General features: G+C 44.5%; 2 protein-coding genes and 1 long non-coding RNA gene across 9 annotated transcripts; 2 read left to right on the top strand and 1 right to left on the bottom strand.

The window, feature by feature from the left end:
* The first annotated feature begins 25160 nt into the window (after nucleotides 1-25160).
* Nucleotides 25161-79686, top strand: UBE3A (ubiquitin protein ligase E3A). Of its 4 annotated transcripts, none has more exons than XM_042788492.1 (14): nucleotides 25161-25204; nucleotides 35170-35237; nucleotides 42433-42579; nucleotides 43178-43296; nucleotides 46750-46794; nucleotides 57515-57825; nucleotides 61685-62940; nucleotides 70847-70991; nucleotides 74317-74522; nucleotides 76739-76903; nucleotides 77295-77450; nucleotides 77542-77615; nucleotides 78513-78656; nucleotides 78948-79686. In XM_042788492.1, the coding sequence occupies exons 4-14, from the start codon at nucleotides 43277-43279 to the stop codon at nucleotides 79066-79068; spliced, it is 2643 nt and encodes an 880-aa protein (XP_042644426.1). In that variant the 5' UTR covers nucleotides 25161-25204; nucleotides 35170-35237; nucleotides 42433-42579; nucleotides 43178-43276; the 3' UTR covers nucleotides 79069-79686. The 4 variants fall into 4 exon arrangements, with proteins under 4 accessions (XP_042644426.1, XP_042644428.1, XP_042644425.1 ...); XM_042788491.1 differs by lacking the exon at nucleotides 25161-25204 and adding an exon at nucleotides 25558-25687; XM_042788494.1 differs by lacking the exon at nucleotides 42433-42579 and having other exon boundaries at nucleotides 25169-25204.
* A 2464-nt stretch (nucleotides 79687-82150) lies between these two features.
* On the top strand, nucleotides 82151-88485 carry LOC116959007. 2 transcript variants are annotated; one of them, XR_006164921.1, is made up of 3 exons: nucleotides 82151-84012; nucleotides 84149-86783; nucleotides 88125-88485. It is a non-coding gene; the product is annotated as an uncharacterized LOC116959007 (long non-coding RNA). The 2 variants fall into 2 exon arrangements; XR_006164920.1 differs by having other exon boundaries at nucleotides 84149-88485.
* Nucleotides 88486-89744: 1259 nt separating this feature from the next.
* CNGA3 (cyclic nucleotide gated channel subunit alpha 3) lies at nucleotides 89745-134508 on the bottom strand. Of its 3 annotated transcripts, XM_042789018.1 has the most exons (7): nucleotides 134258-134508; nucleotides 123559-123690; nucleotides 117660-117776; nucleotides 114747-114926; nucleotides 106332-106439; nucleotides 105332-105438; nucleotides 89745-93843 (listed from the first exon to the last, which is right to left on the bottom strand). In XM_042789018.1, exons 2-7 carry the CDS (start codon nucleotides 123657-123659, stop codon nucleotides 92435-92437), a joined length of 2022 nt encoding a protein of 673 aa, XP_042644952.1. In that variant the 5' UTR covers nucleotides 123660-123690; nucleotides 134258-134508; the 3' UTR covers nucleotides 89745-92434. The 3 variants fall into 3 exon arrangements, with proteins under 3 accessions (XP_042644952.1, XP_042644953.1, XP_042644954.1); XM_042789019.1 differs by lacking the exon at nucleotides 123559-123690; XM_042789020.1 differs by lacking the exons at nucleotides 117660-117776; nucleotides 123559-123690.
* Between the last annotated feature and the right edge of the window lie 8656 nt (nucleotides 134509-143164).

Here is a 143164-nt window from a genome sequence, read left to right as displayed (position 1 = left end):
TTGCAATGATAACATGGCTGCATTCAAACAGGAAAGACCCACTGTGAGCTCTCACAAATGCTGCCCGTAACTGGAGCTACAAACTAGGGGTGCAGTCATGCCACTCTGGACATCCCGCAAGAAGGGACAGTACTCAGATATGCAATGCCTGTCAGTCTTGGAGAGGAAACTGAGAAAAACCTGCTTGCTGTCATCCCTTTTTACTCGTATTCACAGCCCCAAACTCCCGAGGAGCCACTGGAAGGCAGGCCAGGGCAGCTGTCAGTCTTCAGGGAAGTCTCCAGCACACTTGGGACAAATCCTGGGGACCCACGGCACAGGGCTGCACCACTGGAAGACCTGAGGACCTAAGAATTTGAAGGGCTGGGGCTTCATGCCTGCTAATTTAAACCCCGAGGGCACCTCTGCTCTCAGATAACTCTGTTCTCCAGTTCAGCCCTGGCCTCTGATGATCTTCCACACTGAATAAATGTTTGTTTGCTCCTGGCTTCAGGCAACAGAAGGCTCCAGAAGCAGCTCCAGCCAGGCAGTTCCGAAGTAGTCACACCAGCTTAGCATCTCTCCCCCCACTGCCACCCTCCAGCACGACCCCAGCCCACTCCTGACCTTCACACGTGCACCAGCCGGCTTTGATGCCACAGCCCCGGGCACAAAGCTTGTGTCCTCAGTTTCCTTCCATTAAAGCATTGCTGCAGTACTGTAGAGCAGAGCCCTTCCGGAGGGTGGAAGCTCAGGAAGTCACACATCATCATCATCATCACAAGAGCAGTAATAGTAAGATCAGCAAAACCACCAACAGTGGCAGACCACCCTGCCCCGGCGCAGCCAGGGCACCTCGCAGGCACCTACTGCTGTGTCTACACCAGTAAAACGGGCCCGGCCAGGGGCTGTGCTCTGACACGAGGGACAACTGGCAGAGCCCAGCTCTCCACTGCGGGGCAAACGCTTCTCCTCCCAAAACCAGGGTGGTCACAGCCAGACTGCCTGGCAGAAAGGGTCCTTGGCACATGCCACTCTCCTCGTGGCGGCCCGTGTCTGCAGCCGGTAGTTGGTTGTGGCCAAAACCGTCTTGGCAGCTGGGCTAACCCAGCCAAGCACTGTGAGAAACAACCTACACCATGACCCTTACAAGCACAGACGTAGCTCAGACGCCCAGCTAATGGGCACCTCCTGAAGTTTCCCCTTGCCCGACCTGTGCCAGGGAGCCGTTTTCTCACTGTCACAAGAGCATAACACCCAAGCGCTGCCAGAAAGGCAGGGCTGCCTCAGGACCACTGACCAGAAGCTGGAGCTTGTGAGACAGTAGGAAGCAAAGATTTCCACTAGATCTAGGCTTTCCAATGGCTCAATGGTCCAGGAATTGCAAGCACTTGGCACTGCTAAAATGTACATCCGAAATAGACAGGCGCTGCCTGTACCCCTCCACAGAGGTGTTTGTTGCACTGGAGAGGGTGTTCCAGAGGGGAATGCCATAGGAAAGGAAATAACCTAACAGCTTGGTAGGAAGAAAAACAGGTTGACCTTGAAGGTCCGGAGAAGTATAGGGGAAGCAGTGAAGAACGTTCTCCAGGTATCTTGAAATGACAACCATAAATTATTAGAACGAAGTGCTGCAGTGCTGCTCTTGATGTAAAATCTGGCAGCCTGTTGCCATATCAACACAGTGCAGGAGGCTCAGAGGGAACAGCTTGAGCCATCAGCACAGAAGAAGGGCTGAACGTGCTGCTTGTGGAAAGTACCATGAACAAAAGCTCCAGAAGCCGAAGGGCTTTACGTCTCTTTTCCAGTACCTGGCATTAGCGATACTGGGACACGTCACCCAACCTGCCCCACGCTGATGAACAAAGAGATCCCTGAACTGGAGCCCATATGCTACGATAAGTCTTAAACCTAACAGCAGTGAGGTTAACGAATGTCTGAGAAAAAGGTCTGAGAGGAATGGCGATCCCTGTGGGTCTTTCAAGCTGCTCACACCAACGTGCGGGAATAATGGTGCCAAACCCAAATTTTCCAAGAGCTATTACATTCATCCCAAGCCTCTCAAAGAGCAAACTACTATTCCACACATTACCCTTGGAAATGTTATTCATGTTGTCCTGAAGGAATGCTCAGAAAGGCAAGGCAGGAATTAGGTCTCCGTGCCTACACAGATCTTAGTTTTGGGGTTTTTTTTTTAACTCAGCAGGATTCTCTGATGTCTTAGATATGAGCCAACAATAACTGACTTTTTGCAATGTAGATTACAATCCCCACTGTAATCACAGACTTGGAATGAAAAAATAAGTAAAGAAGTGTTTTTAAAGAAAAACAGAAAAATTTTTAATATAAACAATCTGACAACTATGAGGTAGGAGAGGTATTAGTCCGTCTCCCCTACTGCTATCAACCCCGGGTTTTCAGGTATTTCCCATGTCCCGCTTTCATGGCAAAACTGTCATAAGCAGGAACACCAGCAGCTGTTGTGTCCTGTAAAAAAGCATTCTCCTAGCATCAGTCATTTCACCTCTACTAGTCAGTGCTGTGTAGCCATCAAATCACCTAGTACTGTGGGGGTTTTCCTCCGTCAGCCGCAGCCAGAGAGCCTTGCAGGGGGCCTGCTTCCAAGCCTTGCTGAGGCTGGGAGACCCCTGCCTGCCGATACTGAATGATCATCAACGCTGAGATCTGTCCATGAAATAATCTGAGTTCAGATAAACATTCTTTATCAGAAGCAGGCTTCACTGGAAAACGCCTGGACAGCTGAAGGGAAGCGCACGGACCCCTGCCATCCTTTGCCCAGTCACTCTGAGCTCTTCCATTGGTACTCCTACACTGAAAGTCCAGACGTGCCGTGTTTGTCTTTTCCTACTCCTCAATCTTGTGTATGACATCAATCAACAATACGCAGAGAAATTATTTTGCAAATAATGTGGTGTGTACTCATCCCATTATAATCCCATTATAACTGACACTGAATCATTGTTCCAGAAACAGGGAATCACAGGAAGGAGCAGCTCAGACAGTCCCAGCACCCCATTAGCTGAATTTTAGAATTCCTGAAGTCTGAGACACATTACCTCATGGCTTATCAGAGGAGCAAAACTGGAATTACTGTAAAACGTCTGCTTGAGCCGATGCGCTCTTTAAGGGCTGTCAGATCCACTCAGCTCCTGATTAAGGTGGAGTGGAGCATTTGCAATTTCTAACACGGCCTCGGGGGGCAAGTGAGTGCTGAAAGTTTTGTACCGGGGGAAACCAGTTTTACAGTGTAAAAAATAGAGCTGCTCCAACAAAAGGTGGTTACTTAATTATAGCACTTTAATAGAGTCACTTTATCTTTAATAAACAAAATAGGTGCACGTAATTACATCATTTAGAATATCAACTACATGTGCAGTGCAAAAATATTACCCTCAACTGCTTAATTAAAATACAGCTCAGCTCACATGTACGTGGTTTGTCTGCTCTCCAGTGCATGGACCTACTCCCTCAAAACTCAGATAAATATGCTCAGGAGATAGGACCAAATTTCCTCAAGTCTTTCACAGAGAAGAAATGACAGACAAGCTGTATTTTCGTCAGCTGACGTATGTACATAAATATACTGGCATCTCTCCAATGTTAAGTGAAGTCTTCAAGAGCATTCTGTCATATTTGGTGAGCTCCACATTGAGTCATTTACCCACTCCTCTGTCAATAACCACATCACTAAACCAGGGTTAGTAAGAAAGCATTGCTTACCTATATAAAGCAGAACATCTTTAAGCTAGGACTAAACAAATCATGTTTATCTGTTACTGATGTTTCCATTTACCAACAGGGAGGCTGAGGCACGGAGGTTCCGTGGGTTACCAGGGCTCACCTAGAGCTACAGCTTCGAACCAGTGAAACGGGCTCCAGAGGTGAGGAACGAGCATATTACAGCCGAAGCAGAGCCCAGAGCCCACGCTAGCCCACCCACCAGCCCAGAGTGGGCTCCACAGTGACTTGCTGGGGTTGAGGACATGGCTATGAAAACCGGGAGTCACTGCTCCAGTGGAGCGCATGGACCCGTAGGTCCACGTGTCAGAAGACCTTAAGCCTAAGGGGGTTATTTTGGTCTTAAAAATCGTAATTTATTTATCTCACTGAAAAAAACACAGGTATTTCAATATGTTATTATCTGAAGTCAGTTTTTCAATGGATAGGATTATTTTTTTTCTCCTAACTCAAATTCTTCTTTCTTTTGACACGGTAGCAAGGGACACTGTGTGTTACGATGTTTTAGATCTACGCGTGGCCAAAAGGCAGATGTATTTTGACCAGCCACCTGCCATTCTACAAGCATGGATAATAGTCCATTTTTCTCCCATACTATTTTTGGATTTCCTTCCCTACCCAACCACCAAATGACAGACTGATTTGACAAACAAGCTTTTCACTGGGCAGTCAGATTAAAAGATATTTCACCAAGCTCTGTGTAGTCTAATTTAAAGCTCCAAAGAGAGCTTGGGGTTGTCATGTTAAATTTTCAGACTATCTGTCAGCCGGGGCCAATCATAGCCCAAAGTTAGGCAGAAGAACAGTAATTTCAGAAATTATCAAGCAAAGAATTGCCTCCGACACCCTAAAGGAAATACCAACTAGACACACATTGCCTGATCCTTATTCCCCCAAAATATTTGATCCCCCCATTCTCGTCAGTATTCCCCACCAAGATATTTCTGCTGGAGTTATGCCTATAAACCAGCTCAGCCTTTTCCCACCAGAAAAACAGGGAAGAAAAAGGACTTTTCTCAATCCCGTTTAGCAAACAGACAAGCAGTGGCCTTTCTTCTAACCTATTTAGTTTTGAGTCTCCCTCTTACTGATGTACCATTTAACACAAAGAATGAAATCTTTACTGGAAGAAAGGTTCAAAACTGGACTGCACAGACCCGAGGTTCGCACTGCAGGGCAAGGGCAGAGGCAGACTCATCTCCCTTCGCACACCTCTCTCTCTCCCGTCCTCCCTCACCCAGGAGCACAACCGAGGGAGAATTTGTCCCTTGACAATCTGCTGGTTCTCACCAAAAGTAAACACAGGGGGTTTGAATGAAGTAAATGAAGAAGAAAACAGATTTTGATACAGAGAAATGCCCCAACTGCTCACAAGGGCACTTGGGTAAGCTCGTTCTTGCCCCTTCCCGGCTCTTTTTTTGCATGAGAACTGATGTGACCTGCGTGTTGTGGGAAGACCCAGAGGCTGGAGTGACTTGGTTTGCAGGAGCTGTGGTCTATTCTGAGAATCCCCTGGGGCTTGGATAGGAGCAGGAGCCCGATTAGCTCAGCAGGCTCCCCATGCTTTTACCTAATCCCAAAGTAGCTCCAGGCAATCACGGCTTGTTTCGGGCAGGTACAGACAAACCTGGACCCGTTCCACCCCCGCCCCGGGGTGCTGTGACTGGAAGGATGGGAGTGTGGTGTGGGTGGGAGCTGGCTCAGAGACCCCGATCACTGCATTAACCTGGAGTTGAACCCGAGATCTGCTCTGAAAACACTTGGCTTTGCTCTGTACTAACACAGGTTTACGCGGCTGCTTCCAGAGCTAAACTGATAAATCCATACGGGGCAGGACACTTTGTGGATCGACAAACTCAGGTCTCCAGCAGTTTAGGAATCTGATATTTTCTGTCTCACACTGTAGGTGTCTAAAAAGTGAGACGAGGTTTCGAGCAATGCCTAAATTGTGAAGGTAGTCCCCGAAAACTTCCTGCTGAGTAAGAGCCGTGCAGTCCAACCGGCACTTTACAGGGGTGCATGCAAGGAAGGGAGATTTTAAGGCCAGTCCAAGAAGGCAGCTGTTTTCATCCTGTTACTGCTCAACTGTGGGACTGCTGAGCATTTTCTATAACATTATCTGAGCAGAGGCCAGGATCCACCAAGATTAATATAGCTCGTTTCTTGGCTTTTCTGAACCATGGCTTAATGAAATAAATTGGAATAGATGGGACAGAGCTGGCTAGGTGCCCAACTCAAGCCCGTCGTCACTGGGGGAACAGTAGCATGCATCAGTATGAGAGGCTACAGGCTTCTGCTGCCAGGGGGTTTGTTATATCACTCCTGATTTACGGGGTTCGGACTCAGTAGGTGTCTGACTCTGCAGCTCCATCTCTTGGCAAACACCAGGTAACAAACATGCTGCAAAGGCTCTTCCTCCTTCATGCAGAGATGCATGATAAATACTTTTCAGAGCAAAATACTCCTCATTTCCTTAGCAATAAGGGAGGGACATAATTCTCACCTAAAATAGAAGAGGGAATTCTCTCGTGTACTTCCTTCAGTGTTTGTTATGTTATCAGCTGTTGCCCTGGAAACAGAGTCCCCAAGTCAGAAACCAGCAATTCAGAGAGAAGAAACTGGGGTTTGTGGGGTTTTTTAACGAATGCTTTAAAAACACATAGTTACATTTTTTAATCTGTTACTATTTTTTCGGTCATGAAAATTGCTTAAGCAATTACTGAATAAGCATTTTTATTAAAAAAAAAAAAGTTTGGCATTTTCTTTTCTGATCAACCAATTTGCCCCTGTGGTGGCTGATGCAATCATGAAATACACAGCTACGCCGCTCTCCTTGTTTGTAGGTCAGCACGTCTAATGAAAAAGAAAAGCCCCCAAATTATCAATCAATAATTATTATTCGCTGCACTGTGGCCTTCTGCAGCCTGTATGATTGATGAGCTGATCGGCGCCTGCGCTTCCAAGTAAACCTCAGTGATTTATCCTAGTTGATTAAGTGGTTTTGCCACAAGTACAGACTAGTCAAGCCAAAGATTTTCAGACCTACTAATAAATCATGGTAATGCCTTGATCTGACCTGGATTTAAAGTATTTTAAAAATGGACAATACTAAAAAGTACAAGATAACTCAAGTTATTTTGTAACAAATACAGATAAACTCAGGCTCTGGGAATAGAGAGGAATAAAATGCTGATACAAAACAGTCTTGGGCAGTCAAGCGACAGAAGATTTTTTGCTGAGAAAGTTTGAAAATTAGTAAAGAAACTGGAGAGTGAAAATGGTGGAAGGCAAAAACTTTTAAGGAAACCGAGAGAGGAACTTGGATGAGCTATCAGCAAAGCAAGATGCCATCACAGATGAATGCAGCGTTTTCAAACAGAAGATGGTGCCTTTGGAGAGGAATAACATGAACTATATCCTGTGGATTTTAAATGCAACTGTCAAGAGTCAGAAGAACACTTGGGTGTCACTGTAGGCATTTTGTTGGAGGTTTCTTGCAGTGCTAAAAAAAGGAATAGTTAGGGAGGAAAAAGAATGGAACAGAGAAGCGATACTGAAAATACATTTTATTACCTGAATTTAGCGCATCATGATCAGTCCTGGACACCTTGGGAAGGACAAAGCAGAAATGAAATGAGTTCAGAAATTACAATGAAAATAATTAGAGGCCTGAAAAGCTTCTAGATGAATAGCAAAATCAAACCCGTTCACTTCAGAGAAGGGAAAAGAAAAAGGTGTTCAAAATAATGAATGGCACCAAAGAAAGGGAGTCCTGTTCATCATTTCCCACCGTACAGGAGCAGGAGGGTGTCTGCTGAAAACGAAAGGCGAAGGGTGAAAAGCAATTCCTTCCTGCAGCACACGACTGCCTGGTGCAGTTCCTTCCCACTGGAGGCAACTGAGGCCAGGAGTTTCTTGAATTAAAAGGGAATGGAAATGTGCATGGAGAAAAGAGAACATGTTAAGTGCTAAAAATAAAGTTGTGATTTTATTTTAATGGAGCTTATCTTCCAGCGTAGGCTGCAGGACACACAGCAGTCTTTGAGGGTGGGCAAAAGCAAACGTTTTCCCCTCAGAGGAGACTGTTTTTAACTACCTTGCTCCAGCGTTTCTCAGACCTTTCACTGCCGGGCCAGGCACTTTCCACTGTCCCAGAGAGGATGCTGGAGCAGATGCAGAGTAGTTGGGTATGGAGCAGCAGGTCCTGTTCTACTGCACCAGCAAATAGGAACAAACTGGGAGAAGCTAAATGCGTCCACAGGAAGACAAAAAGAGACGGAGTTTGCAAGAGAGCAAAAACAACTAGCCCCACAGTTCAGCTCAGTTCCCAAACAGCCAAAATTTCAGAGAGTGATGCTCCCACTCAAAAACTAGCAGGGGGAAACAGAGAGAAGCTCTGAGCACAGTGCTTCTCAGGAAAGACTGTTAAACTGACACAGGCCACTGACAGAAAATTTCATCAGCTGTGCAAAGCAGAGGAGCCACAGGTAGCCCGGGCAGCACTGCCAGCAGCAGGAGGTGGCAGCTGTCCGGGCGAAAAGTCGAGATGGTGTCTTTGCTCCTAGGGAGGGAGGAGGACACCCCGCACCTCCCCGGCAGGTCTCACTCACCCCTGTACGATCACACGGGGCCACTCATCCTCGCTCAATGTATTCTTTTTATTGACAGCTTTCCTGTGTTGTTGCTATAATTGAAACACACTGCAAATCCGGACACCTTAATTTCATCTTTTCTTAGTGGCTTGGCTAAAACTGAATCTTTTTTGGCTTTTTTTTGAAGATGTGAAACAGAAAAATAGGACCGGTTTTGGCATATGCTCCGTACCTCACTTCCTTCAGCATATTCTGTGTTAAAATTTGCAGTAGGGCCCACTGTGTTGCTCTCAGGGATGTTATGAACAAGCAGGGATGCTTTATCACTTTTGGAGATGCCAAGCGGGAGTCCCTCTCTCTCCGCTACTTATTGAGGGACTCGAAGCAGGCCAAACGCCTAACCTAGGAACAAAGGTTTGTGACCGGAAAGAGCTGGTGCAAAACATGCACAAGTTTTCAGTATTTCAGAAATGTTCCACCTTCTTCCTTGTTTCAGCATGTTTTTAGAGATGTTCTGTCTTAAGTCTGCTATGACGTGAATTTAAAAAGCAACAGATATTCCTTTGTGTGTGCAAATGGCCATTTCTAGCATTAGTTCTGCCCCACGGTTCTTATTTTTCTGCTATTTTAACTCCGCTTCTCTCACCTGATCCTCTAACATGGCATCCTCCCCAGCAGGCGCAGTTAATTAGGCAGTCACTCTGCTTGCAGAGTTAAGTGTGACATAGGTCTTCACACAACTAATTTTTTCTTGGGCAGCATCTTCCAGAAGCCCAGGTGAAAAGATTCACTTGATGCCTCTATCCATGCAGTATGTGCAGGTATTTTTGTTTAGTAATTTGAAATTCCATTGCATATAAAATCTTTCATTTGCAAGCAGTTCTCCTTTCCCTTAAAGATATGTAAATCATTACTTGCCAGAAGTTCTTTCTTCTATAAAGGACAAGATACTGTTGTGAGGGTCATGCCCTCCCTCTGAGATTCTCCCCACTTCTGTGAAAGAGTTCATCCCCTGAGCAGAGCCAAAGGGGAGCGCCAGGCAGAGCAGCAGGGAAAAACAGCCAAGTGCAGCCCGGGAAGAATTCTGCACACCTCTTTCATTCAGTCCCTCAACACATACTGACAGAAACAAATATGGCTGAGAACACCATCAACCTGACCTGCTCTTTGACCTTTTTTTTTTTTTTGTAGATGGGCTGTTCTGGAACACAGACAATTAGCAGCAAGTTGATGAGGTTTTGCAAAAAGAAATACAAGCTTTGAACCACTGCTTGGAATGGTTAGTATTTAAATACAGAGATATTTTGATGTCCAGCACTGGGCAGGGAATATTAACCAGCTGAAATACTTACTCACAGACTTTTCACAACCCAATTCTGTGTCTGTATAAGACTCCTCAAGCCAATCAGAGACAGGTACGAGGATGTCAGTGAAAAAACCTGTGAAGTCAAGAGTCTTCAAGCAGCTCAGAGCATATAAAACTCTTTGAACAGATGATGAAAGTCAATGAAAGAAGCTTGGCTATGTGATGATCTCCAGCTCAAGCTTCTCTGCTGATGTCAGCAGGATACAGTGTAAATAGAAAACAATAAAATTAAACAAAATGAGTTTGATATCTTCTGCCTCTGCAATGGCATCAGCTGGAGTTGCACAGGTGCTCTCATATCATTGAAGTGATGTTTTCTTTTCTGCCCCTAAGGAGCCTGTCTTTTGCCCGTGACCATAATGGGTGAGCTACTCCTCCCTAGATGGATTCGAGTCATTCCTGCTTCACGCTCTCCTTCCCACCCCTGATGGGGGAAGGAGTGAGGGAGTGGCTGTGTGCTGCTCAGCTGCCCTCTGAGCTCAAGCCATGACAGCGGGGCGCACAGGTTTGGAGCCTGGCAAGACCACGAGGAAAACGACATGCAGGGGGAGTAGAAAGGGAAAACGGGCTGGCTGAGTAGCGAGAGCATGAAAGAGCAAAGCAGGGACTGGTGTTCAGCAAGGCAGCAGGCAGAGTGATGAATAAATAAAACATGGTACAAGAAGCACAGCAGCCTGGGGAGAGCTGGGAACATGGAGAAAGGCGAGCACGTGGCATCAGGAGAGAGCGAGAGGTGCAAAGCAGCACGCAAAGGAAAAGGAGAAAGATTAAAGCAAGAGCTTCTGTGCCCAGGAGCTGGGAGGCATTGAGGCTCTGTTTTTTTTTTCTTTTCTGTCCAAAAATGCTTATGCAAGTTTCTGACAAAGCATCCCAGCTCACCCAAAAGCCTCAACCACCCCACACAGGGCAGCTGCTCTCTGCCGCCTTCTTCACCGCGTACCTGACAGCAGTCCTGCGGGGAGACTTGCATCTTTGTCCTGGCCCTCGGTGCGTCTGCAGGTATCAACAGTATGATAAATCCATGTGTTTTCTTTGCTTTTTTAGAAGCGCAGGCTCCCAACCTTGATTCCATCTGCCACGGCACGTAGCATCGGGTAACCCCTGTACAGAGAATATGCATTAGGAAATACAACCCGCCAAGGACTCTGCTCCACTGACCGAGTTTATTTCTCTTTAAGAGAAGAGATTTCCAACAAGATATTTGGAGCCAATGCAAAAAATCCAAATGTTTTCCTCTTAAATTCAAGAATGTGGAAGGAAAACATTTTGAATTTTATTTTTCTGGAATCAAAAACAAAAGCATCACACTTCCCGGGTGTCACAATCACACTTCCCAGAGGGGTTTCCAGCTAAACGCAAAACCCATCAATGGACAATTTAATTTTCTTGAAATGGCATTTTCCCTCAATAAATGAATAAATTTAATTCATTTATCTCAAACTTTCTATTGTTAATCTGTAAAGTGCAGTAATGCTACCTATTCGTGTCTTTGAGATATTATGAAAGTAAAGCCATGTGAAGCACTCAGTTGCTATAGTAATTAGCACCATAGGAAAAGGCCAATGAGGAAACAAAGGACATTGTCTCCAGAACAGGGTTTAAATCATGTGCAAACTCTGTGTTAACCTTAAGACCCACATAAAAGGATGAGGAGTAAAAAAACATACTGAGGCAAAAATCCTGCAAGAATAAATGTGCTGTGTGTTGATACAACTAAAGGCTCCGTGGCTCACACCGGCACCTTCTTTCTGACGTTTTCTGGGAAACTTTTTAGGCTATTCAGCAACCAGAATGTTTTTATTAGTTAATGTTTTCTGTGTCAAATTCTATTTGATTTGCCTTGTATGCATAATTTAGTCTCTTCCTGGATACTCAAGGAAATTCTGAATTTATAAGTTATTTTTCCATTAGACTAGGTACCTCATAAATATATCTAACCCTTACCGTATATATATTTAAAAATACTTAGGATAAACCCCTTCAATTTCTGTTCTAACCTTTGTCCACAATCTGTTTTTTTTGCTCTGGGTGACTTTCTTTTTATCATCTTTTTGTTCCACTCTATCTTCAATAAAAAAAGAAATGCTTCCTAGTCCCAAGACGTGATGGAGCTTGCTATGTTTTAAGACAGCAGTATGCTTGGGTGCTTAAGAGCATCTGGCTTTGTGCTTTGCATCTAACCAACAACGCACCCAGGTGAGCTGCTATTGGGCAGGGACTTAATCCCTGTCATGTTTAATCACCACATTAAAAGATTTAAAGACTAACGTTAAAGGCCATTCAGTTTGGGCACCATTGACTTAAATGATGGAGTTGGGAAAAGCCACTTGGTTTATCCAGGCAAAACCTGTTTTAAATCTTTGAGAACAAAAGCCAGGAGAGCTGAGGACGAAACTCCGTCTCTGTGACCACCGCCCTCCCCACGGCTCAGACACCCACCCCAAGCCCTCAGACTTCCTGCAAGTTTCACACCCAAGGTGTTACTTGCAGCATTTACTCCAACAGCTGTAATAAATGGCTAACTGGCCCGCTTCTGTCCTGCATGGCACCAGTAAGAAAGTTACTAGGTCCGTCGGGAGTGCACCGAAAAAGCCCACCCCTGCTTGGTGCGTAACTCTCCGCAGCAAGGCTGACTCATCTGTTCCCCGGTGCAGAAGACATCAGGGTGCCATTTTACATTCCCTCAAGAATTTTACCCCCAACGGTAAAGTCTCCTACTTGAACCCCATGTTATTTTGGAACGTGATTGCTAGCGGCAGTAGCCAGGGCTGTTTCTGCCTGCAGGAGTTAGGAGCCTCCCTTGGAGGTGTGGACTTTGCTGCAATTCCCCGAGCGCTGTTACTCTCTGCTCAACTCAGACCTCAGGCAGCTGCACATCCAGGTTTGTCCCCCCGGGCCACACAACTCCCATGCTGGATAAACTCCACTGGCTTCCAAATCCAGTACTAGGCATTTCCAGCCTTGTAATTCACCAGCCAGAGGACTCTGATGCTACACACGAACTATGGGGCCAACGCAATGCCTTCTGCAGTGTCCCAAAGTGTCAGTCCCTCAATGTACAGATGAGAGGACTGATGGAAACCACCACAGATTCGTCCCCGAGTTCCTTACAGGTTTTCATCCAGTGGAAACAAGGGTGGGGAAGTGGAAGCAGTGGGGAGGAGTGATGCATGCTAGTGCTCTCTCTAATGTGCTGCCAGGGTACAGGTACCGCAGCTCAGAGGCATCCTCATGGTGGCCCAGATAGATGCCTTGTCTCTCATAGGATATACCATTCGAAGTCCCTTTCCCTGGTGGAGATCAAGTTTAATCAACTTCAGAGGATGCTTTGAGGATAATCAGTTGTTTAACGAGACCGTTTCCAAAGTGTTACTGAGAAGACCAGAGAGCTTGAAGGGTATCTGTCCTTTAGTTCACACTTGCTGACATGTTGTGCTAGTTAACTTTGCTGCTCAGTTTATATCTGTTAAGTGTAAGTCTATCTGGAGGTGGCATATAGAGGCATCAAATAAAAGAACAAAGTAATAAAATTAATCACCATATTGATTTTAACCATATTCCTACAATATAAATGAAAGCTGAAATTCCAGCTGAGATGGGCACCTGAGATAACTTCCACTGAGTAGAGAGAAAATACAACAGTATAATACCATCGTAAGAGACTCTACTGAAGGTACAAGATCTTTCTAATTGTATTCATTAATTCGTATATGAAAAATCAGGATTCAGAACTCAAATAATGAGACAGTTGAAAGACAATGTGCGTCTACAGCAATGTTTCCCCACATTACAATCCCTCTTCTTTCAAAGAATGGTACAAAGGACTGAACCTGAAAAACTTGTCTTGTATGACCTTCCCTGTAAACAACAGGGGCTCTCCAAAGCCTCTCGCATTACTTTCCCAAGTGGGTAAGAAATTAATATCGTGGTAGCAGTGCAAACAGTACCTTTATAATTGCTTTATCTACAGATAAAATTTAGTTTTTCACAGACAACTCTACAGTAATCATCACTCTTTCCAGCTACCAGAACCTGGCACAAGCTTCCAGGGAGCAACTCTGTTCCAATAACCAGCTTCTGCCAGCACCCGTGGAGCAAAGACATCCCTCCCTGATGCTTTCCCTGCAGCTCTTTTATCTATGCTGCCTTGACTGAAAACATTTTCACAGCCACAAAGCTAACAATATCACACATCTTTTCAAACATTGAGGAGTCTTCATATGGTGAAAAAGGAAGGAATTGTAAAACAGCAAACTACACAGTGATAACCACTGATGTAGAATCTTCATCATATAAGGGTCTTATCAGTAAGGTCATTCCTTATGAATGCTCATTTATACTTACAATTCCTCTGTATACACAATGAGCAATTTACTGCATTTATCCCCATTTTATGTTAATTTTATGTTATGTGGAGTCATTCAAACCATGCAACTTCTTTTTCAACTAAGTCGTCGTTTTCCTACCAATTCTTTACCAAGGTAATAAAAATTGTCATTGTCATAGGTGTATGATATCCCAATATAGGCAGGTTTTAATACTTCAAAACAGCCTTTTCAAATGTTAGCCTTTATCATAAATTGCCTTGTCTTTTCATGCATCGACATGCACATGCGCACGCACACACACACAGATAAATACAAACAGAAAAGCTAAGGAAAACAAAATACTTTCTAGCCCAACCACTGCTAGCAACAGACACTTGAAAATGAGACAAATATTGATCTCTGTACACAAGAGAATTATTTGCTCAAGTAGGTCGGGGAAGACTTGGCCTACGATGTTCCTTAAAGTAAATGTAATGTTAAAGACTTTGTAGCTCGAATATTCCATCATTCACATGACTTGCATGTAATCTGTGGCATAAACAGCATGGAAAGTGGGCTTGTCTTTTTTTTTTTTTTTTTTTTTTTAATTTAAGAGAGTGGAAAATGAAATATGAGCACACAGGAGTCGTCAGTGGGTGCCGCTCTGTGAGGTGGCATCTCCAGTTCTTCCTCACCATAAACTCATGTGTCTGTGGAAGGAAGATAAAGGTTGTGTGCCCTCTGTGTCTGGGGTGGGACAGCATGAGAGGCATTTTCTTCACTAACAGAAGTCCAACATGAAGTATAGAGCTGTTGTCCCCTGTGTATTCCTTACCCAAATATTTGCATATTGCCACAGCAAGACCAAGGATCAGAACCTCACTTGTTCTTAAACTTCAGAGCTTATATCTAGTCCCGAGTGTTTTGACACTAATTTTTATATTGTTTTCAACTACTTTCCGTTCATGATCTTACAGATTTGGCATCACTTCATTCTAGGAAGGAAAAAAAAAAAATTAGGCATGATAGCTAGTGTTTTGGCTAATTATGTTTTAATTTGTAATTAAGTGTATGATGTACTTATGACACACTGTATGAAAGTACTATTTCCAGCATTACAAGCATTATAGCAATAGAAATCACTCTACAATTCCAATTCCAGTTCATAAATGATTACAAGCACTTACTACGCTATGTAACTCTTAGCTGAGGATCCTACATGCTTATAACTAAGCTTTTGAGAAGCCTGGAGTCTTGGCAGAGAAATCAAATCACATTATTCAATCTCAGGGCAAGGATTTTTTGCAAATCTTGCTTTCAGGTTTAGTAGGAGTGTTTTTATGGAGAAGGGAAAAAAAAAAAAAAAAGCAGGGGGAGCTACTTGCTACATTTAGGAGCTCATTTGTTTAATTGAAGAGCATAAAGCGTAATGGTGTCTGTAAACATGGAATTAACCAAAATTATAAGATGAAAAGGAAAGGATGTTCCTTCTGGAGCATAACATGCCATCTTAGAAACATCAGTGTGGTTACTGCAATGAAAGATAAACCCTGATCCTATACAATGCATCTTACCACATTTCCCCTCATTCTGAGGGACAGACCCTTCAGCAATTTCCAGATGTTCAGGCCAAGCTGCAGAGCGTAATTTGTGCCTTGAAGGAAAACTGTCCATTCCAACAAGGAAGTTCGTACTGGTGATTGAGCCTCAAAGATGCAATCCTTATGACTTTGGCTCCAATAGCACACCAATTTAAAATTTAATGCACCTTTTCACCTTCTTTATGGTCATTACAGGTAAGAAGTCCTAAATAACAGAGAAGCATCCAGTCTTGCTCATAACAGTAAGAACAAGAAACTGAAAACTCTCAGACTACGCCAAGATACCCGCTGTTACAGAATCTACCATGTAAGGGTCTTACTCTTGAAGCTACGGCTTGTGCGTACTCATTCAACTTTACGACACCTTTATGTCTGTAATGACATCAATTTTGATCAATTTAGAAGCATGAGATTGTACTAATTTTCAATATCCTCTCTAGAACAGTGAAGATACCAAGTGAGGTACTTCTTAAATCAGGTTATCACTTGTGAAAAAGCATACAGGTACTCAACCACTGCTTCCTTTTGCAAAAGCAGTGTCAATTCAACCTTTCAGGGTTACAGAATAATCCCTGGGCACAGAATCACATCTGCTCTGTCTTTTTTTTTTTTTTTTTTTTTTTAAATATTTCTTTCTGTAATTGCGAGGCTGTCAGGAAACTTGTAGGCTTACAAAGGAAAACCTGACAAGAAGTCACAATTAACGTTTATTGTACCTATTTGAATCTGATTCTCCTGTACATGAAGAGCACCATATTCCTCCTTCATTGTCTCTAAACAGTGTGAAGTAGCTGGGTTTTATTTTTAAATGCCTGCCATAAATGAGCACTGTAGGTTAGTAAACAAACTAGTTCAAAGGAGCTCGTCCAGTCTTTAGCAACACTGTAATTTGCTCCCAAGCTTGGCCTTTTCCATATAAGTAAAGTAAAATCAGTATTTCACAGTTCACACAGATTAAACACCAGCCTAGAAAACCAGCTCCAAAAGCAATACACAGTTTCATACCTGAGGAGACTTTGTGAGAGACCAGAGAACGAAGATTCTGTTTTAAAAGATACTTATTTTTAGTTCAAATGAGTTCTGCATCCAGACAGCTCGAGTCACCATATCTGAAAGAGAAAAGCAATGAGAACAAGGAGGTCTGAAGCACCTTGGTAAAACTCCAAGGTCTATTTCCATCCCAAGGGCCAAACCTTTAGTACTTATTCAGGCAAAAATCCCACGTATTTCAATTGGATTTTCCCCTGTCATGTAGGAGTCCACTTTCTTAGTGAAAATATCCGTGTTTCTTCAGCACACCAGACAGAAAGTATTATTTTCTAATATTACAAAACGTAAAATTAAGGAAGAAAAACTGTGAGAGCAAAAGCACAAATGCAAAGAAGACCCCTTACCATAGATCAATGTTTGGACCGTGGTGGATTCACACGGATGGGATAGACGTTCAGTGTTTTTCCAGACAAAACACTTCCTGGATGCATTTGCTGGGTACGCAATGGCCTGGGTGATCTTTTTCTGCCATATGGGTATTACCAGTCCAGAGTATATTTCGGCTCTGGGGTCAGGAGGTATGCCATGGCCACATGCCAGCGCCACATGGCGCCGAGACGGGCGTTACACAGAGGCAATGCAGGCCCCTGGGCCAGGTACAGCCTGCAACACGCTCGAGCAGGACCCCGAGAGTAACACCACATCCTCCAGCAGATATCTGCAGGGCATCTCCCAGTCCTGTGCTTCTGTGGTGAGCTCGGCACTGGGGACAGTGATTGTCTCAGGAGACAAACAAGCTACGGTACTTTTAACCTCTAAGTTCAAAGACAGTTCATCGCCACTTTGGTAATAAATGAACATTTTCATCCCCTTCTCCCCAGCTATGCTCTTCAAGGGTCAATGCCTCCCACATCCTTGTCCTTCTGCCCCCTCCTCTGACGCTCCTTGGAAGTAAGGCAGGGAGCAAGACTCAAAACACAGGAATTAAATTTCCACCTAACACTAAAACCAGGCAATTAACTGGGACACGGCACATGAGGCAGCTTAAACTCCCCTTCTTCTCCCCCATCCCCTCTTACTTCTGTGTTTTCCTGCAAGGGGCAGCCAGCCAAGCATCTGGTGTTTAGATACTGATGAAAAACTGAAGTGACTTGTATATTCTCCCTTTCAGTTAAGGACATACTGCAGGGTAGGTCCCAATAGCTACAGGAGCTTGAATCTAGCATAGCTGTCTTTGCAGCAGCAAGAGCTACAGTAAAATGAGTACTGCTGCTGAGGAAACATCAGTTTCTAACATCTAGCACCGAAGCCAAGAGAGGTTGGAGCTGTGGCTGATACTTTTTCTTCTCAAGCTAAATAAGGTTTCATCTTCAAGCAGACACCCCTCGGGAGTGCCCTCCTTTTCAAATTAAAACCTCCCCAGACAACAGAGTTACTAATGCAGCTGCATAAAAACACTGTGTGTGGAAAGCTGCATATTGTATGCTAATTACTTGAGCCTTCAACTTTTCAATTATGTCATGATGACCTTTTAAAAATCATTTATTGACTGGAAAAAATATGGATAGCTGGTTGGACCTGATTTCACCAAGGTGCTGCTGCAGTGCTAATAATCAAACCATACTTTGCATTCAAGGAACAAGCTGTTTAAATAGGAAAGTAATTATGACATTAAAATGCCAAAGGGAAAAAAAAATGTAAATTGAATTTGTCACTCTGTAGTATAACCCAAGGGTAAAGTGAGTTTCTGGCAAGACCCAAGTTTCTCTCAGAAAAATAGAGTGTCTCATCTCAAAAGCAGAATTACCAATTGGGCATTGTGTGGTCTCTTGTTTTAGAAAAACATGTGCTGTGTTTGCACTGGGATTGCTTGTCAGATTTTTTTTTTAGCCATGGCAGGTTGATAAATGCAGATGCCTGCACCCTTCCAAGCATTATTAAGCATGTCACATTAATTGCACAAAGACATTTTGCTCTGCTCAGCAAGTCAGACTTCTATATATATATCTTGGAAAAATAATCTAGGCGTGTGGTCAGAAAAGCAGCTGTCAGTCAGGCTCCTCTTTACAACCGAAACAACAGTTAACCCAAACCTGCATAGCTATGCAATGTAAGGCAGTTTCAGTTGCACTGCATGCTGCAGAACATACCAGTATGTCCCCATGAAATCTCTGAGTAAACAGAAGCATTGCTCCTAAGCATCTTTCACAACTACAGGAACTGCTCAAGACTTCCTTCTGAAACCAGACACCATGGCAGGAACCAGGGCCAGGCTGTGAATGTAGAAAAGTGTGTGATACAGCACAGCAGAGAGCAAAAAGGCAGGAAAAAATGGGTTGAAAATCCCTGCAGTGCTGGCATCCTAACTGCACAGAACTGGAAAGAATGAAGAATGGCCAAAAAAAAAGAGCATTTCCAGGTCGTCCGCAGAGGTGACCAAAGGAAATATCACGGAGACTTGCAGCAAAGCACAAACCCTTCACCCCATGGAGAAGAACAGAAATGTCTATATTCTGCTCCTTCAAGAAGACTGGAGGAAGTAAATGCAAGGCTGGCAGAAAGACGGTACACTAGACTTGAAGATGAAGGGGTACACATGAGCTGCTTCTACTTTCACCCTATTTCTTTCAGAGGCCACTGTGCCAGGCAAACATTTTTTCTATTCAGGGAAGCAAGACTTTCCCCTAGCGAGCTTATTTCAGCAAAACACAGTGAGAAATCTCCCCCAGCTCGCGGGGAGAAACTGAAACAACCTCATTTGATCAAGATCAGTCTTTGGTCCAGAAATGGGAACTGCTTCAAGATAACATGAACCTCCACATCACACATAAACCAAGAGAGAAGTTCATCTCTTCATGTGGAGAAAGGGGAGAATAAATGTGCTTTTGAGGACTCAGGAGCATACACAGTCCTTCAGAAATGCCCACATAAAAGTTCAATCCTTCGGGTTAAAATGAAGAACCTGAGGGAAAGTAGCTGAGATCCTTGAATGAAATATTGAAAACCATTCTTGGTACTATGTTCACTGATCATTCATAGCCTTTCCTTTCTCCAGGTGGGGGGATTTAAGCTAACTGGAGGCACACCTGACCAAAGGCAACGTTGAGTTTAGTCAAGGAATGAAATAAACTTTTCTGAGTACTGCTTGCATTTCACTTCTGTATTTCTCAAACTAATATTTCCATCTTGTGAATAAAAAGAACAGCAATTTGGTAGAGTTTAAACATTCTCATTGCTATCCCTACATACCAAACCAATATTAAAAGCTAAGACGGGCTTCAGACACTAAAAATCAACACTGACAGAAAACAAACCTGTATAAAACCATACGGGAGGTGGGGGGGAATCATATCTGGGCCATCTCCGGAGGACTTTTCAAAGTGAAGTACCCATGTCCTTATTTCCACTTGCTTCACTCATATCTGACCCCCCGAAGAGCTTTACCACAGCTCTCCGCACAAGGAGGGTCACGTTTACCGTACGTGGCAAAGGGTGAAGTGGCCAGAAGGGGCTGGACGGGTTTCAAGATTTTGGGGGGCACATTACTAACCACTCTAAATTAGTTAACTCCTCACCATCGTGACAGGAATGAGACAGAAAAGGCTAGAAACGATGCCCACTTCAGTTGCGGCCTGTGTTCTCCTACATCCAGGGCTGGAGCTCAAAGCATCTCGCTTGCCTGGCAAGGCCTGGCCATGCAGCCGCCGCCCCGGCTGCACCACCTGCTTGAGATGAGGATTTCACCCTATTAGCCAACTGGCTTGCAGCCCCCTGCAGACAGCCTGGAGAGCTCAAGTCCCCCTGTCTGCGTCGAAAACGAGGAGATCTGAGGCAAGAGTGTTATTCCCACCTCCAGATCTCTAGCAGGGCAAAAGAGGACCAGATGAGAGGACAGACCACCACAGTCCATCATCATCACACAGTCACCACACACATTTTTTATCTCCCAGTTGCCCAGACTAAGTTCTAACTCAGAACTTCAGTATTTCATTATATTGCTGATGATCTTTCCCCCTTCTTTATCTTTTTATCTGCAAAGGGAGGCATAAGGCTTCAGCTATCAGCAAGTCAAAGCATTTGGCTTGGCTCCCAAAGGCTCATAACACTTCAGTGTACTCCTTCTGTCTGAAGAGGATTAACTAAGGTAGATTGTTCACAGGAAGATGCTATCATCTGAGGGGTTACACTTACAAAGCTTCACAATCTAATTTTCATTCACATAAATATTTGAAATCAACACCAAAAAAAAAAAAAAAAACTATTACCACATCATTTGTATTGAGTTTTTCACAGTAAATGAGAACAGGACACACTCAGTGCTCTGTGTTTACGAAGACATCTCCGAAGGGAACTATTTTCTAAAAAGCTCTGAAATGAGACATCAACATCTACTGAAATAAAATGCAGCAGACTTGGTTCACGATGGCATTTCTCCAGCATCACAAGCAAATGGTGAACGAGGCTTGGGATTCTATTTTTAATGTTCTTTTCCTCCTGCTGGAAACCACTGCCTATTCCATACAACTCATGCATGAGGCAAGTTGTATTTGTTCCCCTTCAGCAGTTAAAAAAAAAGACACTTGTTTCCAAATGTTCAGATGCTAAGATTAGATTTTCTGCAGGGCTTCCAGTTAGTGACCAGGTTATTAGCTAAAATTGTTTTTACTTTTTTACCGAGCATTACTTCAGTCACGCAACTGAAGCATCTCACTGGAGCCTGCCCTGCAGCAGGGATAGCTGCAAAATACAGTCTAACCACTTGTTCTGCTCCGCTGCAGTCCACACCCAGGCCCTAGAGCTGCGGCAGGGATTAGCAAGGAAGCAGGGAGGGAGTGGTGGCTTTTCCACTGGGAATTCCAATCAGCTTTCTCAAAATTCGGAGCCTGCTCAGCTGGGCAGATCCAGTTGCTTTCCAGCAGCTGGCTATACCAATGTAAAGTAGCTGAAAACGCTCAAGGCAGCAAAAGCATTTCAGTATCCGAGTATCTCAGCACTTCACAATATGTAACATACTTAAATTTGAGACATGAAAGTACAATTACCCCCTTCGTAAGAGAAACAACTTGAGCTCACCAGGTCTAGTCAAGCTACTTCAGTGTAAAAAAAAGTTGCAAGCACGTGAGCCAAAACCAAAAAGTGATTTAGTACTTTCCCTAAAATAGCAATTTAACTCTAGCAGATTCAAAGTGAAATCCATCACGCAGCTTGGTCAACTGTGCACCACTCCTATAGAGCAATTTGCTCTGGGTAGATTCCTGAATGTATCATTCTTCCTCTATCCACAGCCAATGTGATTTGTCCCACACCTCCTCAAAACAGAAGGAAGGCTGAGTCTCTTCATACCTGTGCAATAGATAAAGCCCAACATTCACAACAGCTGGATCCATCCTGCACATTTCGTCCATCTGCTACCATCTGCCTCTTCCTCACGATTGCATTGGTTTCTTCAGAGGAAAACCTGTGACACGTCTAAGCAATATTACCTCAGAGCAGTGATGGGCCAGGAGCTGACCATTACTAATCAGGGACAAGGTCTCAGGATTGCAAATGATAGTTCCATGGAAAAAAAATGTACTTGATGCTCTGCAAGGGCCAAAAAACCCAACTCCAAACCAAGTGTCAGCTACTGTTTGGAAAGGAAGAGGGGTAAAAAAAGACCATCATCATGTAAATCCACTGCGTCCATATCTCGGATTTTTTTAGCACTTCTGGGCCTTCCTGCTATGAGGCTGCAAGAAGATGTTCAAATATTCTGATAGAAGTGGTGGAGACAGCTTCCATCCAATAATTGACTGGGATATATTCCAGGAAGGGCTTTAGGAGCATCATCTAAGCACGCAGGGCTAAAATTGTGAAGACCAAAGCTGGGCCGCAGTTGAAACTGGCGAGGGATGTGAAGGACAGTGAGAGCATCTGCAGGTACAACAGCAAAAGGTGGACTAAGGAAATTGTGGGGTTGCTGCTTAACAGGGCAGAGCATCTAGTGGCACAGGACATGGAAGAGACTATGTCAGTGCTGTCGCTACTGGCAAGGTGTGGTCTCAGGGATCCCAGATCCCTACGGGTAGGAGCAAAGCACGGGGGAGAAAGGTGCTGCTCACAGAAGAGGAGGATGAAGTTACAGCCTGCTTAAATAAACCGGACATACGTAAGTGCGTGGGATCGGATGGGAAGCAACCAAGCACACTGAGAGCTGTCCAGCGTCACTGTGAGGCCACCTTCCATCATCTCTGAATGACCGCGGTGTTCGTGGGAGGTCCCCAAGGGCCAGAGGCAAGGAGGACCTGGGGAACTTATGGCTGGTCAGCTTCACCTGAAACTCTGGGAGGTTATTTCCAGGCTCAGTAAGAGCATGAAGGCGACTGGGAACAGCCAGCACGGATTTACCAACAGCAAATTACGCCTGACTGGCCTGAGAGCCCGAGTGATGAGAAGACTGGCTCTGTAGGCACGGGGAGGGCGGGTGGTGTTGCTTACGTGGACTTTAGCCTGTGACATGCTTCCCCAGAGCATCCTTATAGTGAAGCAAGAGATAAGGACTGGACATCCGGACTCTGCAACAGAGCAAGGGAAAAGCAGCAAAATAATGCACCTTACAGATCATTTTCTCAATATTATTATTCCTGAGGTAACAGCAGAGCTCATGGCACAATAAACTTTGTCCTAAATCTGAAATTTTAATATATCAAAGTTGGCAGGTTTTGCTACTGTGTGGGAGAGAGCCTCCAGATGCAGAAGTCTGTGTTCAGTTCAGTCATTATTTTTAGATGAATACCAACGTCCATCTGAGCACAGCAATGTACCCTGCTTTCAGACCACACTGAAGCACAAGAGTACTTCATTCAGTCTTAATATTTCAATTATACATCTGCCCACCATCTTCTTTGTGAGTACCAGGATTCTGTGTGCTGATTTGTAACGATGCAGTTGAAGCCCATTCATGTCAGCAGCTATTGCCCTGTAATGTGCACGTTAAGTCTTCCAAAACTGTCTAAAAACTGTGATGTATCCATGTCTTCTGGCTCAGAACAAATACTTGGCTTCAGTATCATGCTTTTGAGAATTTATTTTTATGGTTTTAACAGCTTATTCTAACAATTAAAAACTTCTCATGCTTTTAGATTACAACATTTTTTTAAAAAAGTATACTCTTTGCCAGAGTAGAACCACCTCTATTTAATTTTCTTTATTCAGGTATAATGTAAAAAAGATTCAGATCTGTTCTCCTTTTTTCTTTCTACTTACTCCTTCCCTCCTCTTCTATGCTTGCAGCTCCACATATTTAGCGCCCCCCAAAAAAGTCAAAACCCCCAAAAGCCAAATTTTTCACGCGTCGCCAAACTTTGAAATTATTTGATGAACCTGCTTTCAACACTGACCTGCCAAAACACAAATTTTACTGGAGTGTTTAAAATCCCTCAAAAAGCACACTCGCAACGCACAGGCTTGGGTGTAGGTACTGTGTAGGCAGGAGATGGAAAGAAACGGCCCGAGAGGCAACAGGAAAATGATTTGTGGGGGCAGCTGAGCGCGCCGGGCTTCAGGCAGGGCTGCACAGGAGCAGGGGGGTTCCTGCCCAGCCGTAGGGCCGCACCCCCAGGCCTCGCCAGCGGGGTCTTGCCCTCTGTGCCCCCCGGGGTTTTGGGCGTGAGGAACACGAGGCCTTTGGTGAACGACGCTCGCCGCCAGCGCCGCGGCCCTCAGCCCACCCGCCCACCGCCGCGGGCTGCGCGGGCGAGGCCGCAGGCCGCCCAGCCCTGGCTCTCCCCGTCCTCTCCCCGCTCGCCCGCCGAGGGGCCCGGACACGGCTGGGGCGGCCAGGCCGGGCGCTGCCCGCCGTCCGGTGCCTCGTCTGCTGGCGGCATACGGCAGCAGGGCCGGCCCCCCTCCCTCCGCCTTCCCGCGCTCCCTCCCGCCGGCCGGGCTGAACCCAATCAACACGGGCCCCGCGGGACGGGCCCCACGCGGGCTCGGTGCGGACCCGGCCCAGGGGTGAGGCGGCGCCCGCTCTCTCGGCCCTCGCCCCACGGCTGCGCGCCCGCCGGCCTGCAGCGTGGGCCCGTGGGCGCCGCGCGGGGACGTGTGTGGGTGTGCCCGGGAAGGTGCACGCGCGCCTCCACGTGTGCCCGCTGCGTCGGCGTGCGCACAACGCAGAGTACGCGCCCACCTCTGTACGCGAGCGTACGTGCACGCGCGCGGGCACGCACGGCCCCGGGCACGTGCCTCCGTGGGCGTTTGTGCCCACGCCACCCCCCCCCCCCCCCCCCGGTACGCATGCCTCTGTGCACGTGCAGCGGTACCCGCGCGTGCACGCCCGCGCCCCCGCGCGCAGCCCCGCCAAATGCCGCGCCCCTCCTTCTCCTCCCCATGACCGCCCTCCCGGTGATCGCCCCGCCCCGCCCCGCCCCGCCCCGGCGCGTCACCACCCCGCGCGCCGGGCCGACCGCCGCCCCCGCCGCCCCCGTCGCCCTCTTCCAAGATGGCGGGCCCCGCCTCAGGCACGCACTCACGCACGCACGCGCGCGCCGCCCCCGGCTCCCTTCCGCCGGGCGCCGCCAATGAGAAAAGGCAGGAAGGGGAAGCGGCCCGGCAACTCTATGGTTTCGCGCGGTGAGTAGCGCGGCGCAGCCGCCCCGCCCGCTCAAATCCCCCCTCTCTACCCCCCCCCCCCCCCCCGGCCGCGCGGTGCACGCTGGGACGCAGCGGGTCCTTCTTCCGGTCCCCCCCCCCGCCCGCCGCCTGCGCCGCGCCGACACCCGCCTTGCTCCCAAGATGGTGGCGCGGGGCTCGGGCTGAGGCGAGCGAGCGAGTCGGCGAGAGGAGGCGCACCCGCGGGCCCGGCCCGCCCTCCCGCCGCTGCGCGCCGCGCCCGGCCGCTCGCCTCTCCCTTCCCCGCCTCGCCAGGCCGCGGCCCCGTCTTCCTCCGCCCCCCCCCCCCCCCCCCCTCCCTCCCCCGGGGCCCCGACGGCTCCAGCGGCGGCGGCGGCGCCTCCTCGCCCGCGGCCCGGCCCTGAGCGCGGCGCAGCGCGGCCCCCGCATGATCCCGGGCGGCGGCGGCGGGAGTGACCGGCAGCAGCAGGCCGCGGCGCCCAGGTCGGTAGGCGCTGCGCAGCGCCCGGCCCGGGGGAGGGCCGGGAGGGGGGATGGCGCCCGCCTCACGCCGGCCCTGAAGGGGAGGGAGCCGGGAGGCGGCCCTGCCCGCTTCTCGCCGCCGGGGAGCGTTTCCCCCCTCACCGCGGTCGGGGAAGGAAGGCGGGCGGGAGGCGCCGGCGACGGGGGTGCGTGGCCTCGGTGGTCCTCGCCCTCCTCCCCCAGCGGCGGGCGGGCGGGGGGCGCCGAGCTTCATCCCGCCCCCTCGGGGGGACCGGCCTTGCCGGGCGACCTTGGGTGAACCCAGCCTGCCCCTGCCTCAGTTTCCCGGGGCTGCAGCGGGCATGGGGCGCCTCGGTGCTTTCGGCGTGGGCGGGGGGGTTGGCGGTGTGAAGTCCTGCGAGGGTGCGTAACTAGTGTGCAAAGCCTGCTTAGCAAAGTAGGCATGTCCGCTTGCTCGTGTTACCTTCTGTCCAGTTTGGAGAGTTGGATCTGCTGACCTGCGAAAGGCTGCTGTGCTGATAAATGTGATCTGTCGCTCCTGACGGCAGGACTTCCTGGGTTTCAGTTTTTAAGCGTACCTGCCGTGTTTCTTTTAAAAGAACTCTGTGAGTTGTTACAGTTCGCAGTTGATTTTTAAGTCAGATGTCTGAGATGATGTGATGTGGTCATTCTGAAGTTACTACTGCTTAGGAAATAAAACATGTTCCACAACTCTCCTTTAAGTGGCAAGACCCTGTAATCTATAGATTTTACTTAAGCATTTTTTTTTTTTTTCCCCTCCAGTTAATGGAAATACTTATCTATGTTTCTTTCTGCGTAAGCAATGTTCTAATTCTGGGACAAAGCCTGTGTCTTATGCATCACTACAGGGATGGTCCCTCTGTGTCTGTATGGAAACTTCCCTACCTCAGTAGCAGTCTGTGCAAACCTGAGGCTCTGTGAGAATCAGCTTGTCAGATTAGTTTTACCATGCCTCTTGCATGTCTACCAAAAAGTTCCTCAGTGGGAAATTGTGCCTGATTTTAGCTTTGATTTCCTAACAAAGTAAGACCTACGTGATTGTATTGTCAGTTTATCTTTTTTTTTTTTTTTTTTGACCGGTTTGAAAGGGAGAGGTCTAAAAGATAAGATTAAGTTCCTAATTCATGCAAATAGCATCCAGTTAGAGAGAGATCCCCTGCTAAGGGAGAAGCCACACTTTAACACTGTTCTTAGACATGTATGACCGAGGGAGGAGAATAATGGAGGTGGTGAGAGGTGCCTCTTAAGAATAAAAACTGGCTGGAAAATGGGCTTTACAGTTCTCACAAAGTGCTTGTTTTGGATGGTGGCACTAAATACTCTGTGCCTTTTCGTCTTGGAAGCAGTTGAAGGTACTTTTTAAAAAATTTTGAAAATACTGTGAAACTCAGAGTTTAATGAGTGTGTTGAATTGAAATTCTGAAATGTGCATTACCAAATTGCTATGGATATTCAATCATTTTTCCTCACATACATTTGTTTTAAAACAGATGCAATTTGCAGTGCTTATGACTCGTCTTCATAACAGTAATGTTCTGTCAATTCAGTACAGGCAAACCTTGGAAGAAAAAGCTAGAACACTTCTTAGGTTTACAGGGCTAAAAAATACTTTTAATTGATTTTTTTTTTTTTTCTTCCATGCAGTATTACAGACACTTCATATTTCTTGTAGGAATACCTTCCATTTTGTTCTAAATCTTTGCTATTTAATGTAGCACCTTTCACGCTGGAATTAACAAGTTCTTTTTCTGTTTACCACAGTAGTTTCCTGTTTCTTACTGGAGTATCCTACCTCCCAAGAATTTAGAAATAAAAGCACCAAGCTAGATGGCAAAATAAATGGTTTTATTTGTTTGAGGTTTTTTAAGGGTATGACTGTGTGACTGTGTTAAAAAAAAAAAAAAAAAAAAAAAGTGACTAAAGGAAAAGCAGAGGTGTTTGAACTTTTCACAGCAGTGTGTTTCAAAGCCTAGATCTCTCAGTCCATGTCCTCTTCAGAACTCTAACACTGTGTGGGGTTGATCCTTTTTTTAATAGCAAACAAAACTTATAGTCTTTTTTTCATTACTGCCGCTGCTTAAAGACATGTGCAAATGATGATTCTTTTGTAAACAGAATTTAAAACTGTGTGTCTATGTTAAATACACCTAGGGATGTTCTCAGGTTGTTAGAGCTGTTGCTAGAGCACCTTAACATCGTCCCTGGTCTAGTCGATTTGAGAAAATAAGCCAGGTTCTCTTTATTTTCATTAACATCACTTTTTGTAGGAGAAAACCTGCTTTGAAAATACGAAATTACATCTGAACTCCAGTATAAAGTCATGCCTGTTTCCTTATGAGTATGTGCCTTGGTGTGTTCTTCACTAGTTCTGTATGAATTCACAGGTTCTGCTTAACCAAATACATAATTGTGGGGGGGAAATATCTTTGAGTCAAGTTTTAATAGTCATAAACATGTTTAATTGTGAACATGTTTAAGCGTATAACATTTTGTGTAAACAATAATTAGTGTAGTACATGATATGACACTTATCATGGAATGAATTTAGTGTTTACATTTTTGTAAATATGCATCATCTTAGTTTTTGCTATGCAGGAAAGATGTTGGGGTTTTTTGTGGGTGTTGGGTTTTTTTGTTTGGTTGTGGTTTGGTTTTTTTTTTTTTTTTTTTCACCTCTGCTACTTTTGGTTTCGGTTTATTTAGTGAATGTCCAGAGAGAATTAATCTCTTTCATCTTTTTTTAAATGCAGGAAATGTCTTTCTGCCTCCCCACACCAGTATATTCATACACTGGAAGATAAAAGCCACTAATTATTAAAAATAGAAGATGCAATTGAGGGACAAGGGTAGAGAATTCTGAAGTATGTGGACATGTATCTCATTTCCAGGGTCGATCTGTTTCTGGGACTACGGGCTGGGTCTTCGCCTCACTTTAGTTAATGAATTAATATAGATTTTTAAACAAAGGAGGTATGTTTTACACTTTTTCTGAAGCATCCAGTGTATTTAAAGTAGTTATGAATTTTATAGAGAAGCAGTGTTGAAAGGTACTCTCTCGTTAATCAAATTCTGAGTTGTACATGTAAGGAGAGAGGTAATACACTTGCTATCAGAGTCTGTAACAAATAATTTAGAATATGATACTTACTTAGAAAAAAAAATCTCCTTCGCTAGCCTCCCAGGAGAATGCTGTAACCTTTGCTAAATAGTTGGCTCCCAGATGCAACAGCAGTGAGCGCACTGCATGTTTGAAGTGACTTTTGTCACCTTAAATGCTTTGACCTTAACATTTACTTCATTAACTTCCTGTATTTACAGGCAGTGCCTGACAGCCTCGTAAGGCTGTATTGCCCATGAATAAAAGTTTGGAAAAAACTGGTTTGTATGAATAGTAATATGTGTAATCTATCTGGTGGGTTAGCAGAAAGTCAGCAAAGACAGTGTAAAGGTAATATTTTGTAAGAAAGCAACGCTTCAGTAGCTATATACCACCTGGTGAGACATTTCTTCAGGAAAACAACCTCATAGGAGAAATAAAAAAGATAAAATCAAATAATGTTGAGGTCCAGGATTCATGCTTGGCGATGTAACACGTGACCAAATAGCACTTTAAATTGCTATTTTTGAATAGTTCCACCTTCTTGTGGCTAGGAGTGACAGAACTTAGTGACAGAGTAACTTACTGGTTGCAAAATTATGTTACAAATTAAATACTATCATAGTGTTCTGTCTCTCAAATACTCTTCTGAATGAATCTCTTAAAGGAAGCATTAAATACTACTAATTTTTAATATGTTGAGCCTGCTTCCCTGTATTATGGAAACTGCTGAATGGAGGAAAGAGGTGGAAGTCAGTCTTTGCCAGCACTCTTTCGTTACCATCCTTCATGGTTCTTTACCTGTGTTTTACAGAATGGTGGAGAATTAGGAGAAGCTGCAGTTCAGCTGAGTGGAACTAAATGGGTGGCTTCCTTCTTGACCCTCATTTCACTGTCTTAGATAAGAGGGGTTACCGCCTTCTTTTGAAGCAATGTGCATTTCTGTAGAACAGAGGTATATGTGTTTTAAGAGAAACTTCTAGTTAGTGAAGCAGAGATCTGGACTTTTTTTTTTTTATCATCTGATGACTTGAAAATGATATTCACGCTGTGTAGCTGTTCATGACTTTTCATGAAAAAAGTGTTATCGTTTGCATCCATCCCAATAGCTTTAAAAACATGCTCTGCATTCATGTGCTTGAGTGGGTCCAGAGGAGGGTCACAAAAGTGATCGGGGGCAGGAGCACCTCTCCTGTGCAGACAGGCTGAGAGAGTTGGTGGTGTTCATCCTGGAGAAGGCTCCAGGGAGACCTGATTGCAGCCTTTTCATACTTAACAGGGGCTTGTAAGAAAAATGGGGACAGACTTTTTAGCAGGGCCTGTTGCGATAGGACAAGGGGTAATGGTTTTAAACTAAAAGAGGGTAAATTTATATAAGGAAGAAATTTTTTACAATGCAGGTGGTGAAACACTGAAACAGGTTGCCCAGAGAAGTGGTAGATGCCCCATCCCTGGAAATATTCAAGGTCAGGCTGGACGGGCTCTGAGCAACCTGATGTAGTTGAAGATGCCCCAGCTCACTGCAGCGGGGTTGGACCAGATGACCTTTAAAGGTCCCTTCCGACCCAAACTACTCTGTGATTCCACAAAAAAAAAGGCAGTACCCTGCATATCAAACAGCCAACTGGTACATCAGCTCAAGTCTGTACTAAACCACCACCACTGTAACTGACCTCCAGAGCAGTCCTACTGCTGGCATACTACACAAGATGCAGTGCTCCAGGTGGGCTCTCAGCAGAGCAGGGCAGAGGGACAGAATCCCCTCCCTCGTCCACTCTTCTCTTGATGCAGCCCAGGACACGACTGGCTTTCTGGGCTGTGAGCTGACGTTGCTGGCTCATGTCCAGCTTTTCATCAGCCAGTACCCCCAAGTCCTCCTCCGTAGGGCTGCTCTCAATCCGCTCGTTACCCAGCCTGTATTGATACCACAGATCACCGTGACCGTTGTTGAACCTCGTGATGTTGACATGGGCTCACTGTGGGAGTTTGTCCCTGTCCCCCTGGCTGGCATCCCTTCCCCCGGGTGTGTCAGCTGCACCACTCAGCTTGGTGTCATCTGCAGACTTGCTGAGGGTGCTCTCGACCCCACTGTCTTACGTCATTGATGAAGATATTGAAGAGTACTGGTCCCTGTACGGGCCCCTGAGGGAAGCCACATGTCATCAAACTCCCATCTGGACATTGAGCTGTTGACCACTACCCTCTGTATGCGACCATCTAACCAATTCCTCGTCTACCGAACAGTCCACATGTCAAACCTGTATTTCTCCAATTCAGAGAGAAGGATGCTGTGGGGGACTGTGTCAGAGGCCTTACAGAAGTCCAGGTAGACAACATCCATAGCTCTTCCCTTGTCCACTGATGTAGTAACCCCACCACAGAAGGCCACTAGGTTGGTCAGGCAAGACCTGCCCTTGGTGAAGCCGTGCTGGCTGTCTTAAATCACCTCCCTGCCCCTCTGTGTTCACTTCTTGTGTGACATAGTTACTTAGGTCATAGCTTTGAAATTAAATAAGACAAAATTAAAGTCTATCAAAAACTATAAGGTACAACATCTTAGTTTGAAACCCAATAGAAATTCGGTCTTGGTGGGCTTTGCATCAACCAGTGCGATCACAAGCAGAAAGTCTTGAAACCTGTGTTTGGTGACTGTTGCATAACTGTCTGGCAGTGATTAGTCCACGTGGTTTGTTTTTCATTCTGGTGTCCTGTGAGGACTGTGTCAGGACAGATGTTGGGTTGACCAAGCTAGAGTTGAGAGGTGGAGCTAGTTCTTCATCTCCTTCACAGAGGAGACCATGCTCTTGGTCCCTTGGGTGGACCCCTTTTTGGACTACTCGATACTTCCTTGATAATCATTGCACCAAGAAACTGGTGGAACGAGGAGTTTGGAATGACAAATAATCACCCCTTCTCCCTTGCCTTTAGGAGCTCGTGCAGGGGTGGCACAGGAGCTGTCTGTAGCGCGTTGCCGAGCATGCGCGGTGCTGAGATGCCAGGCTTGTCCGGGCAGCCAGGCTCTGGCGCTGCTTGTGTACTCCTGCTCTGGTGTGCTCTGTGGGACCCAGGCTGGAGCAGCTGCCGTTCTGCAGGCTCGGGGTGCTCGAGGGTGGTGGAGCGGCTCGTGAGGGAGCTCAGCTTCTAAAATGGGCTGCAGGTCAAAATACTTCAGGAGATGCTACCATAGCTGTAGATTTTTGCATTATGGCTAGTCACGTGTTTGAGCTTTGTTTGAGTACTTTAATGCTCAAAATATTCTGATTTTACAGTACAGTATTTTCTGGTTTCCTAAAAGGTATCAAAAACTTTTACAAAGCTAGATAATACCAAAGAGGTCTATCACTACTTCAGAACATACATTTCCAGTATGGTGTTTTCATCATTCTTATTTGTACAGCCATATTCAGATAATGATTACTTTTTATTTCATAGTGAAATCTCACGTTCAAAGCCTTGGTGATGAATATCATGGTTTAATATGTGTATAAACCCTACTTTATTTTTAGAAAGTCCAAGGTATACTAGCGTACAGTGGCTGCAGTAGCAACACATGGATGTGTTTCAGCTGTTGTAGCAAAATTTGCCTGTTGTGGACCATAAAACCACATCCTTACAGTCCACACAACCTGCAAGTCCCATCAGAGTTCAAGGACACGGGAGCTCTTAAGAGAGTGTGTCACTTCTGTGAAATGCTGATACTCCTTGGTTGCAAAGGTTGAGCCCTTTACATTGTAAGGTGGTGATAAATACTCCATTTGCATGGTTCCTATGACCTTGAATATCTTACTGAAGGAAAAATGTTTGTGAATACTTGTTATATATTTGGCTAATGTTTTTATATTAAGAATGTCAGTCATGGAAGAAAATGATTCTTGTTTGAAATTATGTTAGAGAATCTAGGTAAAATACCATTTTCTTTAGGGTAGGGCTCTCAGAGGTTTTTCTTCCGCTCCTGCCTCAGTTGTTAGGGGGAAAAAAAAAAATGGAGAAGATCGTTTAAGCACCTGGTAGAGGGGATTTTGTGATGTCTTTCATCAAGCCAGACATGGGAGTTGCAAGGTATTTTTCATAATTTATAATTAATTTCTTAAATATTTTGAACTTCTGTATGCTAGAGTTTGGTTAACGCAGTAGCTTGCCATCTCTGTTAGTATCATTCAGTGTGTCCTGAAGTCTCATACTGAAAATGTATGACATACTTGTAAACAAGCAGCTCTTTGGCTCTGGTCATGTCACATCAAGATTTCTGTCTGTTGAGTGGAAGTAATAGTGTTAGCCATGCTTTTAGTCACATTTGCCATTTGCGTTTTCTTTAGACAGATGTGGCTTAATGATAATAAGTATACTAAAGGTGAGTGTCAAAGCCAATCTGACTTCATGGAATTATTTTCATTCTTTCCATACAAGCAGTATAGGTTCTGTATTTCGTTTTTGTTGGTCATGTAGCCTTTGAACACATCTTTTTAGTAGACTGCTGAACTCCTGCTCTGCCTTGATGGGAGCTGGTGGGGGGAGATTGAGAAAGAGAACAAAGTCCAGGAGCTTCAGTTTTATGCTGTTGGAATTACTTGCTCTTCTGCTGCTAGCTATGTGTTATTAAGCAAATTCCCTGTCTTCATCTCTTCCACTATGGTCTTGTTTCTTTTGTGAATTTTACTGTTTTAAACTGCATAGCTTCAGTTGGGGACCTTTGTTTTCTCCTATTGCTGGGCAATAATCATAAGATGCCTGACAGACGTATTTGTGATACTTTTTCATGCTGTACTTTGTGCTCTGCTCATACTCTGTGCTCATTGAAAGTTGATGCTTTGGTAGCAAGTGAGTTTTCTATAGATGACACTGCTCTGTTTGTGTACGTGAACAAATATATACATTGGAGTTTAAGCTGGAGGTCCTGTGATACAAGGTGTGAAAATATTGGCCACATTTGTCAGAATACTTTTAACTGAGTTTGCTTAATGGCATCACTGTGAATGATGAATTATTCTTAAATAGAATATAAGATAGATATTCTGGATTTCTTATGTTGGTATGGAGTGGAAGTGCCACCTCCAAACAGGAGAATCATCAGTTACTGTCTCATATTCTACAGATAAATTTATTCTTTTTTTTCTTCTTCCGAATTGTAGTAAAGTTTTATTGACACAGTTGCATAACATTCTCATTAATCCTAATTGTACATAAATCCACATAATCATCATAATGGTTTGTTGAAATAGCAATCTTTTTTCATGAAACAGGTAGGGTGCCCTATTTAACTTTTTTATTTAAATATAAATAATTCTGTACAAACTTTTAGTGCTACAGAGCTTTACTGGCATGACTGTGTCCATCCAGGATCACCCCATTTCATATCCCTGATAAAGAATTAGGCCTTTGGTACTGGATGGGTTCCCTGTGTTTTGACATACTTTAAGACAAACCTGAATGTACTCTTAAGGTAACTAGATCAGGGTTTGCTTTGTGGGAAGGCTGATCTATGTCGGAGATCAGCCTAAATCAGCTGCATGGGATTTGTTTGTTCTTAATAGACTTTTAGAACCAAGAAATTAAGTAATAAATATTCACAATAATGAAAGTGTGATACTCTGCCGAAGGAGTAACTTTTTGGGAAGTAGTTGCTAGATTTCTTTAGTAATATGCCTATGTGCCTGTTGTGGTCACTTTTACCCCTGAAATTGGTTGTGCTTTGAGGTGTTTGCTGAAAATGTTTGGCGTATGTTTGTCATGTGTCCATCGTTCGTTATGGCTTCCCTGAAAATGAATGATTTCTAGAAAATCTCATCAAACTCTAGCAGTTTTGTGCAGCCAGGACAAAGATGTGGTTCTGTCTGTGACTTCTTTTGAGTGTTGTTTTTATAATGATAAATACCAATTCTTATTAAAAATAATGGGGGGGGGGGGGGGGGGGAAGGGGCAGGAAGAAACCTTGCCAGAATCTTCCAGAAGGAGGAAATGGGTATTTGTAATGAGCTGGATGAATGTAATTGTAAAACTATTGCATCACTACAGCAGAAAGAATAGGGAATGCTGTGTGTATGGACTTTCTGCTTTTGTAGTTTCCCTAACACGCTAAGTATTTTCTGTTGTGGCTTTTATGGGGAGTATGATTTAGTTTGGGAAGTTATATGATTTTGTTTTACGTCATCCTGTGAGGAGCAGGGAGTTGGACTCAGTGATTCTTATGGGTCCCTTCCACCTTGAGATATTCTGTGATTCTGTTCTGTGATTCTGAGTATATGTTTCTGCTAGTTGCAAACTTGTGACTAATTGAATGACTATTCTTGAATGTATTGTTTTGAAGTTGTATTGAGCTTCAGCTTGGTATGGAGCAAAAACTGAAATGTAATGTTTCGCATTATAGGTACAAGAACTGTAGAAGTCCATTTTAGAATTTGTAAGAAGAAGTTTCTGCAGCTCTGGAAAGATATGGTATGTTTATGTTTTCATTTTTACTGTGTATGTGCTAATAATTATCATAACAAATAATTATACTTCTGTTCCCTGATTAAAAAAAAAAAAAGTTAAAAATAAATTCAGGAAGAAACACATGTTAATTTTTCCCATATTTTTTTAACTGTGATGTCTGTTACTTAGGCACAGTTCTCTAGAAAACTGAGTTATTTTGATTTTTCTTGGAGAAAATAAATACTGATGATGCAACATTGATGTAAAACAAATGAAAAGGTAATTCAAGCTCAGCATCATGCTGCTACCATTCATCTATTTCTCCATGGATAGATAAGAATTGGTGCTGTTACTGAAAGTTGTTTTTTTTTCCCTTACTGATGAGTGTATTTATTGTGAGGCTTGTACAGTTTTTAGGTATGACTTAAAAAGTAAGTTCAGAACTAGTAGAGAACTTAAGCAAACATCTGTAGAAGTCAGATTGGAATGTTAGGGCATACAGAAATGCAACCTTCATAAGCGGTGTTAACATGAGCCCGTGGCACATGGTATCTCTTCTTGTCTAGGCTCTTAAATGTCCAGCCAGCTTAAAAATACACAAAGGTATTACAGCAAGGTTGGAACCGTAACTTTAATTTCAATTTTCTAACTTCATTCTGGTGTAGTCCTATGGAAATACCTGGTAGTATGGAATAAGTGCACTGCTCTGTAGTGTCTCTTAAGTTCTGTAGTTCTGCAACTTCATACATAGAGAATTTTTATGTGTGTTTTGCATTGCTACCTTCAGAAAAGCAATTATTAAGTTAATTTTTGTACCATATTAAATAAGTCTGTTAATGCATATATAAAATTGTATGTAGTCATTTCAACAACTGCTTCTAAGCCACGTACTTTCTTTTTTTTCACCATTTAGCACATGGGAAAGAACTCATTAACTTCTAGTATAAGTTTTATACACTGGATTTATGTCTAGATTTTTGTTTTGAAGATACCTAACATAGGAACATATTTAAAGTTTTGAAATCTCAACCTTACAGAAGGGTTGTTGGGTGTCTTTTTATTTTTTCTCTAAGTTCTGTTTCATAGGAAGCTAAAATGATTAATTCTAAGCTGAAACTTGAAAAGCTGAAAATCTCTTTAAAAGCTATAATGTTACGTTATCACAATCCAGATGTTCCTGGGAGAATTGTATAGATTGGTCCTTTACTCTAGCAGGCATCTGGCAGGTAGTGTATATTCATTTTTGCACCCACAGCACCACTGGGACCACCCACCTGCTTCTTGCTCTCCAGTTTCAATACCAGTTGCGTGTATGGTGGCTCTTCTTCAAACCTAAACCATTATTTCTTTATTGCCATTATTTCTGCTGGCTGCTTTTTTCTGGGTGTTTAACTGCTTGCCACTGTATGTATGCGTAGAGTCTTTGTAATGGTATGCGCTTTGTAAGTTGATGAAGAATTTCCCTCTAATCCCCCACAATTTGTGAGTAATGAATACTAATGGAACATCAGAAAAGCTGGATGTTATGCTACAGAATTGCATGCTTGCTTGGTTTTAATATAAACTATATATAAACAAGCATGCTCGTGACACCAGGCAGAACTTGGTGACCAGAAAGGTACTTTACATGGAAGGCTGCGTGAAAGATGGGTGGCAAAATAACAGAGCATAAGCAAAAGGACAGCTAGAATAGAAGTTCAAAACTAAAAGCTAAAGTGAAGCTGCAAAACTTACCTGTTTGGAAAATAACTTAACTTGATACCTAGCCAGTAAATGGAGAGCTACTAAAAGAAATTTAAATAGATGATTGGATTTCACCTCCTGATGTAGGAGGGGCTTTCTGTTCATAACTGTATATAATTTTGGAGGGAGCCTGAAGTAGCAGACATAACTGAGATAGAGAGAAATGGTTTTGCTGCAAAAAAATAAGGAGCATGTGTAGTGGAAGGAAAATTGGCTGTGGTCGAAGTGAAAAATGCAGAAGCTAAAGATAATTTAAAGTCTTCCCCTCTTTTACAAAGGTGAATAAAGTCTATCTATGATCTTACTGAAAGAGCAAACCCAAGACAAATGTTGACGGGAAAATCTAGTGTCCAGAGTTGAGGGGGCAGTTCTAGAAAATGAGAATAACACCCAGGCCTTTCGCTTTGGGCAAGGGGAGGGAATGGGAGCAAACACTAGGCCTTCTTCTGTTACTGTGTGATTTGTGGAGTACTGACATGAAAGCAAAGTAAGTACACAACCACAGATATTACAGGATGAAGCTTTTATATAAATCTATAGTTGATCTCTGTATATTGAGATACACCAAATTCTACCTTTAAACTCAGTATTGTGTGTTTTTACTGAAATGAAAATCTGGAATGGTACCAGCTTCAATGAGAAGATAGTAGCAAATTCAGATCCCCACCCCAAATAATGAATTCAAGTGTTAGTTGTCCTTGCTATCCTGCATGCTTGTGTTCCTGCTCCGATTTGAATTTGTCAGCCTGCAGTTACTAGTCACATGAGGGGTTTATATGCTTACTTTTAATTGGAAGATCTTTTTTGTGTACTCTTTCTGTGCTATGAGAACACTTGGTTTCTTCCAGTATCCATATTGATTACCATGATTAACTTTGAACTCTTTCCAGTATCTAATCACAAGACACTTTCTCCTATCTTCATGCTGTCTTTGTGGCTCTTTTCTGCTACTTCTGGAACGCTTTTGAAGAATATTGAATAATTGGAGAACTGGGCTCAAGTTTTGAACATGTCTCAAGTACTTTGATGAACAGACACCTTTCCAGGAACACTTCATGAATCCCGTCTGTTGTTCTGGCTGTAATACTGGGAGCACGTGTGTGTTTGCTCATCAGTTGCGACTGCCTTAGTCACTTGAGGTTGGCATTTTCCAGGATAGAACCCAATTATTTTGGTCTTCTAACTGTGTGATTTTGCATTTGTTGTTGTTAGTTGAATGCTTTGGTTTACCAGGCAGTGGAAAAAAATTTGTATGGATGCCTTACTACTGTTTTGTTGAAGCTCCATTAAGGTTTATGTGATCAGGTTTATTAGTGGCTGTTTTGTTTTACTTTAGGATCATTGATAATTTGACCTGCTATTAGTTGCATGAAGAAAACTTCTGGCATCTTATGTCTTTTCATGTTTTCTGTGTTGGAAGCAGCATTCAGACAACAAAAATAAATGTTTCCAACCTTGCCAAGAAGCCAAGTCTCAAATATACTTTTTTTTTTTTTTTTTTTTTCCTGCAAGTGACAGTTAAGATGGAACTTAGGGATTTGGTGTATATTCTACAATTTCCTTCCTGCCACTCGAATCAATCTCAAGTTATAAAAGACCAGCTTTCCTATTAGTTGTCAGTTCCTTTTTGAAGTAGGAAGCTGGCTAGGGTAGTTGTGAGGGCACCTTTTGCTCTATAGGTGACTCAGTTTCACCGTGGTACTCAAGGTCACTCTGGAAATGTATCGGATTCAGTTTTGGGGGATTCAGAGAGATGGTATCCTCTTGAGAGAGATGGTTATTTTCAATTAACTAACTCAAATTCCGGCACTGAAAGGTAAGGAAGATCATGATGGTACTTTGTAAAAGCGAATCACCCCCATTTTCATTAGATCACCTGTCAAGAAGAGAATCTTAACAAAAATTTGGATCAAAGATTACTTGGGTGTATTTTTAAAATTCTTTTGTAAAGGAAACTTAAATTCTTACAAATGCCACCTTCCAGGGCACCCATCCTTCCATAAGGTCAATAAGAAGTAAGAGATTAAATAAGAAAAGTGTTCCTCTTGTCAGGGATCTTTCTAGACCTCCGATACTGGGTACCAGCTGCCAGATTGCTGAGCTGTCACAGAAAATGAACATCAGATAACCCAGGGAAGGTAATATCTATAGGAAATCCATGTAAGTGACAACTTTCAATTAAGTGATATGTAGCTGGAAGTTTTTTGGCTTTATTTTTGATTGCTGACGAATAGGCACTTACGTTCTCCATGGGGTGGCTTTAGGTTCTGTATGTTGAAGCTAGGAACCTCTTCTTGGCTCACGTTTGTGTTGCCAGACTTTCAAGATTAAATGAAATATGCAAAGAGAAGCTCTCATCAGGCTATGCAACAGAGGTGCTTTTCGCTGCTTTTGATGCATCTGAACTTGCTTTCTGACTTCTTGCTCTTTCACTCATTTATTATTTATTTCCTCCCTCTTTCTGATTTGATAGGAACATTCTTTTCAGAAAATCTGCACCTTTGCCACCTTGGAGAAATGGCTGTTGTCTCAAACTACTGCATGAACATTATTTATCGTGTTCTCTCTTGATGAGGGCTACTCCAAGCCACACCAGATTCTTCAGATATGTGGTTTGAAGGCATGGATTTTGTGTATTGTCCTGCTAATTATAATAGGAGTTGCTGCAGTCTTGGTTGAATCTAACCTTTGTAAATAGTCACTAGGCAGAGATAGATATGTCAGTACGGGAGCCTGCCCGGTCCCAAAGAGCCTTGCAGGCATCTCAGGTTTCTCAGCTGTACTCCACAGGCACAAGCTTGGTTTGATACCTTCAGTTGCTCTGTGTCTCTGTGAAAGCCTAAACTGAAAGCAATGCTAATCATGAGAGTGATGACCAGAGAAGTTAGTTTGAGTAATAAGAATATATATCTGCTCTCGGGCTGCTGTTCCTACCTTCTAAAAGGTAAGTTACATCCAGAGGGCTTTTTGTAAAGAAATACATGGGACAAAAGCAGTTGGTTTAGATCAGTTTCCTATTCTTCATAGTGCCTTTTTCCAAGGTGCTAGTATATTCATCATCCAAGTAGTGTCCTTTAACTCTCTCATCAGGTTTGTTTGTTTGGTTGGTTTTTTTCTGCCTTGCTCAGATCCAGAAGTCAAAATGTCTGTTGTTCAAACTAGATTCAGAATAAGGGATCTTTGATGGCAGTCTCCTTCACCACCCACCCTGTATTTCAACATGCTGGTCTCTTTGCAAGCAGACAGTATTTCTGCTGATGCATGAGTGAGTAAGGTTTTAGGAAAATGAATTATTTCATCTGTGCTAAGAAATCATTGGCCAGTCATATTCTGTCCCACAGGAGTGGCAGCAAGGATAGGTGGGAAAGGTAGGATGAGAAGGAGATAAGAGGGAACATGATTCATTAAGATCTCATGCATCTGAATTGTTGAAAAGTAGCATGAGATTTTTAGACTCCAGTACAGTAAATCTAGTTTTAAGGTATTTTGCAACAGATTAGAAATGCTGCAACTACCCGATTCAAAGCTCTAATCCACAATAAACTAAATTTGTAGATACACATTTCAGTATGAAACTTAGATGAGTTAACTTCAGCTCTGTGAGGTTTGTGCCAGTTTTGGATACTGCCTCTCTTCATGGAGCTGCTGTAGGTACTATGTTCAGTGGTGTGGTAAATATGACTAACAGAGTTGGATCTCTGTCAGGCCTGGGTACAAACTTGTCTTGGCCATGATTGTGGAGCTGCCACCTCAGTGCATATTCTTGAACATTCCAAAATCTGATGGTTTTTGAATGCAGCACCAACACTTCATGTGTTCCTTCACTGTTGACAGTTGTGTTCGTGACTTCTCTCCCACCATATGAAACAGCCACAAGAAAACCCTGTTCTACTAAGGTCGCTGTCAGCCTGTTGTTCTAACATGCTTCCATTTAAATACTGTAATTAGCTTTTGCCCATGGCCTGGGTGATACAGGACACAAGGCTAGGTAGGGAGCAATTGATTCGGTGTGCTCCAGCACGTGAGTGGATACTTCCAGCAGTCAGACAGAATGTGTGTTTCCCAACCCATGAGGCATCAAAGATTGCACCACTGTCGTCTTTGACCAGCAAACTAAAAGTTACTTGGGCAAAGGGCTGGAAGTGGTGTTAATTTCTAAATGTATTTTTACAGAGCCATTTCACATCAGTTCAGAAAGCAGCAAGAATTTAGATGTAACTTTAGGAGAAAGCACTGCCTTAGAATAGGCATCTCTGACTTTAAAGCCAAGGCTTGCCTGAAAGTGGGCATAGTCAGGTCTTGAACAATCAGAAAGCCGTAAGTAGTGTTTCAAAGCTTCTTAGTTTTGCATCAGCATCTTGGGTTTTGCTGTTTGCTTTTCTGTCTGCTGATGGTCAGCAAACATTAATTTGAAAATCCTTACCCTGTTTATCACTTAATGTTGACAGATGAGGAACCTTTCCAACTGACTTTTCATTATACTGTTCCTGGCATTGACTCATTTAAACTGACAATTTACACCTGTAAAACATAAGTACTAGAGAACCTCTGTTTTGTTTCAGAGGCTTTCAGTAGCCTGCTTCTTTTTTACTTCCCTTATGTCAACTGCACCTGTGTTAAGATGAGAAGACTCAAATATTACTAATATTAAAATAATTAAATGACACTTTTCCTACCTCAAAGAGTACCTGATACAACTACTAAGCATCGTTCCAAAACTAATACAAATTTTGTTCTGTTTCAGAGTTTATAGCAGAATGGGAAATTGTAGTAGAGTGGCCAAAGTCAGCGGCTTTTCTGACAAACTTTAGAAAGTCATGGGCCTTGCTTACTGCTTAGTGATTTCATATCTCTGACAAGTCAACAGATTGAAATTAGCATTGAGAATGCTTGTTTGTCCATCAAACCGAAGACCTTACGGAAAAGACTCTTGTAGTAGGTTGGACTGAAGCACAAAAGCTTTCGTTACGGAAACATTGAAAGCTGTCTGATGTGCTCTCTTAGTGTTTGCACCAGATTATTATGGCTGCGGGTGTTGCAGAGAGCTGCGGGTGTGCCCTCAATAGCTCACTAGCCTTTGTGCACCTTCCTTCCATATGAGGCTTCTGCTGCATGGCAACCTACAAATGAGCTGTTTCATCTGGGTTAGAGCCACAGCAATAAACTCAGATACTGCACAGAGTTCTGTCTTCATAGCTACTGGCTGTTTAGAGAAAGTAAGATACGTTTTTATTTACTTAATATAGTAATAACATTTTGATTTTAATCAAAACTTTATATTAACAGAAAGTGAATAATGCTGTTTGTGATCTGACTGTCCATCGGACGCCTTTTTCCTTTACAGTCTTTGTCCAGTGCACCTAGGAGCTTGGGGGGGGAGAATGGGGTGAATTGAGTGTTGAAAGTATTTTATCAGTTAACTTTAGTTTAGTGTAGATAATAGCAGTAGGTAAGAGACTAACTGGTTCCTTTTCAGCCATGGAAGTAATCAGCTGGGGTGGTCCCAGGGCGCTCTGGGCACGAGTATTGCTGGGTGATCATTGGCTGCCACCTGCGTGACAAAGTAAAGGACCAACCCTTCAATTTATACCGGTGGAGCCAGATCACGGGAAACAATTGACAGGTAAAATACACTTTTGAAAATTTAAGGGAGAGGAGAGAGTACATGTTGTGTAAATGGAGCAAAGAACCTGAAAGGTTCACCACAGATAGCGAAGGTTGTTCCTCTGAAACTTCTACATAGCTTTAGCTTGCTTCATTCTGGGGAGAGGCACACAGCAAAGCACAAGTTACATGTTGCTCCCCTGGGAAAACAGACCCTCGTTAGGAACTAGTATTAATTGAGTTGTAGCAGGGAAACAACTAGCAGTATTTCATTGTAGTTAGAAATTACAGTTCATATTTACACACATGCTTCCAAATCTTTGAATGCTAGTTGTCTTGATGTTGGGTGCTTTCCAGTGGTCCGAGAGATGGGTTTTGGTTTTTAAAAATAAGTTCTTGAATTTTCAGGTTCACCGGTTCAGCAACTGTAGGGAGTTACTCTAGAAGCCTTAGAATGCCATTCAAAAATGAACTAATTTTCATGCAGTAGTTCTTAATCTTACAGATAAAACAGTGCTTAGCATTGATATTTTTCTTCTGTTTTGTGTTTGTTATTTAGTGGACTGGCTGGAAATAATTTGTAAGGACTTTTAACTGAATTATTTTTACTTATTTAGAGTTGTTAAGCTTATGCTTAGCCCAGCGTGATACAGGACTGGTGTGACAACTCATTTTTAATCAGTGACTCAAAATTGTGATCACCCTGATGTCACCGAATGGCCACAGCTTGTAAAAGGTAAGCATAGAGTGTATCATGTTGTTTCCCAGGATCGTTTTTAGTATAATGCTTTTTTTGAAATGATGTTACCTGTATGGCTTGAAGTTAGTTTTATAAATAGTATTAAGGTATGTTGTTTGTTTAAGATACGTCAGCTGGCAAAGCTGACTTACCCTCTTTCTTAGAGTGATTTCAAAGCTCATTTAGCTTGACTTTGCCTGCTTTTTAAAATAGGAGCACTGTGGTGCTCTGTGGTATCCCTCTTAAGAGCAGTGCTATCACTTAAAAGTCTCTGGCGGTTTTTACTGTCAAACTGAAATTCTATGTAAATTGTTTAGCATACTTACTTAAGCAATTTGTTAGTTTTGGGGTTTTTTTAAGTATTTGTCCAGAAGGTGTGACGATGTTAAAATCTGTAGGCTTGCATATCATTATTTTTCTCTTCTTGGGAGGTACAGTGGAGGTAAAAGGAGTGGCTTGGAGAATGGAGAAATTGCTCCCTGTGTTATTGGAAGTGAGCCACCATTTGAATTTGCTAGCTCATACTGCAGTATTCAGATTAGTTGGTGTCTTGTGATCAGTATCTACAATCTAATTCAAAGCTGAAATTTATAAGAGCATTTGCTCTGAGAATTTCCCTGAACAGAACTCTTGTTTCAGATTTTAAGCATGATGAAAGGACATCTTGCCGTACTATATAGTTGTTTTTCAGTACTGTTGCCTGCTCAGAGGAATAACAAGGTACCTTGTTTGTAAACAACTGGGTATTGCAGAATGAATAGCTACACAACAAACAACTGCAGTTCCTTGTAATTAAGTTGATCTTCCATGTTGTTTTAATGAGTACTGAAAGCTCATTTTATTTGGTACTTACATTGTCATTTGAAACTTTTTAAATTCAGGTTAATAAGTGCATTAATAGTTCCGCAAGTCATAGTTGTGGTAGGTCTGCTCATGTTATAGAAAACAGTAAGTTGAAGGAATTTGATCCCTATTTTCTGTAGAACCACTTACCTTAGAGGACCAAACCTTTTTTGACTCAGCTAGGTTTTATTTTTTTTTTAACTTTACTGAAACTTTGTCTTCTCTTATATTCTTTGTCTTACAGAAGAAGCCTTTTTTGCAGAGTAGCGTGTCCTGAACTGCACTGTCTGTTCAAAGCTCAGATAAAACTCACACAAATGATAAGGATAGAGAAAGATTTGGGATATTCTGATCGCTGTGTTTACATGTCTGTACTGCAAATGACCAGGCTACTTTTTCTACATGCTGAGTTTGGATGCCAATCTGCTCTTTTTCTGTAATTTGTCATACTGCTGTGTATTTTAAAGGCTCAAAGCAATTAATACTCTAGATGTTTTTGTTTTAACACCACTATTTCACTTGTATTTTCATAGCAAGTTAAAGCACTATTCTTACTCAAAACTTCACTGTGCTGTATTTCCTATGACTAAAACAAAGGTGGCAACCCCCTCAAACTTCCAAGCTCTTTTCTATCAGTTTCTGAGGTCCGGGATGTGAGCAGAGGTGCTAGCCAGTATGAATATAAACATTCTTCTTTCCGCTGCTCCTCAGGTTATATCGCTTCTAGCACTTAAATGCTTAGGTGAACAATTAGGAACGAAATAAATAATTGAGGTTCTTTTCTCTCTACCAAGTGTTTAGTGACTTGCTTTGGTCACTGAAGGTGAAGGGAAATGAAATTTTGATTTACTTTGCTCTTGAGCATTATTGCTGTTGAGATAGTCAGCAACTATCTTGTCCTGAACTTTAACGAGTAAGGAAAACATAATTTGGAGGGAATAAGTAGAGACCAGATTTTGAGATTGGGCAGCTTTTAAGTTATTTTCCAGTTAGACCGTATTTGCATTTTAAGCATGAGTATAAAGTTAGTTGCACTGTAAGTTCAGAATTCCATCCCTAGTGTCAGTTGAATTTTATAATTTAGTGAAATATAAACAACCAGCTTCCTGCGTTCTGTATCATCTGCCACTGCATAGTGTACAGCTAGCCCGGGAATTTTAAGTTGTCTGCCACATACGCTTTCTAGGCACAGGGTCTGTTAACAGAAAGTTGCTAAGATCTGGTATGTCAGTAAAGGAACTAAGATTTTAGTAGAGAATTCAGAGAACAGCCCAGGCTTCAATAGGAGGGACCATCCAGTAAGGCAGCACAATGAAACATAGGAAAAAAGAAATTGTTTCAGGCTACAGGTGGAGATTTCCAATAGTGCTTAGAATAGTATAGATAGTCATATAGTAAAAAGAGAAATTCAGAAATTTCATTCCTATAAACAAAGATTTTTCCTGGTGTAGCTATGGCAAAGCCTGCTTAGCTGTGCTAACTGGAGTTCCCTAGAAAACTCTGCTGAAACCTGCAAAGTGAGTTCTCTTTGCAGATTTTAGCTCACTTCTGTTTTGAGAAAGCTCTGTCATGAAAGACGTTTTTGTTCATGTAAGCTACAGAGTTTTACTGTCATGGCTATGTTCTATTTCTACTCCTCACGCAATAAATCCAGTGTAGCAGTTCTGGTCAACTGTACCAACATCTGTACCCAAGTGAAGTTTGGATAAGGTTCTTCAGGATACGATTTTAAGGCACCTTCAGGTGATTGAAGTCAGAACTGCTGAATTTGTACTGCCTTGTCTCCTGGCTCCTCTGGCTCCAAACTCACTGGTTAGGGTGACGTCCCAAAGGAAGGAAGAAAATATGTCTAAAAAAAAAAAAACCGTTAACTTCTTGAATCAGTGCTGGCATAAGGAGAAAGATGGGAATAAGGAGGACTTAAACAGCTGTAATTAAGCCTACTTAAATTAATAGGGAACTATACCCCCTTAAATTACTCTGTAAATTAAGTCAGGGGGTTCGTGAACTGAACACAGGTGCTGCTTGTATGTTTAAAAATGCCAGGCGACAACATTTTATTCTAAATATTACTCGCTGACCTGTCAGCTGGAAGAAACAGAAAGCTTTCTGTGGCATTGTCTATAAATTCAAGTAGAGAGACACGTTAAATTTGTTTTGAGATTCTGTTGAGACCTGCTTCTGAGCTGCTGCTTCTTAGAGTCTAACTGTGCAGAGAATCTGTTTGTAACAGTTGATCACTGATAAACTTTGAGTATAGGTTTTGGATATAGAAGTGGTTATGAAGAATTAGTCCAGAACTGGTGCACTGTGCAACCTGAATATGGAAGTACTGCCAGCAGAACTCTTCTCTAACGGTGGCTATTGTGTAAGCTGTGGGGAAAAAGTGCTGTCCTCCTTAGAGAAATTTGGCTTAATTACATCGTCAGGTTTTGTGTTATAAACTGGCTTCTGGAGTTTGGTCAAACACTTAATGCTCAAGTTCATAAAAGTTGGTGCTTTTAGGGCAATAATACATTATCATCACTGTCAATTTTTCCTAACTCTTCATATTGTAATGGCTTAAAATGACAAACAGTGCTTAAGGTTGTGCATCTGTATTTGCAGATCACCAGGAGAACCTCACTCTGAAAACATTGAAACTAGCCGAATGTAAGTAAATGAGTGGATGAGTTTGGTATGTCTTGTTTAAAAAATGTTTTGAATATATGTAATAGTTACTCTTGCACCTGCTTAAAAAAAGAAGACAAAAGCTGAGTAGACCTGTGGAACTACCTTAGAAAATTTCAAGTTAATACTTTGGTATGGAAAAACAACTTTAAGCCTCTGTAGAAACTGATGTTCTTTGGTTTGGTGATTTTTTTATTTTTTTTTTTTTGGAGGGTGAATGGGTTGAAGGGAAAGTTCAGAGGTTTAATTTAACGTGAACCAGTAGATGGTAGCATAATACAGTGTCAGAAATCTTCAGGCCTATATTCAGACTTGACAGTAGGGGTGTGATTTCTACCTGCTTTTCACTAACATCTTCTACCTGCTTTTCACTAACGCTTCACTACTAAGTCACAATACCTGCTAATACCTCTTGTGGCAGTTGGATTGCTGAACTAAGAAGGAAAAAAAAAAAGGTCTGACTTAATTTGGCAAGTTTATATGCTAGTTACTTCTAGAAACAAAAAACTAGCTTTCTTTCACTAAACAGTATATAGCATCTTACTGACAGTTTGAAACTTTTTTTGGTCTGTCTTCATTAGGCTAGAAGCCAAGATTAACTAGAGGCAAGATTGTGATAGACTGAAATGTTCATTTGAAATTCAAAAAGGCTGCAGGAATAAGAGGACCTTTTTTAAGAAGGAAAAAAATATTTGAGACTTTATTCTTCTGTGAGTTAGCAAACAAAGATTCTTTTCTAGCTATTCAAACCATCCTGTCATAGAACAGAAGTAGGGAAACCACAAACTCGGCTTTTCTGGCTTACAGTACAAGTTCCAGAATAATAGAGAGAGTGTAGCCCAGTGGTTAGGGTACTGTCTGAGGCTTCAAAAGATGTGGGTTCATGTCTCTTCTGACACAAACTTCTTTTCTGACCCTAAACTGTCTCCTCCGCACCCTCCCTCCACGCGGTGTAGCATTTTACGCGCTGTGGGCTGAACACCAGTTTCAGGATGTTTTGCAGGCTAGGGACATGGTGGGAATTGCTCAAGGACTTCTCTGCTGTAGCTGCCCAACTCGGGGAGGAGGAAAGCTGAGGTGAGCCCCTCCACACTGGACTGCATACCTAACCTTAAAAGTGATGAGAAGGAAGCACTTTTTCCGTGTGTTTTTAGCAATTCACTGCAGTGAAGTCTTCTCTTGCACTAGGAGGAGCATTCCTTCTGGGACAAGGAATTTGCTTCTCCCTCTCATGCTCTGTGTTACAGAAGTGCTGTCTGGCTGCTTTGTTAGTCGGGGTTGCAAGGATCCAGACCTGAGGGGTGACTGGCTGTCGCTACGTGGACGTGTGTTAAGAGACCTGCCATAATCTCTTCTCCAGTGGCAGCCCCTGCTGCATAGTGTTTTATTGTTCCTGCAGCAAGTTGAGTTGTGTTCGTCTGTTTCCCTGGGCTAGCCAAACGGGGGAAATCAGGCTGTAGACAGGCTGTAGTCTGCTCTGGATATTGTCAGTCAGACTACTGCTTTTTATACTTTTACATGTGTCAGAAACAAGTATCTTGACTGGTATGAAACAAAGACTCTGGAAGGACCTATGATAAATCAGGAGGAAAAGGCAGTTTTTTCTTCTAGCAATCTGACAGTTCGTTGTGTGTGTGTGTGTGTTTTATCCTCCTTAAAGATGAACCTGAAAAAATAATCTACAGTAGCAAGCTTTTCTATGTGAAAGCTGAATTACTATTTTTTTTTTTTTTGGTGCAAAATGAAGATCAGTTGCCCTGACTAGATTTCAGCTATCTGTCTGAAATAGATGTAAGCCAGTCAAGATTTAGGGATTCACATATTTGAATAGTAGTTATACAGTATTAATACATGGTATACTTGCAAAACTAAATTTTTAAAAACTGTATCACAATGTGATGTGTGTATCACCTATTACAGAGAATTCTGCAATCCTGCTGCATAGTTGCCACCTAAGGTGGAATGGCAGGCTGCTTAATAGTGTGACCTGCAAGCCTACTGTGTAGCTAAAGTAGTTACTATGTTATTTACCTGCCTATAATTAATTTCTAAATGCAGGGACTTACACAAGTGATTTGTTATTTGCACAATGAATGGTTAAGTTGTTTTTGCTCTGCTTAGCTGATATAATTGCTTTATTTATTTCTGTGTTTTGCACTGCAAAGCTTTGTACCGAGAGCATAGTCATATGTTTCATGTGTGAATTAAATTTTAAAATATTTACTGACTCTTTCAGATTCTTATGAAGTAAATTCTTCCATGGATAAGTCTTGCTTATCCCAAGCTTTTCAAATTCTGGCTCTGTGTGTGATGAACATCTTAGTGATAGCTCAGATTTAAGAATCTCCTTTCCGTAGCAATCATTCAAGTCTTTGAATTTTTAAGATCAGCGTCTTCTATCTGCTCCTGTCACACATCTGCATTCATTTTCAGCTTTCATTAGTGTTTACTTTCTTAAAACCTCTTTAGCACTAAATTACATAATTTTTAATTGTTGACTTTAACAATAACTTGACTTCTTTAACAGTTCATGTATTTTCACTCAGTGTATTGTATGTTGTCACATATCAAGGCAAAGGTTTGGGTATTTTGATACGATGACTTCCTGTGAATTCATCTTCTTTCTGTTTTTGAGGATGGGATGCTCTGCAATTTTGAAACTTCTCTCTTTCTTTTTAAAGTCATCGAACACTCCCCACCCCTCCGTTTAAATTGTTGTTACAGTTATAGTTGATGTATAGTTATCTCACATTGGAGTAGATTTGATAGATTGTTTGTTTCCCTTGAAAGAGTGGCAAAATAAAAACTCTGGCATATTTTGAGGCTACTGCAGGAAAACAAATCACAATCACTGCAAATATATACAGTAACTGTGTAAGTATTAGTGTTTCATGATACATACTTTGAGATGCCATCCTAGTGCTTTCTAGACATAGAATGCCTTAAATTACTTTCCTCATAGCTGAAAACACAGGTGGGTTTCCACAACATAACCGTGGGACATGCTGATCGTGGCCTCTATATCAAACCTTGCCACATACAGATATTTTTGTGGCATTTGCTGCTTGTTTTATTGCCATTCATGGAAGGAAAAGATGTAAGAAGTATCTTTATGTACACCTGCAGCCTTGCACGGTGTTATACTGTGCTTTGTCTAGGATCAGTTAAAAAACTTCTTTCCGGAGCCCCTTGCAATGCATCATTTAACCAGGCAGTGATTCCCTTCAGGAAACTTCATCAGTTAATAAGACTGCATTGAGTCTACTCAAGAATTCTCACAGAATCACATCCCAGACTGGTCTGGGCTGGAAGGGACCTTAAAGACCATCCAGTTCCAACCCCCCTGCCCCGGGCAGGGCCCCCTTCCCCCAGCCCAGGGGGCTCCCAGCCCCGTCCAACCTGGCCTTGAACCCTTCCAGGGAGGGGGCAGCCACAGCTGCTCTGGGCACCCTGGGCCAGCGCCTCACCCCCCGCACAGGGAAGGATTTCTGCCTTACATCTCACCTAAATCTCCCCTCTGTCAGTTTAAACCTGTCCCCCCTTGTCTTATCCCTACACTCCCTGATCCAGAGCCCCTCCCCACCTTTCCTGTAGCCCCCTTGAAGTACAGGAAGGCTGCTGAGTCTCCCCGGAGCCTTCTCTTCTCCAGGCTGAACCCCCCAAACTCTCTCAGCCTGTACACGCCAGGGACGTGCTCCAGCTCCCTGATCATCTTCATAGCCTTCCTCTGGACTCACTTTCTTACTACTTTCATAGATTTAGCAACTACTTAAGTTATAACTGAGTGCCTGTTTTACGTTTGCTTCCAAGAGCAAAAGTGCAGTAAGATAAGTCGACCAAATTTTATAATGATTTGAAAGGAATTCCAGATTTTGCACTAGAAAATATAACTGATGCAAATGTGTTATAGACCTCAGTTCCCATGGAGCATGGAGTTAAACAAAAAGAAAGCTTAAAGGGGAGATATTTCTCTCTGGAGCTGTCTAATCCACAAATGCTAGACTGTTCTTAAACTGGAAAATCAGGTGTTTAAGTCTTATGATCCATGTCATTTGCACTTTGTTTCTGCGTGATCATGGTCATCCTTCTAGGACAGTGTCATGCAGAATGAAGGCATAGCAAAAGAATGCTACCGTGGGAACCTGCCTTAGTGTTCTGGCATTTTTAATAACTTGAAAACAGGGTGGTTTGATTGTCCCTTTACTGTAATTGGCCTTTTTTCTTCAAGCTGTACAAGGAGAGTACAGGGTTGATCAGCGTTTAGGTCTCTTCTCTGCAGATTGGTCTTATATGTTGCAATGGTCAGTCCTCTTCTTACATCAGTATTTTTGTCTGAAATAGTTTGTCTCTTACATTATGCTTTCCACCAAAACACTCCAGTGGTCCAGAAGTAGACAGTCAGAATCTCTGCCTCCAAGTTACTGTCTGTATCTTTTGATATCTTGCTGGAGTGCTAATTATTATTAATCTCTTTGCTTTGGTTGGGCTGCTGCCCAGAATACAGTGTATAAATTTCATACTTGACAAATTTTAAGCTTGTTCGGTAGAGTACAAAGTGAAGTTTAATTGTACTTGCTTGAGCACTGGGACTTCTTTAACCAAGGGAAAACAACATGGAAGGAACCAAAGAATATGTATTCTGCTTAATCATTGATAGAATTTTCATTATTTGCTTTGTCCTGAATATAAAAAACAGACTGAAAGGTTCCTGCAAGCGTGTGAGGTTCCTGTCACTTCATTTCTTTCCAACAAAGACAAAGTTGGTCTTATTGCAGCCTGACAGCCAGTACAGAGTATGAGAGTTTAAGCCTTCTGACTTGATAATTTAAAACAAAATTTCGAGAACTGTTGAAATATTTTGTGTGGTTAGACATGATTATTCTTTGGCAGTTTAACAGCAGCTAACAGTTGTGTACCTTTTTTTTCTTTAAAATACTAAGACTAACAAATTTGTTCGAAGAGAGTAAGGCGGTTCAAGTTAATAGTCAGTCTTAAACTTATTACTAAGCTTATTCCAGCAATAATTCAAGTTACTATTTCTTTGTAGTTAAAGAAATCTATGGGCTTTTTTTTTTAGGAAGGCTGTATTTCTCCCTGCTTTTTCAAAAGGCACTGATTCTGTAAACATGAGCATAGTATTTAAAACAGCCACGTATGCCTACATGTCATTCAGGCATTACTATTTACATATGTTGATTGTTTACAATAATTGCCTAATAATTGTTTCCCCATTATCAGTTATTTAATGGCTTCAGGCCTGTAATGGGGAGAGGGGAGGAGCAGGCAGGGAATTGGGGATTTTTCCTGAAATTGCTTAGGTTGAAAAGCCTGGGTATAATCGATGCCTTACTCATCTCTCAATTTTATGACTAATTGACTGTTGAAGAGATCACATTGGTGACAGGGCAGTGCAAGCCACTTTAGGAAGGACAGATGGGAACAGTGGCACGAAGCCAGTTGGTCTATGGGATGACATTATCTCTGTAGAGTCCCGGAGCTAATAACCTGCCGAGGAAAGGGCAGCAACAAAGGGTGCTTTTCTAACAGGACTGTAACAAGGTACTGTTGCCGTTGAGCAAGGTTGAGAGCTGTGTGCTGACCGAGTTCCGGATCCCCTCTCTCTTGCTGCCTTTGGGCACTGCTCCGTAAAGCCAGAACGACTCTTCTGTTCTCAGGTTCGCCCTTCCCGAGGAAGTACCGTGCCTGCCTTTGCCAGCGCATGCTGTTCCTGGAGGCACAGTGGATCTCGAGGATGTGGTGGGGAGGGAGGTCCCGTGGGTGAAGCCAGGATGGGCCGAGGGGGCTCGAAGTCTGCTCCCCAGCTATTGGGGCCCGCCACTCCAGAAAGAATACGGTTTGGCAAACGCTCGCCCCATGCGGGTGTGCGTTTGCAGACGTGGGTTTGCTGGGGTGCCAGTGGTGGAGACAGGCAGAAGGTGTGAGGGCGCAGCTGGAGCAGAGGGCTTGGCTCCAGCCCTGGGTGGAGCGTCTGTGGGTTCGGTGCGCAGGCTGCCTCAGAAGGGTCTGGGGGGACGGGGCTTCTACTGGAACCTTGTCTTCTCTAGCACTGCTTTTCTCACTCTAACGAAACAGAAGCAGGAAACCAGTGTGCCAGGCTTGGAACTGAAACTCTCAGAAAGCAGTATTTAACTTCACAAACATGTCCATCCATAACCCACACCTGTTTCTACCAGTTTTTGATCTGCTGGGCATCGTATTTCTAAAGTGCAGTATCGCTGTTGCAGGTGTGTAAGTCTCTTTAAGCTCCTGTCTGTTAAGACATACACTGAAAGTTGTTTTGCTACTAGTGCTAAAAAAACCTGTTCCCCGCTTCCTTCCCTGTTGAAAACACAAGCTTAAGTTTTCCTCAAGTTTACATGCACATTGATACTTTTATTGGAGTTTGGGTTTTTTTGTTTGTTTGTTTGTTTTTAATTAAGAAAGAGAACAGCTTAGGAACATTTTGGCACTTCTGAATTCCTAATAGTTTTGTTAAAACAGGCCGTTATAAATTTCTACATACTAAAACTGGCCATCTTGGAGCAATGTGGCACTTCTGTGTAGAAATAGTATAAAAGTTGTGTTCCAAGCAGAAACCATTCAGAAATATGTAATTTCATACCGATACCTCCAGCCAAGTATGAAACCTTCCTATGTACTTCTAAAGTTTAGGTAAACTTAAGGCAAAAATTATGCATTTATGCAGATACTTTTAACTTCAGGCAAGTTTTGAAACTTGGATGAAAATTCTTTGTAGGTGAACTTTAAAGAATTATCTGCTTCAGTTTTTTCTAAAATTCCTCAGTTTTTTCTAAAATTCCTCAAATGTTTACACTTCTGATTTTCTCTGCTGCAAAAGTCAAAAGTTTCCTTTATGTAGCATTTCTCTGTATTTAGTTTAAGATATTTGAGAAATGCAAGTTAGATGCTGTTACATTGGAACTTTGGAACCACTGCACTCGACTATCGTTTTGTGTAAGTTTTAGACATTCGGTTACTTTATGACCCAGAATGCAGCCCAGTGCACCTTTGCCTAAGTATCTAGAAGGGCAGAGCTCAGTGGTGTATGTTTCTAGTGATACTCCACAGTTTTGGCAGTATTTAAATTACAAATGCAAGGTACATATTATCTGGATTTTTATTAAAGAGCAATTAAAAAGCCTAAAGGCAGTCTTTTTTCTTTACTACAAAAGTAAGTCAATGAATACTGATTTCTTTTTAACGGGAAAATGTGCACGTGAAATTGCTGGCCTTTGGGGAAGGAAGATGCCATCTATTTTAGGTGCCTCTCCTCATCACTGAAGTAGTGTGTCTGGCTTGAGGAGGTTTTACAAGGCCCCCTGTGTGGGAAGTTATCCTTAAGGCATACGGATATGCCAGTGGTGTGTCTGTGAAACGTTTACAACTGCAGCCACGCCAGTGCAGTTTCATTCTTGGATGTGCAACAGCAGTGTGGGTCCTTGCAAACATACGTCAGTCTGTCCCTGCAGCCTTCGCCACCCTAGCAGGTGTCTGCGTGCTGATGTTCAGGAGTGTCTCAGTGACCAGTTACTCTTCACTAGCTGCCTCTATAAGAACTTGAAGGGATCTGCTGTCTTCACTGTATAGGGTGGGCTAAGAATAGAGAAGGGGTTTGTGTTACCTCACATGATGTTCCAATGCCTCAGGTGAAGAACTGGAGTTTTCTGCACGCTAAATGAGCAAGGCAGTGTAGAAAGAGATCGAGTTTTCACCTCTGGAGAGCGTAGAAGGTATGATACTTTTTTTTTCTGAATAATACAGTAAACGTGGGCTGTTGGCACTGTACAGTGACAATAATGCCTCAAGTACCCCAGTGGGAGCGCAGTGTGGAATATCTTGCTGTTCTACATACTGGCTTACTGGGAATGGCGTTCCCTGTAAGTGCTTTCATGGATGGACCTCCGTGAGGGTAGCTCTTGTGGAAGGCTTGGTAAATTCTGTTCTTCCTTCTTAGGTCTGTATCCTCACTTTAAGTCTCCACCTTTTTTATTTACTTAAATTATTTATCAGAGGCCATGTCAAAAGTCCGAAGAATAGCTGCCAAGGAGAGGTGGGGGGAAATTCTAATATTGTTTTATTCTAGTACAGTTGGACATTGTATTGCTTGCTTCCATAGTTGATTTTAAAAAGTTAAAAATAGTCATAACTTTAAGTCACTCCTCCTGTCTCTAATAGAATTTCACAGAACTTGAGTCAGTGAGTCTACAGCCATGAGTCAAAATGAAAATGTTTGTACAAACAGCATTATTGACTAGATGTTGTGTAAGCTAAAAAGGTGTGCGTGCATCTAAGACTTAACGGTTTCTCCAGTTTGAAAACATAAGTTCTCTCTTCTTAGGGAATTGGTCAGCTTTTAACAATATAGTTAATCTGAATAACAACTCCAGCTGCTTTAGGTAAATAATTACACACACACGCACCCCTAATATATATACACTTAGAAGAGCTGTGAGAGATAATCCATCTAACATTCATAAGTCTATTACATAGGTCAGAAAATGACGGCAGAAAACTTGTGATCTACATGTAGACTGCAATGGAGAAGTAAGATGGGAGGATAAAGTTAAAAAGATAATGTGTATGTGCAATAACTGCCATTTTGTATGTACAGTGGAAAACATGGTCAGTGAGAGAGAGGGAGGGAGGAAAATTAAAGGAACAGTAAGTTTCAGCTTGAGTTGGCAAGAGCTTTCATGAAGGCATCAAGGTAATGCATAGGAGAGACTGCAAGAATAGAGGAGGAGCACGTTGGTGAGACAGATGGCCATAGCTCAGGTGTACAAAATCTGTATTAACAGAGGCAGGCTTTCACATGGTATACGTAGAAATGACAATATTCCACACTCTAAATCTGAAGGTATGGAATAATTGGAAGTGAAGAATGATCAAAGCATGAAATCTTGGCATTCAGAAACAGATAAAATCACATACTGGTCTAAGTGGTATTAAGACACTGATTTTTTAAAGTCTCTATACTAAAAGCTGAAGTATGAAAGACAAGATCGAAAAAACCTTGTATTTTTATGTGTATGTGGAGAAAGGCAGGTTTTCCTAGGTCGACATATAAAAATTGGAGAGGCTAGAACTCTTTCCTTGCATCAGCATACAGCTATTACCTGTTTGTACAGTAGTGGTTTTAATGGTAGTGCTGGTGCTGCTTTTTTATAACGGTCTTTCACCTCCACCTCAAGGTGCCAGGGAAATCTTCCTCTTCGATTTTTTTTGTCTTGGAACACAGTGGGGCATTTGAAAGGTCAGGTAGACATTGAGGTAATGGTTTTCTTCTCTAGGATCATGTGATTTTGAAGGGTGAAAAGGAAGGAGTAAAGGTGTTATTGCTGAATAATACACACTTCAGCAGTTACTGTCAGAACTTAAGGACATTTTCCCTTCTGAAGCAGCTGCATTGAAGCTCTGATACTTAACCAGCCGATATTAACAGCTAGGTGCAGCAAGTGCTGAGTGGTACCAGCAGGTCTAGCACTTCAGTTACCAAGTACTCATTCTGTGCAGAATCTGTGCATGCATCAACATTGGAAAACTCAGCTGTAAGTTAATGTCACGATTTCTGGTCAAGGTCTTGCTTTCCATGTTCTAATCTTTATAATATGGTATCGCTGACATTAGGTAAAAATCCTGCATGTTACACCTAATCAAAATGTTTGAAATGTTTCATAGTTGGTATTTTTCATTACCAACTCGTTTTCTTAAATGAAGTGAAGGTTTGAGGGGTTCTTTCCAAAATGTGGACAAATACGGTGCTCTTGGTGCTGCATGCAGATTCTTCTGTCCCAGTTACCTGCAGCTTTCTGGCGATTGCTTCACCATTTGCACGTTTCTGTAAAAGTCTGTGACTGTGTTAATTGGACAGTTAAATTTTCTTGTGTGTGTATATATAGTACTGACCACTTTGACTTGTATAGCAATACAGCTGTAATTATTCAAAATACATATTTGCCAAGTATAATTGCAGGGGAAAGAGGAGGATTTGGCAAGTAGCTTTTTTTAGAGAATTGTATACTTTATTAAGCAGAGGAAAGAGATACTCAGCCCTGCGCTCATCTGTAATCATGGGTTTGTCTTCAGTTTAATTAACCAAGGAGTATTTTTCCTATTAAATAGACTATCTGATAACTTCATCATCTGGAATCTTGTTTAAAAAATTGTTTAGATTTTTAAAGGGTTTATATCCTATTGGTGTAGTATCGATAAAGAAATAAACGCCCGAATCATTTGTATTTCATGCCTCTTCCCTCTGTCAGTGGCAACCATACCTCAGTACTATACATCAGACTCAGTCACCTATGTAAGATCTAGTTATGTTTTACCTGCAGCCTTGCCTTGCCTCTAAATTGCTCTTTTTTCAGTGACAATTGAGATTGTTCAGACCTGAACAAGATTTGTGTCCACTGTAACACTAGAATGTAAAGCTGAAAACTGTGCATAAACAGGATTTACCTTGCACTTACATAGGACCCACAAATCAAGTTGTCTGTTAAATATATTTGCATTTGTCAAGATGAGAATCCTGCATTTAGAAAAGTCTTCTAATGTGTCCTCTCTGACAGAAATCTTGTGTTTCAGTGCCTGACTAATCTTTGCCCTGCTGATGCTTTTGAATGAGCTTTGTATGTGAAAGCTCTACTAATCCTTGTACTTACTGTTTGAATGTTTGCTACAGGAAGCGAGCAGCTGCAAAGCATCTAATAGAGCGCTACTACCACCAGTTAACTGAGGGCTGTGGAAATGAAGCCTGCACGAATGAATTTTGTGCTTCCTGTCCAACTTTTCTCCGTATGGATAACAATGCAGCAGCCATTAAGGCCCTCGAGCTTTATAAGATTAATGCAAAACTCTGTGATCCTCATCCCTCCAAGAAAGGAACGAGCTCAGCTTACCTAGAAAACAATTCCAAAGGTGCCCATAACAATTCCTGCACTGACAGAAAAATGAACAAGAAGGAAATGCAAGGCCCAAGAGATGACTTTAAAGGTAAGACGTTGTTTTAGAATTTTCCTAAAACAAAACATACTTAATATCCATGCGTGTAAGCCTACAGTGTTCACTGTGGTGGCGTTCTGCTGACTTCTTAAAGTAAAATACAGTATTGGGCAATCAGATATTTTACTATGGATTCTGAAAAATGGCTGGATTAATGCTGAAGGCTGTATTCAAATCTGGATCGTTACCACATCTCTGTTAAAATCCATGTGCATTTGTTGCTTTCTGAGATAACTGGTTTTGCAAATATGGAGGTTTTTAAGTGCTGTTGTATGGCTGCTTTAGTTTCACTAGTTTCATAACTCTTCTGTAGTTAATGAGTTATAAAAGTTATACTTTAATCAGTTCCAGATTCTATGTTAAGAAACTTAACAGATGAACAAAAAATGATGCAGTGGATAATAGGCAATACATCTACCAAGCTAAAAAAAGTTTAAGCAAAGTGATTTCTAAGCCAGTGTACAAAAATGAAATACTGTTCTGTATGTCTAACTTCTATTTAGCTTTTCGGACTGCCTAGAATAGTAAATACATACTACAGGAATAATTGTAGTTGTTGCCAAAACCTGTGGTGCAAATAGAAATCACAAACTAAATGAAATTAAAGCCATTAACCTTTGAACAGACCTTTCCTAAGTATCGTTACAATAAGTGATACAAACACAGAAGTTCGGATTCATTCGTTTTAGCTAAAGAAGGTGAAACTGTTTACAGCAGAGAATTAGAAAGCCCTACAGAATCAGCAATAAATAAAACATAGTACTCTGCTATAAGGGACCTAAAATGCTCCAGTCAATATCTACATCAGTTTGTTCCCTATCTGATGCAAGGATAAGTTTGTCCCCAAAATATTTATGATCTGAGTAAGCAAAGAGGCAAACAGCAGAGAGGGGAGCCAGTGTAGCGTTTGACAGACAAGGGGCGCACTAGATCTGTTTTGTGATTTGTCTCTTGGCTTTGAGTGTTTTTAATGGAGATGGGCATGTACAGAATTTTTCTCCTCCTCTCAGACCCCACCATCCTCTCTCCCCAAAGCAGGTATCTAAGAGTCTTCTCAGCATATCTCCAGAGACAGTCTGTCTAAAGCAATGGCTCAGACTTCATCTGTTGCAGCATCACAAGTATTGACCTGTCTTTGTAGGTGTACGGACAGAGAGCACTAATGCGTTCCGAAAGCCCATCTGAGACTCTTAGTTACCTTTGGAATTGGATGGTGTCTAAGGAATCTAGTGCTCTGAAATTTTTAAGGTCCCTCTGCAGCAACAGTTACTGGGAACAGTTACTGCAGTTTAAGAAAGCCAGGGAAAAAAAGATACGCAGCTTGCTTTTAAGCTTGACATAGGATTGAAAGTTCTAAATAAATTGAAATAAATGCCCTTTGGGAAGAATTCTTTAAATTACTTTTCTGTAGTACTAAGCCCTAAGACTATTACCTTTGGGGAAAAACGTATCTGGAGGCCATTATCGGCATCTCAGTAATATCTTAGATGGCAGTCCAAAAAGAAGAAGGAAGTAGAGAAATTGCAAATATATAAAAGGCATGGGTTACAAATGGAGTCACATACGGAGAGCGCCATTTCAAAATCAGTGTTATAATTACCTGGGAAACTATTTTCAACTTTGACCACCAAAACATTAAATTGGAAACAGAGGTCAGTGGACAGGCAGTGAGAACACAATCGTAACAAAGCTTTCATAAGAGATAATGAAAAGATAATTAATAATTTTGCTAATTAGGGAGTGTGGTGTTGGCAATATATAGATCACTGCGCTCTTTCTCACAGTCAAGGATCACTGCTAAAGCTTGACTCATGCACAGGTTTGTCATGGAGTATTACTGAGATCAAGGTCTGAGAGGAGAGGTGTTTACTTCGCTGGATCACTTAGTTGCAATAGAAAGGTTGAGAGGAGAAGGCATGCAAAAGCACGCATATTCAGACAAAAGTGAGCTAACATTGACTTGAGTTAGAAGAAAGCATCACTTGTGTTTTTCTCCAGCTGTTCTCACTGCTGTAAAAATGGGGCAGGCCTTGATGACAGCTCAGTTAGAGGATGGCCACAGGATATGACTTAAGACTGTTATGAATCTGCTGATGGTAATACTAAATATTTTAACCGAAAACAGCACATGGTTAGTTCCTTAAATGCGAAAACCTTGAAAAGAATGATTGGAGAATTCCTGTTATATTGTTAAATTGTCAACTTCTGCTGATGATTTTTATGCTATGAATAATCTCTTCAATCCAGAGTCAGTGAACTCGAGGCTGTGGTCCTCATTTTGAGAAGCTATGGCATGGCACAGCACCTGTACCAGCAGTTCAATTTCTTTTAGGCGAATTTGCTTCTTGAGCATGCACTGCAGCAGAAAAAAATAGGAGATGTGGCACTAAGCTTGAATCCATTCGTAATATTTTCAATGTTGTTTGTTTTTTCAACAGGACAGAGTTTTGAAGCTTTTTCACTGTCTTCAGATTGGTTGGAAATCAATCCCAGTAGCATGACATAAGCTTAATCTTTCCTGTCTTATGTGTGCTCGTAAGATGGCTTGAGGCTCTGAAAATCAATAGGTTGTCTGTATTTGCATCATCCAGCTTATATATTTAATTTAATGGCTGCTTGTAATGAATGTTAGTGTAGGCAATCACCTTTCAGAATACTTTAACGTGTAACTGTCTTTAAAATGTTACTCTTCTTTCTGCAGAGGTAGTTCTAGCACAGTTGGTGAATACGGTGCTAGGGTGTGTGTGTTTTAGGTCTCTAGGGATGCTATTAAACAGATGCAGTTTTAGTTCTAAACTATGTGTCAGTTCAGAAGAATCTGCTTAAACTAGAACATCTTTTCAGGGTCTGATCATGTGGTAATCCTACTCTAAATCATCACCTGATGTGAAAGCATCTGTGGGTTCTGTTCGAGAAGTAGCATAGAAAGCTATAAATAATGTTTTCCCCTTCTCTTTTCTAAAGAGAAAGGAATATTTCAAATAACAAATAGACCACCAAATTACTTATTTCGTATCGGGGGAAACAGACGTGTATTTGGAGCCCATGCAGCTGATGTGTGTTAAACCAGCTTGTTCACCTGAGTAGCATGTTGATGAGTATACTCAAGTTGTTTATCTCAGTGAGGCCCGTTGTACAGAGAAATAAGCCACACGCCCAACTGTGTGTGTAATTTAGAAGGCAGCATAAATTTCTGAGCATGTATTGCAGTTTTTTGGGAGGATTTTCAGACATCAGTTTACTGTAAAAGCAGGTTCAGAAAGCAGTTAAAAATAGAAATAAGAAATCTTAGATTCTCATGAATACACAACAAAGCAAATTATTGAATCTTCAAGATCTGTTTTTAAAGGAGAATGTGTGAAGTCCATACACACTGTGTTTGAAAGAAGAGGTTGATGCGGTTTAGTTTGTGTATAGTTTAGTGACTTGTACATTTACTGTTCAGATTTACCAGAAGACTGTATTGTCACACAGTCTTATTCATTAAGTCTTTTAAAGTTTAAACATCTTACTGATTGATTCAGTTGCTCTTGTTTAGACAATACAATAAAGTTAACTACCAGATGTAGTTAACTGGCTGCAAAACAGTTTTACCATTGAGCATGTTCTCTGATCAACATCCATGTTTTTACATGTCACATATATTTTACAAAGTCATAGTGAATGAAATCATGATTCTTCATGCTAATCAGATTATAAAGTGTCTGTCTTGAACATATCCAGCACTGACACTGGGTTTTTTTCAGTGGTAATGATGATATGATACACAGATTTCTTGAGTAGAGCAAATTAGAAGTATTTTATCTTTTGAATTTTCATCTTAATAAAACGAATACTTTATCTTTTATAGATGTGACTTTTCTAACAGAAGAAAAGATATATGAAATTCTTGAGCTATGTCGAGAGAAAGAGGATTATTCCCCTTTAATCCGGGTGATTGGAAGAGTATTTTCTAGTGCTGAAGCATTGGTACAGAGTTTCCGAAAAGCCAAGCAGCACACCAAGGAGGAGCTCAAGTCTCTTCAAGGAAAGGATGAAGACAAAGATGAAGACGAAAAGGAAAAAGCTGCCTGTTCGGCTGCTGCTATGGAAGAAGATTCAGGTGCATCGTCCTCTTCGTCGTCAAGAATAGGTGATAACGCGCAGGGAGATAATAACCTCCAAAAACTAGGCCCGGATGAAGTGTCTGTAGATATTGAGGCAGTCAGACGGGTCTACGATAGATTACTTTCTAATGAAAAAATAGAAACTGCCTTTTTAAATGCACTTGTGTACTTGTCACCTAATGTGGAATGTGACTTGACTTACCATAATGTGTACTCTCGGGATCCTAACTATCTGAATTTGTTTATTATCGTTATGGAGAACGGCAATCTTCATAGCCCAGAATATCTGGAAATGGCTCTACCTTTGTTTTGCAAAGCAATGAGCAAACTACCCCTTGCAGCTCAAGCAAAGCTGGTCAGACTGTGGTCTAAGTACAGAGCAGACCAAATTCGGAGAATGATGGAAACATTTCAGCAGCTTATTACTTACAAAGTCATAAGCAATGAGTTCAATAGTCGTAACCTAGTGAATGATGATGATGCTGTTGTTGCTGCTTCAAAGTGCTTGAAAATGGTTTACTATGCAAATGTAGTAGGAGGGGATGTGGATACAGATCATAACGAAGAGGAAGATGAAGAACCCATTCCAGAATCAAGTGAATTAACTCTTCAAGAGCTGTTGGGTGAGGAAAGAAGAAATAAAAAAGGTCCTCGAGTGGACCCACTGGAAACGGAACTTGGTGTTAAAACTATAGATTGCAGAAAACCACTTATCCCTTTTGAAGAATTTATTAATGAACCACTGAATGATGTTCTAGAAATGGACAAAGACTACACTTTCTTCAAAGTAGAAACAGAAAATAAATTCTCTTTTATGACCTGTCCCTTCATATTGAATGCTGTTACCAAGAACCTGGGATTGTATTATGACAATAGGATCCGGATGTACAGTGAAAGACGCATAACTGTGCTCTACAGCTTAGTTCAAGGACAGCAGCTCAACCCATATTTGCGACTTAAAGTGAGACGCGATCACATCATAGACGATGCGCTCGTGCGGGTAAGTCATGCAGCGCCGTGGAACTTCGGGTTGTTGGCTGTGACTAGTGTAAACTACTCGGGCCTCGACTCACTGAAAGGGGCTGCGTGTGAGTGCAGTGGTTTAGGTACTGGATTTCCTCTAGAAGAAACTCACATAGCTTTAACCATATCGAGTTTGAATTTTAAGCGTGCTGCTGAAGATTTGTATGTTCAGCAGAACTACTTCTACTCAGTGTGGTTGCAGACTTAGATGTTTTAGTGTCAAATAGTTCTTACTCCCTGTTAACAGATTCTGCGCTGTTACAGCTCATAATGGTGAGTGACCAACTTGTTTCAGTACTTCGTCTTTGTCCCCTGGACTGTCTTGGATCATCTGATAATAGGGGTCTTTTTTCTCACCTCTCTTAAGCGTTGTTGCAGTCTGAAAAAAGAGAAAACGGACCTGTTAGTACCTGAGAACTGTGAAAGCAGCCTGTGTCTGAATATGCTAGCTTCTTTAAAACTTAAAGCCATTTGTTCACATGTTTGTGGAAGGTGGGAATTACACAGGGTACAAATTAGAAAGAATATTTCACAGTAAACTCTTTTTTCCATAAATATGTCCTTTTGGTTTAGGACTCTTCCTCCCTTTATTTTATGCTTAAAGCTGCTATTTTTCAGAAGCTCTTTTTCCTTTGTTCTGTTACTAAAGCACAGCAGTGTTCGCAAAATTTGAAAATTTAACTGTGGTTTTAAAGCTTGGTGCTGAAGAGCCAGACAGGTGTTTGGAGAGAAAGTACATGGGTTTGCCTCTCAACCCAGCTGTTATTTCTAGTTAAACTTGATGACTTTAACTGCTACTGAAGGTCAATTGTGAGAACTCTAAATAAGCGCCCACCTTGATTTTTCTGTGTGCCTATGAATTTCCAGATGGGTTAACTGCTTCATGGGAATTGCTGGTACTATGACTTATTGGGAAAAACACTTGTCTCCAGTACCAATAGGAAAAATAAAATTGCAATGCAGAAATGGCTTGTGTCTGTAAACCCAATTTTGTATTAGGCAAATGAGAAATACCCTGTTTGAAGTTTAAAGCCGACTGTGTACCAATTTTCTAATTTAAGAATACTCTCTGTGATTTCACTACCTATTGGAATTGCAGTTGTATTCAGTTATATTTTGTCACATTAATGTAATGGAGTTTTTATTTCCTTGAGTGTTCAGCTTTGGGATACATAAATACTGGAAAAATGGGAGGGGCAGTGCTATCTGTTTAGGAGAGGGTGGGCTAAAAGAGGGTAAGATCTAGTTGTAGGGAGATGTTTGGTTTAATGGCAGTTCCAGAAGAGAGGAAGCAGACCTTCCTCCTCACAGTGGTGATGGGAAGGTGAAGGTAAATCTGTAACTATGAGAAAAGGCATTCTTCCACATGCTGCTTGCTGTGGAAGGAAGGCAAAGTCTTTGAGGACAAAAAAATATGTTTAAGTGTTGCTTAGAAGGCTCATGGGCAACATCAAGTTGGTGCAGCTGCTGTATGGCACCGGGGCCACAGCAGTCACTGCTGTGTACACTCTCGGTCTGTTGGAAATCCTGGTAATTTAAATCAGATTAAGCTCAAACACGCTCATTTAGATTGTGATGCACTTGCAGCAGCCCTTGCACAGCATAGCAGTCTACGGGCACGTGCCTTGGCAGTTGCCATGGATCCTCTTACGGCTGTTAATTTAAGTTGTCAGAACATGCTGAATTACCGTGTTCAGAGTGAAAATTTTAAACTGTTTACTCTGGGACAGAAAATAAAGGAGAAAGGTAAAATTGTTCTAAATTCATGTAACCTGAGCTGAACCGTAGTGTTAGTCAATGAGACCAAGTGCAGCCCGGGCATTTGTCAAAAGTGGAAAATAGATGATATCAGTAAAATGGACGGGAATGAAGACTCACCATCCTAGCTGGAGGGAGCGAGCTGTGTGTGCCCTTTCAAACAGATGCAACAAGATAGCTGTTACCAGATCATGTGAACTTGGGAGAAAATGGTGTTGATGAATGTATGTGGTGGGTACAGAAGTCACCTTTTAACTATAGATATGTTTTAAGTGATGATACAAAGTATCAGGACAAAAGGAAGTGATTTTAAATATGCCAGAGGAAGTGTTAGGAGTTAACAGAGGAGCAAATGGAACAATACAAGGTCTCTGTTTACTATGGTGTGCCTGGGTCTCTCTTTCATTTGTTTCATCTCATTTTAATATCAAAAAGGATGCAACAGGAGTAAATTCGGAGAATTCAGAGTCTTTTGAGAAAAATTGGGAAGTCCTCTTCATGGTAAAATAAGATGACAAAGGGGACATAAAAGATGGTGTGGAGAAGTGGAATGGGATATACCGGTTTTCTCAACTGGTAACACCCAGTCATATTATCAGGAAGCAGGATTAACAGAAGCAAAAAGATACGTTTTTTTTTTTCCACACCCTGTACCTTAAAATTATGGATGTCTTTGCCCAGAACTTGTAACTGTCCATGAAAGAAATAGCCATCATAAGGTAATGGACATTGCAGGCATTTTGCTGTGGCCCACGTACAAACCTCGGGAAGTCTCTAAGCTGCGGGGCTGCTGGTAGCTGGGAAAGTATTGTAGGGAAAGTACTGTTCCACACTGCCGCCTTGCCGCTTCTTCAGCAAATGCCTGACCTGTTTAAGGATTGCCTGCCGTCGCTACAGGTACTTCCTGGAACAGATTGAGAAGTGATTTTTCATTTTTAGTAATTTTCCCAATTTGTTTCCACTTCCTAATTGGTGTGAAATAGGTCTGGAGGAAGACCTTCAGTCTTACGTCCTAATCCTTGAAGTAACTCGCTCTGTCTCTGGTTGTAGTCAAAGATGGGTACCGTGTGCTTCTGTAGCAGCACTGACAGCATCAAACCTGAGGGAGAGCTGCATTGTCTGAGCTTGCAGCGGTGATGGGTGCAGTACTGAACTGTGGCAGGGTCTCACTGAAAACTGTCCGAAAGATCTCGCCCAGATAAATAGTATCCAGTAGTAGAAGCATATTCTTTCTGTTCAGTGGCAAAATGTTTCCAAACATGCTTAAATTACAGGTAAGTAATTATGACTCCCAATATTTTTTTCCCCCCTCAATTGCATTTTTTACTTCTGGGGTTTGAATACTTAGACTTCTTTGAATAGTAAGTAATTACATACTCATGTCACTAGACCTGTGTCTTTACAGAACAATCAGTGCAGACTTTTTTGACTATATATGGAATAACTATGGTAACTTCCTCATAAAAGCATTTTTAGATATATTGATTAAAATGAGGTTGATGTGTTCTTATTCATATTTTCCTTATTGACGTTGGATAGTTTTCAAGCAAATGTATCAAACAGCCTTCATAATTTCTTCCTGCAAATAGAAGTACTGGTCTTTCTCTGCTAATTAGTCTAGCTAATTAAGTTATCACCAAGCTGGTTTTCTCTTATCAATATTTAATATTTAAACTTTTAGAATTCAGTATGTACATCTTCTCACTTTTTGGACTTCATTAAAACAAATATGAGCACTGGTAAGTGATTTTTTTTTTTTTATTATTACTGTATGATTTTTTTTTTTTTTAATTTGAGAATTTGAAGCAATACCTTTTAAATACCTTTGAAGCAATAACTTGTTTAAAGTGGCTTACTAAGAGAATCATAGCTCAGCTGGGAACACGTACATCTAAGCAAAAATTTTATTTACAGATTCATTGTTCAATTTCTTTGCATGTGTGAAACTTGCATCAGAAACTTATTTTTCATTTTTCATTGAAATGTACTCAATGAAGCATGCTTTCTTTGTATTATATAGTTATTGTTTCCTTGTTTGTATGTATGTTAGTCTGAAAAGTCACTAGAGGGTGAAGGGGAATGTTGCAATTGGTAAAGTGCTAGTCCCCACTTTTATTAAGGAACTCTTACTTGGGAGTTAGTAGTTCAGTTTGCAGTTCTTAAAAGCAGTTAAGGTGCTTTTTTGTGTCTAAGAGGCTTAAGAGGTTAGCTGTGCTGCTGCTGAGTCGTGTTATGTGGATGTGGTAGTAATGAAAGGAAGTTTATCCTTAAATCCCCTCTTCTTCCTCTTTATCCCTCAACAGCTATTTCTTTCTTTCATCCCCTTCCTCAGAGTTTACTCTTCCCTCTCCACCTCTGTGCCCCACATTGCGTGTGGATTTATTCTCAGGTAACAGTAATTGGAAGGGTGTGAGTTAAGACACAAGTTCTGCCAGTGAAAACGTGGTGGATTCCTTCAGCAGAGTCTGGCTGGTACTGGGTCACGAGTTGCAAACTCACTTTAACAAAGTTCATATTGCACATAGAGAGCTGTTAGGCAGCAAGCCTCTCTTGCTTGTAAATGGATCTGCTGAGTATACTGAGGAGCAGAAATTCGTAGATGACAGCTGAAGCCAGCAGGCAGATTCTCTCATAGTATAAGAGCAACAAAGCACTGCGAGAGTTTTGAGTTTCTTTTAGACTAAACTGATGTTTGTGCGTTCAGCTGAAAAGCTCAGCACTAGTCTGTGTTGGTTGCATGCAGAACATGTGTGACTGTGTTGATGTATACAAGCTCTGCTGGCAAGTGTATGCACGAACCCTAAAGTACTGCTTGAGAGGGTGTTTCTTAGTCACTTTGTTACTTCACGTGCCATTTTGCAGAAAAATGTAGTGACCGATTTATATCATGATGTGTCGCTAGTACTTTCAAACTTGCATTAATTGTGTTCGTGTCATCTTTGCCTTCCAGTGTGGAAAGAATTCCTGCCACTGCCTTAAAAAGAACTTCTGTGTTACATTACTAGAACTTGAGGGTTAGGTTGTTTTTTTTTTTTCTTTAATGAACTAATTAATTAATTAGTTCTGTTACTATCGATTTGAAGAAGGTAGCCAAACTCTGGTCTTACATTAAGCTTTTAAATGTTGTCCCATTCCTGTCATCTAGTGGGAGATTCCTGTCTTTCATGAAAGCCCAGTGCTGTTTTGTAAGCCGAGTAGATCATATATTCTCTTACGCTGTGGCACAATATCGTATTTCAGCCAGCAAAATACAGATATTCTTTATAACACTGTGTCTCAGCTTTCAGCTTTTCAATTCATAGATACTCAATTTTTGATGCTGCTGCTTCACAAATGCTTTTTTGTTCTGGGAAAATGTAATGACGACTTAAACTGCTTGGCCAGTCACCATCATGACAGAAAACATACCAGCTTCTAAAATTTCAGGAATTCACACACGCATCGATTAGGGTTATCCAGCAGCATCTGTGTTGCGATGGCTGGGGCAGCTCTGATTGTTTAAAAAAGCCAAAATTCAAACAACTTGAAATCAAAGTTCATGCTTCCTTGCTCTAGAAACACTGCTGCAGTTCCGCTGAAATTCAGTGCTGCTCTACTACTGGGACTAATGCTGTGCTTTCCAGTGAGTTCCAGCCTTTCTGTGAAGCATCAGCATTGAGACATGATGTTCAAAGAAGCAGCTAAACCCACAGCCTTCAGTTGCGCAGCTTGGCAACACTGTCCTGGTGATAGAATCTACTTCAAGGAACATTAAATTTTGACTCAAAATACTGGCGTTTTTAGTCCCTCAGACATCCAGAACACCGCTCCAGTTTGCCCAAAGCCAGTGTTGCTCAACTAAGCATGTTTCCTCCCCCATTTTTTCATAGTGCTTTTCTTTTACATCACCCATTGCAACATAGTTCTCAGCCAAAAATAATTATTTTTTTAAATTGCTGTGTATGTATAAATATGAGCATTATCCTTCATATATTTCTGTGACACAAGAGAGCCTTTACACTATGACAAAGGGTTGCTGTCCCAAAAGAAGTGCAGAGGCAGTACTTGCTTCCTCATAACTCATCAAGATTCATAAAACTTAGAAAATAGTAAACTGCTGGTGGTAAATACTACAAAGACAGTGAAGTCATGACTGGGGAGAAAAAAACCAAAGCATTATTAGTGCCAGTTTTAAGTGGAAGGGATTCAAACAGGAGAACTTCTGTCAGTCCAGCTTGAATGTATAACCTGTACTTACAGTCTTAAAGTCAATGGTACTTCTCTGTTTTTATAAAGTCTTGGTTGTATTTGGAAACTGGCTTAAGCTCTCTTGTCCTATGCAGGAACAGAAATTTTGTACACATCTGTAAGATGCATAATTTTAAGATTTAAGCGAAAGGCAGGATGCAAAACTACAGTGTTGCAGAAAGCATGTGATGAGAATAGTGGGGTGAACTGCAACGTGGTTTTGCTGCGACAGTAATGTTGATAAAGTGAATTTCGAGGAATAAATGTTACTTGGTTTTCTTAGGGGCAAAAATAGTTAATTGCAAATGATGTGCAACAGAACACCAGATGCTTTAGGTAATACATAACTAAGTTTTCCAGGTAACCTTGTTATTTATTATGTATCTCAATCAAGTAATCTGGCTTGCTGTCATTACTGAGGTCTTCATGGCTTGCCTCCATTGTTTGTTTGCTTTTTAACTCTCCCTGATGCTAGTTTTCAATAGCAGTTAGTGCGGTTCTTTCTCCACATGCTGCTTTTGCATGAGGAGCTTCCAAGTCTTCGGACCGGTGATGGGAGCCGCCCTAGGGCTGGCGCCCATCCACCCCTGCAGTGCTGCACGGAGCGTGGCCGCACGAAGCGTGGCTGCACGAAGCGGCGCGTGGCCGCAGCCTGAGCTGGCAGTTACCGGGAGAAGACGGATCTCACGGTGGTGTCAGTGTATGAGCTGGTGGAGTGGGTACTGCTGCATTTGTCCCCTCTGTTCTACCTCTGGTTTCCTTTACACTTCCTAGTAAAATTCTGGGCCGTGAAGGGTGTGTTGGCGTGTGTGTGTGGGGGTAAGGTAGGGTAGTGAAATAAAAATAAATCGTTTGGCGTGTTAGGGACACCTGTGGGTAAGTGCAGTTTGCGCTAGCCCAGGTTAGAGGCAAACCTCACCAGTAACAGGGCCTTGGTAGGTCCGCCTGTGCCTTACTTCACTGCTGTTGAGTTCTCTTTGCCACGGGGGTATGTTTAATGTAGTCACGCTGCACAGTTTTAACCAGGAAGCTTATGCTTTTAAGCAGCATGTTTCTTACCAGCTGCAAAATACCCTTGCATAACTTCTGATTTACTGAAAGGACACGGTTTTTGTTGGAAGAAAGTGAAAGGCCTTTGTATAGACCTGAAACCATTTCCTATGAAATGTCACAACTTCTATTTGACCTTAACTGAATTTTAACTCTCATGGAAGCAATGCGGTAGATCTGTTCAAAGGCACTGAAGAAATAAGAGCAAGAGATTTCCGAGACTTCTTCATATTAGGGTCAAGAGGAAAAGGGATCAATTTGACTGTAATATTAGTCTTTTTGTTTCTGTTTGGGTTTTGTGTTGTGTTGTTTTGTTTTTTTTTTTTTCCCCAGCTCTTTGTGAGATGCAGCTACTAGTCAAAGGCTTGTCTTCAGTCTTCCACTGTAAATTACCACATGAAAGTTCTGAAAACATATCTGTGTAATCCCTTCACAAAACCATTTGTTGTCAAACATGTAGATCATATTGTAGTCTTGTCATTGCCAGATTAATTTAATTATCCCAGTAATACGTCTTGGGTTTATACTGTTTTCTGTGAATTTTGTACAACACAATGCTGACTTATTTTAAATAAGTGCTTAAAAGAATAGACATGGAGAAGGCTAACGGACTTAATTGCTGAACAGATCAGTTCTGTGGTAAGTTTCTTGCTGCGTTAATCCCCAAATTCTGATACGTGCTTAAAGTGATTTAGCATTACTGTTGGTTTCTGACATTTTACTGTTGTGATTTATACTTGCTTTCTTTTGGGTTTGGAGGGCAGCTTTGATTTCATTATTTGATACTCAGTTGACTCTTCTAGTAAACAGACTTACTAATGAAATACTTCTGTCTGTTCTCTCAATAGCTAGAGATGATTGCCATGGAAAATCCTGCAGACTTGAAGAAGCAATTGTATGTTGAATTTGAAGGAGAGCAAGGGGTAGATGAAGGAGGTGTTTCCAAAGAATTTTTTCAACTGGTTGTAGAAGAAATCTTCAATCCAGATATTGGTATGTTTTCTAATAATTTACCGATTTATCAGGTTTTTCCCACAAAAGGTTGGACCAGATGATCTTTCAAGGTCCCTTCCAACCTGGGCTGTTCTGTGTTTATGCAGTGCCTTTCTACATCTGCTGCTTCTCTCTGAAGCTCTCCAGATTTCCTGGTGATCATGGGAGCACTTGACCCATTGAGGTTCACTGTCATCATCAGACATCCTCCTAAGGAGGAGTGATGAAAGGAATTACTGTATAGTTAGTGAAAGCTACCACTGCTTGTTAGACGTTAACCAGTAGTACAGGGGTTCTTTGCAGGGTTCCTTTGTTTGTTCTCTCACCTTTCTCCTCGCTTTGCTTTGTGATTAGCTTCTAGAATTAGTAATCAAACCAAAGAGGAAGAGCTTCTGCAATAAAACCAGAGTAGGACTATGGTGAGTTTTTGAGTTATTTCCTCCCCTTCCTCCAGCTTAAAAAATCCAATAGTCTTAGTTCTTCTAATGAATTCACCTAAAAGTGGTACAGATCCAGAGTGTGGCAATAATGTCAAATGTGTTTGTAGTTAGTTAAGAACTAGGGGTAATTTGATATATAGGAGCCAAATTTTTATATTTGTGTTTTTAACAGTCACATTTACATCTTGCTCTTTTTTTTTCTTGCTCCCTGCACCAGTCTTTTATGCTTCCATCTTTATACATGCAAGGGCACGCTGCTTTTAATATTCAGTTTGTCTGCTGCTCTGAAGAGATTAAAATGTTACAAATACTTTCTGTTAAAATAGAAATGAGACCTGCCAGGTTCCTATACTAATGTCATTGTTTATTTGAAATACAATGTCACATTGTAGTTACTGTAATGTCTTCATTAAGGAAGCTCAACTGCTTATTGCCCATTGGTTAATTTGGGTTCATTGAACTGATTTAAAAAAGAAAGCCGTTCTTGATTTTGTAGCTTAGAAAATTGATGAAGAAACAGAAATTTGTTTTGACTGGGTTAGAGGAAGTCCCCAGAATCGGTAACAGAATCTGACCCTTGGCACTTGCCCTGTGCTGCACACAAGCCAGTTCTTGTAACAAGTGATACAGATCCAAAGACAAGTCTCGCTCACTCTGAAAACTGCTATTAATTTGGAGAGATTTGGAATCTGAATTTGCAAGGTTACTTGCAGTGAATTAGAATATGGCAAAATAAGGAAGTCCGAGTACTTTGACGAAGTTGTATTTTCAGTGCGAAATACATTTTTGACCCGGATTTATCTAAACAAGTTGTGTGGGGTGCCTGTATTGAAACACTCCTCTTGAGTAATTGGAAGCTGATTCAGCCAGTGTATATATGCTCCCTGTGCGTAAATATGGGTAATAGATTAGATGTGCATGCATGTTTTAAATTTTACTCCTGTATTCAAAATACAAAAAAGCATGTACACTTTTTATATTCATATCAAGTTGGAAAAAAAAAGGCATTTATTTACTTTTGGCATAAATGTGTAGAAGCAGAAAATGTAGCTTGCATTCTTTTGCACCTGTTAGTATGCACTGCAGTTTAACACTTTACACACCATATATACCAAGAGTGACTTTTGTTGATTTGTAAACACTGTATTTACCAGAGAAAATTAAGGAAATCCTTTAAATGGAATTTAAAATGTCTGTCCTCTGATAGGTATGTGTGGAGTGATGCTTATTGCTGATATAATTTCTTTGCTGCTACATTTCAAGTGTTTTCATACTAAACTGCCTTAAAGCTTTATTCCAAAGAGGCAATAACTCAGACAGAATACTAGATTTATGACCCATAGTTACCATGGTAAAGGGAAGAAGGAATAATTTCATATAACTTCATATCTTACTCATTTAATTTCATATCCTAGCAACACTATACATTTGTTTTCCCCTTTTTGCAGCTTCCAGTTTTTTCTGGTGTTTTATTATGATTTTAATTTACTATAGTCTTAATTTTGATCCGTGAATAAAATACTGTATTTCACATTAAAGTGTTTCCAGATGTGGATCTGGGTAAACTGTTAGTCCTTCGTTATTAGACATTTGTTGAAGTTGTTTGTTTTGACTGTTTAATTCTTCCGTCGAGTCATTCCTTTAATTGTGCCAGTAACCCAGAAGTTACTTCAGTCAGTTCAGAAAACGGCTTCTATTTAATGTTTCTCCTGTATATGCTTGTGTTGCTCACCCATTTCTGATGTCCCGTTGCCTTACCTGGTGTGTTAGTCTGTTATTTGTGACTCCCAATCACTGACCCTGTCCTAGTACCTTACTGAGATAAATAATCTTCAATTTTGGGGAATAGCCGGAGTCTCTGAATGTGAGTTTGCAGTTCGTTTCCTTACACCGAATGAGAACTCAGGCTTTGTAGGCTGGCTAAAGGTGACATCTTATTTCCAGCTTTAGGAGTAATTTTGTGGCTCTGTTCATGTGACTTTGTCATCAATTTGTACCTCTCCATAGTTTGTAAATAAGCATCTCTTTTAAGAGCTGGTGACATAAATCCTCGTGGCAAATGTAGTTCCTGTTCCTGACCACGTGCATCCAACTTCTGGTGTGTTGGGAGGAAAGAGCCTGGGCACTTTCCTTTAGGTTCTGCCTGGAAATCACGCGACTTAGCTGTGTGAGCAACGAGTCACTAGGACTCCACCTGTCCAGGGTGATCTCTTTCTCCCCCCTTAAATCTATGGGGTTTGCATTTATCTTGTTTCAGGGTCTAGTCAGGTAAGCGATGGATTTTACTGTGGGACTCATTTAAATGGTTTATAGCCTGTACACAAAGTCTGGTTTCGTCGGGGAGCAAAGCAAAACCTCTGTCTCTCAACAGGGACAAGCTGTTAAACTCGCAGCTGCCCCTGTGAAGCAGCAGCCCCGTGCTGCGTTCTCGCCTCCAGTGAGGATGTGTGTGGTAGCTGCAGCAGCACTGGGCCTTGTCATCCTTCACAGTGGTCGGGGTTCTTCGGGATTAGTTCAGACACGTGTTCGTTCGATCGTGTTCTTTTCCTGCACTAGTGTTTTTAGCAGAGTTACACTCTGGTGACAGCGTGCTGCTGGTTCCTCACGGGGGAAGGGGATGGGAGGGTGCGTAGGCGCAGCTTCGGGGGGCACTGCAGGACGCTGTGGCGCAGGGCTCCGGCGGGCTTTTAGTGGTAATGTCACAGTATTTTGAGCAGCTCCGGTTACCCTAAGGTAAGTAGCTTCTCTTTGCCACTAGACTCGGTATAATGTTAAGTTAAACATGTTTTAGAGGCATTCTAATGCAAATGGCTTCATAATGGTATGTTTTACATGTCATTTCTGTTGGAATGTAACCATAATTGTTCAACATCATTTCTTTACAGGGATGTTCACATATGATGAATCTACAAAACTGTTTTGGTTTAATCCGTCCTCTTTTGAAACGGAGGGTCAGTTTACACTGATTGGCATAGTGCTGGGTCTGGCTATTTACAATAACTGTATACTGGATGTACATTTTCCCATGGTTGTCTACAGGAAGCTAATGGGCAAAAAAGGAACTTTCCGTGATCTGGCAGACTCTCATCCTGTAAGTTCATTATGTTCTTTGATTTTAGTAATTCATTTTCCATACAATAACTTAATCTAGATCTAAATTAAACACAAGATCACTGTCAGAAGTGAAAATGAAATAACCAGTGACTTGTGTGAAGAGTCTGTATTTGTTAAAATAAATTCATAAGCAATAAAATCTCTTACTGCATCTGGTTTGGAGGAGGTAGAATTGTCAACTCCACAAATAGGGCTGGGTATTAGTAAAGCTTTATTCTGGTTTTTGTTTTGCCTTTTTTTTTTTTTTTTTTTTTTTTTACATATGGCCTAAATTGCTTAATATCATTAGACACTATTAAGCATATATTATTATTAATAGTGTCTTCCCAAAGAGGCTTTGACAATCAGGTTGTTTATATATCTTTGTAGAAGTAGATTTCTATAAAAGAGGCAAAAGTAACCAGAGACATGCAAAGGAGCAATGCTCGTATTGGTTTTCATCTGAAGCAAAAGACAGAGGAGACAGTTCATGAGTGTCCCTGCGGATTGGGAGCCGTGATCAGTGTCTGTCTTCCCCCACCCCTCCCCGACCAGCGGCTGTACAAAACCACAAAGCTCTGCACGTGCTTTAGTAGCTGGAGCACAGGGACGTGTATGCAGGATGTCTTGGCCCTGCTCCCCCTTCCTCCAGAGATCGCCAGCAGCCTTCCCTCGTGCTAGCTCGTGTGAGTTATTAGTACGCTGCCCTTAGTTTCAAATGGTGGGACATTTCCCTTTTTATAAACAGTTAGGCAAAATCTTCAGCTAATCAAAAAAGGTGAGTAAAATGATACTGTTTAGAAAGAGCTTGCCTTTTGTTTAATCGGAAAATGAGGCGTGTGCAATCAAAAAACAGGTTATCCACTCTGCTTTGGATGGCTACATAAAACAGCATGCCAGCTTTGACCAGTTGCTCTGTAAAATGATACTGAGAAATACACAGTGCTCCCAGTTTCCTCAGATTTTTTTTACGTACTCAAAACTTCTTATGAGAGAAGGTGGATTTCTTTCTGTGGAACGAGGCAGTCAGAGCATTTCTTAATTTTTCTCCTCTACTCTTATGTTTCTCCTCTGACATCTACACTGACTTCTTTTAAAGTAATCCTTTTTAAACTCTTTGTATTCTAATATGACTTAAACACTTCAGAACTTCTCAAACCGAAAAATGAAATTCTCAATAGTGAAGCTTCCCCGTGCATTTTCTGATGCTATAGGGCATGGAGGATAGGGTGTTCACAAGCCCGCACCCCAGCAGCTCCAGGACCAGTCATTTTTAATGCAAGATGTTTTTAAAGGCGCTCTGGAATAATCGAAAGGGTGCAGGTAGTGGGAGACTGAGGCTTACGTGTAAACTTTCAGTAATGAAAACATCGAGGGGAGGTTTATTACTTCTACTTCACTATAAAAATATAGTTGCACTCAGTTGTTGCTTTTACCTTCAGCTTGCATTCTTGAGCCCCACACCTCTGTCTCAGCCAAATAATTGTTCCTTTTCTGCATAGCCTTGGGTTTCCAAGAAGGTCTTGGGCTTTTCCTAAGGCATAGCAGGGAGGAAGGCTGGTTGTTCCTTTGCATAGAGCAAACCCTTACAGGGAATTTCAGATTCCACTTGGCAAATTCTGACCTATCTTGTGATCTTTTTTTGTTTGGTTGGTTTGGTTTTGGGGGTTTTTTGTACATAAATGTTTTCTTACTTTAATGACTGCCCCATCTGTGTTGCTTTGAGATTGCTTCCTAGTTCATTTGGGTTTTAAATCAAGATGTAGGAGATAAAAGCCTACTGCCTGAGATTTATCTGATGTAAAATACAGCATTTTCTTTGTTTTTAATACATACGTGTTCAACTTACTAGTGTAACATGTTCTGGATGTAAATACAGTTTCAAAAGAGTTAAAAGAGGAAGGAGGAGTCAGTGACTCTTAAACTACAGGTCTGACCATGACATTTTGGAAGATTCCTGGGTACTTCCTTCTAAGGGGGTTATCACTCATTGCCATGTCTATTTTTTATCTTCCCTTAATATCTGCTACTGGTTGTTTTTACAAACACTGAGCTTAATATCCCTTTGTTTGGATGGTTATAGGAGTTCTGAGGTGACTTGTGTCACAGAATGTAACAACCCTTTTTGAGGCAGCTGATTTCATGTCTTCTGGTATTACGCAATGAAATCTGTGAACCTTATTTATGACAGACATGTATTTCTAATTCTGTTAGGTTCTTTACCAGAGTTTGAGAGACTTACTAGAGTACGAAGGAAGTGTGGAAGATGATATGATGATAACGTTTCAAATATCTCATACGGATCTCTTCGGCAATCCAATGATGCATGATTTAAAGGAAAATGGTGATAAAATTCCCATTACGAATGAAAATAGAAAGGTACACTCAATTTTGTTAACACGATCTGTAATATTTAGATACTCTGCAGAATTATGTGGCACTCTATAAAAGCTTGGTCTCACAGTTTAAGTTTAAAAGCCTTTTAAGATTGCCATGGCACAGTGTAGTTGTAAGTAGAAAAGGCTTCACTTTTTAAAAAAAGCGTTGATACACGCACACATGGCTTCCGGGTGCCGTGCTTGACCTGCTTGAGAAATAGTTAAGACTTGCTCTTTATTGCTGAGTAGAGGCTGAGCTCAGATAATCTATGTAGAATTCTAGAATTCGTTGTATTTGGGGGTCCTGTAAATATAGTCTACATAGAATTACAGAATTCAGTACATTTGGAGGTCTGAGTACTAAGGTTTTTTGGGGGCTTGTTTCCCTACAGGAATTTGTCAATCTGTATGCTGACTATATACTCAATAAATCAGTAGAAAAACAGTTCAAAGCCTTTCGGAGAGGATTCCACATGGTGACCAATGAATCTCCCTTGAAATATTTATTTAGACCGGAGGAAATTGAATTACTTATTTGTGGAAGTAGGGTAAGAGTCCTGAATGTAACCAGAAAGTGGAGCTTTTTTGATCCTAAGTATATAATTAGTGATCATTTTAAAAACTATCATCTTCCTACAGAATTTAGATTTTCAAGCACTAGAAGAAACTACAGAATATGACGGTGGCTACACAAGAGACTCTCTTATTATTAGGTAATTTTTTCTAATTTCTGAAAGATTAAAAGCACTTTACATGCCTGTTTCTTCGTAATGAATTTATTATTGTAAGATTTAGGATTTTGTGGTACTAGAGATGCAAGTGTCTTACGTATAATTTCACTTTACTCAAGTACTGTCATTAGAAAAGAGCAAATAGTAGAAGCATTGTCTTTAGCTTCCAGTGAACTTTGATAAAGCTTAAAACTGATTTTTTTTTTGTCGGTGTTTTATCTTTCTCTTATACCATACAGTTAAATAATCCCCAGTACAAACAGGGCTGTTTCAATAAATTACCACTGCTCTGCTGCTTTAAAAGAAGAAAAACAAAAAAAAAAAAAGGGGCACACACTGAACTGTTTGAATAGGCTGCACGTGTAGAACTTTCTTCTCTAATGAGAATTTGAGTAACTGTAACGGTTTTACCTTCTTTTCCCCTTTGACTAGAGAACTCTCTGAAGACACGGGTCAGAGAAGTGTACATCTTCTGTCCTCTAGACTTTTCCAACGGCCTAACTCTAGTGCCTGACAGGGTAGAAAACCTTTGGCAGGAGCTGCGTTTGTTTCCTGAGGTGTTTAAGAAGGTGGTAGGAGTGGACAGTGTAGTGGAACCAGTGTAATTGTTTAGAAAATAGGAATATTTCCAGATCACTTATCAGCCTGATTAACATTTTAAAACGGTCTGCAGCGTTGTGGTGATATTTCTGATCTCTACTGCTGAATTTCATCAGTGGTAAATACATTATTGGTAGTTTGGGTTTATGAATGCAGCTTGTCAACTTGGTGTAAAGACTGGTTAGAATTACTAAAACCTGCAAAGTTCAATTACTTTTGAAACCATTTATACCAAAGAAAGTTCTCAGTTTGTTTACTTTTTGATTTCTTTCTTGATAGGGAATTCTGGGAAATAGTCCATTCATTTACAGATGAACAGAAAAGATTATTCTTACAGTTTACAACAGGCACAGACAGAGCCCCTGTGGGAGGACTTGGAAAGTTAAAGATGATCATAGCCAAAAATGGCCCAGATACAGAGAGGTAAAAAAAAAAATAAAATCTACGTTTTGCTTGTTTGTTTATAAATGGAAGCAAATTCTGTGCTTTTGATTTATTAACTTAGTTAAATCTGAAAGTTGAATCTTTAAGCAGATTCTCTTTAAATTCATTATTTTGGGTTTGTGAAATAGTGATGTATTTCTTTGCATGTACTGCATGTTCCCAGATCTGAAATTTTTTTTGTTGTTGTTTTTTTTTGTTTGTTTGGTTGGTTTTGTTTTGGTTTGGTTTTGGTTTGTTTTTTTTTTTTTTTTTGTTTGTTTTTCCCCACAGGTTACCTACATCTCACACATGCTTTAATGTACTTTTGCTTCCGGAGTACTCAAGCAAAGAGAAGCTTAAAGAAAGATTATTGAAGGCCATCACATATGCCAAAGGATTTGGCATGCTGTAATAAATATAACAAAAGGGATTAAAAAAATGATGGTGATGATGTCCCTGTCCGAAAAGGCCATAAGATAGTGAGCTACAGTAGTCACCTGTGTTTGTGCCTCCCTTCTTTACTGGGGACATTGGGCTGGAACAGCAGATTTCAGCTGCTTATATGAACAAAATCTTTATTTTTTCTTTTAGCGTGAAAGTGTTACATATTCTTTCACTTGTATGTACAGAGAGGTTTTCCTGAATATTTATTTTAAGGGTTAAATCACTTTTGCTTGTGTTTATTACTGCTTGAAGTTGAGCCTTTTTGAGTATTTACAAGAAAACAAACTGTACTCTCCCAAGGAAAATATTGCCATCATTTGTAGACCATGTAACCTTCAAGTATGTGCTATATTTTTGTCCCTGTATCTAATCAAATCAAGAACTGTACTTTTTGAAGAGTTTGCTTTTGAAACTTGAAGTCTTGGAAAACAGTGTGATGCAATTACTGCTGTTCTAGCCCCCAAAGAGTTTCTGTGCAAAATCTTGAGAATCAATAAAGATGGAAGGGAGAACTTGGAATGTTAAATTGCAGCCTTGAGAACTTTACTTTAGTCACAGCACAACAATTAAAATTCATTTCACTATATGTTGTCTTCACATGTCTTGTAATAAACTGTGTTTTTAATTAGGAAACATTTCTTAGCGTATGAAAGGGTAGAAATTTTAGTTACTTTTTTTTTTTAAAAAGAAGTTTACTGGGGAAAGTGCATTTTCAACTGAACAGCTTTAGAGTAGGGAGTGAAGTGATTGGAAAAAAGATAGGAAGTTTTTGCTATATTATAAACAAAGCATGTGGAAGTGCACTTAAAATGAAGTTTTATTCTTAATTGCCTATTATGTTGACATTTTAAATAGACAATCCAAAGTCTTCCCTACATGATATGTCATCACCATTTATTGAATGAATTGTTGTTCCTACTTATCAAGGCACATGATCAGTGTTGCAACATAATCTAAAGGGATGGCTACTGTATTTTAATCTCATCTAACAATAAGCAAAATTGAACAATATTAAACGTAAGGCCTACTTCATGTTGTACACTTCCAACCATTAAATAAACTGTTAGAGAGTAAGTACTAAGGTTATGTTCATCTGCTACATAAAGTATTCAGTAGGTTTTTAATTTAACTCTACAAATCATATCAGAAATAAATCCTTTACCTTTCGTAGTCTGTGTTTAATGTTAATTTCTCCTGTTGCAATATGCGATAAAGGGATTATGCGTTCTTAAGTGAAGCTGTAACTGGCATATCTCTTTTCTAAAACAAGCTGCAGCCGTTGTGCAGAGCTGAGCTTGTGCCTTGACAACTGTTATAACGGACTACTACCGATCACACCCGTGACTGTGGAATTGGCATTCAAAGGCATAGTTTTGAAATCATTGGAGAAGGAAAAGATGTCTTTCAGGACTATTTTAATAAATTCTTTCTAGTAATAGAAACAGACAACTGTTATGTAACTATGATGCTGAATAAAACAGTGACCTTTTTTTCACCATGGTTCAGTGAAAGAGAAAAGAAGCGACTTCCTTACTTGGATAAATTGGATATTAAATTCCTCGATGAGAAGATGTCGTAGTAGACGGTAGTTTGAGGGCTGCAGCTCCGCCAGCCCTCCGGCAGGGAAGGGACCCCCAGGAGTGACGGGGGGCCGGGCCGGGCGGCGTGCCCCTCGAGGCCACACGCAGTGCGGGACCCCCAGGGCGGGCGCTGGGACTTGCTGGGGGAGGAGAGGAGCTGGCTGCCTCCCGGCCCTGGGGGCAGGGGGCCGTGCCTTCGGGAGCCTGGGCCTGGCTGCCCGTGCCCGGGAGGGGAGCAGGGGACACCCTGCCCCTCTCCCCTCGCTCGGCTCGGCGGGGCGGCTGGTTTCCCGGAGGTGGGGAGAGCAGGGCCTGCCCAGGGCCGGGAGGGGCTCCGCCTGTGAGCCCGTGCTGCTGCCCCGGGCCCTCTCCTGCCTGTTCAGCTGTAGCCCTGCAACCTGTTTTGTTCTGAGGTGGCTGTGGGTGGTGGTTGTGCCCAGCTGGCAAGTGTAGGAGGGTCCTGCCGGGGGGTTTCTGTAGGTCTGAAGGCCGGGCAGACAGCGGAATCGGGTAAAAATACAAAGTTCTTTAACTGAAGTCTTGACACTGTAAATATGCCTCTTCTGTTCTTCCTCCTAGCATTAAGATTAAAGGCCAACACAACTGTGTGTTATTTTAAAAGTATATGTTGTTTTTCAAGGAATCGTTTTCAGGTAAGATAAAAGTACTTTGTATTTGACGGCTTTCCCATGTCAATATGTACTGCCTCCCCCACAGTGCCACTGTATTGAATTCTTACCTCCTTGGCAGTGTGACAAACATGCCAGTTGTCCCGCAGCAGCAGCTGGGAAGGTTTAAAACAAATCTTGTAGCTCCGGGCTACTCTCCTGCCCTACAGAAGGTCCAGTCAGTCTCCTGTTGCTTGAAAGGTTTGTCAGAGAGAGGAAAATGCTATTTTAAGTTCTGTTTTTCTGGGCACACCCAGAATGTCTTTCAGCGATGTTTAGCGAATTTTGGGTCTACGAAGCGTACCTCAGAAACTTAGGAGTACTCAGGTGTCGGTGAAATACATCCCTGGAGTGAGGCAGCAGGCTCCTCTTCCGAGGTAGCACTCTGGTGCCCGCGTGCTGGTGCTCTGCTCAGGCCGTCCCCAATACGGCCACAAGAAAATATTTTGGGCGTCTCAGCATCATCTTGTTTGACAAGTGACAAACGCCTCTGAGCGTTTCCTTCTGCACCCTTCTAGGCTGCCGATGCCTCCAGCCGTGGTGCAGAGGGGACATCAGGCTTTTATCTGTATCTTGCAGCATTATATGCCTCAAAAATTACAGTAATGCGAGGTGTGTTGAAAAGAATCATCTGAAGTACTGAGCAAACGGGGCTTTTTTTTTCCTAATTTCATTAGAAGGGGTAGTTTTGTCGCATGAACTTTGCTTTTTCGAGGACGGAAACCTGTGTGTGCTGCTGGGATTTCAGGCGCGGGCTCAGCTCGGTGCACGGCGGGAGAGCGTTTGGCCAAGTCCTGGGGGGGCTCATCCTGCACCTCTCACCCACGGGAGCCGGTGCTGGGCCGGGCAGCACCGAGGGACCCGGTGGGCTCAGCCCCCCCCGTGGGAGCCGGCGCTGGGCCGGGCAGGAGCGGGACGGGGTGTCGGCAGGAGGGCAGCTCCCGCAGCGCAGCGGGGGCTCTGGGGGGCTCGCCTGGCACTGCGCTCGCCCGTTACCTCCCGGTACGTTTTTAACCACTTAGAAGTGTCCTGCCTGCCTCGGGAGTCTCCAGGACGGAGGTGTTCCAGCCGGCGCGAACGTTTGAGCCGCGCCTCATCCACGATGCAGAAAATCTCCAGCGCTTGGGCGTGCGGGATGGAGCAGGAACTTCTTCCAGATTTAGCTGTGCAAAAGCAAGCCCTTCCTGACGAGAGCTCGGCTTATTATGATTAGTCTGAGAATCACGGGGGTTTGGGACAACTTACCTACAGTTCCCATTTGTGCTTGGGCACAGCTTTAATTAAACTTCTGGAATTACCAAAGCGATCAAATTTGTTGCCACCAAATTCATAAGACCACCAGGGACTTGAAATGAATTTTATTAAGAAATTCAGTTTTATACCGTATCGTAGAAGGGACGCTGCTTTGGAAATGGAGTTGATACTGGCATTTTGCCTTTAGATTTCTTATCCAGATGAATTAATTCGGGAAACCCATGAAATAATGTTTGGTATTTTTGTCCAGTGCTCCTTCTAAAGACATCTTCAGCTGTTGGGTTTTATTGTTCTTCACTAACGGAGCTGAAAAGGGGGTCTCGCTGCTGGATTTCTCTACGCCGTAATTTTTAAAAGTTATTTGCTAGGTGACCTCAGCGGCACGCCGCACAGCTGGAAGGTTTCTGTCTCCACAGCCCGGCGAGGGGCTGGCCTGCACTGAGAGAGCTTCCCTGCCGCTGGCGTTGCGTCCCACCGCCCGTGGGAATCGCCCCTTGTCCCCGGAGCTGCCAGCGCGTCCGTGGTTGAGTGTCGGGTAAGCGGCGCCGAGGCCGGGCCTGGAAGGGGCAGCTCCCTCGCTCAGCTGCAGGCCAGGAGGCCCAGGGGCTGCCCGGCCTCCCGAAAGCCGCCGCGACAGAACCCGGGGGGAGCAGGAAAAGCAGCTTCTCCTTGATGTGTCTGCGGCCTGTGCCTCCTGCGCGCCTGGCGCGCTGAGGAGCAGAAGGTGGGGTGTGGTAATGGTAGGTTTTGGTTTGGGATCCCACCTTCTCCTGGGATAGGAGGAGGGGATTTTGCAGGCACAAGATTGTAAGTAGAAAAGGCTTGTGATCTTCGAAAGCCACAATCGATCCTTTTTCTTTTTTTTTTTTTTTTGTTTTGTTTTGTTTTGTTTTGTTTTCCCCCCGCTCTGAGAAAAATGTTGCATTTCATTCACTTGGCTGCAGGTTCCCATTTCTCTGGAACCTGCTGTATGAAACACCAGTCCCTCTTTCGCAGTGGCTGGTTTTCGGGATGGGCCCTGGGCGGGAGCGGGGCTTGGCGGGAGAAGGCGCTGGCGTTGGCGATGGGGGGGCAGCTGAGAGGGAGAGGTGGGAGAGGAAAGGATGGGTTGGCAGCAAAAAGGAGCTAGGTGGGAAGAGGAGCAGTTGGGAAAGGGGGTTTTATTGAGAGAGGGTCAAGGAAGCGGATGTGTGATTTGGGTTTATTTTTTAGAACTGAAAGGGTTGTAAAGGATCTTGGGACGACAAGGGGTGGGGGGAAGGTGGTTGTAGTTGCAGAGGTGCCGCTTCGCAACGCGCTGCTGTGGCTTTGTTCTGTTCTGCAATATTTGTAGGGTACACCCAGAGCGGGGTCCGGATGAATAATGGAAGTCTGCGTAGTACGCTCGTGTTTATGGATGTCTGTTGCTCGGTTTGTATCTTGGGCCGGGATTTTTATGTGGGAAAAGAGAAAGGATATCAGAGGTACCAGCAGAGGGCAGGAATCGTTATTCTACTTTAGGGTCAGAGAACGGCATTAAGAACTGCTACGTTATCTTCCCGGGCAGGTTGTGCAGTTCTGGGACTTCGGAGTGAAGGCGGCGCTGGGTGGACGCCAGCCGGTGATCGCTGGAGCCGGACTTCGGCCTTTGGGAGGACAGACGGCAGCGCTGAGCTGTAACCCACACCTGCGGGGCTGCTGCTGCGCATACGGGCCCGGCTGACAGCTCGCACTGAGCGAGGGTAAAAACTGCAGCAGCTTGAAGACCCGCGGCTGAACTGCTGCCATGTGCAAACCCAGTGTGAAGCCTTTCTTCTGCACGTCGCCCAAAGCTCTGCTGTGCGTTTCTGCTGTGCCACTGGGTTCACGCAGGGAGAAAATCTCTTAAACCTCTCTTCCCACCGCATCCCTTTGCTTCCAGCTCTGTCAGGCACAGCAGCGCACGCACTGATGCTCACAAGTAGCTGTCTATCAAATGGCAACTAGTTGAAGGTTTCTGTGGGGAGTTTTGAGCCGCCATAGGTTATGTGCTGCTGCTGCATTTGATTTAGTTGCTTCCTGTTGCAAGCGCAGAGCGTTTGAGCAGCAAGGACTGAAGATCAGGTGAGCTAATCTACAATTAAGTGGGTTTTATTATTTCCTAATAGAAATGATTTTGATAAAACATGGGAAACTCAGCTCTAGCACGTTTCCTAGATGAAAGCGTGTTTTCAAAAGAACGATCTCCCTTGTGCTATGTACCCGGATATTCTTAAAAACGTTTTTCATGGTTACCTGCGTGTGAAAAATCCTACGAACTCTGTAGCAAGTCACCTAAAATAAAGCAGGTGACATTTTGGCCTCACCAACACAGATCCTTTCTTCTTGAAGCATGACACAGATTTCTTTATGAGCGTCTGATAAGAGTTAGTCTCGGGCCAGTTTTTCTCACCTTGAATCTCCCTGGGAAGGGTCTCGTATTCCCAAACTGAAGTCCCCAAGTGGAAATCCTCTCTAGCAAAATTCCTGTTGGGCTGCTTTGGAGCAGGGCTACAGCACCTGGGCTCTGCCCTTGCCGGGCTCTGCTTCCTGCCCCAGCCCAGGTGAGAGGATCGCCCCCGCCAGCCGTTCTGGGCAGTGGCCCTTGGGCCTGGCAGAGCCAATCCTGCTCCAGACCCGCGGCTTTTCGGATAAGCGGTTTGACTTCATCCTCCAAGCCCGTCTCCTTGCTGGCTTCGCTCTTGGAGAAGAGGCCGCCTCAGTGTCTCAGCCCTAGGACAGGTTCCCCGGGCTCGGGGACCACTGCTGTTGCCGCCTTCAGGGGACAGTTTCAGTCCCTTCCCTCTCTCTTTCGTGCTCTTGGCTTCTCCTGCAGGGACAGGGGGTGGCCTGGAGCCAGTGCTTTCAGCTCCCGTGTCCTGCTGCAGAGCAGCAGTTGCATCGGGGGGGAAGCTGGAGGTGCAGGAGCAATGGTGATCTGCCTGCTGCCTCTGAGCCTTGCTGCTGCAGGGCTGCGGGTGGTAAAAATGGGCTGTTTCGGCAGTTCCTTCCCAGCATCTGCAAGGTGGGAGCCTCCAGCAGCCTTATTCTGCTGTATTTCACCTTTCCTCTGGGAATCTCCCATCCCAAGGCTGGTTGCAGCCTCTGGAGTCTTCTAGTGGCTGACAGCAGCATCGGTTGGTCTCGCCGCTTTCTGCCTCCTCTACAATTCCACCCCCAGGCCCAAGAGCGAATGAAGCCCTGCAGGACTGAAACCTGTGCAGGGCACGTGGCTCTGCTGGGCTGCACAGCGCTCCGTCTGCCCTTGGCACCAGTGGTGGGTGGGGAGGGGGATCGTGCTCAGCTGGAGACATCCCTGTTGGCGTGGGCGCCTTCTGGCCACCACACTTTAAGTGTAAATTAGTTGTAGAAAACTGCCTGGTCAATAGAAAAGGGCTTCCCTGTCTGCTTTCTCTGGGGTCCCGGGTTGCTGTGTCTCTTCTGTAACAGCTTCTCTTCCCTGGTGGCAGCCAGCTGAGCCACTTGGTGCCAGGGACGGGCCTGTCACCCTTGCTCTCAGCGGCAGGTTTGAACTGCCACTGGTCATCCTGAGGTGCTGCCTGTCCCTTTCCTCACTCCTTCCTCACCATGCTCACCCTCCTTCAGCTGTCAGCGGTTGGGTTGTGGCAGGTGAAACCTTTCCAAAGCAGTTGGCCTTGAAATGCTGAAATGAAAGCATTTTGATTGGGGCAGCTCCTCTGTTAATCTGCCTGGTAGCTGGGAGCCTCACCCAAGGTGTCAGGGCTCTGGTCCAAGCCGTGGATGGGGAAGCCTGGCTGTGGCTGTCAGGATAAAGGAGCTGCGGTGGCAACCTGATGTGTTTGGAAAGGCACGAGGTGCTTTCCTAGAAAAGCTCTGCGGCTTTTTCTCGCTAGACATAAGCTTTTTTTCTAACCTTCATGCAAGTGTAGTCAGAGGCAGCTGTGTTACTGCAAGGAGATGAGGCGTTGGGTTTTCAGTAGTCAGAATCCATTAAACAAACCCACCTCCGGATCATTTCCTACCCCACAGAGTGCCCAAGGTCGCTGCTGTAAGAGAGGATTCCTTGTGCCAAGCATTGGGCCAGTACCTGTGAAGAAACAGCCCTGAGGACTTGCTTTAAACAGCCTAAATGTGCAAATAATTTGAAAATAGTGGAAATCCCACTGAAGCTTGCTGGATGTATTATCTGCACCATTCTGCAGGTAAAATATTTGTACTTCAGTGGGGAACTGGCAATCGGTTCTCCTGTAGATCTTTGCAGTGCAGATGCTTTGATTCATCAGCCCTGCAGCCCAGCTGTGCCAAAAAAAAAAAAAAAAAATCCCCAAGCCTTCCTCTGTGCTTCTCTGTCTCTGCTGGAAAGGCAGGCGGTGCCCCTTGGTTCGTGCTGTGCTACCAGCCTGGAGGGGCTGCTCGGGTGTAGTGACTGCTGTGGGGTGGCTCCCCCTCCGCCTGAGGGGGGGAAATAACTGCTCGCAATAAGAACAGAAGGGTTGTATTTTTTTCTTGTCAGGAAACTAAAGAAATGACACGTCAAAACAGACAAAAAGCTGAGAAATTAGTATTCATCAAGCTGCACCTCAGTCCAGAATACAATCGTGCTTTCCTGATTTTCCACGTGACTTTTCTTCAGTTGCCCTGTTAGGGAAAGGTTGATACCAGCCCCTACAAATGTTAAGGAAAGAAACATGGAATATCAACCATTAGTAAAATCCCTTTCGTGTTTCTGCACTTCTGATTTTAGAAACCTGTCCCCAATTCACCTGTACAAATAAGACAGGTCTCTGTTAGAGCCGGACGGTGTCCTCAGCCTCTTGAGAGGGCAGCCTGTGGCCACTGGCACTGCATCCTGCGCTCTCCCTGCAGAAGCCAAGCAGAAATGGTAGAGCTGATGAAACAAATCTCTTTCTGAGAATTGCCGCTGCTTCTGGAGTAAAGCTAATGTTTGTGTTCATCTTTGGAGCTGAGGACACCCTGCTGTCCTGCTCTTGAGGTTGCAGAAACCGATTCTGCTTAAATAATGCAAGCCCTCCCTCCTCACTCCGCCCTTAGGGTGTGGAGCGGGGAGGATTGCAAACACAGAACAGCAGAATTTTATTTTCCGCAGTGATGCTGCGAGGGCAGTTAGAAGCAGCAAGCCTTGGCCTTTGATTTGTGAGCTGGAAATCGTTTCAAAAATCTGAATTTCAGAATCAAAAGGCCTGACCGTTTTTATCCTGAAGATGTTCCTCAGGACTCGCGTGTGTTTCCCTCCCCATCGGCCCGAGGCAGGGTGGAAGGGAGCGAGTCTTCCCCATCCTCGCCACGAGGACTCCCCAGGCAGCGTTTTCCTTGGGCTCCGGACTGGAGACGGGGAGAGGGGGTTCCCGGAATGATGGCTTCCCTCAGGAAAGCTGCCACAGCTGAAATCTTGTGCTTTAGCTGCCTGTACAGTTGCCAGGTCCATTTAGTGCATAATTCATTTTGCTCTCAGGGATATGCAGAGGGGTTTTATGAATGCTAAATTATGTAAACAACGGTTTGATTCTTTCTGTCTGTTCCAGGATGGAAACGTTAATAGAAGAGCAGGGGGACGCTGAAACCAGGTACACGTACGGTCATCTCACAACTGTTCAGGATGAAGACCAGTTCTCCTTCGGTCAGCCCGACTGCGTTATCTCGCCGGCCAACCTGGGCTGGGTCTGACCTGTGACACCCTCTCTCCTCCTTGCCAGCAGCAGCGAATGCGTCTTCCAGACCAGCAGCATACGGACGAGCTCAGAGAAAGCACTGACGCTTTTGTGGGCGAAAGAAAAATGAACCATTTATTTCTTAATGTAAAGCAGAGCCCTCTCTCATTGTGCATTAATAAATAGTTGGCAGGAATAAAACCGTAAAGCAGATGCTGAAGAGAAAGGGATTAAATGCAGGGTTGTTCCTTCCCTGGGCTGTTTCTGCAGGAAGAGCTGCACAGTCAAGCTCACCCCAACCCTCGGCTGTGCATGAGGGGTCTGTACACTTGCACAAGCTGTTTTGCTGTCACCATCCTTTCCGTTGCCGGTTTGGTTCATTGAATTTTCCGGAGCAGACCTTTCTCTTGTAAAAACTGTTTAAGCAGAGTACTAGTAGGGGATGAAGGGAAAAAAACGGGGTGCTGCTCTTGAGAGCACTTTGGAGTGCAGCGGGACTGGGGTCGCTTGCTGGTAGGGAGCAGGGCCCGTGCCTCCAGGCCCTTTCCCTGGGAGAGCTCAGGCCAAGCATGGCCCGGAGCACGGCCCGGAGCAGGGCCCAGAGCATGGCCCGGAGCAGGGACCGGAGCAGGGCCCGGAGCATGGCCCGGAGCAGGGCCCGGAGCAGGGCCCGGAGCAGGGCCCGGAGCAGGGACCAGAGCAGGGCCCGGAGCAGGGCCCGGAGCAGGGCCCGGAGCAGGGACCGGAGCAGGGCCTGTGCCTCCAGGCCCTTTCCCTGGGAGATCTCAGGCCAAGCAGGGCCCGGAGCAGGGCCCGGAGCAGGGCCCGGAGCAGGGCCTGGAGCAGGGCCGTGCTGCTCCACCAGCGTCACCCTCCTTTTGCCCCTGAGGCAGATGCTAAAACATCTCAGGCCTTGTCCATCAGTCTCTGGCTCGGCGCAGGCCGCCTTGGCTGCCCTGTACCTGTGCGAAGTGAGTGCTGTGGCCGTTAACTCCTTCAGTAGCGTCGGGGCCAGTGCTCGGATCTCTGCAGGCGCTGCCCCGGGCCTTGCTTCCTCTCATGGTGGGGTTGAAGGACCAGCCCAACCCGTGCTCGGGTGCTGCCCCGCGCTCCAGGGCGGGTTTTTGGGTGGGTGCCGTGTGTGCGAGCAGCAGAAAGCTGCAGCCGCTTTCCTTTCAGCTGGGCAAGGCCCCGTGGCCGCGGTGTGGCCGGGCAGTGGGAGGAGGAGGTCGTGGCTGTGGCGGGGGGGGCCGGGTCCTCCTGCCTGCTGGTCTCCGCCAGCACAGTGACGGTGTCGGCGCCGGGCAGGGGACCAGAGCCGTGTGCCGGCTGCCCCGCGGCGAGGGGAGAGCGCTGCCGTTCCCACTGGGTTTTCTGTCACTTCAGGTCTCTGTTCCAGCTAGCGATTTTCTGGACCCTGCAATACTGGCATGATTAAAGTCTGCCACGAAGTGCTAGAATCCAGAGGGCTGTGCACAAGAGAAAACACAGAGGTGCTTGAACGTTACTCAGAGTATTTTAATGTACATGCTGTAGCCACATTAAATAAAGGGAAAAAACATCTTACAGAGATGAAAGACGTCAAAGGATGCGATTTCATCATGCCAAAAGCTGTAGATTTCGAAGCGACTGAAGTCAAGAGCATCAAAACAGCTTTTTTTTTTCTGCCCTGTGAAAACCAGACCAAGAGGTATGGAAAAGGGAAGAGCAAACGTGTACATAAGTGATAGATTAAGCTGTTCTGATCCATCCGGTAAAGAAGCATTCTTGTGTTTGCGAGGTTTTTTTAACAGGCATAACTAATAATTGTACATACCCAGTAGGCTGGCACAGCTGTAGGATGTTGGGTAGGCAGTCGGGTACGTACAGCCAGTGGTGACTGATGGAGAAGGTGGCAGCAAGTACGGACCCCCCCCGACAGGGTGTTGAAGTGCCACCGCAGCGGGTGACTGCACCGTCTGTGCCAACAGCCGCAACTAGGCAGCTCCCCCCCACCCCGTGCGAGCGGGGACACCAGCCCCCTGCCAAAGCGGGCCTCTTACCTCCCCCCTTTGTCTCACGCCCTTGGAGAAAATAAGGACAAGATTCAGCTGAAGGACCAGAACTCCCAAACTGAAGAGAGGTGAAGCGAATAGAGGCAACGCCCCGCCTACAGCAGATACCCAAGTACAGTTGCCTTCCGGGCCGATGACAGCAGGACTTTGGTCTTAGGCCACATGCAGACATCTGCTACCTGGTGGGCCCCTTGTTGCCCGTGTTGCTGGCAAAGCCCCATCCCTCACAGTCAGATTTGTTTCTCTAACCAGGGGGCAATAGGAGGGGGACAGCGGCTTGCCCAGCGACGAGTGCTTGCCCCAGGCAGTTGTACTCGGTTTGGCAAAGCAACTGCCTCTTTCCATTTCACTACCGCCTCGTCAAACCGTCCCCTTCTCAGGGGGTTTCTTACCGGTTTTCCTGCAGGTCATCATCTATTCCCACATGTTGTGAGGGCTCCTAAGTCAGGGCTGAGGACAACTGAAAGGCAGAGAGCTACCCGTGGTCGTACCTAATGCTGCTGGAGGATCCAGCCCTCCACGCCACAGATGCTGCACAGCCTCTGCCACTCCCTACTCTTCTGGAGTCAGCGAGGTACCGGAAGATAAAAGTAACACAGGGAAAGCTACAAGACAGATGAACACTGTACAGCAAAAAAAGGAAAGCAAGTATCTCCCCAGCGGGAGATTATTAGAGAAATCCCCTCAGTGGGAGGGAGACAAACCTGGACAGGAACTGCAAGCGGCAGGGTGCAGGAGGTGAAGGGGCACGCGTAGGACGCAACTCCGGAGGTTGCAGTGTGACAGAGCAAGGAACCGTCACAACACTGTTCTGCCCTGACCGTCACGGCAGGCTGAACGGACCAGGCCTGTGCATTCACCTCGGAGCCAGTCCGCTGGCAGAGACAACTACTCTGCAGCAAGCAGAAACGCAACCGGCACAGCTGGGCTGCCGTCAGTGGGACCTGAGCAAATGTGGCCTTCATTTTCCCTCACCAAGGGGAACGTGGCAGTGCGACAGCTACTCTGGGGAACAGCTGGCAGTAGGTATCGAAGGGAGACGGAGTAGGCATCCTTAAATGAAATACAGGGGAAGAAAACACAGGCCTAGTGGCAGAAATAACTTCACAACACAAGGCTTGTTCTCCCTGCCTCACAGAAACCCTGCTGCCGCGGGAGAAAGCGGCCCAGGCCATTCCTCAGCAGCCTCCCTCTGGGGCTGCCCATTGCTGAGAGGGAATTCACTCAGGACTCCGTACAGGGGCTCTTCTCTCTTCCCAGGTGTAGTAAAGCCCGATTACCACACATGCCTTTCACTAGCGAGCTTCCGGGGACTCCCTTTCAAGTGAGGGTTTTACCAGTGGGGATGGGGCCGAGCTTAAAAAAAAAAAAAAACATACAAAAAACCCCCAGGAATCTCCCACTTTATCCCCAAGAGGAGCAGCTGCAGAGCAGCAAAGGCTGTCGCAGACCATGCCAGGCAGGACGTGAATAAGCACTGCTGCTCTGGCAGCACGGTCCGTTGTGCAGAGCCCAGCTCATCAGATTCAGGCGAAGGCCTCCGGCAGCGTGGCTATTTCATACACCTGCAGGGCTACACGGCGTAGGCCAGGTACGTGCTGCTGCTTAGCTGTAGCCCACCTGCTTGCACAGACGCCTCACTGTGAAAGAAGAAAGATCTGGAGAAGCCCAGGGGTGCGTCCATGCATTTAATCAGCTACTAAGGTAGCAAGGTAGAGCATGTATCCTATAAATATTTTTTAAGCCCTTAAAAAAAAAAAAAAAAAAGGCAAACAAACAATCCCTTCTACTATAAGTACAATGCCTTCTTAACACAACATGCATGGGAAGAGACAATATGTCAAGATGTACGTGTACCATACACAACAGATGTTCTGAGCGTGACTTGTTAAGAAACCTGCTCCCAGTACAAAAAAGTACCCAAATGCCAGACCAAATCTCCCCCTAAGAAGAAGGTGACAGTGTTTCATTTACAAGAAAATACCGCTTCGGTTAAAAATGCTAAAAACCGTTCTCTTTGAGGTCATATAAAAATAATCATCTCTATGTACGCACACAGATATTTACATACATTGATGACTTTCATACGCTTCAACCTTCTCCAGTAAGTGAGGGGATATAAATGCTCCATTACTGCTTTTTCTCCTCCTCAGGTTTTTCAGCCTCTGCTTCTCCAAGTGATAAAGTGCCACTACCGTATCTTTTCACTCGGGTTTCTACTCTGGCAAGTCTCTGCTTCATCTTTTGTTGAGATGAGGTGTATTCTGCCAGGAGCCTCGCAAACCTAGTCTGCAGCGTATCCAGAGCTGTTTCAAGTCTTTCTATTTTTTCTTCCAAGTCTTTTGGGTCAGCTCCTGCTTTTGCTGCTTCCTCATCTATTAAATTGTCTTTCATCAGAATTTGTCGCCCTTTCTCTTCCAGAGCCTTTTTGGCTTCCGGATATTCTGTGAGGGCTTCCATTAAATCATCTTTAGACAAGCAGAACAAATCAGAATAACCAATACTCCTTATGTTGGCTGTCCTCCTGTTGCCAGATTTACTACCTTTGATATTTAGGATGCTGATTTCGCCAAAGTAGCTGCCATCACTTAGGACTACAAATTGGGTTATTCCATCGTCTGCCACCACAGCCAGTTTTCCCTCTTTAATAATGTACATTTCTCTCCCAATATCTCCCTTTTTGCAGATGTAGTCCCCAGGACTGAAGACCGTAGGTTTCAGTTTCAGCACCAGCTCAATGAGAAGTCCAGCTTCACAGTCCTGGAATATACGCACTTTCTTCAGGGTGTCCAAATGGACATTGATGGCAATTTCAGCCTTTAACTTGTCAGGCAGATTTTTGAGAACTTCCTTCTCGTCCACTGTTTTCTTGTTGGCCCAGAGGTAATCAAACCACTTAATAACCCTGGCTTCCAAATCCTTAGTCACTTTTCGGAAATGCATGTACTGTTTGATGGAATCCACTTTGGCCTGGAACTCTGCCCTGGAGGCGTTCATGTTGGAAATCATGGAGCCCACGTTACCCACAATGGTAGCAAAGATCAGCACACCCACCAGGAAGTCAATGACCACAAAGAGATACTCTCCATCCTTCACCGGGGGCGGTGTCTCGCCAATGGTTGTCAGCGTGAGCGTTGACCAGTACAGGCTGTAAATGTACTTTCTAGACAGGCGCCCGTACTCCGGAATGGACACGTTGGGGTAGACCCATGAGTCGGTTCCAAATCCGATGAGCTTCGAAATTGCAAAGTATATACACGCGTTCCAGTGGATGATGATAAGAATGTATAAGACTAGATTTCCGATACGAAACATGTTTGGAAAATTTGTCCTGGTTTCGGTACGATCGAAAAACTCAAACAGACGAGGAATCCTCAGCAGGCGGTTAAATCGCAGTTCGGGGTAGTTCAAACCAAGCTTCAAATATGCCAGGTCTGTTGGCAGAAGGGACAGCACATCCAGTTTGAACTGGACAGTTTTGGTATAATGATCTCGTAATTTCTTTTCATCTTGAACTAGTAAGCCTTGTTCAAGGAAACCTTCGAAGAATAAAAAGACATATTTTACTTGTTAGAATAAATATATCGTCAGCAGTACTGGGTGACTTCCATTTCAGACACCTGAGAACATTAAAATTTGTACAATTATGCAGACGTACATTGATATACTATGAGTTCATTTAATGGAAAATATTTCAATTAAGTTTCAAAGACGATATATAATGATAAAGAGCAATGACTCTATTATTACCACAGTGCTCCCTGCAGTTTTCTGCTCTATTCTGGGACAGCTGTTATCTTTTGCTTTTAGGTACCTTTGCAAAAGGAAAGGGGAGATTCAAATGTCTCGTTTTTCATGAATCATTGGCATGAGTCATAACTAAAGTTAAGCAAGTGTTAAGCAATTGTGTATAAAATCAGAGTGGAATATTTTTAAATAAATACCAGGAATAAGTAGGTCTAACGGATTCCTGGAAACTTTTAATGAACAATATAGATAGCCTTGAGATAAAGTAATCCAGTTTCCCCCCCTGCCCTGAGCCATGTTTTTCCTCTTGTGCCCAGTGTTAGAGCTGGCAGGATTCTCCTTTTCTTTTGGAAAAAATGGTTTGCACATTCTTTGTGCTTCTAGCGAGAAAGCTACTAAGCAGAATTTTGGAAGTTGGTATTTCTTCATTCAAAGGACTTTGGAAAGTGTTAGATTTTTAAAAACTATAAGAAGACATCGACTGGAGTAAAGAGACCTAAAAGCAAATCATACCTGTGTAAGAGACCTCACCAGAAGCGCTGCCTGAGCAGTACAGCTGCAATGCTGGTTTTTATCTCTGAAAACTCAAGGTGTTGGAAGTGTTCCGCAGGGAACAGCCAATGCACTGCAAAATACTTCCTGCAATTGCGAGTGAGCCCACTAGGCTAGTTAGGAGGAAAAGTCCACTGGGAGAAAAGCAAAATATTCCCTGTGTGTCAGGGATTATCACATTTTGCTAATCCCTTAGCAACCTACAAGCAGCAGCCTTCTCATGGAAGCATCTGCTGAGGAAGACCAAGCTGCATTGCCTCGGAAGACCAAATTGGCACAGTTGACATTTTAACCACACAAAGAAGATGAAGCCCCCCGCCCCACCCCAGATACAGCAGTCCTGTGATTTAAGCTGCTATCTGAAATAGACCTTCCTGTTGAACAAGGTACTTGCTAAGTCAAAGAATTTGGCTTGCCATGAGTTGTGTGCTTCCCAATGTGACAGCATCTTTAGCCTCTGTCTTGTAATTATGTTTGCAACTTGTCACAAGACACGATTAATGTCAAGCTGTCAGCATGATTAAAAAAAAACCCAAAACAACAAATAAACCAAAAACAAATCAACAGCAAAAAGCAAAAATCAAAGATTTAAAAGAACTCTCATTTTTATAATGATCTAATGATGAGTGTGATTTTGGACCCTTTCAAGGGACACTGTGGGGCTGTGTCCATACCGGCAAAGAGGACAAGCCAGGTAATGTTTTCTGGCCATGAGAGCAGCTACCACAACAGCTTCTATTCACATGTAAGTTCTCCTGCTCCCCTCTGTCAGTGGCATCATGAACAACACTCGACCTCTGCTGTCCTTCCCGCTGTGCCCAGACACTGCCCGAGGGAGCGCACACCGGCACCAACAGCCCCAGCTGCGAGCACCAGATGTCACCAGGGACTGTCCTGGCAATGTAACGGTACGGAGCACCGCACGTCGTGCCTTAGGCCTACGCTGTGATCTTGTTTAGTTTAAAACAGATATCCCTTAGAGGTTGGAGTCTGCATCAGCTGGGCACACTCACATACAAAGTCTTCTCAGCCTGTCTGGACTACAGAAAAAGGAAGAGGGAGCTGGAGAGAAACACTTGAGGCACGACGTGGCACGGTGCTCACAGAGCCTATCGGTTCACCCTTCGCTCAGAAAGGCAGGACCCAAGCAGAGGCGCCTGTGTTAATCCCGTGCCACCACACCCCGGATTAACCCTGTGCCCCCAACCAGGCAGTGGGAGAGCCAGGCAGGCCCTCGCAGAAGCTGCAGGAAGCACAGCCAAGAGCAGAGGGGCAGCATGGGATGCGCCCAACACAGGGCTGAAGTGTGGAGGCTGCCAGCTCTTCCACTTGAGCAGCGCAGTAACCAGTTTGGAGCAGGACGCTGCAGTAACCAGGTCGGAGCAGCACGCTGCAGTAACCAGTTCTGAGCAGCACGCTGCAGTAACCAGTTCGGAGCGGCACGCTGCAGTAACCAGTTCTGAGCAGCACGCTGCAGTAACCAGTTCTGAGCGGCACGCTGCAGTAACCAGTTCTGAGCAGCACGCTGCAGTAACCAGTTCTGAGCGGCACGCTGCAGTAACCAGGTTAGAGCAGCGCGCTGCAGTAACCAGTTCGGAGCGGCACGCTGCAGTAACCAGTTCTGAGCAGCACGCTGCAGTAACCAGTTCTGAGCGGCACGCTGCAGTAACCAGGTTAGAGCAGCACGCTGCAGTAACCAGTTCTGAGCGGCACGCTGCAGTAACCGGTCCGGAGCAGCACGCTGCAGTAACCAGTTCGGAGCAGCACGCTGCAGTAACCAGTTCTGAGCGGCACGCTGCAGTAACCAGGTCTGAGCAGCACGCTGCAGTAACCAGTTCTGAGCGGCACGCTGCAGTAAGCAGTTCTGAGCAGCACGCTGCAGTAAGCAGTCCGGAGCAGCACGCTGCAGTAACCAGTTCTGAGCGGCACGCTGCAGTAACCAGGTCTGAGCAGCACGCTGCAGTAACCAGTTCGGAGCGGCACGCTGCAGTAACCAGGTCTGAGCAGCACGCTGCAGTAACCAGTTCTGAGCGGCACGCTGCAGTAACCAGTTCTGAGCAGCACGCTGCAGTAACCAGTTCTGAGCGGCACGCTGCAGTAACCAGTTCTGAGCAGCACGCTGCAGTAACCAGTTCGGAGCAGCACGCTGCAGTAATCAGTTCTGAGCGGCACGCTGCAGTAACCAGTTCGGAGCAGCGCGCTGCAGTAACCAGTTCTGAGCGGCACGCTGCAGTAAGCAGTTCTGAGCGGCACGCTGCAGTAACCAGTACTGAGCGGCACGCTGCAGTAACCAGTTCTGAGCGGCACGCTGCAGTAACCAGTTCTGAGCAGCACGCTGCAGTAACCAGTTCGGAGCAGCACGCTGCAGTAACCAGTTCGGAGCAGCACGCTGCAGTAACCAGTTCTGAGCAGCACGCTGCAGTAACCAGTTCGGAGCAGCACGCTGCAGTAACCAGTTCTGAGCGGCACGCTGCAGTAACCAGTTCTGAGCGGCACGCTGCAGTAACCAGTTCGGAGCGGCACGCTGCAGTAAGCAGTTCTGAGCGGCACGCTGCAGTAACCAGTACTGAGCGGCACGCTGCAGTAACCAGTTCTGAGCAGCACGCTGCAGTAACCAGTTCGGAGCAGCACGCTGCAGTAACCAGTTCTGAGCGGCACGCTGCAGTAAGCAGTTCTGAGCGGCACGCTGCAGTAACCAGTTCGGAGCGGCACGCTGCAGTAACCAGGTCAGAGCAGCACGCTGCAGTAACCAGTTCTGAGCAGCACGCTGCAGTAACCAGTTCTGAGCGGCACGCTGCAGTAACCAGTTCTGAGCAGCACGCTGCAGTAAGCAGTTCTGAGCGGCACGCTGCAGTAACCAGGTCTGAGCAGCACGCTGCAGTAACCAATTCGGAGCAGCACGCTGCAGTAACCAGTTCTGAGCGGCACGCTGCAGTAACCGGTCCGGAGCAGCACGCTGCAGTAACCAGGTCGGAGCAGCACGCTGCAGTAACCAGTTCTGAGCGGCACGCTGCAGTAACCAGTTCTGAGCAGCACGCTGCAGTAACCAGTTCTGAGCGGCACGCTGCAGTAACCAGTTCTGAGCAGCACGCTGCAGTAAGCAGTTCTGAGCGGCACGCTGCAGTAACTAGTTCTGAGCAGCACGCTGCAGTAACCAGTTCTGAGCGGCACGCTGCAGTAACCAGTTCTGAGCGGCACGCTGCAGTAACCGGTCCGGAGCAGCACGCTGCAGTAACCAGGTCGGAGCAGCACGCTGCAGTAACCAGTTCTGAGCGGCACGCTGCAGTAACCAGTTCTGAGCAGCACGCTGCAGTAACCAGTTTGGAGCAGCACGCTGCAGTAACTAGTTCTGAGCAGCACGCTGCAGTAACCAGTTCAGAGCAGCACGCTGCAGTAACCAGGTCGGAGCAGCACGCTGCAGTAACCAGTTCAGAGCAGCACGCTGCAGTAACCAGTTCTGAGCAGCACGCTGCAGTAACCAGTTCTGATCGGCACGCTGCAGTAACCAGTTCAGAGCAGCACGCTGCAGTAACCAGTTCTGAGCAGAACGCTGCAGTAACCAGGTCGGAGCAGCACGCTGCAGTAACCAGTTCTGATCGGCACGCTGCAGTAACCAGTTCAGAGCAGCACGCTGCAGTAACCGGTCCGGAGCAGCACGCTGCAGTAAGCAGTCCGGAGCAGCACGCTGCAGTAACCAGGTCGGAGCAGCACGCTGCAGTAACCAGGTCAGAGCAGCACGCTGCAGTAACCAGTTCGGAGCAGCACGCTGCAGTAAGCAGGTCAGAGCAGCACGCTGCAGTAACCGGTCCGGAGCAGCACGCTGCAGTAACCAGGTCGGAGCAGCACGCTGCAGTAACCAGTTCGGAGCAGCACGCTGCAGTAACCAGATCTGAGCAGCACGCTGCAGTAACCGGTCCGGAGCAGCACGCTGCAGTAACCAGGTCAGAGCAGCACGCTGCAGTAAGCAGGTTGGAGCAGCGCGCTGCAGTAACCGGTCCGGAGCAGCACGCTGCAGTAACCAGTTCTGAGCAGCACGCTGCAGTAACCAGGTCGGAGCGGCACGCTGCAGTAACCAGTCCGGAGCAGCACGCTGCAGTAACCAGGTCGGAGCAGCACGCTGCAGTAACCAGTTCTGAGCGGCACGCTGCAGTAACCAGTTCTGAGCAGCACGCTGCAGTAACCAGGTCGGAGTAGCACGCTGCAGTAACCAGTTCGGAGCGGCACGCTGCAGTAACCAGTTCTGAGCAGCACGCTGCAGTAACTAGTTCTGAGCAGCACGCTGCAGTAACCAGGTCTGAGCAGCACGCTGCAGTAACCAGTTCTGAGCGGCACGCTGCAGTAACCAGTTCTGAGCAGCACGCTGCAGTAACCAGTTCGGAGCAGCACGCTGCAGTAACCGGTCCGGAGTAGCACGCTGCAGTAACCAGTTCTGAGCAGCACGCTGCAGTAACCAGGTCGGAGCAGCACGCTGCAGTAAGCAGGTCGGAGCAGCACGCTGCAGTAACCAGTTCTGATCGGCACGCTGCAGTAACCAGTTCTGAGCAGCACGCTGCAGTAACCAGTTCGGAGCGGCACGCTGCAGTAACCAGTTCTGAGCAGCACGCTGCAGTAACCAGTTCGGAGCAGCACGCTGCAGTAATCAGTTCTGAGCGGCACGCTGCAGTAACCAGTTCGGAGCAGCGCGCTGCAGTAACCAGTTCTGAGCGGCACGCTGCAGTAAGCAGTTCTGAGCGGCACGCTGCAGTAACCAGTTCGGAGCGGCACGCTGCAGTAAGCAGTTCTGAGCGGCACGCTGCAGTAACCAGTACTGAGCGGCACGCTGCAGTAACCAGTTCTGAGCAGCACGCTGCAGTAACCAGTTCGGAGCAGCACGCTGCAGTAACCAGTTCTGAGCGGCACGCTGCAGTAAGCAGTTCTGAGCGGCACGCTGCAGTAACCAGTTCGGAGCGGCACGCTGCAGTAACCAGGTCAGAGCAGCACGCTGCAGTAACCAGTTCTGAGCAGCACGCTGCAGTAACCAGTTCTGAGCGGCACGCTGCAGTAACCAGTTCTGAGCGGCACGCTGCAGTAAGCAGTTCTGAGCGGCACGCTGCAGTAACCAGGTCTGAGCAGCACGCTGCAGTAACCAATTCGGAGCAGCACGCTGCAGTAACCAGTTCTGAGCAGAACGCTGCAGTAACCAGTTCAGAGCAGCACGCTGCAGTAACCGGTCCGGAGCAGCACGCTGCAGTAAGCAGTCCGGAGCAGCACGCTGCAGTAACCAGGTCGGAGCAGCACGCTGCAGTAACCAGTTCGGAGCAGCACGCTGCAGTAAGCAGGTCAGAGCAGCACGCTGCAGTAACCGGTCCGGAGCAGCACGCTGCAGTAACCAGGTCAGAGCAGCACGCTGCAGTAACCAGGTCGGAGCAGCACGCTGCAGTAACCAGATCTGAGCAGCACGCTGCAGTAACCGGTCCGGAGCAGCACGCTGCAGTAACCAGGTCAGAGCAGCACGCTGCAGTAACCAGGTCGGAGCAGCACGCTGCAGTAACCAGTTCTGAGCAGCACGCTGCAGTAACCAGGTCGGAGCGGCACGCTGCAGTAACCAGTCCGGAGCAGCACGCTGCAGTAACCAGGTCGGAGCAGCACGCTGCAGTAACCAGTTCTGAGCGGCACGCTGCAGTAACCAGTTCTGAGCAGCACGCTGCAGTAACCAGTTCGGAGCAGCACGCTGCAGTAACCGGTCCGGAGTAGCACGCTGCAGTAACCAGTTCTGAGCAGCACGCTGCAGTAACCAGGTCGGAGCAGCACGCTGCAGTAAGCAGGTCGGAGCAGCACGCTGCAGTAACCAGTTCTGATCGGCACGCTGCAGTAACCAGTTCTGAGCAGCACGCTGCAGTAACCAGTTCTGATCGGCACGCTGCAGTAACCAGTTCAGAGCAGCACGCTGCAGTAACCAGTTCTGAGCAGAACGCTGCAGTAACCAGGTCGGAGCAGCACGCTGCAGTAACCAGTTCTGATCGGCACGCTGCAGTAACCAGTTCAGAGCAGCACGCTGCAGTAACCAGTTCGGAGCAGCACGCTGCAGTAACCAGTTCGGAGCAGCACGCTGCAGTAAGCAGTCCGGAGCAGCACGCTGCAGTAAGCAGGTCGGAGCAGCACGCTGCAGTAACCAGATCTGAGCAGCACGCTGCAGTAACCGGTCCGGAGCAGCACGCTGCAGTAACCAGGTTGGAGCAGCACGCTGCAGTAACCAGGTCAGAGCAGCACGCTGCAGTAACCAGGTCGGAGCAGCACGCTGCAGTAACCAGTTCGGAGCAGCACGCTGCAGTAACCAGTTCGGAGCAGCACGCTGCAGTAACCAGGTCGGAGCAGCACGCTGCAGTAACCAGTTCTGAGCAGCACGCTGCAGTAACCAGGTCGGAGCAGCACGCTGCAGTAACCAGTTCTGAGCGGCACGCTGCAGTAACCAGTTCTGAGCAGCACGCTGCAGTAACCAGTTCTGAGCAGCACGCTGCAGTAACCAGGTCGGAGCAGCACGCTGCAGTAACCGGTCCGGAGCAGCACGCTGCAGTAACCGGTCCGGAGCAGCACGCTGCAGTAACCAGGTCAGAGCAGCACGCTGCAGTAACCAGGTCGGAGCAGCACGCTGCAGTAAGCAGGTCGGAGCAGCACGCTGCAGTAACCAGTTCTGATCGGCACGCTGCAGTAACCAGTTCTGAGCAGCACGCTGCAGTAACCAGTTCGGAGCGGCACGCTGCAGTAACCAGTTCTGAGCAGCACGCTGCAGTAACCAGTTCGGAGCAGCACGCTGCAGTAATCAGTTCTGAGCGGCACGCTGCAGTAACCAGTTCGGAGCAGCGCGCTGCAGTAACCAGTTCTGAGCGGCACGCTGCAGTAAGCAGTTCTGAGCGGCACGCTGCAGTAACCATTACTGAGCGGCACGCTGCAGTAACCAGTTCTGAGCAGCACGCTGCAGTAACCAGTTCGGAGCAGCACGCTGCAGTAACCAGTTCTGAGCGGCACGCTGCAGTAAGCAGTTCTGAGCGGCACGCTGCAGTAACCAGTTCGGAGCGGCACGCTGCAGTAACCAGGTCAGAGCAGCACGCTGCAGTAACCAGTTCTGAGCAGCACGCTGCAGTAACCAGTTCTGAGCGGCACGCTGCAGTAACCAGTTCTGAGCGGCACGCTGCAGTAAGCAGTTCTGAGCGGCACGCTGCAGTAACCAGGTCTGAGCAGCACGCTGCAGTAACCAATTCGGAGCAGCACGCTGCAGTAACCAGTTCTGAGCGGCACGCTGCAGTAACCAGTTCTGAGCGGCACGCTGCAGTAACCGGTCCGGAGCAGCACGCTGCAGTAACCAGGTCGGAGCAGCACGCTGCAGTAACCAGTTCTGAGCAGCACGCTGCAGTAACCAGTTCTGAGCAGCACGCTGCAGTAACCAGTTTGGAGCAGCACGCTGCAGTAACTAGTTCTGAGCAGCACGCTGCAGTAACCAGTTCAGAGCAGCACGCTGCAGTAACCAGGTCGGAGCAGCACGCTGCAGTAACCAGTTCAGAGCAGCACGCTGCAGTAACCAGTTCTGAGCAGCACGCTGCAGTAACCAGTTCTGATCGGCACGCTGCAGTAACCAGTTCAGAGCAGCACGCTGCAGTAACCAGTTCTGAGCAGAACGCTGCAGTAACCAGGTCGGAGCAGCACGCTGCAGTAATCAGTTCTGAGCGGCACGCTGCAGTAACCAGTTCTGATCGGCACGCTGCAGTAACCAGTTCAGAGCAGCACGCTGCAGTAACCGGTCCGGAGCAGCACGCTGCAGTAAGCAGTCCGGAGCAGCACGCTGCAGTAACCAGGTCGGAGCAGCACGCTGCAGTAACCAGTTCGGAGCAGCACGCTGCAGTAAGCAGGTCAGAGCAGCACGCTGCAGTAACCGGTCCGGAGCAGCACGCTGCAGTAACCAGGTCAGAGCAGCACGCTGCAGTAACCAGATCTGAGCAGCACGCTGCAGTAACCGGTCCGGAGCAGCACGCTGCAGTAACCAGGTCAGAGCAGCACGCTGCAGTAACCAGGTCGGAGCAGCACGCTGCAGTAACCAGTTCTGAGCAGCACGCTGCAGTAACCAGGTCGGAGCGGCACGCTGCAGTAACCAGTCCGGAGCAGCACGCTGCAGTAACCAGGTCGGAGCAGCACGCTGCAGTAACCAGTTCTGAGCGGCACGCTGCAGTAACCAGTTCTGAGCAGCACGCTGCAGTAACCAGGTCGGAGTAGCACGCTGCAGTAACCAGTTCGGAGCGGCACGCTGCAGTAACCAGTTCTGAGCAGCACGCTGCAGTAACTAGTTCTGAGCAGCACGCTGCAGTAACCAGGTCTGAGCAGCACGCTGCAGTAACCAGTTCTGAGCGGCACGCTGCAGTAACCAGTTCTGAGCAGCACGCTGCAGTAACCAGTTCGGAGCAGCACGCTGCAGTAACCGGTCCGGAGTAGCACGCTGCAGTAACCAGTTCTGAGCAGCACGCTGCAGTAACCAGGTCGGAGCAGCACGCTGCAGTAAGCAGGTCGGAGCAGCACGCTGCAGTAACCAGTTCTGATCGGCACGCTGCAGTAACCAGTTCTGAGCAGCACGCTGCAGTAACCAGTTCGGAGCGGCACGCTGCAGTAACCAGTTCTGAGCAGCACGCTGCAGTAACCAGTTCGGAGCAGCACGCTGCAGTAATCAGTTCTGAGCGGCACGCTGCAGTAACCAGTTCAGAGCAGCACGCTGCAGTAACCAGTTCTGAGCAGAACGCTGCAGTAACCAGGTCGGAGCAGCACGCTGCAGTAACCAGTTCTGATCGGCACGCTGCAGTAACCAGGTCGGAGCAGCACGCTGCAGTAACCAGTTCGGAGCAGCACGCTGCAGTAACCGGTCCGGAGCAGCACGCTGCAGTAAGCAGTCCGGAGCAGCACGCTGCAGTAAGCAGGTCGGAGCAGCACGCTGCAGTAAGCAGATCTGAGCAGCACGCTGCAGTAACCGGTCCGGAGCAGCACGCTGCAGTAACCAGGTTGGAGCAGCACGCTGCAGTAACCAGGTCAGAGCAGCACGCTGCAGTAACCAGGTCGGAGCAGCACGCTGCAGTAACCAGTTCGGAGCAGCACGCTGCAGTAACCAGTTCGGAGCAGCACGCTGCAGTAACCAGGTCGGAGCAGCACGCTGCAGTAACCAGTTCTGAGCAGCACGCTGCAGTAACCAGTTCTGAGCAGCACGCTGCAGTAACCAGGTCGGAGCAGCACGCTGCAGTAACCAGTTCTGAGCGGCACGCTGCAGTAACCAGTTCTGAGCAGCACGCTGCAGTAACCAGTTCTGAGCAGCACGCTGCAGTAACCAGGTCGGAGCAGCACGCTGCAGTAACCAGGTCAGAGCAGCACGCTGCAGTAAGCAGGTTGGAGCAGCGCGCTGCAGTAACCGGTCCGGAGCAGCACGCTGCAGTAACCAGGTCGGAGCAGCACGCTGCAGTAACCAGTTCTGAGCGGCACGCTGCAGTAACCAGTTCTGAGCAGCACGCTGCAGTAACCAGTTCTGAGCAGCACGCTGCAGTAACCAGGTCGGAGCAGCACGCTGCAGTAACCAGGTCAGAGCAGCACGCTGCAGTAAGCAGGTTGGAGCAGCGCGCTGCAGTAACCGGTCCGGAGCAGCACGCTGCAGTAACCAGGTCAGAGCAGCACGCTGCAGTAACCGGTCCGGAGCAGCACGCTGCAGTAACCAGGTCGGAGCAGCACGCTGCAGTAACCAGGTCAGAGCAGCATGCTGCAGTAAGCAGGTTGGAGCAGCACGCTGCAGTAAGCAGTCCGGAGCAGCGCGCTGCACAGCCGGGCTCAGAGTGGCGGCACGTGCGGGCGCGGCGGGTTCCTTGCCCACGCCCGTGAGCACACGCACCGTGTCTCGCTCCGCGTGCTCGCGGGACGCCAGGCTCTTTCCTCGCCCAGCCCGGGCCCGTGGCCACTCAGCCAGCCTGCGGCAGGCCTGCTACGCGTCGGTCGCCCTGTTTTTAGGGACAAGTGAAGAGCAGGTGCAGGAATGTCCTGCCTTAAAACAACCCCAGCTGGCTGTCGGGAAAATGTTGCAATGCAGTGCTGCTGCACAAGCTGTTCTATCAGCTCGGTCCCCTGTATGGCCCCAGCCCAGGGCTGCAAGCACAGTCAACTGAATAGAGCATCAATAAAATGTTGTAACAAAGGTAATGATGGGCCTGACAGTTCAAAGGATGTTGATGCATGAGAAACTGGCCCTTAGCTACCGAAGCGATGGGAGATCTATCATTGTGGCTACTAAGAACTGAGACGTACAGAACTGGAGGTAATCGCCCTTGAAGACTAAAAGAAAGAAGAAACAAAACAACAAAGTGGTCGGACTCCAGAACAAGATGTGAAACCCACTGTCAAGATAATAATGACTGATAAAGTATAATTCTGTGTATTTTGGATTAGGTAATGCTTTGTAGGTGCATAAATACATGTATGCGAACTCATGTAAGCTGTCACTCTCTGCGGAGGTGACCCAACGCTGCTGGACCTGAATTAATCCTAGAGTAACCCACGACGGAGTTCGAGTCTCCTTTAACTCTGGCCAGGCACTTTGAATTTCCCAAGCCTCCACTGTTGGCTCCTGCTGGAGACAAAGTTCTCCAGTGGTCACAGCCCACAGGCGAATTTCTGTTTGCAGCCTTTCTCTCCATGGTGTATCTGAAAGCACTGTAAAACCACAGACAGACTCACCTGTTCTGAATCTGACAAACATGTCGAGCACATAGATGATATCAGAGCCATAATCCAAGAACAGCCACAACTTAATGTAGTCGACTTGTAGCTCATCAAAGCAGGCTCTAAAGAAACAAAGATACAAAAAAAAAAATATTATACCAACGGCATAAGGAGAATACTTGTGACGTGAGTCCTACCAGCATGTTAGTGCACATTACTGGCACTGAAAAATTACAGACAGCGTATGTCCATGCCTAGCCATCTGCACACTGGAGCTGTGTCTAAACAGACACTAGGATGTTTCAGAATTCAAAGGTGTTCAGGGCAGGAACAAAACTCAAACAGATACATGCCCCACAAGGTCACTTAGGGAGGAATACACACACCCCTGCAAACAAACAGGCACCAGATTTCATGGGATACACATCTCCATTAAGATAATTCCCAAATACAAGATTTGTTTCCGAGCTGCCAGCCCTCTTCACCCCTCCCTGCCGTCTGGCCCAGCCTAAGTGAACGATTCCCACAGCGCTCTACTGCTTTGACTCGAACCGATTTCCACGTTTTACGAGGGCAAATAAATACTCGAGTAGAATCCTCCAGCCCTCCCAGCAGCTATGGCTGCGTGACATTAACTCAAGGTGAGCCAGAACTGCTCACGCCCCTCCCCTCTGTTCCCAGCGGGGCGAGTGGAAGCCCCCTCCCTGGCTAGCCGCGGGCGCGGGCGCGGTGGCCCAGGCACGCCTCTGCTGCTGGCCAGCGGGTGGCCCGCACAGGCCACAGCCAGCGCCCCTGGGGCTGCTCCCCGCCAGTCGCAGCACGCGGGTTGTGGACAGGAAGGTAAACCGAAACGTTGGCCGAGTATTCCCAGCGGCAGGCACAGCACATGGCCCTGTTAGTCTGCTAGGTGAGCCACCCGAAAAACGCCTCCGGGAGGGAAGAGGATGATTTACACGAGAAACAGAATGAGACGCTAAACTTGAAACCTAAAATTATTATTAACTTAAATCCATACCTGCACACTATCATACACCAGTTGTAGAACACGGGTGCTGCAATTATGGTCAGCCAGTTGTAGTAAATATTGCTCGAAGGATCTATCACAAGGATTTCTTTTTTCTTCCTGGAAAGTAAAAAGCACAGATTTACACTGGAAATGCAATGAAGTGACCTGCCGGATCTCCCTCTTCTGGAGGCTGCTCATCTCATGGTGAGCTCACAGCTGCCTAACAAGAGAAAGTATCCACGCAGGCAGCTCCAGCTGGATACCAAATATTAGCTTCATCCCATCTGACGTGCTGCATTTGTTTGCTTGACTCAACTTTGGAAAAAGTAAGTACGAGTGGAAAGAAAAACACAGACATTCATATTGCCTAGGCTGAAAACCACTGCCCTTCTGCATACGACTCTCACGGAAAAAGAAGTAAAACGTTAAAGGTTTCTTATTATCACTCCAGAGAGAAGGCTATGGTCCATTGCTAGAGAAAGAGCCTTCCTTTTGCAGATTAATTTTGATGGTTTTGGAAAATCCTATTATGGAAATGACCGTATAAGCACACGTTTAAACAAGTAAAACACATATGTATTCAAATGCATGTTTATACAAGTGAAGACTCTGTGTGTACACACACCTATGTAGTGTGTGACCAGAACTAAAATGTGTTCTTATGTAAAAGCAAACTTCACACATTCACAGTCCTGGCTCCCTAGGCCCCACAACAATGAAGGGATGCTAAAGAAAGCGTACAGGAATTTAAAGAAGATCTAAAGAACATCATGGCTAATGGCACATGTAGAGTGTGCTCCGAAGAGCCCCTCCCCAGCACGAGAAAGGCTGCTATGGAATAGCCAGCAACTAGGCATGTCGTACATAACCAGAGGGCACACCTGTCAGTGGGCCGTGCCCAGCTACAGAAGTTACTCCAACAGTAACACGTGATAGAGAGCTGTGAACTGTGTAACGGTGTGGGGAGCACGAGACCGGGCAGTGCTCGGATGTGCATTCGTCTGACTTCTCCTAATCTCCAAGAACGTAAATATATTAAAACGTAATGATAATTTCTTTCATATCTGCGTGTATTTCTGGCATTATCCCTCCTGAATCTCCAGATCATAACGTTTGTAAAGGAAGCAGCTTTAATCCAAGAAGTATTTACTCTGCCATTTTCACAACAGGCTTTGGGCCATTTCTTCTAAAAAACTGGTCACCGCCTCAAAACCGGTGACCATGAAATACGGTCTTCCTATGACAGAGTATACCACCTTCTACACATTAAAACACTTATTTTCTTTGCTGAAATGTTTTAAAATGCTTCTGGCTACTGCAAAGCTCAGGCTCTCACTACACAGTAATTGAAGCCAAAAGAGAATCCTTAGAACAAAGGCTCTGATTAAGAAAGTCAAGCTCTTGAGATCAAGCGAACTCCACCTGGAAGTGATTCCTAACTGCATGTCCCCATGCCTACACAGCACACGCCACCATATACATACAAACAAACTTGCAGTTTATTACTCTAACACACTCCTTAACTGTGAAGTCCACTCAAATGCATTCTCTTTTTATCTGCCATCATTGGTATTTTTCATTACTAGTAATACTGCATTGTACTACGTTTGGGTCAGCTTTGGGGGAACAAAACAAGAGCAGGGTCCATTTCTGTCCAAAGCATTCAAATGAAATGAAATGAAAAGCATTCATTTTGCTGCAGAAATACAGCATCTCCTACTCAGCAAACTTTAGTGATCACTAGTAATCAACTGCACCACATTAAGCAATTAAATATGCTAGCCAGTGTAATAACTAAATGTATTAGTACATCTGTAATTTTCTAGATGTAAGATTTCCGCTCTTTGTCCAAACCAGACTTTTGGTTCATCTGCTCTGAATCACTATGAACATTCTGGAAGAATGAAAAGACTGTGCAGATCTGCAAAGCAGGCTGCTATTCTAAAATGCCTTCATAATAAAAAAATGATCTTCAACAGCAAATAAAAGTGACCAGAGGTAGCTGAATTCCCTTTTACTGACATAGGAAGCTGGTCGTGACAGGTCTAAACACAGGTCTTAAAGCTGCAACATGTTTGTTGAGCAGTTGCACCTTTACAAAGGGGAAAACGTATTAAAGATTTGACAGGCTAACATTCTGCAGCCTAGAGAACAACAATTGTCATGGAAGTGTTACGAAGAAATGCTATACCATGCTCTGTAGTGCAGGAGGTGTGTTACAAGCACACATTCATTCTTTATACTTACTCCTCTTGTTTTTTATCATCTTTTTTGTCATCTTTCTTTTCCTCTTTCTTCTCCTCTTTTTTCTCCTCTTTAGCCTCTTTGGTTTCTTCCTTTTTGCTGTACAACATAATGGAAGGCTTAGCAATATTACCAATATTTTAGCTGTTAAGGGAGAGGGTGGATGCTAAGGTACAGGAAACTAGACTAGGCTGCAGACAGAGTAGGGCAGGGCTTCTTAGTGGAACCATTCATCCAACTGGTAAAAATGGTTTAGAGGCTGAGGCCTCTCAAACGGACACCACCACACCATTCCACCAGGGAATCAGCTGGCTGATTCTGTGCATTAGTCACCGTGCTTTGCTGACCTTTCCAGACATCAGTATATCAGGCTGATTTTAATTAAATGCTTCCAGTTCATTTCATTCTTTAGAACTCAGGCATCTAAAAGGAAATCTATCAGATGATAATAGAATGTGAAATGGCTTAAAAAAAGTCAACATTCTTTGCATATCCAAAACCTCACAGTGACTGTCTGAAGCTTTAATGGTAATTAAATGAAATGAGGCCGAATTTCCTCTCACAGTTCTTTAAAACCAACATGGCTATAATTAATTAATTACCTCTGGCTTCAACAATTGCCTTGGAGAAGAATCCCAGTCAATGTGTGAACAAAAGCAGCAAATGTAAAGAGGTGTGTCTCATTTAACTACATAGTAGTCATTTTGTAAATGCTTTATAGTCAAAATGATTAAGCTAACCTATTTAAGATCTCTACAGTAGAGACCGACTCTATCTATCAGATAGTCCATACCTCATAGTCCATATCCACAAGATGACTTGTGCCCTAAAGGCATTTTTTTTCTTTCCATCAACTATAAAGGAAGAATGGACTGCCTACTTCATATTTCTGTGTCTATGTTTGGTCAGAGGAGCCGTGACCGAGCTGCTCTGCCTGTATTCAGTTGTCACTATATTCAAAGGCTGAGCATTAAACATGAAGTTCCATCCTTGCTAAAACCAGTGGGAATTTTTCCTAGACTTAATGGAATCATGACTGTCCCCAGGTTTATCAATTGCTTTTCATGTAACAAAGTAAAATATGGACCATTTAATATAATTATATCCTACTGTTTCATAGTATCCAGCACAGACCCAAGCTGCAAGATTTAATTCCAGGTAGGGATTTCCATACTGTTCCAAGGGTCTACAGCCTTTAGCTCAGATCTAAAGATGGATCTAACTTCCCCCCATTCTTAGGTTTGTCTGAACAGAAGAGTCTTCAGCTATGTTGACTTATGCAGGTAGCCCATGCGTCCCCTTCAAAACTGCAGAAAGTTAATGTCTTTCCTAAGATTCTGTCAATACTTAATCTAAGACCTAAATGTGCTACATGCATTGGTCAAGAATCACGTAAGCTGAAGAATGGCACTCATTTGCACAAGCAGAAAATCCATCACCTAGATCTCCCTGGTTTGTATTTGAAATGTCTTTATTCCTTGAAGCAAAAGGTGTCCTCTTCGGTTAGACGGAAAAGCCTGAGTGCTCCTGACGCTCCGGCGTACGTGGATAACACACAGAAACATAACTCTCCACACATAAGGTCAGGTTCGGATAAAAGCCATGGACTGCTGCTCCCATCGGAGCTACGTGTTCTCTGAACTGTCAAGATTGGATCTGATTCTCCACTTGACTGGTGTCAATAAAGGACAAATTGGTTCAATGACAGCGAAATCCCACAGCGAAGACAGAATATGTAGTAACAGTTGAAAAAGTGCTGCTTACAGGATTTGAACCAAGAGGTAAAAAGTTCAGTGAGCTCACTTGTGCTTTGCACATACATCTGCTTGTATTATTCAGATCAGAAAAAGTCTGCACTGTGAATGGCAGTCCAGCCTATAAATGTGCTTGTTACAGGGAGAAAGCACTCCAAGAGAGAAGCCAACAGTCGCATTTAAGATAAATATAATAGGTCTAGTTAGTAGCTGTCACACATCAGCAACGAGCACCTGTTTCAGTTCTTACCCTCAGACATTTCCATAGTGATGCAGCACCACAGTGTAATTCAGAAAAGCCTGGACCTGTTTGCTAAAAAATACTGAGATTCTACACTCCTTCATGTCCAGGGAAACACCTATCAAGCTGACCAGCACCACTGAAACCTTTACATGACACGCTGCAAGGGAGCAGAACTGGAGGAGAAAAGATCCTTTGGGTTGACTGATCTTCTATTTATACATGCATCACAACTCAAAGAAAGTTTTTTATTTACCAGGTCTGATCTCTTCACAGCAGTGGAAACTGCTGCTCAAGTATTTATTTCTTTGCCAATGAGCCTCCTGGACTGTTATGGCTTCTTTTTCAAGTCTGCCCCCAAAACTCCTTCCTATTTAATAAGCACGTCAGGATTTCACTGCACATTACTATGCATGGTGCCTGATCTAAAGGCCAATTCACAGTTGTTGTTGTTAGCATTAACAGAGCTCCTCAGTCAAATGTCTGGCATTCCTTCCAGAAAGGAAGAACCATGAGTAAACATAATTCTCAAAGGGTAGGGCCACTGTATATCTGTGGATGTTGTTATGCAGGGCAAAGTAGGATGAGACAAAGAAACAATCAAAAAGTCTCAGTGGTGGTGAACTTTGGAGGGAATATTTTGACAATTCCAACTTCCTCCTCCATTTTGTTTTTAAAAAGAGAAAAATGCCATCTAATGCCAATACTTCTTTTTCTCTGGCCTGAAATCTCCAACAAACTCATCTGTCAACCACAGGCATCTTTCACAAGTGAGTTTCTTCCCTATCTGTGACCGCTGTTCATCTCTATTGTACTAACTCCCAACTTCTCATACTCCCACCCACGTGTAGTCTGGCAGTGGAAGTCACTCAGAGGAAACAGTTGGCCATGATCAGAGACTTGAAAGCATCACCTACAGTCCCCCAAGGGCAGGCACTCTTAGTTCTTCAACATAATGAAAAACCCAAAGCTGCAAAAAGACCTGCCTTTTTTTTTTTTTTTTTTTTTTTCTTTATCAGTGCTACTGAGTAACTAATGAAACAGCTGTTTGTGCCTGTCCTCCTCCACAGCAAAACACTGGCATCCATTCTGCGCTTCCAGCACATTAAAAGGAGCATGCATCCTGAGACTTAGAAAACATGTCTTCATCAGCCCCTATAAACACTGTCGTAGTCTTTGAATCAGTCAAATATTTGCACCTCCCACCTATCAAGTACTCTGCAAATCAAGTATGTTTCAGACTGTCAGGCAGGTAGACAGACAGATGTTGCCTTCATTTAAAAATAATGAAACATTGCAAGGATGAAAGTTTTGCCCAAGGTAGATGAGTCATTGTCAGAAACAGAGTAAGAAAGCTATATTTCCACCCTAATTGGTCCTTTGGGCCCTGACTAGCAAGCTAGGCTCCAGGCTTTTAGCACTTTTTTTATGCCAGTCTAAATAAAATTTGGCACATTTCTGTTCCTGTTTACTGCACACTGATTTTCCTTTTTAATTAAAGTTATGCAAACCAAACCAAAAAGTTGCTTTAGAAGCAAGAAGATCTCTTGATCAGGTATGTGCACAAAGGTTTTGCAGCATCATTTAAAAGGTACAGTTTGAGCTAGCCCATGATGGAGCTATTTGGAGGAAAAAACAAGAGTTTCCAGAAAGTATTTCTGATATGATCAGAAACTGCCCCGATTGTTTTCAATTTCTGTTTTCATCTGGAAAGCAATGAAAAGAATTAACTATCATCATGCACGAGAACAGATCTGCCGCTGGATGCTACAGAGCAGATACGTCCTCGGATAGCAGTCGTCCTAGACATGCAGCAAACGCTGGTGTTGGGTGATTTAAATTACAGGAGCTCTTCATCTTTTCAAGAGATTTCTCTTTGGTGTAACAGTGTGAAATATCCTGTCAAATATATGAACTAGACTCTAAAGGACAGCTTCTGCCAGAGCTTCTGTTGCAAGGCAAGCCTTATTATGCTGCCCGTCACTCTCTCTACATCTACACCAACAATATCTGCTGAACTGAAACACGCGTTTTAAAAAGATGGTTAGTTTTCTTTTAGACTGCAAACATAAGTGTTTTCTTGGTGCCCTGATCAGTATCCACTTCTCATCTGACAACCTGAAATTTCTGGGGCACCTGATTTGCAAAAGGGTACTAGTATGTTAAAAGAGGAAAAGCACTATTACAAAACAAATACACGACTGTCATTTAAAAACTGAAGAATATCAGATCAATACAGTAAAATCAGCCAGCTGAACTAGAGGAGATAGGGACTACATGCTCAGTCAAAGTCAATCCTTGAGAGGGAAGGGTAAATTTCGACAAAAAGAGGTTCACAGGGAGCATGAAGGGTGATTTTCATCCTAAGAAAACTAGATCTCTCATTATAATTAAACTAGATTCTTAGGAAAGGCTTAGGAAGAGATAAGGAGTTTATACTACAAATGTTACTAGGCTGGAAAGGGAGAAAGAGGGGAGCTAGTAGCAAAAAGGTGTTTGGAAGTTATCAGTACTTACTCTTCATTGGTGTTGTTGCTATAGTTGACATTAAACCTGGCCGAGCGCCAGTGACTGCAGCAAGTTAAATAAAACACATTAAAGAGTGCAAAGACTGTTGGTATTTCATACGCGTGTTTACCGACATGATGGATGAACTTACTCGCTTCTCACCTATGCACTGATAAGATTAGGAAGGTCAGTTCTGACTGCAGCGATAAGCCCCTTTGTGTAACTCTTTCAAGGCACCGGTTTCTTTTCACCACGTGTTTGGCACACACATCTGTGGCCACATCTGATCTCTGAAGCTTGTTCTCAGGCGTAGGAGTGCATGGCAACACGCGCCTCACTATTTTTAGCCCTGTACTCCTCTGGCTCCTATTTTAAGCTTTCTTCAACCCTTTCAAGCCTCCTTCGCAGATGCAGTGTCAAGGCTTGTGGATAACAAACAAGCATACCTACCACGGCAGAATTAAACCTTCATGACAGAACAACTGGGGGTTATTGTCATGTGGCAGTGGTGTAAAACTGAGAAGGAAAGGATGGCAAATTCACTGCTAATCGCCTTATATAGAGGTTTGTTGGCCCAGGATCAATGTTATCCTCTCTAATTACTTTGAATCTGCAGTTGCTACTGATCTAGACATCTGAAAAATCAGACAAGAGTCTGGCTAATTCAACAAAATGTTGTTTTAATCTGTATTTCTAAGGAATAGACCAAGTGAACCGAATAAGACTGTGCTGGACCACAACAAATCAAGGTAACGTGTATCATGCACAGCCATTCAAAGGTTCTTGCTTTGATCTGAATTACTAGCTGAGATTTTAAAACAAATCAACCTATTACTTGCTTAACCTACCAATCTTTAGCTGTGCAAAAAAAATATGAGAGTCTGTGCTTCAAAGCATAATGGCAAAAAAAATTCAACGTTTGTTTGGGCACTTCATTTTCCACTTTTATCTGGAGTTAAATTTAAAATACTGCATAACGTATTCATAAAGCAATAATAATAATTCATCAAGTCAAAAGACTATAAACACATAAAGGTTTCTCTTGCAAGCCTCAGTTGTTTTATTGGAACAATTTTAAGATAAGACTGAACCTGCCTTCTATATCAAAGACGGAGTGTGTGCTAGAGTAAGTTAAGTCAGCAGCCAAAAGATTTTCCCATTTCTGCATCAGAAGCCTTCTGTGACATCAGCAGCTGAACTCCTGAGCAGGCGTAACACAGCAATGACACGTTTTGCACAATCGCTCGTTTGGAGTTTCCAAACACTCGCACATAATGTGCGTAACATTAATGTCCTGAAAATCCACAACTAACAACATCCTAGATTCTTGAGACAGAAATTGCATTCATTCTGAGCAGGGAGGAGTTCAGCAACTTCAAGTTACACAGGTAGCGTATGATAAAATTCCAGTTCTGAGAAACCATTCTGCCTGAAGCAGCATGATCAAAATCCTTTACTTCAAGATCAGTGCCACAGTGCATTTGAGGGGCAAAGAGAAAGTCTGCTGAGGCCATAATACTTTAGTCGTGCGAAGATTCCTGGGCAGCATTAGGCACCCTGTTCATCTCCCAAGCTAAGCTCCTTATGCTCTTCTTAAAATAAAACTTACACCCTAATCACCAAGAAAATACCGTAACCTCAGTTGTCTTCTTTTGAAGTATAAAGACGTCTTCTTACCTGCTTACTCCCCCAGGCTGCTCACGGATACCCAGAAAGGAGCGGATGTTACTTTGCCTGCTGGATACCTCTACAAGCTCTGGCCCTCGGATACGTTCTAGGAAAGAATCAGGTCTTTGGTCTTCATGGTGCAAATGTTTTGTGGCCCATGACCTCACAGATACGACAAATCGTGACAGCCTGCATGGAACAGACATAAAACATTGACTGAACCAGACAAGAACATCAAATGGCTTAAATCATCCCCACAAAGAATAGCCCAGGAGGACTCCTCTCTATTCCACACCTGCCATGAAATTAAACTTGATGGATTAACTGTGTGAACCCAGTCACTTCCCAAAATGTCATACACCACCCTTTGCAGCGGAGTATCTATCTCACACATCAGTTCCTAGGGCACTGTACCAGCACCGCAGGAGCAGCAGACGAATATTCTTGCCAAGTGAGGGCAAACCACGTAGTTGGGGTGGGGCAGTTGACATCTGATAAACTTCTGACATTATTTGATGATAAGGGAATCCTGGACTGACAAAAACACTCACAGGATCACATGTTCAAGGGCTGGTACACACAGTGGAAATAAAAGCTGAATAGTTGGTGAGGGAGGATGGACTCTGAAATAAGGAATTAAAAAATTCAGCCACTCTCCCCATGATCTTAGAAGGTCTCTCTGCAGACATATTAATTGCCTATCACATATAAACCTGCCTACTGCATAGGAAGCACTATTTCCTCTTCTCAAATTTCTAGCAGAGCACTGACATAAGCAAAAAAACATGACAACATCATTTATCATTGTATCATTATTTATCTTTTTCTCTACCCAATAATACACATTACGAATCCTTACAATATTTTCTGTCGAAGTTCAAAAGGAAACATGTTTCTGAAAAACTGAAAATAATGGAGACTGAAATCTACAGAAGTGGTTATATTTATTATTCACACAATATATTCTATTATTTCCTATCAGCAGTCTAGTTTCGACAAAAGTGGTCAGGTTAATTCAGATTTCCCAAACTTGGCCTTGAAAACAGCATAATGAAATCCTAAACAGTGCTTAACTTCTTACGGAGACCAGAGACTCAAGGAAAGCTTTTTATATTCTCTCTGCATCAGCTAATATTACATATGTTCAGAATCCACACGGAGATCGATACAAACAATTTAAATCTTATGGTAAAATACATCTGCCTCTTGATTCCAGTTCTCAAGGGCCCAACTACACCTCCTCACAGAGCTCGCCCAAGTTCTCTTCCTCTGAAATAACAGAAACTACAGGAATAATATCACATATCAGAAATTAGAAAAATATATTTCTAGTTCTTTAGTGCTATACCAAGATGGCACCATATAAATCATCTGCAATTGCCAAAAAGTATGAGAATTCAAAGCCTACCACAAATGCAAAAAGAAAAGCTCCACATAAAAGCCTGAGATTATTTAATATATTCCTAACTCTATTAAAAAAATGCTACATCAAATTAAGCTACAGATTTTTTCTCTTTGCCTGAGCAGAACTCAGCTTTCATAGAAGGAGTAGTATGGAAAACTACTAATATGGATGATCTTACTTACATGAGAAAATAAAGCATTGTGATGAGATCTGTTAGTTAGGGAGTAAACAGATGTTAGCAAATAAGATTGAGAGCCTCTTGACTTGAACAAAGAAATAGAATTTTCTGATTTCTGCCATGCTGTATTATTTTTACGTTTTTGTCCTTTATATCTCAATTTGAGATACTCAGTGCAGTTCATCAAATGGTGTTGATTTAGGTCCTTCAGAATTTACATTCAAGAGGTATGTTATGTTACCATAATATTTAAAATGCTAAGCATTCGTGTTTTTATCACAGGCTTCCTTGTATATTTAGAGCATAAGTAACTGTACACACATGTATAATTCAAACTACCCTGAAAAAGGGTAACGAATAATATAAACAAAGATTAAAAAGGAAGTTCTCAATATGAGTTTATATAATCATGTACTTTATGTTAATACAAAACACACACCTATAAATGTTTTCCACCTAAAACCAACTTCTCACAGAATTCATAATCTACACACAATGGTGTCACTATCTGACAACCAAACAGGGAAATACAAGTTTATTCTCCACTGTCCAAAAGGCTGAAGTGTAAACAACACTCTTTAAATGCCTCTAGTTTTATAATTTTTTTCTTTGCTCTTTGAAATATACTATGCTTAAACTGAGTATGGTCTGTATTGTGTGTAACAACGGTATCTGAAGACAGAGCTCTGTAGTCTCAGATGGAAATACTGAAAGCAGACATAATAAGTTTTTGAAGTTTCACTTCAGGTTTTTGTTTAAATCCCGGTAAAGTAAATGAATTAAGCAAAAGGTTGGCTTCAGTTTTGCTGACTAAGGCTCCCAATCCATTATAAGCATCGCTGAATTCAAAAAACTGAGAGAAACTCTTGCCCTCCCAAACACGAGCCCCTGTCTCCTCCCTTGCCAGAGACATCTATCAGCAAGGGAACAATTATGATGTCTTATTTGACAGGTAACTAACGTGGCATCAGCTATCAGCCAGAAACAAACACTTGTCTATTTCCTTTACAGTCTGGCCTCACTTCATGCATTTCCTCAGCGTTCAATGTATTTTCAGATCTGATCATGTAAATATAATTTACTTTTTTGTATTCAGACTAATTTGTGTGAGCTCATTCAGCATCTCTAGGAGTCTAAGGTTTTTATTAGCAATGAGTAAGCGATGAGTTCAGAATCAAGGTCAAAAGAAGCTTCTGTTACTTTCGTCGACTTTCTTCGGCTGGACTCCATCCATTTTCTTTGGAAAGTGATGGTTCCTCCTACTTTGCCTCCAAATTGTGATCAGTCTCCTTCAACAAGTTAAGTTTAATATTGGACATGGTATTAGTTAGAATGTTACCTTGCCATTGCTCCCCTGCCTGCGAATGAACTCGTCTGGGATTCAGATACATGTCTTCCCTCAGCAGAAATGACTCTCTGCAGTTCTGAAGATGCATCCTCGCACAGTGAATGGGCTCTGCAAAAGCAAATTTTTTTTTTTAGGAATTCCATACAGCCTCCAGCAGACTTCCCTCCACCTGATTCTTTCTACCACTACATCAGGAAACACTGCAGCAAATTGTCCTCTTCCTAGTAATATGCCATACGTTTGCTAAACATAGAGCTAAGACTATATTCCTACTGTTCTGGAGCCAGCCACCATGAAACGAAGTCAGTGGAGGCTCTGCCATCTGTTCCAGCAAGCTCAGAAGCTGATGCCTTACTAGTCAGTACTACTGTGGTGTGCAGGCACACAGTTATGGGAAACATGTTTTCTACCCTAACACCTTCTGTAAGGCATCAGCAGCTTCCCTTCAAGATGGAGTTCATCCCCGGGGGGCTTTAAAGTGACTGCCCGCTGCTTTTTTCAGTGTTTTTTTTTCTCCTAGACATTGTGTTTAACGGTCTGGATTTTCTACCAGTGCAGTTCCTATTTATAACTCAAAGCAAATGCGCATCTCTCTCTTTGCTTTCACTCTTGCTTGGACTGAAGGGGAAAACGCTGATTTTACAGTAGTCAGCCCTGAGCAGCACCACTGCTGTTCCACCCTGCCCGTTGCTGCCAGCTGCACAACCGCAGGCCTGGTGCTGCTGGCGTCAAAACTGAAACTTCACCTGTTGCCCAGCAAAACAGGCTAGAGAGCAGCCCTGAGGTGAGGCACCTCCAACTCCTGCCACGCGTGGCAAACACTGGAGCAGCCCAGTTGCACACAGCTGCAGGCAGCCATCAGAGCGTTAAGCTAGGCCAGTGTCTGCCAGCAACCCTGAGTTCCTGTAAGGCCGCCTATCAGCACCGAAATAATTAGCATTTGAGAAAAATAGGTGCCGTTTTAGCTTCATCCTTCAGTTATGGGAGTTTTGAAATTGACTTCACTGGAACCCGGGCTTTACCAGGGCTCACTCGGGATTTTTCTATAAGACTGCTAGGGTGTTTTGGTTTTCATTCTTCAGTAGTCACTTTTACAAGCCTTTGTCACATTCATTAAGGATCACTTTTTCCTCCCCTTTGTAAGGCAAAGAACTCACGTGAGTCTGTTAATCGGCATGGCCAGGAAAACACTGACTATAATGATACTTGCAGTATCTTCGTAAGAACTGGCAACAGCATTTTGAATGCCCACCAAAGGATAATTAGCAGCTCAGTTTTGTGAGGACTCACAGCTGAGAAACTGACAAACAGAAAATTAAAACTTGATTATTTCTACACAAAGAACCATGCTAAAAAAAAGATAGGTCCTGACAGTCCCAGAATTCTCAACTTGTTAACTGTTTTCTTCTTCTCTTCTAATAAGAAGACACCAACAGACGCTGCTTAGTATTGAAAAACTTTTATAACCTAGTTTATGTTGTGGGTGCTGAGAAAGTTGTGGATGCCAAAGTTAACATGGCTTCTGGGGGAGAATGAGCGAACTCATGGAACAGAAATCCATTACGGATTACCAGATATACAGAGCCCGCACGCAGCTCCAGAAGTCTCCTGAGCTGGATGCTGGGAGAGTATTACAGGAAAGTATGTTGCAGATACTTGCAGTTTACCCGCTTTTTTTTCCTTTTTCCTGGAGCAGCTGCCTACAGACCTGCTGGAGAAAGGATACTGGGCTAGTCGGTCTTTTAGACTGAACTGCTACAGCTGGTTTTAAGTCCTTTTATTCCTTTTTACAGAAAAATATATATTTTGTGTGATCTTAGACAGCAATAAATTCTAATATCGGTACTTCTATTCTTATTTACCAATCATTACTATTTCTGAGCCCTCAAAATACATTTTTAAAAGAAGACAGTGGGAGTTCTTAGAAAATAATTCTAAGCGTTACAATTCAGATGTGAAAATCTATTTTGCAGAAATAACGTCCTGACTTTGAGTGAGTGGTGGGGTTTTGGGTGGCAGGGGAGGGGGCTGCAGTGGTGGCCCCCTGTGAGAAGCTTCTCGAAGCTCCCCCGGAGCCAAGTTGGACCCAGCTCTGCAGCTGCACCTCTGCGAGAACGTATTTAAGAAGGGACGTGGTGACGGGCAGTGGGACTGGTGAGGAGGAGTTGCTGCAGCTGCATGAACACCAAGGTCAGTGGAGGAACGGAGGAAGAAAGGAGGGGGGAGGTGTGCCGGAGCAGAGACCCCCCTGTATCCTGTGGGGAGACGGCAGGGTGGCCCCCCCTGCCACCCAGGGAGATCTGCGGTGGAGCAGACACTGAGTTATGGGCTGTGAGGCATTTCGCCTGGCTGATCAAGGTGTCTGTGCCCAAAGGACGGAAAATCAAAATCATTTTGTGGAAACAGTACTAAAGTGCTTGCATTTCACTTTTACAAATACAGCTTATGTATATCTGCAAGAGGATCAGAAAAAAATACATGAAGGACTCCACCAGGCAAGTCTGATGAAAGAACCTCTCTGATATTACACAGCAATCACAAAAATATTCCATTTCAATTCACACAAATGCAAATCAAAAAGTAAATCTAAAATGAATTCTTCCTTCCATTATTATAACTCCCTATTATAAAACTCATACGCTCATTCCTGACTTTCATCAACCCCGTTCAGATAATGCAAGAGGCCTGTTTGTCAGCTGGCTTTATATTGATGCAGAGGGACAGTTACAGATGGGGCTTTTGATGTAACACCTGCAATGCATGTAGCATAGTTTTTACTTTACTTTCACAGACTGATTTTCATCTGGACTCCATGAGCTTGTTGGGTATCTGCAGCAAAACAGTAACCACTGCCATTACTATCCAAGCATGTTACCCAGTCCAAAATCAAGATGAGAAGAGAATACAGTGTGCCAGGAAACGAGGAGCCCGTTACAAAACAAAAATATCAGTAGGTTATTGCCCCTCTTTGGCTTATGCTGAAAAATATTTTATTTCCACGGGAGTAGCACTGCCACTGTACCTTAGAGAAAACTCACTGACACTGAGGTTTCTGCTTCATGCCTCTTCAGCTCTCTGAACACCAACTTATTCCCATGCTTTCGAGATACCTAGCAGAGTAAGCTCTGGGAAGAGTATTTACATCAGCACCTGGTCTGTACCTGTCCCTTGCCCTGATTTAATGTGGCTCTAAATTTGCACAAATATCTTCAAGAAAACCCTAGAAGACCATTTTCACCTAAGATGCATGCAAATAATCCCAAATTTTCATTTAGTAGTAACTGTTTCGAACTATTGATCACTTAAATAGGAATTGCTGAAGCCCTTTTGAGTAATGACTGTGAGCCAGACTTCAAGGGCAGGATTTGGCAGTGACCAAATTTCTAATATAAACTGAGTGTCTAAATTCCCATTACAGTCAACTGCCATTTACAGCTTGATTCAGTTGCCTCAATATAGGAATCCAGTACCATTTGGAATACCTCTAAGTACTTCATCTGACCTCTCCAGAGCACACACGTCTCGCTTCATATCCACTACCCCCAGCAAAATGTTTCAGATACTCTGTGGTATCTCAAATAGCTTCAGATGCCTATTGTAGGCAACTAAATACTCTTGTAATCGACACAGCCAAACGAGCCTGAAGAGCTGTTTCAGCTTCGGGGTAAGCGGAGCAGCTCCCTCAGCACCACTGACTTAGTACTGACTACCTCTCCACTGATGACAGCAGCAACTTCGACACCTACTCACATAAAGACGCTGAAATCCAGATGTCTACAAGGTGCAGCTGAATCCTAATTCCAACTTTAAGACATCTACTCTGTGTCTAGAAGCTAGAGTGCTGCCTGTCCTATTCGAGCTGTTTCTATACAGAGACCGGATTTTAAAAATGAAGACTCATTTGTTATTTTTTGTATTGTTGATTTCTGTTTTAACAAAATGGACCAACTTTATAGCACACTACACTGTAAGAATATGGCCACATGAATTGCCTACTCCAGCGTAAGTAAGAATGACAGTTTAAAGATCACAAGCAGCTTTCTGTTGACTGTTGCAGTGAATGCTTTTTCTCAATAACACCTCCTTCCACAGCAGAAAAGCACTTAAGCACATCCTTAGCATTAAGCATATATTTAACACCCATTGACTTTAATGAGAACTAAGTAATGTGCTGAATCGCTTTGTTGAACTATAGCCAACAGGAGTTGAAGGAAGATAAAGGCAAAGGAGAAATGGTGCTACTCTAGAAAACCAGAGTTTTTTCCAATGCTTATAGTTGTATGTTTTGCTACAAGACAAAGGACAGCTAAAATTTTGGATGGGTTCTATCTTTTGATACAGACATATTCTAAAAACAATCTGAATTTTAAAAAGTGTATCAGAATTCTTTGAGTGGTATTACTACTAGCAATCACTTCAGCAATCCAAAAACCTTATGTGTGAGATCTCTTTTACAGAGTAAGTTTATATATTTTTGCTCATCTAAGAACTCCTGTAATTAATGCTCCCATGTCTTCCATGGCGTCAGATAACAGCAAACTTCCTTCTACATAAATGCCTCTTAAAGACCATCATCATCATGATAAAGTGCAATTCATATCTCAGTCCCTCTATCTGTCACAAGCAAGTCATTGCCTCTGAAACTGCAGATGACTGCCATGATTTAATACTACATTTAAACCTTCATAAACACGCTCTCACATCCCTACCAGTAATTCCATTCTGTGAGCTGCCAATCAGTGATATTCTCTACAAAAAGGACATTAAAATAAGGAAAGGAAGAGGCTCACTTTGATCTGTGTTTTCCCTGTTTCTGAGATAGCACTGTAAATGGGGACAAAGGGACGCAGCACTTGCAAATCTCCCCAAGGAGACCACGGGTTTAGTATAGCGAAGTCAAACAAGCCATGCTGTGCAGAATAAAAGCCGCTCCATTTTCACTAGTGTAGGTACACCTGCATGACAGCAGGTGTCATGTAAACGCAGCAGAGATTGCAAAAAGGACCGATTCAAAGAGGAGAGGGTTTGCATGCGTGCCAGATGCGAGGGGCACGCAAGCCAAAACTGCGGTAAGGCAGGCAGCCCCACGAGCCCAGCAGCACTCCGCGCTGTGGTCGGGGCACACATTCCAACGGCAAGAGGCACTCGGACCAGCTCCACACAGCGGAGGTGGTTCACCACAACAAGCCAAAAGCAGAACGCTTTTTCCAGCCTGCACAGATGCTGTGGATCATCAGACGCTCTCCTGCAGGCCCAGCAGGGTTTGCCCGGACCAGACAAATGACTGGTGCTGCTAAAACGCCCGTGCAAGCTCACTGGCACGTGTTAAACAGCCACTTCGAAACTGTCGAAACAGAGGAAGGTGAATGCAAAGAAACCGCTACAGTTCCACCGCACAGTGAAAGACTCTGAAAATCCAGTACAAACATGTCGATGTTCTTTATACACTACAAATGTTCCCCATTACAGGAACTAGGCAATTTGCAAAGGATACTTTTTTTAAAAAAAAAACCCCTCCTGAGGCTTTTCACTGCATGGCACTGGAAAGATCCCTTTTTCTCCATCCAGATCCCCCAGACTCTGTGGGAAGCACAGGCCCTGCTATCTGCTTGGTGACAGAAGAAAGAGGTTTCTCTTTCACAACTTGGTGTCATTCCCACTCATGTGAAAATGGGCTTTATTCCTGAGGTAATAGATTCTGGTTTCAAAACTGCGAGCCACTGCTTTCCTGTTGCTGTCTCTTCTGAACTTCAGATATACATCATGAAGTCAATAAAGTGCACTGCCTCCACAATACCATGATATAACACTCCCATCATGCAGAGCTAGAGAAGTGCCACAAATTATGCAGCAATCTGTCCTCTTGACTGTGATGAAAGGAATATATTACCTGATACAGCCATTTTCTATCCTTTCAATATCTTCATCAGTAGTTCTGACAGACAGTCTGTGCATACCAGGGTAGGAGTGCTGGGTGTTGATTTTTGCCATTTTGCTTTACATATCAACATCTAAATGACAGCTGGAACAGAGAAAAAAAAAAAAAAAAAACAACACAATAACACAATATTTTGTGACAGCTGCAAAAGAAATGTGCTCAGTACTTAAAAAGAGTGATTTATTAAAACAGTGTAACAGCAAAAGGCAATTTAAACCATTTGAAGAAGAGCCAGTGATATTTACACACACAATATGATACCCGTTTCTTGATTTATTTGCACTAGAGAGAAAAAAGTGCTAGTAAAAGTGTAACAAAGATAATTCATCATGACCAAAGAAAACGGTTGCATGACACAACACTCTTTTTAGTCTCTGGGCTTTCTGAATGCCTACACTGTCATATCTATTATCCATAGTGCAATTACATTTAAAATCTCATTAAAAGAAAACTACAGTTAGAAAGCCAACCAAAAAAAAGCTACGTAATACATGTGCCAGGACAACCCATTCCACTTTAAGTGGATCCCTTTGTGCTAATTTTATCTATTTTATGATTAAGTTTTTTATTCTGAAAATGCATATTAACCAAGCAGATTATAAATGAAACGTATCCCTCAATATATGCCATGCATTAATTCTATATTATCTAAACTCTGAACTAAACACATACTAGGGGGTTTTTCCACTTATTTCTATATCATTTTTATTATACTGCTTCAAGACAAGCTCTGTGAAGATATGCAGCAGCCCAGCTCCTACAAGATTTAGGAAATTCCTTCCCAGCTTTGGCCTTCAGTGCCTTATCAAACTCATATCACAGCTATCAGTCACCTGCAAAATGGGGTTTTAAGACTCAAGACAAGCGTCTTAAAAATGAGCGACCGCAAGACTTTCAGTGAAAGCTCTGAATTTTGAAATTTTTTTTTTTTTAAGATTTGAAACTTCATTCAGGAACCTTTTTTGGGGGGGATATGACTAGAATGAAATTCTCTTTGGATCATTCAACTACCTCAGACCATCTACTGTCCCTTTTCCACCCGTAATCCTCTGTCTCACTGACCATACAACATTCAGCTTTAGCAGCAAATGAAATATGGATCTTACAGAAACTAACATTCTGCCCCGAATTATTCCTGAAGCAAAGCTCACGACGTCCGTTATGAATCCAGTTTCTTAAAACCAGATACCTGACTTACCCTCCATACAACCTCCAGACAACTAAAGGGAATCATATATAGCTTTAAAAATTATTTAATGTTTCAAAATATAAAATAGATTAACTTAATTTTTTCATCCAGAAATAATTAAATTAGTCTAGAAATAGCCCTTGGGCATCATATAACACCTGAAAATCTGATCAGTATTTCCTATTACTAATTTTGCCTCGGTGCAGGTCAACTGATGTGTAACTGTGTCTCACCTTAAACTGAGCCCTGTGCATACTGGTTAACTTAAGTTTTATTGGAGAAAAACAAACGGGCATTTCTATTACACATTGGTATAAAAAAAATAGAGATCTTTCAACCCGCTCTCAGATTTGAATGTTCACACAGATGAATTAATTCTTAAAGTGCAGATAATTTATGCTAAAAAAATAACTGCATTTAAAAATGTTAACTGGAGCAGTCTCACAAAATGAACAAATTATTTATGTATATGTTAATATATACCCATTATAAATATCAATGAATATTTATTTTAAAATGATTCAGCCTTTGAGAGACAAACGTTGTTATGAATAAATTAACTAGTCAAATGAATAGGTTTCAAAATAGCTATGACGCCAAAAACATCACCTCTCTAGAAAATTTCTTCATAAATCATTTCTTAGTTATAATTACTGCTGCTACTACATACTTTGTAACACAGCATTGGATATATGACGTGCAGTAGTGCTTTCGTGACTGGAACATTTATTTTGCTGTAAGAGTGAGTATTAAGGTAACTCCCATTTCTCATATATTAATTTGAACAGAATGCAAGGTAAGAAGAAAATGTGGTTTTCCTTCTGTTGCTATTGATTTCTTCAAAGTTCAGCTTAGGAAAATCTGCAAAACTAGTCTACAATTTACAGTGTCTCACTGCCCAGGTCCGGAGGCTCGAGGTTACACGGCAGGAGCCTGGGTGTCACAGTTGCTTCATTTAAAAACAAAGCAGCATGCTTCCTGCTGACCAATTGTTACGCACGTACAGAAAGTATAGCGCAATATCGAATTGCTTCTTCCTACTGAGAGTTGCTCTTGCTGCCTATTTCATTTCCTCTGCTTTGAACTATACAAAGTCTCACAAGAGGTAACTTTTAAAAGTGGCATGAGCTTCCTGGATTTTACCACTCTGTATAGACCCTGCTCTCCTTTAAAGCTCAGACAAATCATTTGTTGTTTTTTAAAATCACAATAGAATGCTCTATCACATTGCAGGAGAGGGAGTTGTTCTCACTCTCCCACTGAACCGTGCCATGCATTCCCCAGTACCTCTATTAAGCCCACTTTATTCTAGTTCAAGGTTTTAAAAGCTTGATAGTAGGAAAAGAAGAATGATTCAGAAGAGAAGTAACAGAGCCCTAACTTTTTTCTAAGGCTGTATTTCCAGCACTAACTCAGTACTGTGTTAAAATCCTGACTAGTTCTGCCACCTAACACAATAACGACCCTGCCATTAGTCCTGGTGATTCACAATCAGATTGATGTCTATCCACAGCAGTTCTTAAACAAGGGTCATCTTGTTTATAATCGCCAATAAAATAAATAACTCTGTTAAAACAATGAAAGGATGAGATAATAAAAACCTTCTGAAGTTTAGGGATGATGCAGATAATTCACTACCGACAGTATGTATTATCTCACTGAAAAGACACACTCCTGAACCTGGAGAGCAGCGAACAATGCCTTTCTGTATTTCAGATGTTGTAGGTGTGACGTATGGATTTCTGCATCAGTTTCTGAAAGCTTGGTTGAAAAACATTAAGTACAGTATTTCTTTAAATTTCAAACTGAAATGGCTTCTCCACATGTTATTAATCTCCTGATATTAGATACTACTAGTCTGTAATTAGGCAATACTAATAGTGACTGGAATTAAGATATTTCAAATCTCCTGGAATGGTTTGAGTATGCCAGTGGAGCAGTGAATACAGGAAACAGCTGTACATCTTATTTAGACTTCCAAAAGCTATGCCACTAAAGAAACAAAACAAGTAATAGGATATGAAACCAAACACTGTTTTGGATTAAAAACTAGCTTCTTGGAAGACATAAAACAAGATTGGGATTAAATGGTCACCTTCACCACTGCAAGACTTTAAGAACAATATTCTTCATGGTTCCATAGGGAAACCTCTCATGAATGATGCTGATGAAAACAAGGAAAAGGGAGACATGAAGATCTCGGGAGAGCAAAAAGTACTAGGGGCAGGAGCAACAAGAAGAGTGCAAGGAAATTCAGGGTGACCCACATCAACTAGGTCAATTTCTCAATTTGACAGCCAGTGCCATGCAGCTAGGCAAATGGAAATCAACGACTACAGGTGAAAAGCGAGGAAACTCCTGCCTTATATGCTTCCAAATGTACCGTGTGCTCTCAGGAGGGGAACCTGAACGCTATGTATGTACGGTTCAGTGCAACGCCCTGCTCAGTGCAGGGCAGGCTTGCCGACACAATAGCTAACAATGCATACATGGACAGTGCTAATGGCACACAGAACACTGAAAGTGCTCCGTGAGACAACCATGCGGACTGACCTGGGACACTACTAGTCCTTCTCTTAAACTGAAAGATATTGCAGAATAAAAGCATGGCAAGAATAACTAAGGATGTAGAAAAGGGAGAGAAATAAAGGGGGTGCTTGCTCACCTTAGAAAGGCAAAGATTAAGCAGCTATAAAAGAAAAATATGTAAGGAAAATCGGAGCTCATTTCAGAGCCCTTACAATGATTTCAGCTGTAAAATCCAAATTCAATATACAGTGTGGTCTGAACTCTTATCCTGCACTAAACTAGAGGTAAGGAGGAGGGAATAATTTCATAGAAATACAATCCTACTATTAAGCAGTAAAATACATTAATATATTTTTTGGAAGGAGGTGGGGAGAGTGGACGAAAGTTCATTACTATATTGTGCCATGCAGGCCCAGCTGTGGTAGAGAGAGACAGAACACAGAACTGGTAGAAATAAATAATAAAACAAATAAATAAAAAATTTTCAAATTGAGTACAGCACAGGTGGTGAGACCTCCTGAATGATTTGGCCCTGCATGAAGCACATAAAATTCTGACAAATTACTGGCAGTCTGATAAAGGAGAAATACCTGTTCCTTCCAGGCCTCCAAGATTCCTAACGACAAACGTGTTTAACAGCCTAGGGAGAAGATCAGCATTTCAAAACTGGATGCAAAATCTGGCAAGCGAGTGGCTGGGGAGCAGCTCAGAACAAGCAGGGAGCTATCAGGAGTCAGCCCGCAGGAAAACGCCGCCGCGGCGTCAGACTCCTCAAACACCTTGTGCAGGGCCACAGAGAGAGACAGCTCCAGCCAGCTGGCACCCGCCACCCCGAAAACGCCACTGAAGGCTGGCGCTTACACGGCCGCTTCAAGCAGTGAGCAGAGCTCAGCTGGGTGTTCACAAACATGGTTGTTAGCAGTGTGGTGGGTGGCCTTGGCTGGCTGCCGCTCTTTCACTGCCCCTCCTCAGCGGTCCAGGGGGAGAAAGTAAGACGAGAAAGCTCGTGGGTCGAGACAAGGACAGGAAGACCACTTACCAGTTATCATCCCAGGCAAAATGGAATTGAATTGGGAAAAATCAATTTCCTTTATTACCAGTTAAATAGACTGATGAGAAACAAAGACAAAAATACCTTCCCCTCTTTTTCCCCCTAGATTCAACTTCACTCCTACATTCCCAACTCCTCCACCCCAACCAGCAGCACGGGGGGTTGCAGTCAGTCCATCGTGCCTCCTCCCTGTCACTCCTTCCTCCCCACACCATTCCCCTGCTCCACTGTGGGTCCTTCCCACGGGCTGCATTCATGCAGGAGAACCCCACTCCACTCTGGGTCCTTCCCACGGGCTGCGGTCCTGCAGGAGAACCCTGCTCCACTGTGGGTCCTTCCCACGGGCTGCAGTCCTGCAGGAGAACCCTGCTCCACTCTGGGTCCTTCCCACGGGCTGCAGTCCTGCAGAACCCTGCTCCACTCTGGGTCCTTCCCACGGGCTGCAGTCCTGCAGGAGAACCCTGCTCCACTCTGGGTCCTTCCCACGGGCTGCAGTCCTGCAGGAGAACCCTGCTCCACTGTGGGTCCTTCCCACGGGCTGCAGTCCTGCAGAACCCTGCTCCACTGTGGGTCCTTCCCACGGGCTGCGGTCCTGCAGGAGAACCCTGCTCCACTCTGGGTCCTTCCCACGGGCTGCAGTCCTGCAGAACCCTGCTCCACTGTGGGTCCTTCCCACGGGCTGCAGTCCTGCAGGAGAACCCTGCTCCACTCTGGGTCCTTCCCACGGGCTGCAGTCCTGCAGGAGAACCCTGCTCCACTCTGGGTCCTTCCCACGGGCTGCGGTCCTGCAGGAGAACCCTGCTCCACTGTGGGTCCTCCGTGGGCCACGGTTCCTGGCAGGAGAACCTGTTCCTGTGTGAGCTCCTCTCCACTGGCTGTCGTTTCCTTCAGGAAATAGCTACGTGCTCCACCGTTGGGTCCTCCACAGTGGATTCCTGCTCCAGCACGGTCCTCTCCGTGGGCTGCAGGGGAATCCCTGCTCGGGTGCCTGGAACACCACCTCCCCTCCTTCTTCTCTGATCTTGGTGTCTGCAGAGCTGTTTCTCACACTTTTTTTTTTTTTCCTTCCCTCACTCCTCACACACTGCCTGGGTGGTGTTTTGCCCTTTCTTAAACATGGTTTCTCAGAGGTGCCACTGGTGTCACTCGGCCATGCCCCGTGGTGGGTCTGTGGGCGCTGTCTGGGAGCGGCTGTCCCCGGCGTGGGGCAGCCCCTGCAGCCCCCCTGCCAGCACCTGGGCACCTGCACCCAATGCAAGTAGCTATCTGCCTTTTATAAAATCTGTTTTCCTTGAAGAACACTCTCTGCTCTCAGTATTTAAAGCTAGTAATTACGCTGAGGGTAAAACTCAATTATCCAAAGGCTGACAAGTCTGATAAATCCAAGTTAGGCACTTAAAACAGGTATTTAGCTCACAAGTGATTTAACAAGACAGACAGACAGACAGATAGATAGTCCTCTGAGCCTGAATCTAGTTATCCAGTTTTAGGCAACCAAATTGGGGAACAGGATCCTTAAAGTGTCCTTGTAATTTTTAATTTCCCAGAACTAAGTGGAAGTCATCTTTAAGCACACCAAGTCAAACTATGGAAGACAAAAACTGCCTCAGGTTGAAGAATTTTCCAGTGTCAGACAGCAAAACAAAACTTATCTGAAACAATTCTAGCTCTTGAAAGATTGACATCTTTACCAATGACTTAAGCAAAATTTTAACATGCTTTCTCCCTTAGCATTTCTTTCTTTGTTACCAATTGTACTAACCTGAAAGAGATGAATAATAATTCCACACTCAAGAATATTGCTTTTCAGTGACTAAATCATTGAAACTAGAGCTAAATGAGAAAGATGCATTACCTTACTAAAAATATAACGTATTATACATTAGTGACAGCTCTCCCTACTCCAAATGCAAATAGTTCATGCGCTCTTTAATCCTCTTTCTTTTGGATTCAATAGCAAGTGATGTTTTTTGTCACTATTTTATATGTACTGTCTGGCATAAAAGACCTGTTTTATCAAAACAGCCAGTTGTTTGACAACAGATGGAATTTCAAGTAATGTATGAGAACTTCAGATCCACATAAGCATTTCCTAAATTTTAAAATCACGTTCTAATTATCTCTTTATAACATTAAAAACTTAGAACTAGAGGTATGAAGGCTGCAGTATCTAAATTTTAGGAGCTGTACCATCCAGTGGGTTTCCTACAGAAGGCATGCAGAAAATCGGGTACCCAGGAATAAGGCACTGAGAAGGAAACTACACATGCTAGCCAGTACGAATTGGCTGAAACTAACACAGGAGACTGAAAATAACTGGGTGTCTAACTGCAGGCCAAAAGGAGGTGGTACTCAGTTCACAGCCATAAACCCCCCCTTTCTATTCACCCATTTGCAGCAAACTGCACTGTGCTTAGGAGCTGCACCTCGAAAACAAGAAACTTCTCAAGTCTGCTTCAAATTAAGCAAGCCAAAACCGGTTTTCCCCCTCCCTCCGGAGCCTCCTACCAGTAGCCTGTGGGATACACTTGCACGTGCCTTCTCACGGGTCTGAATGCTCTGAGAACACACACCAGAGCGACAAGAATGCCTGTTTTCAGCACCCACTGCAGCCTGGACACCGTCAAGGCCTCTGCGCAGCTTGGTGGCCCAGGCTTCAGACTATTTTGCACATGCTCAGTAGCTAAAAAACCCCAACACACGGACACACATTTAAATATTACAAATTATACCAAATTTAGGAAGTTGCTGGCTATCGGATGAGCCACCAAAATGAACTTTGTAGCCTGCCAAACATCTGTGAAAGAAGTCTGAATTACTACAGTCTCTCTCTCAAGAGCACTGAGTTCACATTTGGGCTACTCCAGCAGTTCCCCTTCAGGGCAGTATATGTTAACTCACCCAAACTTAATTCAAAAGTGTTAACCAAACAAATATTAATACTTCTGATATGAAGTAAACATAGTTGTTTATCATGTAATGATGGTAGATCAAGCTGTTTATACCACCACTTAATATTCCCAAGGCTTATTTATTTAGATTAGAAGAACTACAGGTGGAAAATATGGCAGAATTCAAAGGACAGCTTTTCAAGATGAAATATGTATCACCGTCACAAAGTAAAAGATGACTTTACATATGATTTTATAATGGATCTTATGTATTCGTGTAGTTGGTAATACACTGCTGTTCTTGAGGCTTTCAACAACATTTTACTTATTGCTATGGAAGCAGTGATAAGCTGCATAGGATCACCTACAACATTTTAGTTCAAACACATTCCAAATCCTCACGCAGCCTCTCAGGTTCAACCCTGGCAAGACTTTGGAATTTATTTTGGGATCTGACCTCCACCTACACCATCCTTGTTACACCACTTTGTAATAGTTGTAGTTCAGCTGTATGTTACGTACCTTGTGTACGTTATGTGTGACAGTCTGCAGTTCCAATGTATCAACCAGTACAGGCAACAAATGGACTTCTAAGACTGGACACTGAATCTTTAGGCAACTATGTTATTTGAAGACATGGTGCAACTTTTTTCTTCAATAATTTGGAGGTTTGTAAATTAACCTGCAGATTTAACTTACATTTAATGCCAGTAACTATGGCACAATGTCATGGAAATCAGCTTTGTACAGAGACTACTGGATGAAGCCCAAGTGGTTGAAAAAATAGTAAGCAGGCTGCACCACCTTAACCTCATGAATCATTATGCATAACAGTTTAAATCAATAATTCTTAAATCCTGTGACTCTTTTAAAAGTACACTTTTAAAATTTTATTACTCTCTGCCACATTATATTGCATTTTCCACAGTCTGGGGGCACCAATATCTGTTGAAACGCACGTAATTTATATTCATAGCCTAGTAACCTCAGTACTAAAGATCTGTCAAACAAATACAGTACCTCTCACGGGTACTCTGGGGTGTGCATAACACTCCACATTCATATATGCATAATTTATAGTTTTAGAATGAAATGCATATGATTATCCTTGATTGATTTGACGGTTCAGTCCCTGGCACCCTGTAGTAGCAAAATAATCTTTAAAATAAATTGAAGTATTTGGACCGAGTTTCCCTTCTATATCGACAAATTATTACTAATACAGTTCCATTTCCTAAGATTTACTAAATTTTCTTGCAGGCTACTTTCTATGAATGTATTAATTTTTAGACTGGAAACTGTTCAGGAGAAACTAGCTGTGTATATTGAACATAACATCGCAAATTAAAACACAGTAAATTACAAATTACAGTTGACTGGACAACCAATTCACATCATGTTGTTTCTGTCACTAGTACGGGTTAACATGACGCAGGTATCCATGTTTCTATACAGCAAATAAGCTCTGTGCAAGGCTTCTGTAACCACTGTCTAAAATTTACCAGCTCTGCCAGTATCTCTGTCAGTGCATTCATTTGTCAAGGAAACTCTTAAAAGTGAACATAACAAGGGCATGAATACAGCTAAAACACAGCAGGTTTACATTTCTGAACAAGCACCTATAAAATCTACGTGTACATGTGTGTGCATGCACACACGTGAATGTTACCCGCTCAGATTCACTCCCTGCCCACTTTAGGTGAACTACCACAGCCACCCCATTTGCCTAGGGAAGGAAAACACAGGAGGGAATTTGTGTCACGTTCCACGCACAGTAGCAAGGCATTCTACCGAAGAGGATTTAAGAGATGCTAATGAAAAGAGAAGGCAACAGTGGGGAAGGCTGCAGGATAACGTGCTGGAGGGAAGTGACAGAGCTTGGGTGTCAAATGGGACGACAACGGCAGGGATGCACAGAGGTGTGCAGATGGCAAAGCAGAGGGATGCTGACATGGATGGATGGTGTGTAATTTTTTGAAGCTTATGTGCTCTTGCCTCAAGTCGTTCCCTACTTGTTTACCACGATTACCCTTGCTGCTCAGACATCCTGACAGTTCTGTTATCATCTGCACCTTGTATTTTTCTAATCAGATGATTTTACCATGCATACTCAAAGAAAACAACAAAAAATATCAGAGAAAAAAAGTAACTGTGCCAAGTGAAGGCAAAGTTATGCTATTTAAAAAACTATAACATCTTAAACTACAATTTTGTTAGTAGTAACAGTGAAAACTACAGATTGTAAACACAACAGTCCTCTTACTACTTGCTTTGCATGTAACAACTCTGAATCTGGAAAATAAAATATAGTAAAAAATATCCACTACTAACCAGTACCAACATTTACATTTAACATCATTTACTCAGAGATTTAAAGTAACCTTCATGCCATTTTTCCTTGTCTTCTTTTGGCTTTTTCCTCTTTGCAAGTGAGTGGACCATGCATTAGAGAAAGACTGATTACAGTCATTGTATTTTGCACGTTCTTAGGTACACTCTGGCCAGGTTTACACTGGCCAAGTTTTGCAAAAGATGTTGTATTGCTAAAAACAAGGTCAGTGTAGCGGGAGGACCAGGAATCACAGGGAAGAGATTTCCTCTCGCTGCGCATGTAGCATTTGCCAGCACGTTCTTTACACAGGGTTTGACACCTCCTGCTCGTACCAGAGGGACCGGAGAGCAGGGAAGTTAGTGCCATGCGGATCAAAGAGGCAAAGCTAAGCACGGGGCCATTCCCCTCGGCCTCGCTTCTGCAGGGATTTATGTCCCGAATACAATTTAGCCGTGGATACACGGATCTCTGTGTCGATTAGTCAAATCAATACTTTTAAAACAAAAAAAAAAAAAAAAAAAAAAAAAAAAAGAGAGAGAGCCTGTGAGTTGCGTTTCCACTTCAAGCTCCCGAGTTAAGGCTGAGAACTGCGCTCAGGCGCGGGACGCGGTCCCGCTCTCCCGGGCGTTACAGAACGGCAGCGTGACTGCCCGACTCACCCCTCCGCAGCATCCGAACTCGGGAACTCGCCTCCGGGGCCGTCATCCTCGAGCATCACCGGCGGCAGCGCTGCCTTTCCGCGGCGCGGGCTCGGCCCGGACCCCCCGGCCCGGGGGGGGAGCGGGGCCGGCTCCCAGCCGCAGCCCGCACGCCTAAGCCCGGCTCAGCGGGGAAAGCCGCTCGGGGGGGCTTTGCGGTGCTGTTAAGCTCTCGGAGAGGATCAAGACGCCAAAGCAGCCCCGGCGGCACCTTTCTTGCCACGCCGAGGACAGCCGGGAGCGCGGGGCGGGGCGGGGCGGGGCGGGGCGGGGCGGGGCGGGGCGGGGCAGGGGCGGGGCGGGGCGGGGCGGGGCGGGGCCGCCGGCCGGAGCCAGGGCCGGCAGCCCCGCCGTCCGTCCCCGCAGAAAGCGGCGCGACCCTGCGAGGCGGCTCCCCGGGGCCTGCGGGGCGGGGCTGCGCCCGGGCCGGGGCTCATCCCCCGCCTCGCTGCCGGGCGGGGCGCGGGTGGGAGTCGGCGTGCTAACCCGCCTCAGCCCCAGCCCCAGCCCAGCCCCAGCCCCAGCCCAGCCCCAGCCCCCAGCCCCAGCCCCCATCCCCAGCCCCCATCCCCAGCCCCAGCCCCAGCCCCCAGCCCCAGCCCCCAGCCCCAGCCCCCAGCCCCCAGCCCCAGCCCCCAGCCCCAGCCCCCAGCCCCCAGCCCCAGCCCCCAGCCCCCAGCCCCCAGCCCCATCCCCCATCCCCCAGCCCCATCCCCCAGCCCCCAGCCCAGCCCCAGCCCCCAGCCCCAGCCCCCAGCCCCATCCCCCAGCCCCCAGCCCATCCCCAGCCCCAGCCCCAGCCCCCAGCCCCAGCCCCCAGCCCCAGCCCCCAGCCCCCAGCCCCAGCCCCCAGCCCCAGCCCCCAGCCCCCAGCCCCAGCCCCCAGCCCCCAGCCCCCAGCCCCATCCCCCATCCCCCAGCCCCATCCCCCAGCCCCCAGCCCAGCCCCAGCCCCCAGCCCCAGCCCCCAGCCCCATCCCCCAGCCCCCAGCCCAGCCCCAGCCCAGCCCCAGCCCCCAGCCCCATCCCCCAGCCCCAGCCCCAGCCCCAGCCCCAGCCCCCAGCTCCGTCTCCCCGCCGCCCTCCCCCGCCGCCGCGCCCTCACACCCGCCGCCCCGCTGCGCCTTCGCCCGGCGGGCCTCCCGCCGCACCGCGCGGCCCCCTCAGCCCCCGCGGATTTCCCGCGCTGCCCTGAGGGGATGATGCCCCAGAGCCAGTCGCAGCACGGCGCGCGGGGACCGACACGCTCTCCTGGGCGAGGAGACAAGGCTTCTTCTTCAGTGCTTTGGCCCAGACCTCCTGGAGAGGGGCTCACCCGCAGGCTGGCTCAGGGTCATTCCTCGTTTCGCTGCGCCGCTCCCCTCACGTTCTTGCGCGGAAGCTCCCGGAAGGCTCTCGCACTCCCCTGAACTTCACCCGTTCCATTGTAATTCTGCTTTCTGCAGGGTCCGGAAAAGCTGGAAACAAAGGCTGTGTATGAAAGCTCCATGAAATGATTCTTTGGCTGCAAGAAGAGTGAGCAAAAGCTGTGTCATTCTTAACTTCATTCTATTACAGGAAAGCGGTAATTAATTCACTCTCCAAGACTCAGTTTGGGAGTTTTGGAAAGCAGGCGTTCTTTATGGCAGCGCCGGACACCCAGGGGAGAGCTCCTCCTAATGAGTGCGCGTGAGAACGAAATCAACCGGCGTCTGCACGACCTTAATCCCACACGTTCACCGCCTTCGTGTCATATTCAGAACTTTCCCGGGAACTCTTTTAGCACGAGTTAATGCCTCCTGCGCCCGGCAGCCGGGGCCTTCGGGTGGTCGTCGGGGGTCTCCGGAGGAAGGCTCGTAGTCTTCCTCACCGTGCTCGCCAGCTGACCCTCGCTCCCGCGCAAACTCAGCCCTGTGCTCACGTCCACCTCGTCCTGCCAGGCCGGCCTGCTCTGCTTTGTTGCTAATTTGCAGCTTCTTTACGTTTCTTCGCACCTGCCACCACAAGGCCAAACCGTCTCCCGTAAGGTGATTTATGAGTCCCTCACCCTACAGTTATTCCAACTATTCATCAAAAGATCAGTATTTGTTCTGCAGCACAACTGTTAAATGATTAAAACATCTGAAATTGATCTGAATAATTCTGTTCCACAAATATGTATTTTCCAATAATCTTAGTTTGCAGGTATCAGTTGCACAACGTCAGTTTGGCTAGATTGAACACAACATGACACTGAAAGTGCATGTAAGTGCTTGAGCTTATGGGGAGGCAGAGTTACTGCTCTCCCCTCGCTCAGAATTATTTTACATAAGATAGATCATAGAATCATAAAAATTACCATGTTGGAAGGGACCGCAAAGATCATCTGGTTCAACCTTTCTGGCAAAAGCACAGTCTAGACAAGGTGGCCCAGCTGAATCTTAAAAGTGTCCAAAGTTGGGGAAATCCACCGTTTCCCTGGGGAAATTATTCCAGTGGCTGAGTGCGAAAAATTTTCCTCCGGTATCCAATCATATTCTCCCAGGAGTAACCTGTACCCATTACTCCTTGTCTTTTCCATGCATTTCCTTGTAAAAAGGGAGTCTCCACAACAAGCACTAAGGAGAGGAAAAGGCCATGTCTAAAGCTCTTAAGACCCCAACAGAAACTCGAGGTCTCTCTCACACGGCTATCGCATCGGTCTTCAGAGTAACAGGGGGTTTGGGGATCAGAATAGAAAAGCCTGGGAAGGCAGAAAGCGTTTGAAGAGCATGCTTTGCTTTCTCACTTCCCCTCCTGCTGGATTTCCCTCCAGGGAGAACCCTGGGCAGTGTCCTGGAAGTGCTGGAAGGGAAACTAGCCAACCAGGCGTGCACCAAGATTCCATGTCAACTATTCCTATTGATTGTAAGCGTAGGAGAGAGAGACTTGGTTAAGCTCCCAATCACTCACTGACTTTTTATCAGCCAGTGACCATCTGCTACCACACGCGCCTGAGTGTCTGGGAAGCGTGTAAATGCTCCCCTGGGAAATAGGGTACGTCGTCACAGAGCACTACAGAGAGCTGAGAGTCCAACTAGGCTCCCACTGAAGTGACAATTTGGGAGGAGAAGCTGCTCAGAGCAATTACTGTTGCTAGCACAGGATAGCTGGGAGAGGGAGCTCCATACCACCTCCCAGAAAAACATGCCATAAAACCATCTGGTGTCCAAATAGCAAGGCATGCCTCACTCCAGCAGCATGACAATAACAGAGGTGAGCATGGAGCAAAGGGGGGATGAAGGTGTTGGAGAGCTTAAGGAACGGTGAGGAAGAGGAATAAAATCAGGGAAGGTGGTACTCGTTGGGTTTCATGAAGACTAGGACAAAGTGGTAGCAAATCTCTTTACAGCAAGAAACAGAAACACTGTTATAAAGGATGCCAGCATCATTCAGGCATTAAAAAAAAAAGATTTAAATTTGCTGCAATTTTATGAAGGCTTATTATACGTGCACCCGTTACACGTCAAGGCAGACAAAAGAGCCGAGCCCCTTTGCACTGAACATACAAAGTGTGTGCTGGGGACGTAGGCAAGGTGAGAGGGGACCCAAATGGCTCCTGCGCCCTCCGTGCTCCGGCGTGGCGTGGCCAGCGCGCGGGAGGGAGCTGCTGGGCCACTTGCCCCTCCCGCTGCTCCGCTTCCACCCTTCACTTCTGAGGCACCGGTGCTGCGGAGGGCTTTCTTCCCCTCCTAAGCACCACAGCATTTAGCTAATTCACTGAAGATGCTGGAATAGGCTTTTAGTTGAAGTCAGTTTACCCAGATGAAAATCTGGCTTGCTAACTATACTGCTTTTCTAAATGTGGGTGACTGTTCAAACATCGATACCGGGATTGCACCTCTTCAAAATCAGCCTTAGTGATGTGGCTAGTGATTATGTTTGAAATTATGTCTGAAATGAAATGTGACTAGTTGCAAAGCTCACAGATTTAATTCTGCTAAATAATCCCCCAAAGAGATTGATCAAACACATTTAAAATGTAGAGCTACACAGACAAAGAGGAGTGTTGACACGGAACCACTAACTCTCTAAACATACTCGGCTAGTAACATGAAGTACACACAGCACACTGACAGGTTTACCTGCTGTTTACTGTCATCGGTCATTGTCAAAGCAGTGGGCACTAAGAGGAAGAAAACCATCCTCAGTCTTGTAGTTAAATTTGACAATATTTTCTACTTCTCATATTTATTCCTATGTGCTAATTATGTTCTCATTCAAACCTATTTACTAGCAGGTTTCAGCCTGCTAGTGGCAGTTTGGCCAGTTGCCTAGGTACTGAAGATGACAGAAGAAAAGAAATACCTTTTCACTTCGTTAGTTATAAGTGAAAACATGCTTATCAGGGAACAAATATTCCTTCTTTACCACATTTTCCTAATTCCCATATTTTCTTTCCAAGTTTAGCTCTTACTTCATTTGTACAAACATTAAACCAGTCCTCTGAGAGCCATCAACAAGTAGGTTCAACATGCTGACAGCTGCAAGACATCATTCGTCAAAATAGTTATGTTCAGCAAAGCACTACTGATGTTTCAACTCAATGACCTAAAATTATTGGTTTCTGATAGACACCTCTTGAAAACACAACCATGAATTACCATGTCTAATTTCAACAAAGTATTTCGTAGTTTTGTATGCAAATTAAATATCATTTTTGTTCCACTATGCCTGCAATTAAGCAAAGCATCAGTTATAGTTTGCAGCTGGAAATTATAGTCAATAAGAAAGGGAAAATCTGGAGTTCCAGCACATCAAAATAGAAAAGAGAGGGGAAAAAAAAGGAAGAAAAAGCAACCCCTTATCTTACAGTCTTTCACACCCTGGTCCTCAGCTACCTGGTTATTGAACACAGCCTTCTCTCTCATAGCTTGCTTTCTCATTTTATTCTATTCCATCTTATTTACAGCTTGCAGGTGAAACCCCTCAGCTGTCAGTCCACCCTCCAAAGTCTTCCTCTTGCTTTCTCTCATCTTTCATGTCATGAGCTTCTCATACGTACCCTCAAGGCCCTGTTCAGTTGTGCCCATCTACCCTCTTTCATCTTTTCTTGTTCTGTTACTGTACCAAGAATTCTAGTTTCACTGTATGTCTAGTTTTATCTTCACTATAATAAAATTAGAATATAGCTGTCAATATGCACTTTTAGACTCCCCTACTTTATTTTGAAGTCCAGGAAAATGCTAATATTTAAGTAATACTTAATCAGTGCCTTTCTGTCTAGAAATTTGTTTTATTAGACACTCTGCCTCTGCAGCTGTGTGGTGGGTTGACCTTGGCTGGATGCTGGGTGCCCACCAAAGCCACTCTATTGCTCCTGTCCTCAGCTGGACAAGGGGAGAAAAATATGATGAAAAGCTCCTGGGTTGAGATAAGGACAGGAAGAAGTCACTCGCCAATTACTGTCAGAGGCAAAACAGACTCGACTCAGGGAAATTAATTTAGTTTATCACCAATCGAAAGTCAGAGTAGGATAATGAGAAAACCCAAATCTTAAAAATCCTTCTCCCCACCTCTCCCTTCTTCCAGGGCTCAACTTCACTCCCTATTTGTCTGTATCCACCCCCCGAGTGGCCCAGGGGCACAGGGAATGGGGGTTGTGGTCAGTTCGTCACACACTGTCTCTGCTGCTCCTTCCTCCTCACACTCTTCCCCTGCCCCAGCGTGGAGTCCCTCCCACAGGAGACAGCTCCCCACCCATCTCCCCAACGCGGGTCCTTCCCACGGGCTGCAGCTCTTCACAAACTGCCCCAGCGTGGAGTCCCTCCCACAGGAGACAGCTCCCCACCCATCTCCCCAACGCGGGTCCTTCCCACGGGCTGCAGCTCTTCACAAACTGCCCCAGCGTGGAGTCCCTCCCGCAGGAGACAGCTCCCCACTGATCTCCCCAACGCGGGTCCTTCCCACGGGCTGCAGCTCTTCACAAACTGCCCCAGCGTGGCTCCCTTCCACTATGGGGCACAGCCCTTCAGGAACAGACTGCTCCAGTGCGGGTGCCCCATGGGGTCACCAGTCCTGCCCTCAAACCGGCTCCAGCGCCGGCTCCTCTCTCCATGGGTCTCTCCAGGTCCTGCCAGGAGCCTGCTCCAGCATGGGCTCCCCACGGGGTCCCCGCCTCCTTCGGGCACCCCCCTGCTCCAGCCCGGGCTCCTCCCCGGGCTGCAGGTGGGGATCTGCTCCACCAGGGACCCCCTGGGCTGCAGGGGGGACACTCTGCCTCGCTGTGGGCTGCAGAGGAGTCTCTGGTCCATCACACCTCCCTCTCCTCTGACTTCATGGACCTTGGTGCCTGCAGAGGTGTTTCCCTCACTCCTCTCTCCACTGCAGGTTTTCCTTCTTAAACATTCTCACAGAGGCACTACCACTGTCACTGATGGGCTCAGCCTTGTCCAGCAGCGGGTCCATCTTGGAGCTGTCTGGCACTGGCTCTGTCAGACATGGGGAAGCTTCTAACAGCTTCTCATAGAAGCCATCCCTGTAGTCACACCACTACCAAAACCTTGCCATGCAAACCAAATACATTCTACCCCTCACCTCTGTAAATCACGTATTTAAGACTTACCATTAAAATAAACCTTCATCACATAATCTACAGTCTTCACAAACTTTACTTACATCAACAAAAAGAATTCCCCACGCCAAAATGAAAATAACATCATCACAACACCAACAAAAGTGAACAATTTGCACACAGTCCACCCCTCATCCCTTCACCACTGGAATTCCCTGCAATCATTCTGCTCTCCACTCTCTAGCTGTGTTCAGTCCATGTTTGGCCTGTTTCCTCTCCCAATTACTATCCTTATCTTAAATTCCTCAGGCCCCATGTTGGGCGTCAAAGGACTGCAGTGGGTTGACCTTGGCTGGACACCAGGTGCCCACCAAACCACTCTGGCACTCCTTTCCTCAGCAGGACGGGGTGGGGAGAAAAATCATAGAATCCCAGAATGGTTTGGGCTGGAAGGGACCTTAAAGCCCCCCCAGCTCCAGCCCCCCTGCCCCGGGCAGGGCCCCCTTCCCCCAGCCCAGGGGGCTCCCAGCCCCATCCAACCTGGCCTTGAACCCTTCCAGGGAGGGGGCACCCACAGCTGCTCTGGGCACCCTGGGCCAGCGCCTCACCGCCTGCACAGGGAACAATTTCTGCCTTAGAGCTCACCTAAATCTGCCCTCTGTCAGTTTAAAACCATGACCCCTCGTCTTAACACTACACCCCCTGATCCAGAGACCCTCCCCCCCTCTCCTGCCCCCCCTTTAAGCCCTGGGAGGCCACTCGAAGGGCTCCCCGGAGCCTTCTCTTCTCCAGGCTGAACCCCCCCAACTCTCTCAGCCTGTGCACATCGGGGATGTGCTCCACCTCTCTGACCATTCTTGTGGCCCTGGTCTGGATTCACTCAGACAGGTCCATGTCCTTCCAATGTTGAGGGCCCCAGAGGTGGACAGCAGGTGGGGTCTCACAAGAGCTGGAAAAGACAGAAAAAGGTGGAAAATAAGGATGGAATAAAATGGAAATAAGAATGGAATAAGATGGAAAAGAACTTATGAGTCAAAGTAAAGGCATTTTAATAAAGCAGAAGCCAAGGAAAACTGAAAGATTTATTCTCTACTTCCCATCATCAGCTGATGTTGATCTACGTCCCAGGAGGCAGGGCTTCAGTACACATAGTTTCTCCAGAACACAAGCATCATCATAACGAATGCCCCTCCTCCTCCTCCTGTTCTTAGCTGCTGCTGCTGAGCAGAGCCCATACGGTGTGGGATACCCCTTTGGTCGGTTTGGGTGAGCTGCCCTGGCTGTGTCCCCCTCCCCAAGATCTTGCCCACCCCCAGCCTCCCGGGGAGGGGGGAGTGATGGCGAGAGCCTCGGGGCTGTGCCAGCGCTGCTCAGCAGCAGCCGAAACACCAACACCGGTGTGCTACCAACACCTTTCTAGAGACCAACACAAAGCCCAGCGCCGTGGGGGCTGCTGTGGGGAAAATTAACTCCAGCCCAGCCAGACCCAATACAACCTGACACGTGCTGCCACTCCGGGTTTGCTTCCTAGATACCTTGGAGGAAGATACCTTTTGGGTAAGGCACCAGCTGGATCACCGAAGGTCTGAATTCTAGCATGCTGCTTTTTTACAAATCTTTCTGTGCCTCAGTTACTGTTTTTCAAGTGAGAATCATTGGCCGACTTAGAAATATTACCAGAACAACTAGTAATGTCTGTTTGTTGTTAGGAAAAATACTTCAGCTACTGAGCATACACAGCAATATAGCCCAGTGGTTAGGTGCACACTTTGCTCCCTAGAGGAACAGCTCTAGTTTCTTCCTCTGTGAGAAAACTCTTGTGACCTGTGGCAAATCACTCAGATATGTTTCCACAATCAGATGCGTGGGCATTGGGCTCCTGTGGAAATCAAGTATCTCTGTGGCTCTGACCATCTAACCCTTAAGTACCCACAGGAGACATCACTGTAAAAGGGCCTTCCTTCACAGAGCAATTCATTTCTACCACTCTGTTAAGTTGTCCTTCCTTTCCTTGCCCTGACATTAAAATTTCAGTTTTCTTTGCTCCACTCAGAGTTACTGCCTTCAGCCACACTTCTGCAATCTCATCTATGCTGCCTGTCCTCTGCCTCACCATATCCCCCACAGGACCAGCAGAAAAAAATCCTTGTTACTTTTTAACTTCCAGGCAATTTGAGTCAGGGCTTAAATTTCAATGAGATTGACTTTATAAAATTAGCTTGGCAGAAAAAGAAGTTAGTGGAATCAGACTTGGTATCAAACTTGCTTGCACTGGTGTAGTGTCTATACAGGATGGAAAAGAAATTCTATAATCAAAGTACAGAAGTTTACTTAAATAGTAGCATATCCGATCGCAG

Source organism: Tyto alba, unplaced genomic scaffold (genome assembly GCF_018691265.1).
Source record: "Tyto alba isolate M040663 unplaced genomic scaffold, T.alba_DEE_v4.0 Super-Scaffold_14, whole genome shotgun sequence".
NCBI classification, from domain to species: Eukaryota; Metazoa; Chordata; class Aves; order Strigiformes; family Tytonidae; genus Tyto; species Tyto alba.
This window is presented reverse-complemented; position numbering and strand designations above follow the sequence as displayed.

What these genes read in the sequence shown, in the direction of transcription:
- CNGA3 (XM_042789018.1), bottom strand. Translation starts at nt 123,659, where the DNA reads ATGGCAAAAATCAACACCCAGCACTCCTACCCTGGTATGCACAGACTG. An exon ending in GGCAGGGGAGCAATGGCAAG is followed by an intron (nt 114,927 to 117,659) that starts GTAACATTCTAA and finishes TGTTCCATGCAG; the next exon opens with GCTGTCACGATTTGTCGTAT. An exon ending in CAGCCTGGGGGAGTAAGCAG is followed by an intron (nt 106,440 to 114,746) that starts GTAAGAAGACGT and finishes TTTACTTTCCAG; the next exon opens with GAAGAAAAAAGAAATCCTTG.
- UBE3A (XM_042788492.1), top strand. Translation starts at nt 43,277, where the DNA reads ATGGCCACAGCTTGTAAAAG. An exon ending in CCCAAGAGATGACTTTAAAG is followed by an intron (nt 57,826 to 61,684) that starts GTAAGACGTTGT and finishes TATCTTTTATAG; the next exon opens with ATGTGACTTTTCTAACAGAA. An exon ending in AATGGCCCAGATACAGAGAG is followed by an intron (nt 78,657 to 78,947) that starts GTAAAAAAAAAA and finishes TTTTCCCCACAG; the next exon opens with GTTACCTACATCTCACACAT.